The following is a 121,896-nucleotide window of genomic DNA, read 5'->3' on the forward strand; positions in this document are numbered from 1 at the left end:
GGAACACCTGCTTCAATATCCTTGAGATCAGTGTATGCATCTTCTTGTTTAACTCTAAAATATCTGTTCGCTAGATATGATTGTAATATATTTGAATATTGTTTAGGCATGAATGATTTAAGTTTATGTATCAAACCCTTATGCCAGACTTTATCAAACGCCTGTGTCACATCTAGGAAGGTTGCAGAACAGACTTTTCTTTTCTCTAATGATCTTTCAATTATAGCAGTTATTCTATGCACTTGATCAATTGTCGAATGCTTATTTCTAAATCCAAATTGATGATCTGGAATTATTTTCTTTTCTTCAATTATTGGCAGGATTCTTCGCAGGAGGAGTTTTTCAAACACCTTAGACATCACAGGTAGGAGTGATATTGGTCTATATGATGTCACCTCATTGGGGGGTTTACTAGGCTTTGGTATCATGATCACCTCAGCTATCTTCCATAAATCTGGAACATATTGTAGTCTAAAGGCAGCATTTATTAAATTTGTTAATTTTACGATAGCTTTTCTTGGTAGATTTTTTAGCAGTCTTCCGGTAATGAGGTCATAACCTGGTGCTTTATTTGGGTCGATTTGTTCTTTAATTAACTCAGCTACTTCTTTTGGGGAAGTTGGCTTAATATTCTCATCTATTTGCTTTGGTTCAGGCCAATCCTGGTCATCGTCTTGGTCATCTTGCAACTTAAATGTGTTCTCTAGATGAGTGGCAAATCTCTCTGCCCTCTGCTGATTATTTCTGGCCCAACTACCGTCTTCCAGTTTTATTGGAGGAGAATGTAATATTGGCCTTTTAATTCTTTTTGTAGCTTTCCAAAGCGAATACTCTGTGCTGCTGTCGTTTGTTAACTCTTCCAGATAAGATTTAATAGATTCATTCTTAATTTTCTGGATTTCTCTTTTAAGTTGCTGGCTGGCATTGTTTAGGTTAGTTTTGTCTCGAGGGGCTCTCGTTTGCTGCCATTTTCTTCTTAGTTTTCTTTTTTCTTTTATTAATTCACGAATTTCTTTATGGTAGTTATTCCCTTTAACTTTTGTTTTCAGTATGGGAGTGCAATCCCATGCTGAATCTTGAATATCTTTGACAAATAAATCTAATTCTTGATCTATCTCTTCAATTGTCTTTAGTGGCACGGCTAAAATGATCTTTTCTTCAAGAGTTACTTTAAAACTTTCCCAGTCTGTGAGCTTATTAGTTAAGGTTGGGTTGTTCTCTTTTCTAATAATCATATCACTCATGGTTAGAATTATGGGTGAATGATCGGAGTTCATATCCCATCCTTCACAAATGTCCAAATAATTGGATGAGATATTTTTAATTATGAAGAAATCTATTAAATCTGGTATTTTATTCCCATCAGTTGGCCAATAAGTTGGCTTCCCTGTAGATATTACATCTCCTTTCTGATCTTTGACAGCTGCTAATAGTTCTTTTCCTTTAGTAGTTGTAAGCCTAGACCCCCATTGAATGTGTTTCGCATTGAAATCACCCCCAATGATATATCTATTGCCTAAACTTTTCATAAAATCAATATATTGATCTTTTTTAATATTATGTCAAGGGGGACTATAAATTGCACTTATGTTTATTTCTGCGTCTTTAATCCTAATACATACTGTGGTAGCTTGTATGTGTTCGGTGACATACTTCATCTCTTCATGGTGTTTGATGTTGTCTTTGACTATCACTGCACTACCTCCTTTCGCTACATTGTCCAATTAAATGACTGAACAATTTAGTAAGTTTTTCAGTAAATAAAGAAAGGATGTTATTACAGATCAATCTAACTTAATCACCATTGAGTAAATCTGCAGGCATATTGGCATAACTCTTACAAAAGAGAAATCTATTAACAATAGAAATATAATAAAAGTTCTCCAATAGTTAATCATTTACTTAAAACTATTCTCATAGAGAACTGTAGTAGAAATTAAATTTTTTATTTTTGCTATTGAACTTTCAACTTCCGGTCAAAAATATCAAAAATTAATATAATATATAAAATATTGTTTTTTCAGTCGACAATTAATGAAATCTGGAGAGTTTGGACATACTTTGCCTCGATTTTGGAACTATCATATATTTATGTACAACACTTACAAAAGTCTTACAATTTATTCCAAATTTCCGTTTATAAAATATGGTGAACAAGCAGTATATAGAAAAATCTCTGTAGGTGGTATTTTCTTTTGGTATCATTTAGTTCCCATGACCAAAACGTTCATATTTAGCACCCGAATCCGTCGTAGATGAATAATCCGTCGAAAGGGTCCAGTGAAGTGCAAAAAACCACAGTCTATTAATACAAAATTAACTGAACGTGGCGGAGTCACGTGGCCTTAAACTCACTTATAAAACTGTTCTTCCAGAATTGATACACGTATTGTTAGCGACAACATGATTCGGATGTGACACGTGATGGACCCTCATCGGAGATTATCGAAAAGGCGGGATCAAAAAGCTTCAGTTGTATGCAGTGAGGTATTAATTAATTGCATCAGTTCTGATTTCATTGTTAGGCGTCTTTGACTATTTTGTTTTGGCTCCAGCACGTGTTGTTTGAAAGCTCTACAATGAAATATAAAGTCTTTGATATAAAAAGTTGTAATTGAAGATTGGTTTAAAAAATATTAAGAAGATTGTCAATATGTAGATATCTGAGAAATTTGATTTGTAATTGGCAAAAATGTAATAAATCAAAATATCGTTAAGAAGATGTAATTTAAAAGATTGTCATATTGTCAAAATGGCAATGAAAAAATTATACAAATGGAAGTTACGATCCAATATGCATCGTAAACCAGTAAGATACTTCTTATCTTTTTCCCTATTTACCCCTTCTTCTTCTTCCCTGTCTTTTGGCCTCTATCACTTTCTTTACTAATCTATTCTGGACCATTTTACCATTTTACTCGGTTTTCTTTTTTTGTACTGTTTCTCTATTGGTTCGTGTTTAACTAGTTTCTGATATTTTCTGGTGATATTTTTCTCTTTCTTCCGCATTTTCCTAACCTTTTCACATCCATTGATCCCGTTTTTCGTTTATGCTTCAAAATCTTGCTTACTATCTCCTGAGTCACCCCACACATTCTTGCGATTTCTCTTTGTGACATATAAGTGTGTTTACCTAACGTGCTAATCTTTTCACGCTTCCTAGTCTTTGATGATGAAATTAAATAAAATAAACTCACTAATTACCGAAAACAACACAAAATAGTACAAAATAACACAAACTTAGTAATAAATGTCCTAAAACACCCTTAAATAAAAGGCAGACAAAGGTAAGGTTATGTTTTCAATGCTTCTTCTTCTTTAAGTTCCATCTTCTATCGAAGGTTGGAAATCATCATGGCTATGCTGACTCTGTTGACTGCCGCTCTAAAAAGTTCTGCACTACTGCATTCAAACCATTCCCTTAAGTTCTTAAGCCAGGATATTCTTCGTCTTCCCACATTTCGCTTTCCTCGGATTTTGCCTTGCATAATAAGTTGTAGTAATGCGTATTTTTGTCCTCGTATCACATGTCCTAAGTACTTAAGTTTTCGTCTTTTGATAGTTAATATTATTTCCGCCTCATTTCCTATCCTTTCAATGCTTGGCCAGTTGTAAATGTGTGGACAGTGACAATATTCAGACATCCAACTCTGAATATTGAAAAATGTCACAATCATTCTATTAATTCTCACAATACTTCTTTCTGCTGTTCATTGGCGGATTAATATCTCTATGGAAGGTTGTCACTTCATCTTTTGCGCGGTCGTCCGATACTTCTTCTCTCGATTGGTGACTTATCTCTTGCTATTTTGACAACACGGGTCTCCTCTGTCTCACTCCCCTTAAGATTTTGACCTGATCTGTATATTTTCCATCTATTCGCAGCACCGCTGATTGATTCCAATACAGGTTGGCTATTATTTTTTAGTCTTTTCCGTCAATCCCTGTCCTCTTCAGCACTTCCATAATTTGTTTATGCCTGACTCTATAGCTGGACAATGTAATTCCTAGGTATTTTATTTCCATTACTTGTTCAATACTGAAGCCATCAATTTCTATTTAAATCTGGTTGGTTCTTTGCTGACTACTATTGTTTTAGTTTTCTGAGATGAAATTGTCATGTTAAATTCTTTTGCTCTTCATCTTGGGCTATCAATATTGCGTCCTCTGCGCGACGAGTATGTTGGTTTCTTTGTTTCCCATTCTGTATTCTCTTCCTTTATTAAAGGTTTTGATGATTTCATCCATAATCAAATTGAAGAGCATGGGGCTCAATGAATCCCCTTGTCTTATTCCGCTGCCTATTTCTATATGGAATCTCCTTGTCTTGTCCCATTTTTTATTTTTATTATTTCTGTTCTTTCTCTTCCGGTATCTATTATTGCTTGGGAATATCGCATTGTCATTTTTATCATTCTTATAATTTTATTTGATATATTACTCTCTTGTAAGTCTTGGAACATTTTTCTTCTGCTTAAAGTCTATTATGTGTTTCTCCGTCGTACTCGTATGTTTTCTCTAACACTTGTTTTAGCGTATGTATAGCGTCTCTCGTGGATCTTCCTTTTCTAAAACTATACTGGTAATCCCCTATGCTTTGTTCTGTATAATATATTGTTAGTATGTCTCTAATTATACCAGTCATTACTTTATCTGTTTTTTTAACTTATTCTCTATCCTTCCATTGTTGGATGTAGGTCTCCCCCAGTTCTCTCCATCTTTCCCTATCTTTAGCTGTTCTCTGCCATGTGGGACCTCCTTGTTTCCTGATGTCATCTTTCCACCTCATCTGTGGTCTGCCTCTTGATCTCTTTGCATTGTATGGACGCCACTTTCCGATGGCATTGTTCCATCGTCCGTCTTGGAGACGTTCATTGTGTCCAGCCCATTTCCATTTCAGTTTTGCTGCTTTTTCTATCGCGTCTACTGTCTTTGTTCTGGTTCTGATCCACTGGTTACGTTTTCTATCTTTAAGTGATATACCCAACATTTGTCTCTCCATCGCTCTTTGTGTGCCTTCCTTATCCTATCCAAATTGGCCTGTGTAAATGTCCATGTCTGTGCTCCGTAGGTGAGCACCGCTATTATACAGGAGTTATATACCTTGCTTCGTAAGTATAGAGGGATTGTTTGATTTTTTAGAACGTAAGAAAGTTTGCCGAACGCTGCCCATCCCATTCTTACTCGTCTCGATATTTCGGCTGTTTGATTTTCTCTGTTAGCTCTGATTGCTTGTCTTAGATAGATAGACTCATTTACCTGTTCTATTTTTTCTGTTTGTATTATTATTGCCTCTTGGTCTTCCGTGTTTGTCATGTCACTTTATCTGTTACATTCAGTAAATTAATTGGTAGTTTTTGCATGTTCTATGGTCTCCTTGTATTGGGATTGTCACTATAATTCTCTTCTTTCATTCTTTGGGCATTATTTCTTTACTCTATATATTCTGTATTAGTTCATAAATCTGTGTGTATAGTGCCTCCCCACTGTATTTTATAAGCTCTGCACATATTCCGTCTTCTCTCACTGTTTTTCCGTTTTTTAAATTTGCATATTTTCTCTTTCACTTCTGTATAGGTCAATTCTTCTGCTTCTTCATAACAAACAGTGTAAAACACAAAAAACGAGAACTGTCGAAAGGAAATATAAATACCTAAATTAAAAAATAAGAATGACACATTTGTGGAGGTGACAAAAAATTATAAATATATTTTTGAAATCAATGGATATAACGTTGAATATATTAAACATATCTTTACACTCACTTTTTTCTAAAAAATAAAAAATGTAACGTAATTTTTGCGATTTTATTCATGTAAATACATAACTCCCCAAGATAGAAGTTGAGTAGAAGCCCGGCCATGCGAAACCAGTTATTTTATTCAGCTTAACTACATTTTATATATCAAACGATAAAATCACTCCCAAAGTCCTGACAGTTGTGAAACCACCAACAAAAACAAACGCCGAATCTTGAACCCTACCAGTATCGAATATTATCCCCTACAGGCGGGGCTTCGTCGTTCGCCCGTCCCTCTCGTAATCACTGCATGTCCTTTCAAACGTAAAGGACCAATAGTAACGGCGCGATCAGGATATCTGATTTCGCCTGCTGGAAGCCAACGATCCTCGGCAGTTGTTTGCGTACCACTAGTCCGAAAGTAGTCTTCTTCTTTCACTACGTTGATTTGTATACAGTAGGAATGTGATTGAGTTTTATGATATTGTGGACTGATTTTTTCGACAATCTCGGCAATATTTTGTGCAATATACGGATAGGACGACAGTGCAACACAGTGGAGGGCCAATCTTTCGATATTAAACAAGAAATGAAGGTGAGTTACTAAAAATAACTAGCACATAAACTTTTTTTCTATATTTAAAAGTTTTTTACGATATTCACTTAATTTGATTTACTGTTTTGTCATTAAAATCAAAAATAGGTACATATTTTACTTTCATTTCTGAACATTCTCTTCTTCTTAAACTGCCATCTTCTTTAGAAGGTTGGTAATGACGATTTTTATGTATTTTGACTGTTGCTCTAAAAAGTTTGCAATCGAGCAATTAAAACGTACTCTAATATTGAAGAACCATAAATTCGTAGTGTTATGTTGCTCCAGAATCTTTTCCTGTAGGATAACTAGCAGAAGATATTTTGGAACACTCATTACATGGCATTACTCTTATTTTCGAATATTTATTGTGTTGTTCATTTCTGTTTCTATTCCAAGTCTGTTCAAGTTATTTATGATTTATTTTTGATTATCCCTGTACGGTGTTGGCTTCCCAAATTACATTTTTACATAAGTTTCTATAGGTTATACCGATATCAATCCCTGTTTAAGCGTCTCCCAACAGGTCTTATTTGATGCTCTTGTCCCATTTGTTCCAGGAACTAGCAGATCAGCAAATCTTCGTATTGAGTGATTAGCATCGCGAAGTTAAATATGCTCTAACCAGCTTATCCTATGCTATCAAGTTTTGGCATCAATTGGTACCACACTCCTTTCGCTTCAGTCCTCACTCCTCGGAGGGAGTGTAGTGGTTAGCATGATGTCGTGTATTGTCTATCTGCAAAGATATCTGTCTCTTGTGTGTTCTTTTAACTCATACACAGGTCTTTTGCATATTCCTATAATTTGATAAATCCATCTTGTTAGGGATCTTCCTCGAGATCTTCAGCCTTCTACCTTTCCGCGTATAAAAGTCTTTCCATGTTTTCTGTGTCTGCTCTTATAACATGTCCAAAGTATTTTAACTGTTGAAGATTGTTGGAGAAAGCCGTTAGCTAACCTTTAGCTCATTTAAAATTGAATTATTTGTCCTGTGGTGGATCCACGGAATTCGTACCATTCTTCTCCAGCAAAACATTACAGTGGCGTCTATCTTTCTTTCTTATAATATACTCCTAATTATATATTAAATAATTGTGTAGGCAGTATACATCCTTGTGCGACACCTTGCTCTGGATGGAATTCGTTTGAGAGTGTGTCAAGCACTTTAACTGTTCCGATAGTGTGGTCATATAATTCAGTTATAAGCGTATTTTAGTATTTGCCGTAGGTAAGTGTTGCCATTTGACCCTGTCGAACGCTTTGCGATAATCTATAAAACACATATGTAGTGGTATAATATAATGGTAATTCCCTAGATTTTTCTACTATGTGTCTTATGTTCAGAAAGTGTTCACGAATATCTATACATTTGCAAATCCAGTTTACTCTTGGGGTATCTCTCTTTGTAGAAAAGTTTACAGTCTCTGATTCTTCTTCTTCCTCTTTATAAGCAATTCTGCTTGTTCATCGGCGAATTAATACTTCTATGAAAGGTTGTCACTCCATATTTTGCGCGGTCGTCCGATACTTCTTCTGCCGATTGCTGACTTATCTCTTGCTCCATTCTTTTTTTCTATTTTCTGTCCATTTATACACTGTACGTTACATTTTCTTCTAATGTCTTCACTTTTCTTTCGATCTCTCAGCGTATTTCCTGTAATTCTTCTCATCTCTGCCGTTTCCAGTAGCCTTTGCGTTGTGGCTGTGTCGGGTCTGGTTTCTAAGTCATATGTCACTATTGGTCTTACACTGGCTTTATAAATTCTTGATTTCATCTCAGTGTTAATGTGTCTGTTTCGCCATATAGTGTTATTAACACGTTCGTGACGACGTGTACCACCGGTGGTACATGCCTAACTTTTCATTCTGCCGCTTGTGGCCACCGGTGGTACACGGTACCTTTCTATTTCTTAATTCTCTAAAACCTTGCAGTTAATAGATTATATTTACACTAGTATAATAATTTGCAATATATAGTGTCCTTCCTTCATACAAAAGCCTCTCAAGTAATTCCATGCAAATATTGTAGGAATGGCCAAAATCGTTGTCAGGTATATCTGAACCACTTTTATCTGCGTATATGTTTAGGTTACATGTATAACCTTCAACAGTAACCTAAACAGGCAAAAAATCGTTACAAATGCAATAAAATATTACGACACCCACAACTTCATATTGTGTCCACCGACGTATTCACCGTTCATATTGTGGTACACGACGTTTTTTCTTAAAGAATGTTCACTACAGCCGGCGTGTACCACGGGTGGTACATACAAAAAATTGCTTTTAAATAGAAAATATGGTTTTAAACAGCTTCAAACGGACTTCAGCTGGTAACTCAGCTGAAGTCCGTTTGAAGAGGTTTACTCTCCGGACACTGGAACTCACTTAAAGCATGGGTGTATGTTACCTGTAGTAAAATGTAATTAAAATATTAAACATCAAATAATATTATCAACATCATGTACAATTTTTGGTAACATAATACATTTTAAAGGGTTTTTACCCAAATATTTTGGTGGCTCAGGCATGGTAACCTGTATTTTAACCTGATGATGGAACTGTTGTTCCGAAAACGTTCGTGTTTTTAATGTAGCCCTTTTAAGGGTTTTTATAAAATATACCCATATACAAAGATTAACCTCTTTTTGATTATATATTTATCATTTGGTGTCTCGTTTATTACAGTCTGAAGGTGTTCGTAGAAGTTTTCCCTTGTGGTGGTATCTCTGTTGTTCTCTGGTGCATAGATTGCTATCACATTCAGAGGTTTGACATCCAGTTTAACTTTGACACTTACTATTCTTTCAGAGGTATATTTACATTCTTGTACTTGGTGTAAAAAATTTTTGTGTACTAGCAGGGCGAATCCTTCTTTGGCTCTGGTTTGTTTCGCAATACCACTGTAAATCATTAGATAGTCATCTAACATAATTTGACCCTTTCCTTTTTTCTTCATCTCTTGTCGTCTATTGCACATATGTCTATATTTTTTTTTTACAAGCTCTTATGTAATTTCCTGCTCTCTTGTGTTTAGAGACTTAACGTTCCAAGTATCGATGCGAAGTATATTTCTTGTTTTCCATAAATTCGTTGTCCTATTTCTCGCATTAGTCGTCGTAATGAAATCATTCCTGTTCCGAGGCATAATCCTGTTTCTATGAGCTGGCTGTAGACCAGAGCTGGCTGTAGACCCCCTCCTCCTTAATCTGGGCTTGTGACCGGCAATAGTTTTGTCGAGATACTCGATTCACCCAACAAAACTGCAGGCGGAGCTCATTGATTATGTGAAGCATTATTTTGTTGACATGTGAGATAAGGGACATGGTTCTATAGTTGTTGCATTCATGGAAGCTGCCTTTTTTTTGTATTGTCATTATTGTAGATTTTGTCATAGACTTTTGCCATTTTACGGAGCTTAAAGAAAGAAGTTGTAGGTTTAAGTTGCAAAGGGAGATGGTTGTATAATTTTTTTGCCGAATGTAATATAGATTTCTTTACTAACTTAGTGGACGGAATCGGTAAATACTCATAAATACACAAGGTTGAATTTCTGGTGAAGTAGTCATGATTAAGTCTTGCTGGAAAAAAATGTAGGTGTTTACGAATTCAGCAAACTCGCTTGATTTCGTTTGAAACATATCTTATTGCATAGCAAGCTGAGGGTAGTTTCTTAAATTGATATGAAGGGACCATTTAAGATCCTCCTTTATAGGATAATGCTTTTGTGACTAGAGTCAGTATCATTTGCTTTAACTAGTTGTTTCCGAGTCCTCATGTAAGATTGGTACCAATTCAAAAGAAATACCTCGAATTCCGTAGAAATTTAGTTTTTTTTATAAAAATGCCGTGATTTACACAATCAAAAGCTTTGGCATAGTCACAAAGAACAGTGGTAGTGTAGAGATTATTGTTAAGTGCTTGATAGACCTCATGTAGTATAGAAAACATAGCATCACTGGTACATTTATTAGATAAAATGCCGAACTGAGTTTGTGATAAAATGTTGTTTTCAACGAGAAAGGACATAAGTCGGGCTTTTATACGTCTCTCAATAATTTTGGATAGGACCAGTAGTAAGGCAATAGATCTATAGGTACAGACTTTTGATTTTTCACCACTCCTATGAAGAGGAGTAATAATGGCTGTCTTAGACACTTGACTTTTTAAAGACGAATCACATGCTATGATTTTTCTGACGGATAGTCTCAAGTTAACGTTGATTTCATGTAATCGAATGAACTATCTTACAATAAAGTCATCCCAGGAACGCAACTCAACAATATTTTCAAAATCATTTTAAAGTTATCTTTAAAATGTATAATACATGTCTAATTTGTCAATATGAATGAACCAGATAAAACAAAATTATTAAAAGAATTTATTCCATGTCGAGAAAATGGTATTGGCCAAGTGGTCGCCGCAAGAATTGATGACCATACATGATGACCTATTTTAAAGCATTTTCCGTCACTCTTGTCAGAACTTCGAGCGACAGGTACATCACCAAAACGAGAGATTTAGCGACTCGTAAATGCTTCCTTCAGAATACCGGTTGTGGTTCGAGCAGTATGCACCGTAGCACCATCCTGTTGGAATCACAATATGTTCTTCAGTCCGAATTCATCCAATTGAGGAAGAAAAAAATTGGGTTATCATGGTTTTGCAGCGCGCGCCGACTTGTATCTAGGAATCCCACCTTAATTTTTTACCTTTACCATGCGAGCTGCGCGATGCTCCATTACACATATTATGATTTTAAAATTTTGGCTTGTAATTTCAAGAAATAATAAATTGACAATTTATTTGACAACTACTAGATTCAAGCTACATTCTTTTTTTTAGTAGATATTTAATTAACCAATTATAATCTTTCATTTATGTACTCTTATCGAAATTATGATTAAAATGGTGACTAATAAATCTCATAAATAAGAAAACTTACAACTAATTCTTAATTTAAAAGAAAATTTTATGCTTCATATCATTCATAATATTATATTATCTTAATTTCTAAAATGCTTTCTTTCCTATTCCAAAAGGTCTATTTCTTGTTTTCTTTGACAAACATTGAGTATTTCTACTGGTTTTTTTGTGTGTTTCTTTACATTTTATTCCCACTACTAAATAGCAAAATCTTTTACAATGAAACTTTATTAAACTTCTTTTTTAATTTAAATATTATGTTTATATGGAATTAAGCCACAATTGGTTCTAATGAAAATCACATTTTTTAACTAACCTAGTCATTTTAAGATAACTGACTAGACTATATACCAGATTGTAAAAAATATTTTTTTTTATGCAACAATATGTATCTTACTGTTTGTGTATGTCCCCCCGCTAATAATCCTTAGTGGTTGATGCGGGTATATTTGTTTAAATAAAAAAAAAAAGTTTGACGTTTTGAAATCGTTCTCAAAATGTTTATAGAAATTTTGAACAACCTAAGAAAACGACCAAGGATGGACCAAGGTTATTTTTATTGGTTATAATATGGTGAGCGTTGATTTTCTTTCTTAGGCAAAAGTTTTCTTTTTTAATCGGTAAAAGATACAGGGTAGGTTAGGAGAAACAAAAATGTCAAAATCTTAAAATCATCTGCGTAATGGTGCATAGTGCATCTCGCATGGTAAAGGTAAAAATTTAAGGTAGGATCCCTACATCCTTGTCGTGCGCCGTCCACAGTCATCATTTGGCCTGCGGCGTTCTAAAAAAAATTGCCCGATGACTTCTCCAGCGTAAGCAGCACACCACGCAGTAACTTTGATCGGGTGTAATAGCTCTTCATCGGTGATACACGGATTGTTGATGTCCCAGAAACAATAATTTTGTTCATTCATGAAACCACTAAGGAGGAAGTTTCAACACACCATCAGTAGTTTCTCGATCTTTTCATGGAGAGCTTATGCTTTGCCATATGAAGAGCCATGTCCGGAGCTTAGAAATTATTGTAACACCTTAGCTGACGTTATGCCCTTTATCAATTCCTTCTGTTTAATTACTCGTATACTTTGCTGATGTTTTTTATGATTTCACGCTTTAATTCAATCGACAGCATCTTCTTCTTTGGACCCATGGAAATAAAAATAAATGTGATAATGTTTTGTAAATGTACAAAAAGTTAATCTTTACTCTCATCTCAAAGTTAAACATCTCTTGGTCGGCATCTCGTATCTCAAAACACTCGTATATTAGGGCACTCGTATCTCGAGGTACCACTGTATACCTTAGCACAAAAAAGAGCATGAAACGAGTAACGATACTGATAAAAAGAAATATAAGAGAAATATTTAGTTTTTCTAATATTTTCTTAATCTTTTGTTTTCAATTACAACTGATATTATTAAAGAAAATATGGCAACATAAATTGATGCATAAATTACTCTCAAGATTCTGTGGTAATTCCGTAAATTCGACAAATTATTCCAATCAGTTATACGTTTATAAATCTCTCGAACATGAAAAAAACGAATTAATTCATCTCTCCAGCCTCGTCCCGCAGCCAGTGGCCTCCGACTTGGACCATGTTGATCCTCTCGGTAGCCCCCTACGGTGAAGAGATGTAACGGCACACCAGGACCGATTTGTAAGGCACCGGCACGTTTAGCACGGTGTATACTAATCCGATTACCTTAAAAACTCTAGCACACTCCTTAAAATATGAATTCATTTCGATTTTTATATGAGCCTGCACACCGAAGAGGACGATACCGCAATGAAAAGGAGAAAAAAAATAAATAGATACAGATATTTTAGGATTAGAGCTTGTGGTTTAATGTGACACCATAAATATGTTAAATTCGTATTCTGTGTAGATATCGTGGGATTTTTTAGATGATTTACGTATATTCTAATGCTAAAAGATTTAAATAATAAGTATTATAAAGTTTTCAAACTTATGAAAATCCTTGACTTAATTGAATTATTAAGAAGATCTAGTCATCTGGTAATAAAAAAGCAATTTATCTTATGAACAGTGAAAATTTATGCAGCAATGATATAGCAAAACTACCACAAGGATGTGAACTTAGACCCTTACCATAATAGTTATGTATGATTGACGTTGTTATGCTGTATTGCATGTATTGTTAAAACTATGAAAAATCTGGCAAAGATATATTTTCCCTGACGATTGAAACGTTTCTGACGGTGTTGTGAACTAATAAAGTATATTGATATTTAGTCAAATCTAATGTAATAGTTGAAAAACCTGATCCATCCTTGAGAATTGAATATTGTTCTGAAGCTATTTTCTTGTGACATATTCATGCAATTACAATTTTTGCTGCTAATAAGCCACAATTTAAGTCTAAAATAGATTTATTTTTGACATTTTAATCTCAATCAAAATACAAAACATTCATAAATTAAACAAAAGCTATAGCGGGATAAGATGGTCAAAAGTGCCCCCGCACCGATCATCACCGCGATGTATGCTTTCAATAAAGCATATAAAAACATGACTTCATACAAATTTTTAGCTTCCCAGAGCCCATAGAACCTCTTAAATCTAAAAAAGAAGCTTTTTTTGACTTTTTTTTTCTGGACGCAATTTTGCTTTAAAAAATCTGAAAAAATTCATGAAGATGTATCAAATGTAAAATAGCCTAATTTTTTTTTAAATTTCTTTATTGAAAATTGAGCTCAGGAAAAATCATTGAAATTTTCAATAACTTCTTAGATTATGTAAATTACTTTTGGCTAACTTTTAATTAGTAATTTTTTATGTATTTTTTTCGTTTTTTTAAATGGTCAAGGCAGAATTTTAAATTTCTAAGAGGAAAGCATCGAAAAATAAAAAAAAACTGGTTTTTTACTCATTTATTTGCATATAACCTCAAAACTCAGTTGGTAATTCAACATTTTTTCTTCCATATTATCAAAATCTATTGTAAAAGTCCCCATTTAAATCTTTCATAAAGATAAAATTCGAAAATTCCACGTTTTTTTTACCTTACCTCAAAATCAGATAGTTAAATGTATTCCATCTATTTTCTAACGGGCTATGAATCGTCATTGTTAAAATAATCTTTTTAGATTTTCAAATATCACATAAACTTCCGTGGATACCATAATTGATCCGTGCTGCTGGTTACATTCTACAAGTAGATGGTGTACACTTAGACGGGAGTTGCAGTATTGGCAGTTTGGAGGTTCTTCTGGAACCATCAGATATCCGTGGGTTAGCCGGGTGTGTTCAAATCTGAGCCTTCTATGATGGTCTTCGATTTTCTTTTCGTAGTAACAGTTCTAGGACCTAAAATGTTTGGTTGGATGGACTTTAGTTGGGTAGTTCACCTGTTCCATTGATTTTGCCACATTGAAGTAGATAACTTTTTAATTTCAATTATTATATCTTGAAACATTTGGACTTTTTCATCTGTAAGGTCAAAGCGACGTGCTTCATTTGCTGCGTGGTGACTTTCATTTTCTTTAATACCAACATGTGAAGGATTCCATATCATCGAAACTGAAGTGTTTGATTTAGCAAGTGCTGTACATCTTTCGTGGATCTCATTAACTAAAGGATTTGGTGTGTAGATTTTTCTAATCGAATTTATGGATGATAATAAATCTGCGCAGATTGCTAAGTTTTTGGTACCCTGCATTGGAACCTCTAGAGCTTTAAGTATAGCGTAGAGTTCTGCTGTGAATATACTGGTCGTCTTGGGTAGTCTACACATTGCTAGTCTGTTATTTGTGGAAGTAACAGCACATCCGACACTTTCTTCGTCTTTAGATGCATCTGTGAATATTATGTTATCAAACTTGCCTCTATTAATTATATCGTTAAAAGTTTGTTTCATGAGTATCGTGGAGGTTTCCATTTTCTTATATCTGCACAAATTTACGTTAAAGTCAGGTAATATTTTTAGCCAAGGTGGAGTATTGGGCTGAATAATGAGGGTGGTAAGATTTAGGTCAATATTTTCCAAGAGTGGCAATAGAAACTGTAGTGATGAATTGGCAGTAGCTCTACTGTGTGCTCCTGTTAATTGAAAATTTTTAATAAGTTGGAAAGATATATTATTTGGGTTTGTAGAAACCTTGGCAAAATAGGAGTTTAGTAGACGTTGTCTTCTAATATTTAGAGGGGGTTCACACGATTCGACATATATGCTTTTTGTAGGGCTAGATCTGAAGGCTCCAGGGCATATTCTTAATGAAGTGTTTTGAATCTAGTGATTTTAAATAAGTTTTAGGGGCAGACATATATAATATCGATCCATAGTCTAACTTAGATCTGATTAGGGCTCTGTATAAACTTAATAGGACTTCTTCTTCGGCTCCCCATTGTCGATTGGCTAGTGATTTTAAGAGATTTATATTTTTTGAAGCACTAGCTTTAGTTTTTTCTATATGTCTCTTCCATGTTAATTTTTTGTCGAAAATTACCTCTAAAAATTTGTAAAAAAATAATCATTTTTAACTTACGAATTCTCAAATTGCGAAAAATTGTGTTTTTCTAATATTTTCCAACTTTATTGGCTCATAACCTTAAAATCTAGTAGCTAAATGATCGAATTTCCGCGTATTTTTGATCGCACCCTTTAATTTTGTTATACAACTTGTCTTTCTTCTTAAATAGTCAAAACTCGAAAAAAACCTATAGTTTAATGGTTGACCCTTTCTTAACAAAATTGTTTTTATCGTTTTTCGACGCATATCACTTTTGGTGCGCAAGTCTTAGCTGATAATGCATATTGCCTACATATTATAGTCTAGGGCCAAATGTTTATCAACATAAATAAGATATAACATAATACTAAATAATGATAGTGCACGCCTATGGGATATATCATCCCTTTGTCCTAAAATCCGTTGCGAGTTCGGAAAATCTCAAGTCGTATTAAAATTCTCAAAGTAGTTGGTCAAATCGAAGTTTAGAGTTGAATATTATAATTGCCATATCCTATAGGCGCGCGTATCGTACTCTATGATACTCTCTAAGACGAAAGCAGTGGCGACAACAACAATGTCTCCTACACGCCACTGCTTTCGCCTTGGTGTCGCCTTCGTATCGCCTTCGTGTTGCCTTCGCCTTCGTATCGCTTTGACAGGCTTAGCCTTATTATCAAATAATCCTCTTCTCCTAAAACCTCTTGCAATATTATCGAGGATCTTGAAAACTATCAGTCACATGGAAAAGTATCGAAAGAATCGAGTATATTAAAGTTATCACATAGGCGCGCGTATGCGCCCGTCATCAGTTACGGTATCTTCGAACTCAAATTATCAAAGTGCGATATGTATCAATATTTTGTATCAATCGAGTGATTTATCGATTCATTAAGGAAACGAAGAGTGTCGCATTTACTATTGTGCATCATAGTAGATGTCAATTTTGAGATATCGTCAGAGGTTGATTTGTGAAAGTTAAATTGTGCTTACTTACTAATATCAATTGCAGTAAGTATAAGGCACTACCCTAGCCTATGTTAGAGCATGTAATAATATTTCGTCGGGATTCGTCTTTAAAAAGTCAAGTCTCTAAGACAGCCAGTATTATTCCTCTTCATAAGAGTGGTGAAAAACCGAATGTCTGCAACTATAAACCTATTGACTTACTACCGGTTCTATCAAAAATTCTTTTTTTTTCTGAAAAAATTTAGTTAAAAATATAAAGATCTTAATTTTGATTTGATAAGATTTTGCATCAAGCCAATATTTTTTTTACTGAAAACGTTTTTGTTGAAAAGATTGTTCACTCGGTTCTTTAAGTTTCGTTATCTTTGGCGGCCATAAAAAATCCATCTCTTACTATTTATAGATTTGTTTTTTATGTATTTTCCGATGTCACCACAAAAAATATGTTTTTTATTCAAAGCATAGAGAGCACACATTTAATAACACTATAAATATTATTCCTCACTCCGGAATGATTTATGCGCCTGTATTAAAAAGACAAACAGTCTCTCACCTCCACCGGGTTATACAAGAAGAAATAATAAATTTTATTACAAAAAGAAAAAAATAAAGCCGAAGATGAAGCGACTCAGCCTCGGAGTACAATGCGAAGAATCTAAATGGAATTTCAGCGTCCATTTATCATAAAGCTCTAGAAACTAGACGGCGTTTTTTTCACCTCCGAATTTTGTGCTGAGGTGAGAATTATTGGGATTTATTGTTGTTGATTTTTTTTACTTTTTACTTTTTATTCGGACTTTATACGACGTTTGCCGCGACTCGAAGAATGGGTAACACAAAACGTTTTATTCTGACAATTTAAAGTTCGTCCCATAACTTTAAATATAGCGTTTAAGTTTGTTATAATTCGTTTTCTTTATACTTATAACACACTGTAGAAAAGATAAAGGTATGGCACCTATAAATATGCAGTCAACTTTATTCACTATATTGATTATAATGAGCGAATTTGAGAAGTTCATGAAATCTCTTATCGCTTCACTATCAATTCAATTTACTATTTTTTTTTATTTACAAACATTGGCGTATCAACCTCTGAGGTTATTAGCGACATATATACAAATACGTAATATAATTGACTTACAATATAAAATTTTACATTAAGTATATGTCTTTAGAAGACATAGAAGATCTACAGATTGATGACAACGTAACAATCAAAGGAAAGGATAAATTCAAATACCTGGGGTTTATAATCACGAAAAAGGCAACAACAGAGGAAGAAATTACACAAAAATTAGGACAAACAAGAACAGCAATCCGACAACTTAACTCAGTATGGTAGGATAGACACCTAAATATGAAGACAAAAACGCAGATTTATAAAACATTAGTGCGAAGTATTATGACATACGGGACTGAAAATTGGATCATAAACAAGAAAAACAGCAGTAAGATAGTAGCAACAGAGATGGAATGCCTGCGAAGATGCTGCAGAGTAACAAGAATGGATAGGAGAAGTAATGACGAAATAAAGCAAAGAACATCAATAGAAACAGACATACTAACATATATAGAACAAAAAAGATTAAAGTGGTATGGACATGTAAGAAGAACTAGCGACAGCAGATGGATAAAGAGAATAACCGAATGGAGCCCCATAGGAAGGAGGAAAAGAGGACGACCCCGAAAATCTTGGAGGAACGAAGTAGACGACGCCATGAGTAAGAGAGGCCTAAACGATGGAGAATGGAACAACAGAGAGAGATGGAAACGGTTGAGCGAGGGAAGGCAGTGAATACTGTAGAATCCCTAATATATATATATATATATATATATATATATATATATATATATATATATATATATATATATATGTCTTTAAGGAATTTTTCTCCTAAGATTTCACTTGTTGATCCGATGATGTGGTTGTCTGTCTCTGCAACTGGTATCTTGGACACTCTACAAGGGCATGCTTAACACTGGGTGGAACATTACAATTGTCATATTAAGTAGGATTAGTGTGGCCAATTATATGCCCATGTGTAATTCGGGTATGTCCTAGACGAAGGCGAGTAATAACTACTTGATGAGCTCTGTTGGAAATTTGATCTTTCCACGGTTTTACATATGTTTTCATTTCGCGAAATTTTGAAGTTGAACTGTCCCACTGCTTTTGCCACAACTTTTCAACCTTCTTAAGGATGGTAGTTTATACTCAAGTGTAATATTTGAAGTAACGACAGCTGTTCCAACTCCAGTAGATGTTTTAGAGGCATCTGTGTATACTTGATAGAAGTTAGAAAATTTTGTAAGTTTTTTTATGAAGGCATTTTTATTAAGGAGTAAGGAGTATCGTTTTTTCTAAAGATATTAAGGGATGTGTCAAATTGAGTAATGCTTATTGTCCAAGGAGGAGGAATTCTTATGAAGTTGCAATAGGTACTTGGTATCGGAATTTGCAAAGTCATGAGAGTTTGCCTAACTCTTTCATAGAATGGTGGTTTCACATTCCTATTTTCGGTATAATTATAAGTTTTTAAAACAATCAGTGAATATGTAAGATAACTCACTCGACTTGTCCGTGTCGAGTTCTTCATCCTCGTATTTGAGTTTTCTGAGTTGTTTCGTCAGTTTCTTTTTTAAATTTGTACATTTCAATTTTAGAAGAGTTGTATAAGTGCTTGAGTGTCTGGGGTATATTTATTTGTAACACTTTATTTATTTAGCGTATGGACATTCACAGTACGATAAATATACAAATACAATAATATATACATATATATTAAATATATTATTTAAACACTAAAGATGACAGAATGAATGACAATAAATATTAATGTCAAAATTTACATAGCCATTCAATTGCTTCTGGGGAACATTCCGCAAAGTCCTGGAGGTTTCCACGGTAGGCACGATTCAAGCAGTCTGAAACACAATGGCTTATGGTCTGTCTAGATTGTCCGCAATCGCACTGTGGACTTTCTGCACGACCCCACCTGAACAGCGAATCAGCACATTTACCATATCCGGTACGTATACGATTAAGCCTTGCCCAAGTGGACCGGGGCAGATTTGATCCGATGAAACCCTGAGTTGGGGTGGATATCTTAATATAGTCCGATTCTACTGTTGGCATCCATCTTGTTGTCCATTGCCTATGTATATCATAGGAATTACCAATTTTTCGGGCAGATCGTATTGGAGGATTTCTAGATCTCAGTCGCTGGTGCTCTTTCGAGATGTCTGGGATATCTTGATGTATTGGTAATTGTACGTTGGCTACAATTTTCTGGTACTCTCTCACTAATGCTGCTGTACGGCGTAGATCTGGTGGAGCAATATTGCTCAGAGTAGGCAGCCATCTCACTGGCGTTGGTTTTATTGTTCCAGTGATTATTTTCATGGTTTGGTTAAGTTGGACATCGATTTTGCTTGTATGTGCACTATTTAGCAATACTGGTGCACAATATTCTGCCACTGAAAAAACCAAAGCTAGAGCAGAGGTTCGAAGAGTATCTGCAGAAGCACCCCAAGTTGTTCCGGCAAGTTTTGATATTAAGTTATTTCTTGTTCTTAGTTTACCGGCTGTGTTTGTAAGATGACTTTTAAAGGTGAGTGTTCTATCAAGTGTGACGCCTAGATATTTGGGGTTGTTGTTATGTTTGATAGCTGTATCATTTAGAGTTACATTGAGAGTATCGCCCGCAAGTTGATTCGACAGGTGAAAAAGACAGGTTTCAGTTTTGCTTGTGTTAGGACGTAAGCGCCAGTTCTTAAAATAGTTACTTAGTGTAGTTAAGTCCTCGTTTAGAGCTCGTTCTCCTGCTTCTTTACTATTATCTTGGAAGCCAATGGCCAGGTCGTCAGCATAAGCAAATTTTATTGATTTTGTTTCAGGTATATCTGCTGTATAAAAGTTAAATAATAAAGGAGCTAGCACTGAGCCTTGAGGTAAGCCGTTGTTAAGTTTTCTAACGTTACTCTGTGCATCATTCATATATACCTGAAACAGTCTGTTAGTCAGTAGATTGTTTATCAGCTGACAAGTTTTGAGGCAAGGTATGATTTTCATCAGCTTATAAATAAGGCCCTCTCTCTACACAGTGTCATACGCAGCCGTGAGATCTATAAATGTTATGGCAGATTTTTCGCGTCTTTCAAAGCCAGCTTCAATAAATGTAGTTAAGGACAGCACTTGGTCACAGTAACTTCGTCCTCTTCTAAATCCAGCTTGTTTAATTGGTATCGCATCCTCAATGGTGTCACATATTCGGTTATATAAAAGTCGTTCTAGTAATTTATAACAGCAACTGAGTAAGGCAATAGGCCGGTAACTTTCAGGCAGCTTGTTGTCTTTGCCAGGCTTCTGGATTGCGATAATTTTTGTTCTTTTGAATTCTAGGGGTAGCACAGCTGTATTCACAATGTCGCTAAAGAATTTTTTGAGCCACTGTCGTGTTTTTGTACCAGTGTGGACTATAAACTCAGAATACATTCCATCGAAGCCTGCTGCTTTTCCTGTTTTAGTTTGATTAAGCGCTTCGGTTATTTCATCCAATGAGAAGGCACGTGAGTATTCTGATGTTGCGGGAGTATTTGCTTTAAGTTGTTTAAGAGCTCTTTTTACGGTAGATGTATGAGTTTTCTCAGATGGAGCTCGGGAGTTCTCTGTACGGGAGTGTTCTGTAACACTGATAACATCTTTAGCTCCTAATGTTTTCAAATAAATCAACTGTTTCTTCGAAGGTTAATATTTGTTTTTCGGAATCAAATAATTCTTTAATTGGTTTCTAAAGACACTGTCGATGTTTTTGTTTTTATTCTTTTTTGCTTTTGGCTTGGCTTTAAAATACATTATTAATAGCTGATGTCTCAATGAGGGGTGTTATTGTTTCAGATGTAGTTCGTTTGGAGGATGATTTTGATGTATTTTCTCCGTTGGATATGTTTAATTCTTGTAGTGCCGGATAGCCTTTATTTTCATTAAGACAGCTAGAATTATTGTGTAGACTGGAAGATGAAGACTGTTTAGTAATGCTTGTGTGGGATGATATGGTTGGTGAAGTTGATATATTCGTTTAAGGTAGTTCTGATATTGCATTAACTGTAGTCGATGTATCGTGCGTTATTAAGTGAGTTGTAGATGATGTTTTTAAAGATGACGTTGAGGTATTTGATATATTTGTCGAGGTACTCGTTGTTGAAGATGTTATAGCAGTCGTTGCTGCTGAAAAAACTGTAGCAGATTTATTTTGTTTGAAAATGTAGTAGTTGGAACAGCTGTATCTGAGTTATTTACAATTACTGAGCAAGTACTGGAAGTGTGGCCATGCTATTTGCAATGAAAACATACATTGTCTAGCGTTAAAAAAACTCGATCGTTAATGTCATCATACGTTATAACAAGAGAATCGGGAATAGGCATTGTGGGTGGGGATATGGAAATATGTCAACGGAAAGTAAGTACATGTTTGTATTCTGGATTGGTGGTTCCTATTCGCAAAAATGGCATTGATGAAGTTAGTTTTAGTCTTAAAGGTAAAAGTTGTTTCTCTATTATCTTATGCGGGTTAGTGGGAGATACATTGGATATTAAGAGTCTTTCACTTGGAGTAATTAGTCTACGGACTTGAACTTGTATATTGTTTACAGTGATGAAACCTCCATTGTTTGAAAAAAATTCATCTACGATTTGTTTGCTTGAGAAATAAAACAGATAAGTTTGTTGGTAATTCTTGATGAAAAAAGAATATGTTTTGGACTAACTAAAGTACCTATCGCTAACAAGTATTCTTCTAATTTAACATTATTGAGAGAATTGAAAACTATTGCTTGTAGTTGATGGATACTTGGATGGATGGATTGGTTTTTGTTGGTTGACATGTTTAGGAGTTATATCTTTAATTGGAAAAAAACATTGTTCAAATAGTTATTGTCATTATTGTATAAATGTTTAAAATATCTAGTCGACTCGGAAGTGGTGACTTTAATATAAAGCAGCGAACAGTTCTTCATTAAAAGAAGAGTTATCTACTGAACAATTAAGATTAATAGAAGAATACGAAATGAAACAAAGCAGTTGGTATAAAGAACAAAAAACAAAAAAAAACACTGGGAACAGTTTACAAAAAGAATGGAAAGCGACTTCTGCGGTACACAAAAGCAAATATGGAGATTCATAAGAAACCAATGGAAAGAAATGGCAGAATTGAAGGAATATAATAATATACCAGCAAACGAATGGGAAAGATAACTAACGGAACTGTTTAAAGAAAAGGAAAATAAAAAGGTAAAAAAGAAATAATTAGACTTACTCACAATCAGTTTAATTTTACTACCTCAGACGGGTTTCGCTTTCTAAAATTTGCAAAGCATCATCAGGTCGGTGGTACAAAGTAAATTAAATGATTCCGGCACAAGAATTACTATATATTGATTGGTGATTCATAGTTCAAACTATCCCTTATAACTGATAATGAGTGATCTTCGGTCAATGTTGTAACTGTCTAACAACTTAGAAGGAAGTTTCTTGAGGGGATGGGTGTTAACAGATGATGTAGGATGTAGAAATTCCACACCCACAAAACAGTACAAGTACTTTCATTCATCGTCATATAACTGTCCTCTTTCTTTATAAATAAATTTCAATAATTTAACACACATTTCAAAATATATCTCTTTAATAAATATAAATAACTATAATAATTTAAATAATATAAAACATTACATTTTCTTTCAACAAACAATAACATATACCTTACTCCTACATCATCTGTTAACACCCATCCCCTCAAGAAACTTCCTCCTAAGTTGTTAGACAGTTACAACATTGACCGAAGATCACTCATTATCAGTTATAAGGGATAGTTTGAACTATGAATCACCAATCAATATATAGTAATTCTTGAGCCGGAATCATTTAATTTACTTTGTACCACCGACCTGATGATGCTTTGCAAATTTTAGAAAGCGAAACCGGTCGTCTGAGGTAGTAAAATTAAACTGATTGTTTTAAAATGCATTCACATAAGCAACACATTCATGATTTAAAAGGAAAATAATAACCAACACAATAACGTACCTGAATTAAGACCCGAAATAGAAATCAGTTTTCAGGAAGTCGAGATAGTTGTAAATTCACTCAAAAATGAAAGTCACCAGAACCAGACGGAATAACCAACCAGCTTCTAAAACACGGAGAAGAAAGTATAACCCTACAGATGACAAAACATATACAAAAACTAATACTGCACTGCAAGATACCTGACGCATGGAGAAACAGCATAATGAGACCAATGTTCAAGAAAGGAGATAAAGAAGACCCCAACAATTATAGAGGTATAAATCTACTAAACACCGAACTTAAGCTTACTACAAAAATCCTAACTAACAAAATCGATAAACTAACAATTTTATCAGATGAACAACAAGGATTCAGATCCGAAAGATCTTGCATAAACGCCGTATTTGTACTAATATAAATCACAGAAAAGGCCATCGAGTACAATAAACCAGCTATCTATGTTTTATAGACCTGACCAAGGCTTTCGATCGCATCCAAGTCGAAGACGTCTTACACCTACTGTATAAAAGAAATATATCAATCAATATTATACAAACCATCGAAAACATCTACTTCGATAATCGAATACAGCCAAAGATAAATGGAAAACTAACACAGTGTATACCAGTACAAAGCAAAGTCAGACAGGGTGGCTCATTAAGCCCACTTCTCTTTAATATAATAATGGACGAAATAATAGAAGCAGTACGTAAAGATCGAGCCGAGACAGAAGACGAGCTCCAAAGATTAACACACATCTTCAATACAACAGCCAAGAAATACAATATGATACAGCAGAAAAAACCAAATGTATGACAACATCTAAATACCCACTACGATGTAAATTCGAAATTGATGGGAAAATAATAAAGCAGGAAGCAAGGTTTAGATATCTGGGAATAGATATAACTAGTTACGGAGATGTTGAAGAAGAGGTACAACAAAAAAGCTTAAAAGCAAGTAAAGCGGCAGGATCTCTTAATGACACAATCTGGAAAATCAAACACCTAAGACAAGACACAACAACAAGAATCTATAAAACAGCAATTTGTCCTATATTAACATACACGGCGGAGACAAGACCTGACACATCTGAAACGAGACGACTACTAGAAACAACAAAGATGAAAATACTCCAATGAATATCAGGGAAAAGTCTGTTGAATAGGGAGAGAAGCGAAAACATAAGAAGAGCATGCAATATAGAAAACATAAATAGATGGGTAACAAAACTGAAACAGGAGTGAAACGACATAAGTAGAATGGCAGAGGATAGGATAGTACGATTAGCACGACATAAGTCACCAAATGGACGAAGAAGTATTGGCAGACCAAGAAGAAGAAGAAACAGGCTTTAAAGGCTATATATAAGAAGGAAGAAGAAGAAGAAGATGTATCGGTGGTAGAGAAAAAAATTTGTTGTATATTGTTCAACAAAATTATTTCAGTTAAACTAAAAGGTAAAGTCTAGACGTCTACCCTCAATTTTCCCGATCGTCAATAATGTATAATCCAATTCATCATCTTAACTACAACGTGATATGCAATGGAGTTTATCACAAAGCCTCACATTGATTCCTGCTGAACACTTCGATGTTTTAACAAGAAGATCGCGATGGGTACAAGAGCTATTAACTCTAGATTGATGGCCTTCCGTAAATATGTGAAACAATTATAACAGTCTGTGGGGTTCCTTATTTTTATACCAGTAGCGCGTCTTGACGACGAACATTTCTTTTTAATAGATTTTTAATGCTTAAATTGTTTTTCTTACTTCTTTTTTTTTAGTACTTACCAAATAAATAAACAAAAATTATGAATAAAAATACACAGACTCATTGCCACAGAAGAGGATTAAGACAAGACTGAAATATTTTAAGAGAGCAACTCTCAGTAGACTAATATAAATATGGTGAAATTATTTGATATTATGGTGATGCAAATTCTACGTATTAAAAAGCTTTTTACCATTAAATCTTAAACAGACACTTTATTTTTTGAAACAATGTCGCCCGTGATGATCCACCACTGTTCGCACTTAATGAAGATATCATGGAGGGTCAAATGATAATTAGTAATTCTCTTAAACGCGTTTTTTGTCTTGAAAGGAATTAGAATCGTGCTGGTTTGAGTGTCAGAAGCCGTAGGGGATCCGCATGGACGTTTCCGGACTTTATACGGTTCTTTTTACAATGGATCTGTGTGTGAAGTCACATCCATCATCATAATATTACAAAGGTTACACAAAAGCACCCTCAAATATGTTCATTTTTAAGGAACACCTTTAGGTTAGAATTGATCGACATACTTATATAAAAATTTAGGATTATATATACCTATTTTTTGTTTATTTTAAACAGTACAGAATTGAACAAAAACTTATACAACAACTACCTGGAATGACATTAATTTTAAATATGGACACTAAAAATCATTTCTTGCTTTGACACCTCTTTAGTGATAAATTTAAAAATTCCTGTAGACTAATTTTTTTGAGTTGCCACCCGTTTTAAAAAAATATGGAATAAGTACTGTACGCAACATTATGCAATAAAACTACATATATAATACACTTGCGAGCAAAAAAATCGACTCACTCGATGAATTGTGGTTTTTGCTTAGTAATTTTATATTGTGTTACTTTGAATTAAAATCTAATGAAAAAAAAAATATTGTCTATTGTAGAGCTTCAAAAAATAATTGTTTTATGCAAATTGGCAACGTATTGTAAAATTTGCCTACTTCTGTATGGCAAACATTGCAACGGGCATGTTTTAAGCAATGTAGACCTCTATAAATTTGTCGGAGGTCATCTCAGTCGCTTTTCAAACGTTGACCTATGTGTACACTTCAAAGTGTAGTAAGTGAATATTTTACAAATTGATACTTCACCAGTGAAGGTGGCCCATATAATTGCATTATTACGAAAGGGCTATAGTCAGAGGACTATTGCCGGTCGCCTATGTATGACGCAATCTGCAGTTTCAAGGGCTTACCGGCGATACCAGGAGACCGGTAGCTACAAAGGACGACCAGGTTCGGGTCGACAACGTGTAACGACAGAGAGGGCGATCGATTCATTGTTCTGAGTGCCTTGCGGAATCGACACCCGACTGGAGTTGAGCTTCAACAATCCTTGAGGAATATACGAGGTGGCACCATCACTCAGTGGACAGTTAGGAGAAGACTTAAGGCCGTCACTTTGACTCCCAGATGAGCTAACGCAGGGTCCAAATTAAACGCACGTCAGAAACAAGCTCGACTTCAGTTTGTTCGAGAACACGTCAAATGGAAGCTTGGCCAACGGAGCAAAGTTTTATTCTCTGATGAGAGTGAAATGTGCTTTTATAACAATGACGGAAGACAACGCGTCTATCGGATGCCCGGAGAATGATTTTTCCAATGCTGCAGTGTCGAAACAGTGAGCTATGGAGGTGGTTCGTGTATGTTTTGGGGTGGTATATCTTTAGAAGGAAAATCGGAGCTTGTGTTTGTACCCCGTGTTGGTCGCGGAGGGGGTCTGATGTCAGGTAGTTATATTACGGATATTCTCCAAGACCATGTTGTTCCTTACGCCAGCTACATAGGCGACGGCTTTATGCTAATGTATGATAACGCTAGATGTTACACAGGTTACGGAAGATTACCTGGCTAGCAACAATATAACAACAATGGACTGGCCTCCATTGATTTCCGATATAAATCCCATCCCATCCCATCCCCCAAGAGTGGGAAGCGATTCCTCAGGAATCAGTCAGAAACTTAAGAGTAAAGACTTAAGAGATCGCATGGAAAGTGTAATACAACTCAGAGGAGGAAATACTCGGTATTAATTTTGATATAATATGTTAATTTACTTTTACACTCATTACATAATGACTTTAATTCATAACATGTTTTCTCACATACAATATTAGTTACAACGTTATTGTATACAAAGTTATCTTTGTTACGTTCTTTACATACTAACTTTATAAATATTGTTGTCTTTGCAATAAAAATTACTTCTGTTTACTATATTTTACTTTTAATTTTACATGTATCTGGATATACACTGAAAAAACAGTACAAAAATAAAACTTATTCTACTTTTGAGTAAATTTTTTTGCTCGCAAAAAAATTCATTCTTTTATATTAAAAATTCAATATGTGAAAACTTTATTCTTTATGAAAATTTTTAAAACCCTTAGAAGTTGTAGTAAAGCAAAGAATATTTTACATTTTTGGTTATATCTTACCTTTTGATTAAAATATATGGGTCAATGACCCATTTGATTTTTTCCAACTTCTTCGCAGGAAATGGGTGCTGTTGCATCGTATTTCTTTGCCGTGGACATATTGCATTTCAATCGCAATTGAGTTGTAATTGCAAATAAAATAATTGTTGCAATTGCAAATAAAAATAAAGTAAATTGTTGCAATTGCAACAATTTACTAAAATTTATTAATAAATAGTAGTAGTGTATTATAAAAACTTATTTAAAACAAAATCACAAAGTCACCCTGTTATACAAACAACCCAAACATAGATCTGCACCAAAACATAATAACAATTCTAGTGGCATATATAGGTATAAGGTACTAGCACACAAAACAATTGATAGACATCCGCATTTCTCACACCCTTGTAAAGCCAATATGTTCAAAAGTGTTTTATAATAGAGTGGGCTGGGACAATGGGTGTCACGTCAACCGGGGAGTCGGGGAATAACTTCTCTTACATTGTGGTCGTGTAACAACCACTGAATGATGAATGTTAGAAATGCTACAGACCCCTGCACGCATCATTAAACCTTAACGGATACCAAAAGTGAGAGGAACTAACACGGGGTTTAACAGATTTCTCTCTTTTCTTCTGGCGATAATAGATAAATCTTTTAAGGAACAAATAACTTCCACCAGTTTTAGAAGTATATAATATATATATATATATATATATATATATATATATATATATATATATATATATATATATATATATATATATTAATGTGATATTAAAAGTCAGAGGTGCGCCAAAAATTAATTAGCTAATTAATTAATTAATTAAACTTATTTAAATGATGCAATTATGATTTTATCACACTATTTAATTCTCTTATCTCAGGGTTATATTCGTGCTTCAATATCTATGCTTTACATATGATAGGTAAGGTCTGAGGAATACCGGAATAATAAACATATATGATACAAAATTATATATTGAAATAAAATTCACTCTCAAATATCTTAAACAAAAAATATCTCATACAATGATTATCAAAATTTTGTTCTACGTACGTGAACCTTCAAAAATTAATGTTATGTACTATACAATTTAAAATTTCAAATCAAAATTGTTGTTCTATATCTCCTGATAAATATTTCTATCTTTTCTGAAGCAATTAGAAAAAAACTTTCTTGATAAAGGAAAAACTGACGAATGGTAAAAAAAAAGCTATCTCTCTGATGATGAGTTGTCCAAATCCTTGTTCCTCGTAGCCTACACTATCTATTCTTAGCAGTTCCCTAGGTAATCAGCAATCTTACAACAAATTATTGCGAGCCTCTCGTCTTCAATGATCTCCTTCAGATGCACGTATCGTTCAAAAGATGCTAGCCTCTTCTCCTCTCGATAAACTGAATCTCTCGTTCCGGCCTGAACAGTGACTCTTGGAATATATAAGTAGAAAAGTATGACTTACAATATTTTACTGGATCAGCTTCCGTCAGGATACACTTAGTCCACGAAAACTCACAAACATTCACTTCTAATGCTTAGTATCACTTGGGAACCGCCAAAGAACAACGACCGTTCGCCTTGCACCCTTGGAAAACAACTGATTCTATTTTCTCCCTCAAAAATCCAGCTAAACTCTCATTCCTACATAGCTATCTACCTCTTTTTCAATGTCCTCCAATCAGAGTTCCTCAACCATCTACCATTTAGATGACAAACAACAATTTTTCCTACAATTATAAATTTCCTACAAACTATTAACATGCTAATCGGTTTCTACAAATTCTTAAGAACTAACGGAGAAATATAATTTCTAAATTCTGCCCTATTGTCTTTATTCACTGTACAAGTCCATTTGGAAAACCCGGTCGTATTGTTCAATTCACTACGTTCACTTAAATATATTTTACAAAGAAAATAATTTATGCATATCTTAAATTTTGTTTACTACAGGTAATCCAAAGATAATGGACTTTCGTTTTTTTGAAATATCTTTTATAGTTTATCAGTTGAAATATTTTGAATTATTATATTTTATAATTTGAAATATATTAAGAGCAAACCAATATTATTTTTAATTTTTACATAGCATAACAACTCTCCAGGATATCTTGAAAATCTATTTAGATGGTCTATTTAGTAATTTTAATTTTCTTTGGCGGATAAAATGAATCATAACAATATATATATATATATATATATATATATATATATATATATATATATATATGGTCTACCTTTTCCATATTGTTTTTAAGTTTCATTAGGAGTAAACTAGAAAGTTGCATAAAATTATGTATTTTTTTATCTTGAATCGAATTTATCGAGATTTATTATCGTTTCTCGCAATGATCTGTCTTAAAAACAGCCCACTATGGATGTGTACGAACTCATCACTTTATCATCATCAACATCTATTCCATCAATCGTTAAATGTAAGGCTCCCTTAGGTGTATCCATTCATTTCTGTTTGTTGTTTTTTGCATCCATTCTTGACCAGCCATTCGCTTGATGTCATCAGTCCATATGGTTTGAGATCTGCCTCTACTTCTCTTGTTTGTTCTTGGTGGCCATGGTCGTTGTTTTTCATTCTTCTTATGTGTCCTGTCCAGTTCCATTTTAACATGGCAAACTTTTGGATTGCAGTCAGTTTACAGCACCCCATAAAATTATTAAACCCTTGTAGATATAGCAAACTGGTCCCCGACATCTTTTTGAGACCCGAAAACTTATGACCATTATTTTTGCACATATGAGACGAATAAAAGACAGATTTAAAAAAAACTGACTAACAAGTTGGAAAGTTTGCACCTGGGAGTAGAAATATATGCCGACGGATCAGAAGATGGAGAAATACGAAAGAGAATAACGCAGGCAAACAGAGTTTATTTTGCTCTTCCCCATATATTTCGGTCTAAAAACGTCCACCGAAAGACATAGATGAGAATCTATTAGAATACAAAGATTGCAATGCCCTTGACATGTGGTAAGAATGGGAGAGGATAGGCTACCAAACAAAGCACTGAATGCTAGAATGCAAGGAAAGAGACCGGTTAGAAAACCAAGAAAGCACTGGGAAGACCTAGTAAACAGCGACGCACAAGCCCTTTTAGGAGTTCGTGTATGGAGAAGATCAGCCACAGATCAGCAGTGGTGGAGACAAAAAATAAAGGAGGCCAAGGCTTAATTTGTGCTGTAGTGCCGTAGAAGAAGAAGAGTAACTAGAAATGTAAATACTCACCTCATGAAAAGATTTAATATATAAAATGAATTGTCAGTAGGCGATCCAGCTGAAGTAAGCAAAGGCCATTGAAACACTAATATAATCCACCTCTACAGAATTGAAAGTTCATGTCAGAGCAGAGTTGCCAAATGACAGGTTTGTCTATTGAAGTGTGGCATAGAAATTTATATATGTTTTATCATCCCATAGCACATAATAGGGTATGAATAAAAAAATTAGAATATTTAGTGAATAGAAAGTTGATCGAAGGGTTGCATGAAAAGTTGAGCGCCAACTATTTTTAAAATAAAAATAGTGTCCTTTATACCGTTACAAACGATTCAGCGATAGTGTCAATGGAGAGGTTACTAAACGACTATATTTACACATTTTGGTGAGATCTGCCTTAATGTTTTTATCACTATTTCGAGGTCTTATTTTCCTAATGATTAATTTGGAGTCCTTTATTTATCCAAAATTAAAGTAAAATAAATATTTTAAAATAAGCAACATATTCTTTTTAACAATCTAGATTTAAATCCAAGAAAATGCTAGTCACGAATTGATTATAATGTGTACAAAGGTGTGAAAACTGTTCCTGTGTGCATATATCACAAAAGCACGCAATATTTAAAGATCTTGAAATGAAATACTTGATAAAATGTATTAAGATAATAGATTTAGTGTATCTATTTCTGCCATCGTGCAAAAGCATTAAATGAACACCAACGATCTGCATTTTAATGTTTTGCATGTTATATAGATATTAAAGTATATTTCTTTATAAAACTGTTATTTTTTTGTAGTTAAGGATAATATATGTTTTTATGCAAGGCGGAATTGTCCTGGAAACCTTCTTTTTTAGAGCTCAATTGAAAACTTTATCACAGGGAGTTACTCAGTTATATATTATTTTATTTAATTTTTTTTATACAAAAATTTAACAAAAACAGAATACCCTAATCATAACAAAAGTACTGAAAACTAAATATTAAATAATTAATTAAATGTAACAATAAAACACTGAAAACTTTGTTTTCAAAACTTCCACAAAATTGATTTTAAATTCTTATCACTACAGCTGTTTCGGCTGATTGCCTTTCTCAAGTGATCTGTTTTTGGCATGGGTTTACACTTTATAGTCTCTAATGAAATAGGTTAAGGAGGGGAGAACTGTTTGTCTCAAGCTGGTCATTCAGAATTATATCTGTGTTTTTTAATTTGTTGATTTCCATAGATTCTAACAAAGATAGCTTAAGGCCTTTATTTTGAATGTGTAGAATTTTAAATTCGTCATTAAAAGAATGATTATGATCTAGAAGGTGAAGTGCGTATGTAGAATCTGTTTTTCTATTATTGAAAGCCCTTTTATGTTCTGCTATTCGTTTATTAAAATTTCTACCTGTTTGACCAATGTAAGTTTTTGGGCAGTCGCTACATTTAAGTTTGTACACACCACTGTGTAAGTGTTTTTTATGTTGGCTCTTGTTGTTTTTAATATATTTGCCTAGGTTGTTATTTGTTCTGAAAGCTGTGAATGAAATGAATACTCAAGTTAAAGGTAACTCATCTTGGATCCCTAACATACCTACTCTGTCAAAGTGTGGTTGAATGTTAAATATTTATAAAATGAAATACATCATCAGAAAAGCTTTGACACGAACTTGAAGTTGAGCCGGCGATAATTAATATTTTGTATAATTGCAGTCTATCTCCTCTATTATTTAATATTTATTTAGAAAGAGTTTTACACTAGTGGAGACGCAGCTGTGAAGGTATGTGAATACCAGTAGGAGATGGCTACTTAATCAGCATCAACTTTGCAGATGACAAGCTATTATTGTGCAGAACTCCTATGATCATGAATTTGTGCTAAAAAGATTATACGATACATATAAAGAATGAAGACCTAACTTAAGTTTGCAAAAAACATAATATATAGTGTAACTTTAAAGTTAATTTTGAGGTTCTGATTAACAATGACGTGGAGATAATATAGGTAAAATCGTTTAAATATCTAGGAGAATAGAAGAGAAAGGAAGGGACTGAAGTGGTTTGGACATCTACGAATGAAAGAAAGTCAATAAGTCAGAAGAGTATTTAGATGGAATCCTCCAGGACAGCGTGAAAGTAGAAGATTTATCTAGAATTCTAGATTTCTCAAGATCTCTATTTGCTATTCAGAGAGTTGTAGAAGAAGTAGTGGTAGCCTTAATTTGCTTTTAAATATTTGTACAGAGATAAACAACATTTAATCATCTTATTAAAAAGATCAAAACCCTTAAACAACAAAGAGTTACTTAAAATCGTCATTTTTTTTCACAATGTGTAAATTGCAATTTCCTCCAGTAGGGTAATTATTTAGATATGCTACATGCAAATAGTTTTAGGGTATTGTTGCTCACGATATACCTATATCCTTATTTGAACAAAGATTAGTTCAATGTCGTTACACTCGCAGTGATAAGGTGGTAATTGCAACCCGGTAACACATTAAAATTGTTTGTCACTGATTTATGACGTCACGTTGAGTAGGGGAGAGGCGGGAACAGTGACACATTTAAAATCCTAGTAGAAAATATGTTAGCAAGTTGGTGATATTGTGGAATTTTACAGTTGGTATAATAAGAATACTACTTGTCTTATAAAAAGTTGACAGAATCTGTTGTGTTTGGAGAAAATCGCATGTTTGTGTTTTGTTAGTGCAGAAGTATTTTGTCAAGGGTGTTTTTAGTTGTTTACTACGAGGAAACAAACCTGAATTATTGGATTGTGTTCTGGGTCGTAAAAAAGTCGTATAAAATGTAAGTAATAGCAATAAAATTTCTTTAAAATCTTTGTAGATTAACAAAAAATTTACAAATTTTTGTATAAAACAGCATTGTGGGTACAGTGACACGAATATTGATAGGGAACAGTGACACGATGTGTCACTGTACCCTTCTTGTGAATTTCATAAAATCTTGACAGCAAATGAGTGCTGGAAAATTATATTAGGGACTAAGAAGCTTTTGTTAATTATGAATTTACATTACAGATGGTACGTCAGAAGAAAACGGATAAGACAGTGGGTAGATTCAATGAAGATTCTATGAGGGAAGCAGTCAATCTAGTTATCAGTGGTATATCAATTCGTCAAGCTGCTAGAGAGAAAAACTTAAGCTTTAAAACCGTAAGCAGATACGTAAAGAAATACAGAGATGATCCCGAATGCCGAATGGCTCCTAACTATAAAATAAACCAAATATTTTCTTTGGAACTAGAGGAAGCTCTCGTTGATTATATCATAACGTGTTCAAAAATGTTTTACAGTTTAACAATTACCGATTGTCGCAAACTTTCATATGACTTAGCGAAAGCAAATAAATTAAAAATTCCAAAAAATTGGGAGGAGGAAAAAAAAGCTTCAGTCGACTGGTATAAAGGATTTCGCCATAGACATCGTACAATATCCTTAAGAACTCCAGAGGGATGTAGTCTAGCAAGAGCAGCAGGATTCAATAAAGAAAATGTAAACTTATTTTTTAATAAGTTGGAAATAGTTTTGCAGCGACATCCAAATTTTTCAAATGGATTCAGAATTTACAATTTAGACGAAACCGGAACTTTGACAGTTCAAAACAATTCGACAAAGGTGCTAGCCAAAAAGGCACTAGACAAGTGTCTAAAATTCAAAGCAGTGAAAGAGGTACACTTGTTACCACATGCTGCATTGTAAGTGCAAATGGAAGTGCAATCCCACCCTTAATGGTATTTCCGAGAGTCCATTTTAAAAGCCATATGTTGGCAGGAGCGCCATGTGGGACGTTAGGCTTGGCTACGAAAGCAGGATGGATGAACACAGAATGTTTTATTGAAGTTTTAAAACATTTCATTAAACATACTTGTAGTTCAAAAGCTAACCCTTCACTATTAATCATGGACAACCATGAGAGCCATATATCTCTTGAAGCTATCATTCTGTGCAAAGATAATGGGGTCACTGTTTTGACTGTGCCTCCTCATTGCACCCATCGGTTGCAACCATTAGATGTGGGTCTGCTAAAACCGTTTCATATATTTTACAACGATGCTTTAAGTTCGTGGGAAAAAGCTAATCCGGGCACACCTGTGACAATCTACCATGTAGCATTATTTGTGGGACTCGCTTACCCCAGATCTATGACACCTGTAAATATATCGGCAGCTTTTAAAAAAACTGGAATATTTCCCTTTGACCGTCACGTATTTAATGATGATGATTATTTCGCAAGCCAAGTTACAGAACGACCATTAGTTTATTCACCAAATATTGATCCAAAACCATCTACCTCGACAGGAGGTACCACAGATAACTCTATCAAGAACCAGGACGTAACTCCATTACAGAAATTGTCACCTTCATCCACAAGTGGAAGAAAATTGACATTTGTAAGTCCATCAGCTATTCGTGAATATCCAAAAAAAAGTCTGACAATTTCGGTTAAAACTAGAAGAAAAAAAGGCAAGACTATGATTGCTACTGACACTCCAGAGAAAAACGAAATTGAAAGTAATAGAGCCAAAAAAGCGAAAACAGTTAAAAGAAGCATAATCTAAGAAGACATGATGATGTTATTGAGTCGGAAGACGAAGATGGTAAAACTTATAGTCTCCATAATTCTGACACGTCAGAGGGAAGTGAAATATTTTCAGATAGTGATGATGAAGACCTATGTGATTTGACATTAGATCCAGCCAAAATTTGCGACATTAAGATCAATGATTTCTTATTAGTGAGACTCAAATATGAAGCCCATTCCAATAAAGAAATCGAAAAATATTATATTGGGAAAGTTGTGGTGATAAACACCATTGGTACGATGGAAGTCAGTTTTTTACGTAAAAATTCAAAAAATGTCACATGCTTTGTGTTTCCATGTGTCACAGACATTGGTGTTATATTCAACAACCAGATTATAAAAATTTTGGACCATCCAAAAATTAGCAGGGGTCGACACTTTTTTCCTAATGTTAAAACGGACTTGATTTCATAGAAAACAACAAGCATTTATAATATTTTTCTATAGATCAATAATAAAGATACGTTTTTATTGTTTAATTAGTCCTAAATAATAATACTTACATATTACAGTTGAAAAATGTCTTTGTGTCAGTGTACCCTTCATACCAGGGAACACTGACACAATGCAAAGTTTCAGACTTTTTTTTAAATCTAATTGTTTTCTTAATTTATAGCAATGTAGTCATTCATGATGTATTTGCAACACAATAACACGTCCAAATTGATATTTGCAAGTAAAATCCTATTAATGGTCTAGTGATGACAGAAATTCAAATTTTTCTGTGTCACTGTACCCACCTCTCCCCTACACATATTGTGAAGCAACCCTAAACAGCTACTTTTAGTTCATGTGTCGTCCCAAATAGTGATAATAATTTTGAAAAAACCGTTAAAAGTACTGATACAATGATTTCGTCGTCCCACGTCGTACTTATATCCTTCGCATTCAATGAAAAAAACGAAAACTTTCCCGATTCCGAAGCATACCCCCATAAACCAAATTATTCACAGCTCAAACTCTAGTATATCATATTTATGGTAGATTCTCTAAGATAATCTGTATATTTACAACAGATTCAAACACAATCTTCGTCAATAAAGTACGTTTAGTGTCACACTAGCATGGCCGCCGTCCAGACCAATAATTCAAGTGACCACAAGTGCTGCGTTTGTCGTTTTTACTCCGACCATTGTGCTTTGGGAACGCGCGCGAGGCACGGGGTTTTGTTCGGTTGTTGTGCAAAATGCGAACACCCACTATTCATCGTTATTCTGGGTGAAATTAAAAAACCTCGGCAGCACGTGATCCCTATACACAATGCCATTGTACGGGCGAAAATTTAGGAGAATCGGAATCGTATATTGTCCGGTGTTGAGGCGTTGCTATCACATTTTTGACATAAATTATTGGTTTGTTCTTTTTTTTTTAAGTCGGTTAGTATACATAAGTGTATATAATATATATATATATATATATATATATATATATATATATATATATATATAGATATATATATATATATATATATATATATATATATATATATATATATATATTATTATTATTAAGATCTGCTCTTTCTTACTTTTATATTAACCTTTTTATTTTTTAATTTCTTTAATTAATTATCTAAGTGTCACAAAATCGTACATAAAAAAAATAATCTCAGGGTGCCTTTTATTATACAATAAAATAAATCAGCTTAGGTTATACTTATCTTTTCTAGTGGCTTCCAGTATTTCTTAGTTCTTCCTTATCGGGATAAAATGGGAAAAGGAAATAAATAAAAACAACATAAATAAAAAATTATATGAAGATAAATATAATAAAATAATATGAAGATTTATCAAATAAATTCCATGGGCTTAACTGTCCCAATGAAAGTTGTACCACATAAAATAATTTTAATCTACCAAATATTTATCGGTTTGCTTTTTATAACATTGATAAAACAACATAATTTTGAAATGTTGGAATCTTTGTTCATATGTTTTTGTACTCAAAAATCGGTTGCCTGTAAAGTCGGTTTTACGGGCGAAGATTTTACGTGACAACGTCTTTTTCTCGGTAGAATATTTATTGATATGAATATTATTAAATTGCACAATAGGAACAAGGAATTGAATGAAAATAAGAATTGCACAAATTTTAACTATAGAAATATATTTTGTTTACTAAAACATTGTACATGTAAACTTAAACTTAACTAATTTCTATTTGAGTGATTTTGTTGAGGATAGGACGATGATAGGAGAAATATGAAATGAAAGGAAGTGTTTCTGCTGTTGGAACACGCGCGATCATGTTTGAGTGGGAGAGAGACGCAAGGCATTCGCCGGTCCGGCGGGCCTCTCTCTCGTTCGGTGACTCATCGTAACAGACGTGAGCGGGCGTTACACTTTTTCATGAGTGACTCCGAGCCACAACCTAATTTAAGACGTTGTCACGTCAAAAAATATAAAACTCTGAATATTATAAAAAGAAACTTTTTAAATTTATTAAGCAATATTAATAATTATCCTTTGACGAAAAAAAATTTTTATAAAACTTATGGTATTTTAAAATAGCAATAATTTTTGATCTTCTGATGGTATAGAGTCTTTTATTTGAAACATACAAAAATTATTTCACAAAAATTATTGACTGGCCTTTTAATTCACACACGACGATGTCTCCTTTCGACCTAAACAGCTCCCTCTTGTTGATTATGTTAGGCTACCAATCACAGCCTTCTCCGTTCTAAGTATCAAACTCTCAGCATACTAGCAACTCTTTCTCCAAAACACGAGCAGACCTCTTTTACCATTACTCGTTCAAAAAACTCCAAAATTCTCTCCTATCTTTCATATACTAACAATCTCCTGAGACCCAAGTATTTTTTTTTAACTTGGTGTCGCAAATATTTTTAATAGTTATAGTTCTTGTGACTTACTCACTTGAAATTTATGAAATCAAGGAGGTATTCGACTTCTCAACTTTGACCTATCTCTCGTTCCACCTTTCAGCCAACCACTTCTCACTATTAATAAACTGGTACACAAAACTTCACTTGCTTCTCTCGGGTGATCATCACATAATAATCTTTTCCAATCCAAACTTTCAAACATTCACTCTCTTTCATCCCCATTCCAAAACTCGCTAACCAATCAGAAAATTACTATATCCCGCCTCTCATTTTACATCAGAAAAACCCAAGCATCGCTTCTAAACAAATTTCTTTGAAAATGATGACGGTTTTATCTTATACTTTCTAAATACAATAACTACCTATTGGCATTGGCCTTTTTAGCGAAACAAAACAAAAGGTTTTTAAAACATAATATCTACAAATACCGGTAAACAATTGTCTATTCACGTTTAAGTATTTACTTATGTTTTTCAGTCCTTTAGAGTAAAACTCATTATGGATAAACCCACTGCTTAAAACTAACTTATAACAAATATTTACAAATCGATATACAGGGCGTTGTAAATTTATGTGCCCGCGTTCTATAACCAAATAAAATTTGTATTCTATCTTTGATTGTTAAAATCCATTGCCTATTACATAACAATATATATTATTGGCTACTGTGATAATTTTTTTTATATATTAGGGGATTTAAATAGCTAGTTGCCATATGTCTTGAGCATCCTCTTTCTTAAAATTTCTGCGCCAAATTGCTTTCCTGATATTTCCACTCCAGGACAATCTTGGTCTTTCCTTTTGACGCTATTCCATTTAAATACACTTCTGGGCCATCTACTTTCTCACATTTGTAGAAGATGTCCCAATCATTTAAGTCCCTTCTTTTTTTTTATTTTACCCATATTATCTCCCAAGTTATTGTCAATCAAAACCTTAAAATTACCTTAAGAGTTACACTAAATATTCTGTTTTTTGCAAACTTATGTTGAGTCCCCATTCTTTGTATACCCTGTATCGTTTTCTCAGTATATATTCCAGATCATAAGAGTCTTGTACAATAATAGTTTGGTTATCAGCGAAGTTGATGCTGGTTAAGTAGCCATCTCCTACCGGTATTCCTTTCACAGCTGCGTCTCCACTGCGTCTCCAACTCTTTCTAAATAAATGGCGACTAATCTTAGAGCAGGCCAGTATGCACAGAGGATTGTCGAGCCAAAGATGATGATGATTTTGTTTTGGCACAATCATAAGATACCGCGCTAACAAAACGTGATTTAAGTATATACCATATATATATATATATATATATATATATATATATATATATATATATATATATATATATATATATATATAAGGTATATACCAAAAGTATGTCTTTCCTCTGCTAAAAAAAGTCTAACATTCTAACGAAGAAATGATAGAAGCTGTGGAGGCCTCATTTCAAAATCAAGATAATTTTTTGAAAGGTCTAGAAGGGTTGTAAGTTTGTTGTAATAAATGTATAAAATTATAAGGAGATTAGGAGGAGATACCTATCTGAAGATTTCTAGGTGTTAGAAACCAAAATTCAGATTTTTGCCTAAATCTGTACCTTCTTCAATTTTTAAAGCACTCAGACCATGAATGGACCGACATGGAGGACGGCAAATATTTGATTTCACGTTCAGGGCTTCTACCCAGTCGTTCTGGTGAAACTAAATGTTAACTGTTTTTTCTACAGTTAAAACAGCCGTTGCCAAACTACCAATTAAAGAAGAAGTCTGGAAATGGAACAAAGAAACCTCAACACTAGAAAGATTAAAAAACTGATACAGGGAGGAAAAACAAACATCGAATAAACAGACCAGACATTGCAAAAGGACATAAATAAGTAAAAGACAAAAAATAAGAAAAAATATTAATTAAAAATATGAGCTTGGAATCTGAAAACCGTGCTAGCAAAAGGGGAAAATGTAGGAATTAACACAACAGATGGGAAAATATGAATTGGATATCTCAGCATTTTAGGAAATAGGAAAGATGGAAAAAGAGGGGAAAACACAAAAGAAAAACTTCACACTGCAGTATGAAAATAAGATAATAAAATAAAAAAAAAATTAAACTCCATTTATAATCAGTAAAAAAATAAGAAACTAAGTCTAAGAAACCAAGAAGTAGAGATAATGGATGCAAAGGAGAAAGAAGAAAATGGTGCCACATATAAGGAACTTATTGAAACAGTGAAAATGTTCAAATCAGGAAAAGCAGCAGGACCGGATGAAATCAACAATGAACTAATGAAAAATGGAGGAGAAGAATTGATGCACTGTATTTGGACGGTGTTTTGCAAGAACCGTCTAACCCACATTTATTTACAAATGAGGTTAGACGTGTCAAACTGTCCATCATAATGATTAATACATCAAGCAAAAATGATATAGGTACCTAAGCCATATCCATACTCATGGAGGTGCTTGTGAACTAAGTTCTAAACCACATTCGTCGTATAATATGAAAACAGAAATTTGTAAAATAGTCTAAGCCATGTTTTCATTATATTGTTGCAAATATTTGTAAGCGTCTTTTCATTGTGTGCAGTGTGCACCAGATGTAAAATATTAAATTGAACAAATCTTTATTTTGACTTACTAAAAGACGAGAAATTTATTATGACACTAATATTAGAATTTTATTTAAATAAATAAAATTGCACCAAACTAGAGGCTTTATCTTTAAGGGTAAAATACGAAAGTATATTACACTGTGAATTTTCTGTGTTGTCAGCTCGGCAATTGATTAAAGAAATTTTTACATTCCTTTTATCACAGATAGTGTACCGAAAAGGTAACATAATATGTTTTGCGATTACTCGTATGTTGGTGTAATAAATGACGACAAAACATTTCATTATCAAATAACGAAACCTATTGTTCATTATATAAAATATTGGAACTGTTGCTTGATAGTCAAAATTCTGGTCAGCAAAAGATTGTATGCCTTTTTAACAAAGGAGTTTGATTAAACTTTAAAGGAGTGCGACAGCTTGTTATTATTTAGGCTGTTGGTGCAATATTTTAAAGCAAAATATCACAAACTTCGTGTTTTTACTTCAGTGACTATAATTTTTATTATTCGAGGTACGAATAAACTTATTTTTACTTAAAATTTCACAGTAGATATACATTTTTATTTAATAAACCTTTTATTTAATATTAACAGCAAACGGCAGTTAAACTAATTTGGGCCTATGATAGCTGCGCATTTTATTAAGACTTGCATTTACAGAAATATAAATATATCAAGTTTAAAATTAGCTAAGTTAGTGGAGTAATGGGGTTATATCTTTTTTGCTAACTGCACTATAACACAAAAATATTTTTATAGCAGTTGTAAAAAATGTTTTGTAAATGTAACATTTTTGGTAATAATATATTAAAAGTTGATGTTTTAAATGAGTGCCTAATACTCTTATTTTATTTTGGAGGATGGATATTTCAAGAGAAAAGCTGTTAGCGAACCTGGGCATTCAAAAATTTTAACAAACTTTGACCACTGATCCTCGACAACAAGAAACAAGTAGTTCCTGTAGTACTCAGAAAATATATCTGCTGAAATGGATTTTGATGAGCCATATCAGTCCTCTGGCAGTGAATATTTTCCTGAATCCGAGGAAACTGATTCCAGAACACCAAGAAACGCACTAAATCAATCAAGACCAGACAGAAAAAGTTTGCAAATTGTAACCAAAAATATTTTTGGGCAAGAAACAAAACTATATTACCTAAAAAGTTTAATGAAGATTGTTCTTGTCCATGTTCAAGAAAATGTCACAATATTGTAATTTTTGAAACAATAAGAAGATTTTTCGACCAATTTTGGAGTATAGGGACATTTGAAGGGCGCTGTACTTTACTTAGCAAATATGTTGAAAAGGACTACAAGAAAAGATGTTACACAAAAAACCAAACATCAAGAACAAGTAAGTCAAGAAAATACTTTATAGATGGCAATCTCGTTTGTAAACAAACCTTTTTAAATGCACTTCAGATTAACCATAATAGAATCCGCGTAGCCTTAAATCAAATAAAAAGTAATATTATTAAAGATAAAAGGGGTATACATAGTGGTGGAAAAAATGTAATGGATGAAGAAAGAATTAAAAATATTAAGATGCACATAGCGTCATTTCCAACATATGTGTCACATTATTGTTGCAATCAAACAGACTCCAAATTTTTAAATCCTAACCTGAATTTATCAAAAATGTATCGATTCTATACAGATACTACAGAAAACCCAGTGAGTCTTACGAAGTATAAAAGCGTCTTTTATTCAAATTTTAATAAAGTTTAAGACACCACATAAGGATACATGTCGCATGTGTGATACATACAAAGCCCAAATTAGTTCCGCACAGGCTACACAAAAGGAAAATCTAGAAAGAAATCACAGGGAACATCTTGAAATTGCAAATGAGTTAAGGAGTGAAATGAAGTCTGATCTAATATGCGCACAAGAGGATGAAATACTGGAGACCCTGACTTTTGATCTTCAAAAAACTCATCATTTACCAAAAATACCGACTGGAGTCGCATATTACAAAAGACAATTAAATTTACTTAATTTAGGTATTTATGTCGGCAGTACAAAAAGAGGTATGTTCAATGCATGGACAGAGCAAGAAGCAGGCAGGGGAACACAAGAAGTCGGTTTATGTCTGCGTAAATATATTAATGAAAATATAAATTCACCCGGAAAGAAATTAATTCTATGGTGTGATTTTTGTGGGGGGCAGAATAGAAGTATTAAGCTAGTGTTAATGCTTATTCACATACTTCAAAAACATACGTCCCTTGAATCCATTTCGTTAAAATTTTTACTTTCTGGGCACAGTTTCCTGTCTAATGATTCAGATCTCGGAAATGTCGAATGCGCTCTTAAAACCCATCAAAGACTGACAACGATTACATAGAAATAATGAGATCTTGCCGAGTAAAAAACAAATTTCTTGTAAACCGTCTAAGATCAGAAGAAATGGTTTCAGTTAGTCTTTTGCTACAATCCATAAAAAATCGCAAAACAGATATAAATAAGGATGTTATTAATTGGCTAAAAACACATGTAATACATATTTCAAAAGAAAGTCCTACAGTTTTGTACATGAAAAAACATGTGAGAGATCAACAATTTTCGGAGGTAAATATTGAAAAATCAGGTAAAGGTCGAAAACCTGTTTTAAAGAATGTAGAGCTGCCTCCCTTGTGACCAAAGGGCAAACCACTGTTCGCTGAAAAAATAAAGGACCTTAAAGATTTGTCTAAGTTAATTTCCCAACATGCCATGCCTTGTTATAGATTTTTGAACATCAGCTATGAAGATTTTGAAGGAATTGGGTTAAATCCTGATCAAGACGAGATTGATCATGATTAATCGAGCAGGAATTTAATCAGTAACAGTTACTTTCTATTAGTAATGAACTCGAATTCGAAGTCTTTTTTGTGTGCATTTACCATTTCGGAGGGATAAACGGTTATTGCAAAATGACTAATTTATATTGTTACAATTTGGCAAAAACCGTATAATCCGATTTAAGTTATTTTTGCAATAAACTGTTTTTACTTGTTTTGCTTTTGTACGTTTATAAAGGTAGCCTGTAATTATTGAAATATAAAAATGTGAAAATAAAGCCTTATTTTCTATCAGTAAATTTTTTAAAGTAGGTAGATACATTCTGCTCCTTTACTCTGAACCATATATATGTGGCTTAGACTATTATTGCATAACACCATCCATTTATAAACAAATAAAAAAATATGTGAATTTGGAAAATATCCCTATGGAAAGGAGAAAGGGTCATAATAACAATATAGGAAACAGAAGATCCAAGAGATATCAGTAACTATGGAGAAATCATGCTACTGACCACCACATACAAAATATTGAAAAGCATCTTGAGAAACAGAATAGATATATACACCGAAAATACACTAAGGCAATACCAACAAGGTTTCAAATAAGGAAAATGAATCATAGACGCCATTCACCTACTAACCCTAATTGTATGGTTCTCGTATAAACATAAATATCTTACAAATTGTTGGAGGTATTGATAATATATGTATAATTGATAATATTTAATATTTACTTCTAAATATAATATTTGCTTCTAAATATCGATTCGATATCTAAATTTAGCCGTTGTTTGTAACAAAAATCTCTATATATGTCAACAAAGATAACTAAGGTAAGATTTGAAGATATCGTTTAAACAATATGGATACAACCAGATCATCTGTGCCTTATTCGACATTATTATGACGTCTAAGGAAAGACCATTACCATAACACAAGTCATCCATCACAAATTCATAAATCGGATTTCGTAAACCGAGCGTATAGAACAATGAGGTAGGAGAGTCTCTGCTCTTGAAAATCATGCATACCTGAGGAAAATATACGCTTATAGTACAAGAAAAAGTTTTTAAATCATACTCGCCGTATTTGTGCCGATGTTTTGAGGTTTCTTTAGAACCGGGACCGGGATCTTTAGTATGAAACAAACCGAGCTCTGTGTACGTTCATTAAAGCAATTTTCGTTTTTCTGCAGCGACTCTTTGACAATATTTTTCAAAAATATTGTAGCGGTATATGCAGAAATAGACAGCGGTATTTTCGCCTAAATACCGCTGTCTATTTCTATAGGTTCTGTAAGTTGTCCATCTATTTTGACTTCCATTTTGTTGTTTTGGTAGATGTTTTCGATAGTTTTTATAATATTTAGGGGAACTTCTCTATTAGGTTGAGTTTTAGATGATATATTTCTCTCATTGTGTGTTTTATTTTACGTGTTGTTCCTTTATTGTGTTTATTTACTATTCTCTAAGTTTTTACTTCTTCTTCTTTAAGTGCCGTCTCCCGATCTGAGGTTAGATATAATCATCACTATCTTTACTCTAGCTACTGCTGCTCTGAAGAGTTCTATAGAACTGCATTTAAACCAGTCACTTAAATTTTTCAACCATGGCACTCTCCTTCTTCCTATACTCCTTCCTCCTCTTATCTTTCCCTGTATTATCAGCCTTAGCAGTTCATATCGCTATCCCCTCATTACGTGTCCCAGATATTGTAACTTTCTTTTTTTTATTGTGTTTATTATTTCGCATTCTTTGCCCATTCCTCGCAATACTTCCGTGTTATTTATGTGTTCTTGCTTTAATGTCCAACTTTCAAGTCCATATTGCAGTATCGAAAACACGTAGCATTTCAGTGCTCTTACTCTCAGTTCTAATCTAAGGTCTTTGTTGCAGAGAATTGTTTTCATGTTTACAAATGCATTTTTTGCTTTTTCTATCCCGGCTCTTTCTTTCGGTTGTTTGATCATTATTGTCTGAAATCCAGGTTCCTAGGTGTTTGTATTTATCAATCCTTTCTATCGGTACATTTCCCAAATGTATGTTTGTTGGTATATTTGTTTTCTTTGTTATTATTATGTATTTGGTCCTTTTTATATTCATTTTTAGTCCATATTTTTCACAGAAAGTGTGTGTTTTGTTTAGCAGTAATTGGAGTAATAGATCTTCCGTTAATTATTATTCCTTCACTTTGAGATAGTAATGATTCTTCAAAAATGTCTTCACTATATACATTAAATAGTAATGGCGACATAATACATCTCTGCCTAACTTTTCTCCTGATTTCAATTTTTGGACTGGGTTCGTTATCTATTACGATTTGTGTTCTTTGATTCCAATAGAGGTTTGTTATTATTCGTAAGTCCCTATGGTCTATGTTTTTGGTCTTTAGAATTTGGACTAATTTTTCATGTATTACTTTGTCAAATACTTTTTCAAAATCAACGTAACACACATCCACATCAACTTTCATATCCATGCATCTTTGAGCTAACACATTAAAAGCAAATAAGTTCTCTAGTTCCTAGTCCGTTTCTGAACACAAACTGACTATCATCTATTCCTTCTTCCAGTTTTTTATTTATACGACCATGTATTATTTTCAGGAATAATTTGAGAATGTGACTTATTAGTGATATTGTTCTGTATTCACTGCAATATTTAGCGTTTGTATTTTTAGGGATAGCACAAAAGGTGGAGAGTAACCATTGTTTCGGTATGTGCCCTATTTTGTATACTGAGTTAAATAAGTCTACTATAATGTCTAAGGTTTCATCATTTATGCATTTTAAGGTTTCTATAGAAATTTGGTCTGGACCTATTGCTTTACCATTTTGCATATCTTTAAAACCATATCCTCTTCTACTTCTATCTCCATCTGTTCTGTTCTATTGTCTTTGAACAGTTCATTGATGTATTCTGTAAATCTCTTTAATTTGTCGTTAGTATTCAACACAAGTTTCCCATTTGCATCTTTCAGTATTCCCGGATTTCTTGTTCTATTGTTGTGAGTTAATTCTTTAATTTTTTTATGTGCGTTAAAACTATCATGTCTTTTCTGGTATTCTTCTATTTCTGTGCATTGTTCTTTTAACCATTGTTCTTTCGCTTTCTGTAATTTATTTGTTTATCCACTTTTTTGTACATATGATTATTTTTTTTTTATATTGACGTCTTTCTTCCATTAAATCTGAAATTTCTTCCGTCATCCATTGCTTCTTTTTATATCCGGTTGGAATTAGAATTTCTTTTTGACTTTTATCTATTTCTGTCTTTATTAATAACAATTTTTTGTTGTTGATTTCATCTGCCAGGCGTCGCCTTATGTGTGGGTTCCTTAATTTACTTGTATCGATTTTTGCATTTGTTGTTCTTCGTTTTATTATTTTCATTTTGGGCCTAATTTTGGCGACTACTGGGTTGTGATCTGATCCTATGTGATCACTTGGATAGGTTTTTATATTATATTTTGCCGATATGTAATCATTTGTTAAATGTCTTAAGATCTTATTTGATGCTGTTTTATTTTATTTTCTCTATTCCATAAAAGTGCATATTTAAATTTTCTATTTATTACTTTATATAAAAAATAATAAAAAATTCCATAAGAACCATATTATGGTTCCTGTTGCTGCTTGGCATACTTATCAAAGCATACATTAAAAATCATAACGACGATGCAAACAGAACAATGCGACTAGACTATAATAAGCTGGTGTATTGTATACTCCTGATGCATACGGCTTGTTGTTCGTCTTCTTAACTTCTTCTTCTTGTACATTTGTAATCGGTCGAGGAAAGTGTGAACAGTCAGCTGGCGGAGTGTCGGTCTCAACTGAGATTGGCAGCAGGGGTCCCTTTGTGTGCTAACTGTCGGGGCCGGGCCCTAAGGGCGGACTCTTATATATGCACATATATTTTATTTGTATCTGCCTCGTTCCGAAAAGGATCGACTGGTTGCCTTGTAAATGTGTTTTTTGACATTAATTGGCCGGTGGGTATTTACTGGAGGGGTTGATACTCAAAAGAATCGGTTGTGTAACTGATGTTACCAAGAAAAATTACAAATAATTATTTGCATATATATCATATCGAGGAGCGACACGGCTATTTTACTGCTAATGGATGAAAAGTTCTTTTTTCTACTTCGTTCTCGAGACTTCTTTCGACAATTATTCTCTCACCTAAACGTTTCGGCAATTTTTGAGATTTTCAATTAGCACTTTAATTATATAAATATTACTTCTTCTTCTTTGTGTGTCGTACTTGTTTTCAAGCGTTGGTTATCGCCATATTAACAAGCCGATGAAATATTTTTCAGTCGACAGTTTGTTGAAACAATTCCTCGACCGTTGTCTAATACTATACAGCCAGGACAGTTGTTTTCGACCCAGTGTTTTCCTTCGATTTTGCTCTGAATAATCAACCGGCGTAAGCAATATTTAGATTTTCTCATTATATAACCGAAGTATTGGACCTCTTTTATATTATTGGTATTGATAAATTCTCATACTTTGTGTAAGGGATCTAGCATATTCCTTAGATACATATGTGTGCTGTCCACGGATTGACGTGCATGAGACGGTAACAGCACAACGTGAACTCTTCTAATCTATTAAGATATTTTATTTAGTTGTTCAGGTTTCACATCCATAGAACAAAACGGACAAGACGTAGTACTTCCTTAGGCGTAGGGTCAATGACAGACTGCTACTGCACAATACAGAACGTCAGTTAATAAAGCTATTTGGGGCAAGTTCTATTCTGGTCTCCTCTGGTCACCCTCTCCAGGATTTTGTTATCTAACTTTAGTACTGAGACTTTAGTACTATCTCAAAAACTGGTTCAGTTTAGGCATTAAACAAAATCGGTGATATAACACATCCGTGTCTGACACTACGCTTAATAGAAAAACTTTAGCTGAAACCTCTTGAACCACCTTAATGCAAGCGGTTTGATTGTAGTAAATATTTTTGAGCAATCTAATGTCATATTACGTGTCTAGACCAACTGAGTTTAAGCATTGAAATAGTAGCATATGTAGTACCTCTACTATCTCGAAACATATAAAACATACGTAAATATTTTGTCTAAACTTAATGTTCTTTTGTAAAAGTATTCGCATGCAAAAAAGAGCGTCCCGAGTACCTATACACTTTCGGAAACTAAACTGCTTATCACCAGTTATCCCCTCACAATGTTTATATATGTGACAATGCAATATCAATAGTCTCTACACCGTGCAGCGTTCCTTTTCTTGGGATTAGTTATAAATATTAATTCTAACCAGTTGTCTGGTAATTTACCGCTGCTGTATATCTTGTTAAATTAGAAGGATTGATAATAATTGCAATACTCTCATCATCTAATAGTTGTAACAATTCTGTAGGTATTTCGTCAGTACTGGAAGCCTTCCTTCGTTTCACTTTGTCGATAGCCTTCTGAACTTCTGATATTGGAATCGGTGGGCCAGTATCTCGATTAGTTGTTATTTCTTGGTAGATTCTTTGGTTATTATAAGTCTATTATGTAATTTTCCCACTCGGTTCAGTGCTCTTTAATATCATTAAGATTACTTAAAATTCTACAACCAGAGTCTTGTAATATATTTTTCCTGTAAATTCTGCTTTTGCTTATTGTATTTTTCTCTTTCTATAGATTTGTACTGCCTCCGAACGTCCATTAGATCTAAGATGTCTTGTGTCATAAAGTCATTTTTAACTGTTATCGGATATACAGTGCAAACCATATATTTTGTAAACATAAACAAGCGAAATTGTTGCCTGATGGCTATCGAAGAACAGTCTATGACTACTACATATCTTACCGGAGACCGAAAGTACAATAATAACTTTAAAAATGAATTACTTGTTCGTCATACATAAAATACATTATGCAGCTCGTTAGGGTTTCCATACGTGTGACAGTCTCAAATCGTTAAACATTAAAATATGTCTGTTATGCTTGTGCCATATCCTCCGCGTCGGTGTAGCTTCATTCTGACATTAGCTACGGAAAGAAAGAAGAATTGACAGTTGACAGACGAAGAAGAAGTGACTGACCGAAAAGAAGAAGAAATGACAGTTAACAAATGGTTCCGGTCTTGACACTAAGGTTCATGCTTGGCTGGTAACGCAGATTCAACGCTTACCGACAGTGACGTTACACTGTCGGTCTCAAGTGCCCCATACTCTGATCACCAATCGTTCTTCTCTTTCATTTCGTTGTCCTAGACCAAACTTTCCAGTAATATTGAAAGTATTTTCTGATCCCAGTTTTATCTACAGCTTAGCGTCAAAAACATTACAATATTATTAGTTAATACAATTTATATTTGTGTCTGCACTGTTTGCTAGTTTGCGATGGAATGCAAAAGTGATATTTTAACCTAAAAATACATGAGAGACATTTGAAACTTCGGCTGGTTTACGGTCGTATTTCAAATATCTGCCTATGGTGCATTTACGGACAACTCAATTCATTAAGTTGTGATTTATATGGGAGAGATCTTTTATGCTGGTCCTATTATTAATACAATTTTGATGTTTTTTATGTGAATCACCTCCAATATATATCTTTTGTTTTAGTTCTGTTCTTTTTTCGAAATCAGTACATTTGAAAAATCAAAAGAATAGCTATTTTCTAGAGAATCCTTAGCTTAGACTGTAGTGTTTAATTTGTTGGTTGTACACTATGTGTATGTGCAACAAACCTTTTATGTAGATATTGGTATGTTTGTCCAATATATGTTGAGTTCCAGTCTTAACAATTTACTTTATAAACAACATCCGACTGATGATCTTTAAACCCAAAGTTACTAAACATTTTCTACTGCCATTACACATTTTCAACTACCATACAAAACAATAATACGCCTAGTCATAACATATGGTTCAGAGACCTGGACTCTAACAAAAAATAATGAAAACATGTTATAATGTTTCGAAAGAAACGTGCTAAGGCGAATCTATGGAGAAGTGAATGACAATGGAATGTGGAGAAGACGACACATCTTCGAACTTTATAGAATATACCAGGAACCAGATATCGTAAAACATATTAAGATAGAGAAAGACCCAGAACAAGGTTCCTTGATAAAATCGATGATGATTTTTTTTATCTCCTCATTTTCAATATGATCCAGTCGACAGTTTCTTGTCAAGAATTTCATTTCGGTTGCTGTAATTTTGCACCTGTTTAGTAATTCCTATCTCCTTTTTTATATATCAAGGTAATATGTGCTTTGGACCATTCATCTAATATTTCGTTCAGATTTACAGCGTTACTGAACATTTCGTGTACGATTCTGTGTAGTTTCTCTGTTCCGTATTTAATTAGTTCATTAATGATTCTTCCTGGTCCCCTTGATCTTTTTCTTTAGAGGTATTATGGCACTCTTTACTTCACTTAATGTTAGCTCAATCCGTTCTTCATTTTGATTTCGTTGTTGTTTATGTTCTGTGTCTGTCTTTATGAAATCTGGACGGTTTTTTGGGAGTAGTTCTTTGTGTCTATCTCTATGAAATCTAGATGGTTTTTTGCGAGTATGTAGTTCTTTATAGTATTCTTTCCACTATTTTTCTGATATCTTCTTATTGTTTTGTCTTCTAACGAAGGTTGGCGATCACTTCTTTAAACGCTTTCCTATGTTTTGCAACGTAAAATATCTGTTCAAAACTGAGGTTAGTCCAATCTCTGATATTCCTCAGCCAAGATTTCTTCTTTCTTCCCAAGCTTTTTCTTCCTTCTACTCTTCCTATTTTTCTGATACATTTTTCTGATACAGACTTTTTCGTTGGTATTTTTCTGTAAAGATTCCAATATTTCCTCCTATGTATTATTTAATTTGTGACATGTTTCTTCTCATACTTTATTCTTTTCTTTTGCATTTCTTCGTTTTATTTATGTTTTTCTCTTTCAACTTCTGTATGTCTTCTGGGGATTGGGTGTTTATACTTTTTATATGTAGAATTTTTTTGTTTAATACATTTTTGACTTCTTCGTTTACTTATTTTTTATTCTTCCAAATAAATACAGTGAACATATCAAAAAGTATTTCATTAAAGTGTAATAAAAAAGCATATTTTTCCTCTGTTAATATCAATATTCCCTAATAATTTCTACAAATAACAAAATGTAAACTACATCTTGAACAATATTTAAAATCTTATGATACACAAATGCCTTTTTGTATTCGCCATACACACCCAACAAAAGCCCAATGCCGGCACTAAAGGGATCTTCATTGTTTGTTACCTTCTCGAAGTTAACAATGAAAATAAAGATCGCAAGTAGGTAACACAGTCCATAAATATATTCTTTTCACAAAAACTGTAAAGTTCTTACCAAAGTGGCAATTTATTTTCAAGAATCTTTTGTGTCGAAGTGCTCGTGCCTCCTAAATTTTTAAATGGATCACCTGGAGGTTTAACCTGGCGCTTTTGACTCTTCGAGAACGTTTTGTATGTGTTTAAGTGGCTTTCGATGTTTTTTTAATGGCGTTTAAAAATTCTATTTCTCAGACAAAATTCGAATACTATTTTAGTCGTTTTCAGATTGGTAAAGAGTAATAAATTATTATTATATGCAGTTTTACTTCTCACTTATGTTTAATCATTTAATTCGTTGGCGTTCGTTAATCTATTTACCAGTATTTTCTATAACTTCAATATGTTAAAAAGATCGTAGCATTTTTTCCTCATAGCATTTCTCCCTTAGCCAATTCTTCTTGATTCCATTATTTTATTTACTATTTATCAGTATATTTGCTTATATTATAACGTAACTTGTCCGGATGGGAAGTGAGGATGGAAATAGAAGAAGAAAATCCAGGTGCAAATTGGCTAAAAATTATCAATGTTGATTAGTCAAAAGTTCAGCCAAACGTATTACAGAATGTTAATAAATTAACCAAGTAAACATAAGTAGTTTTTCACCTGCATAAATCAAGGGAAAGTCACCGAAACTACTATTCCGCTGTCTCTCTAAAACGAAATTTTTAAATAATAGGACCTGTTCTGTGGGACTAGAAACCTCAAATTATTTTAGTGATAACTTAAGGTTGTGAGTGCTAATACACAAGTATACTAGTGTACTGTAGTGCTGACCAAGGATTCGAGGTATGAGACTTGTACTGGAGAGACCACACGACCAGTATGGTAGCGCAGTCTTCGTCAGACCAGATACCGACATAGTTTCCACATCTTTAACATATCGAGATGACATCAAGATCCTCACACTGGAACTAAAGTCTTGTGCGGTAACGTCCATCTACAAACCGTCAAACGCTGACTTTTTTTTTTGAGAAACCGGATAACTTTCAATCACAGCAAATAAAATTTATACTGGGTGACTTCAACTGTCACAGTATCGCGTGGGCTATAACGAAACAGGCTCCAATGGCGAAGAACTAAAAAATTGGGCTGAAAACATGAAGCTCAAACTTATTCATGATCCAAAACAGCCCGCGTCTTTCAACAGCGGAAGATGGCGCAGAGGTTACAACCCAGACAATATATTTGTCAGCGACAGGATTGGAGACCAGGTGACAAAAATTGTTGAAAGTGCCCTCCCAAAAACACAACACAGACCAATAACTTGCTTTTTAAACGCGGCAATCAGATACGAAATTGTTCCCTTTAAGATAAGGTTCAATTTCACTAAAACAAAATGGGAAAAAATTCGCTGAAGCATTAGATCAAGAAGTTTCCCAGCTACAACCGTGCTCTGATTCATACGATAAATTTGTACAAATCGTAAAACAATATATATATATATTTAGGGATTCTACAGTATTCACTGCCTTCCCTCGCTCAACCGTTTCCATCTCTCTCTGTTGTTCCATTCTCCATCGTTTAGTCCTCTCTTAGTCATGGCGTCGTCTACTTCGTTCCTCCAGGATTTTCGGGGTCGTCCTCTTTTCCTCCTTCCTATGGGGCTCCATTCGGTTATTTTCTTTATCCATCTGCTGTCGCTAGTTCTTCTTACATGTCCATACCACTTTAGTCTTTTTTGTTCTATATATGTTAGTATGTCTGTTTCTATTGATGTTCTTTGCTTTATTTCGTCATTACTTCTCCTATCCATTCTTGTTACTCTGCAGCATCTTCGCAGGCATTCCATCTCTGTTGCTACTATCTTACTGCTGGTTTTCTTGTTTATGATCCAATTTTCAGCCCCATATGTCATAATACTTCGCACTAATGTTTTATAAATCTGCGTTTTTGTCTTCATATTTAGGTGTCTATCCCACCATACTGAGTTAAGTTGTCGGATTGCTGTTCTTGTTTGTCCTAATCTTTGTGTAATTTCTTCCTCTGTTGTTGCCTTTTTCGTGATTATAAACCCCAGGTATTTGAATTTATCCTTTCCTTTGATTGTTACGTTGTCATCAATCTGTAGATCTTCTATTTCTTCTTCACTTGTAGATAGGTACTCTGTTTTCGCGAGGTTAATATCTAGGCCAGCCTTGGTATATTCTTCTTGTAGTTTTTTCATCATGTAGCTGAGGTCGTCTTGGTCTTGTGCAATCACTACTTGATCGTCTGCAAAACTTAATGTATATAGGTATTCGTTCCGTACCGGTACTCCCATGCCTTCGCATTTTCTTTTCCATGTAGTCAAGGCTTTCTCTAAGTATATTTTGAATAGGGTTGGAGATGTGGAACAACCCTGCAGGAGCCCTTTTGTTGTGGTGAAGTCTCCTATGATTCTTGTTCCCATTTTAATGGACACTTTATTTTCTTTATACAGAGCTTTTGTAGCTTCTATGAGTTCCGTAAATCGTAAAACAAATCTCATGAAAATATATCCCTAGAGGTTGCCGAACCGAATATATAGCGGGGCTAAATGAAGAATCTAAACCCCTACTTAAAAGATACGAGCAGCTATATGAAGATGATCCCTTTTCGGAAGCAACAATACAGGCCGGAGAGGAAGTGCTACGTGCGATATCCGCCAACAGAACGGACAGGTGGTGCAAGCTGGTCACGAGTCGAGACATGAAACAAAACAGCAGATGCGCTTGGAAATTAATTCGGAATCTTGGCAACAATCCTGCCACCCCGGCACCCAATCTGAAAAAAGTCACACCCGATCAGGTAGCCCATCGTCTCCTGACAAATATTAAGACGACATCAAGGAAGAACAAAGTGAGACTACAACGAAATATTGACGAAGAAGAGGATGTTCTAGGTACCTCCTTGTGTCTGGAGGAGATGAGAGGTGCGATCCACCAAATGAAAGATAATAAAGCGGCTGGCCTAGACGATATACGAACAGAACAAATAAAGCACTTTGGACCAAAAACCCTAGAGTAGCTCGTAAAAATGATAAACTGTTGTATCCGTACATTACAAATCCCCAAAATCTGGAGGAAAGCTAGAGTGATAGCCCTCTTAAAATCAGGAAAGGATCCGGCGGATACAAAGAGTTTTAGACCTGTCTTTGTGTTTTTGTGTCACCTTTTCAAGGCATTAGAAACCTGAACCTGAAAAAATGGGGATACCAGGAGGACGATACCTGCAACTGTGGTGCGGTTTAGAATAGTCACCATCTACTATCATGCACAGAGATGAGAAAGACCTGTACAGAAGAAGACCTATTCTTAGTGAATGACAGGGCCATCTATGTGGCCACCGATTGGAAACACAAAATTTAAAGCTATTGGTGTTCCGGACACGGAAAGTAAATAAGTATGTACAAGTAACCGAAGTATTTTTATATATATTTGGGTGTCACATGCAGCAACTTAAACTTATTAGGTCGTAAGGCTTTATTATGCAATTTGCAATTTATTTAAATTGTGCAATGGATTGTGTATTTTATTATCTTTTATTTTGTGATATTGACGATTTGTCCAATTTCAGTAAATTTTAAATTGTTGTTATTTCTCTGACTTTTTGTAAGCTTTGTCCATAAAACTATACAATTTTCAGTGACAATAAAGCATATTTCTATTCTATTCTATTCTAAAATAAAACAGATAGAAAAAAGACAAAAATACAAATTTAGATTAATTACTATTTAAATGGGAATAAGCCACAATTAAAGGTTAAAGTAAGTTTATTTACGTTTCAATTTCCACTTCGGAAATCGTTCTTAATATACAAACATTAGTAAATTGTGGCTTATTCCCATTTAAATAGTAATTACTTTAAAATGCCACAAGAAAATAGATTCAGAACAATACAAATTTAGATAAATCAGATATTAAGTAAATAGTTCTAAAATTCAATTGAATGTCTTTATAACTGGGTAAAACTGCAAAATGAATTCAAATAGTATATACAACTTTTTTGAATAAACTTAATTGAATAAATTGAACCTATTTAAATAACCTATTCAAATAGGTTCGATTGCGACAAAAACTAAAAACAGGCCAAGCCTGAGCGGGACTTCATCGTCTTCTAAGACTGATTTCGAAGAAGTGAAATGGTTACTCGAAAAATCATTCTCTTTGCCAACATTAGCGGAAAGATTCATACGCAATTCCTGCGTAAATATCTAGGGGAATCTAGATCAAACGAAAGAACAATTTGTTTATTATAAACAGACTCCAAAACGTTTACATTATCAATCTCCGAGAAGCAAAAAGATTAAGAATCTTTTTTGGTTTTTATGGTATACGCGGAGAAATAAAAATGTTACAATATTTCGTGGGTCATGTAGGTATACGTAATAAAACGTGCTAACCATTTTAAATACTTTGGTAGCTGGTTAAATTTAAATTGTGCTATAATATTTTAATAATTTAAATAGTTTAAATTTATTTTCTTTCATTTATCACTCAAACATTTTATATAATATCAGAAATTTACTTATATATATATGCAAAAAACAATGATATCGCAGTAAAAACAATCGTTATTAATAAATATTAATTTCCTAAAAACTCAGGTAACAATACGCTGATAAATGATAAAAATTAAATAATAATGCGGTATGTTGAACTAAAAGTCGGATAATGATGTAATTATCATGTATTATTAACGCATATCATTCAACAAATTAAATAAGAAATTATGTTTAATGTAATCCTATGATATTCCGAGATATTCAAATTTGTCGGAATATTTTATAATTTAAACTCACGAGATTTATTAAAAGTACGAGGGGAACGCGAAAAGATCTGTGGATTTATCTGCGCACAATGATTCACTGGACACGCTAATAAAATTTGCACAAAATTCTACCTTATTCATCAATATATACTCCAATGCTTCTGTAACAATCAGATGCCTTTTTTATAAACGGATTTGTGTTTTGCTTTAAAGTAAGACTAAATATCCGCAATAGTTTAAACAAAATCTCTTTCCTTGAAGTATTTTTCTGAGATTTTAACGCAGTTATTAGTCGCTGGCTGTTATATCTGAAGAATACAGTCACAATACAAAGTCATTTCTTACGTATGGGATTCTATAACCATTCTGGGTCACCTCTTTCGAAAGTTGTACCTGTAGCATGCATTTCGAGCCTGCCTTAGGTTTATCACTTTGGAGCTTCAAATTTTTACTAGCAAAATCGTTTTCTTTTTCCAATTTTTTTTTTCAAATTTTCGATGTACGTCAGGGAACGTTCTTCTACGCAGGGAGGGAATCTTACAAAAATATGATCTTGAGGGAGCTTCATTTACCTTCCGGTGGTTATCATCAATGGAGAATAAATGGTTGCGTCATGTTCGGAACTTCTATAGGCTAACAGAATTTTGATTTATCTTTTTGATAATCTTTTTAATTATCAACGACAAACATTGAAAGGTATCGATAAACAGTTCTATTATGTCTTTTTACCATTTCGTCTGATTGAGGATGAAAAGGCGTAGTGCGACTTTTCCTAATGTCTTCTTCTTCTTCCTTTTTGTATGTAGGTTTTAAAGCCTGTTTCTTCTTTAATATTAGTCTCCTAAATTGTTTAAATTATCACACCATATTTTTTTTGGTCTGCCAATACTGTTTCCGTTTTTTCACTCATCCATTTATGTCTTCTATATTGCATGTTCTTCTTATGTTTTCTCTTCTCTCCCTATCCAACAGACTTTTCCCTGATATTCGTCAGAATATTTTCATCTCTGTTGCTTCTAGTAGTCGTCTCGTTTTATATGTGTCAGATCTTGTCTCCGCCGTGTATGTTCATCTAGGTCTAATTGCTACTTTATAGATTCTTGTTTTTGTTTCTCGTCTTAGGTGTTTGTTCTTCGAGATTGTGTCATTAAGAGATCCCGCCTCTTTACTTGCTTTTAAGCTTTGTTGCCGTATTTCTTCTTCAACATCTTCGTAATCTCCCCTTGCTTCCTGTTTTAATATTTTCCCATCAAATTCGATTTTACATCGTAGTGGGTATTTAGATGTTGTCATACATTTGTTTTTTTTCTGCTGATATTATCATATTGTATTTCTTGGCTGTTGTATTGAAGATGGGCGTTAATCTTTGGACCTCGTCTTCTGTCTCAGCCAATAATGCGGCCTCGTCTGCATAACATAATATTTGGATTTCTTTGTTCCACATTCTGTGACCATGACCTTTACGTACTTCTTTCACTTGTGAGAAATCGATTTCTTGAAGAAATATACACGTATTTACTAGTATTTCTAGTAGGACCATGTGACAAACTTCTGGATGTCCATCTTGGCGACCTTTTGATCTCATTCCTTGCTTCTGCTTTCCTTGCTTCTGCTTTCCTTGCTTGAGATCGGCTTTTACAATTGATTTGCAAATATTCCATTCTTCCGCAATTACAACGTGTTCTGTTTTCATTTCGAGTTTTTTGTTGAAGATCAGGATAAAATAGATTGCTGGTTATCTGCTGTTGTGAGTTCTTCATTTTCTCGAAATCGTATTACTTTTAATTTTGGGCGAGATCTGAAAATGCTTTTCGCTGCTTCATACTCCTGCTCTTCTCCTTTTCCTTTTTCTTCTTATCTACAGTATCATATAACATAAATTCTTAGACTTTTTGAATATTTTGAATATAAACGTTACAAAATAGAGAAATATAACACAAGAAAGAGGATTCTGAAATATTTATATAAATGATAGTCAATGAAGTATAACAATAATGTACGTAACAGACTTTTGTCTGGGTTCTAGAATGTTATATTGTATGTACATGAAAATCATGTCAGAAAACCGCACCTATTGCAGTGATTAGTATTTGAAAATCAAACAAACAATACATAAAAAATATCCATCATAACTTAGTACATTTCAAACTAACACCTTGATCGAGAGAATAACAAAACGATATCAAAAAATCTTAAGAAAGTATTAGATACATTATTTTACATGCACATATGATACTCACTATTATTGATTCCTCACGAACTTCGATAATATCGTTCATTAAACATATTTGGATAGCGGACCGTGGAAATCAATCATTACGTCAAAAGTAATGTAAAATGTTTTGTAAAGAGTGTATTAATGTAGAGGCAGTGGCGTAGACTTTTGTGATATAATGGAGGTCGTGTAATTTTAAAATATTTATCAATGTTCTTGTCAAATCACTGTTAAATAAAATTTGTATCAACTCAACGGTAAAAAATCGATAACTTTTGATCAGAGTGTCCTATCGACAAAAATCAAAATGCGTTTTAAAGATAAAGAGTGCAGCTTTTGTATGCATTTTTTATGGCACCTCTATATGGCAAGCAGCACGAATGAAAGGACTATTATTCCAAACAGTCCATAGATATGTAAAAAAAACCTCAACAAGACGAGAACGTCCATTTATGTCCTAATTACAAAGTAAAACAAATTTTCCCTATCGAACAGGAGAACGGCTTGTGCGATTATATAATGAAATGTTCTAAAATGTTTTATGGTCTATCAAGAAAAGATACCCGAAAACTGTCATATGAAGCCGTAGCCTACAATAATATAGTGGTTCCAACAAACTGGCATACTTCAAAAATTGCTTCACTTGCCTGGATAAAAGGATTTCAGAAACGTCATTCCAATAATTTATCCCTCTGGACCCCAGAAGATTGTAGTCTTGCATGGGCAACCGGTTTCAATATATTTAACGTTGAAATAATTTTCAGTAAACATGAAACTGTCTTAAAGCGTTTCCCGGTGTTTAAAGATGGTAGTCACATCTATAATTTACATGAGACCGTTACCGTTCAAAAGTCCCAAAAAGTGTTTGCAGAAAGAGGTATACGACAGGTTAGTAACACTACAAGTGGCTGTATTGTTGGAGCATCTGGAGCAGCTATTCCTTCTGCTCTGGTATTCCCGAGAGTACACTTTAAAGAATTTATGATAAACGGGTCGCCCACTGAAACTTTAGGACTAGCTTTAAAAACAGGTTGGATGAATACAGAGTGCTTTGTGCATGTTGTTAAGCATTTTATTAAGCACACTGGTAGTACCAGAGAAAACCCTTCTTTATTGCTAATGGATAATCATCAAAGTCATTTGTCGATTGAGTCTATCAATTTATGTAAAAATAATGGCGTTACAATCTTAACTATATCTCCACACTGTACGAACAGATTACAGCCATTGGACGTAGGCTTATTAGATGCTCAGTAGATGCATGGATGATGAACTATTCTGGTCACACATTTACAATTTATAACGTAGCAGCCTGTGTAAGCACAGCATATGCACGAGCAATAACGCCAGTTAACATCACAAGCGCTTTTAAAAAAACCGGAATATTTCCATTTGATTGGCATGTCTTCAGTGAAGACGATTTTTTGTCAAGTTTTGTGACAGATAAGCCACTTGTTGCAGTTGAAGCTGCTGCTGAAAATATAAATGAATCTCTAGATGTAGAAAATCCAGGTCCAAGTAATACTGATACTACGAAAACCTTTGTTAGCCCTGTAATAAATAATACTTCGCTTATAGTATCGTACGGTAAATTTATTTAAAACACACTAGATACTCATGATTTGGTTTATTAGTTATCAAAGTACAATACTAGATAGTACTCAGTTGACGTTGACAATATTAACTTGGGCCGTTCTCTTGATTCTTCAGTCTTAACAATAATGATAATGCTAATAATCCCGTGATTTCCAGCTATTTAACACACGTGAGTTTGTTATTTGTTAATTGATACACGTTATTTAATAATATTTCGACTACATTGCAAATTTCACTAGGTCAGAGTGTGTCCTCGTTACAACGATATTTTCAATGTCGTAAACAAATAATATATTTTCGCAAATGTGTGTCACGTTATTAAAAAGATTACTTGAATCTGATGCTTGATTAAATCCCGTTACAGCCCAACAGTTTTTAAGGGTTATCCTAAAGCTCCGACAAGAAAATCTGGGGAGGGCAACAAAAAACGCAAAGGAACGATAATGATATCTACGGATACCGCGAAAAAAATGAAACTGATTAAATATAAAGAAAAAACACTAAAACAGAAAAAATTAACTAGGCGCGTATTAGATAGTGATTCTGATAAGCAAATTGAAAATGAGATGGAATTACATGATTCCAGCGGAGTAGAGGATCTTATTGGCGAAAATCCCTAAACAATTAGTTTCGAAAATCTTGATTGCTGTCCCAATAATGAGAATTATGTGCTTGTTGAATTTAACTTTAAGCAAAAGACATACTATGTAGGCAAAGTCTTGTCTCAAATAAAAGAAAATGATTTTGAAATATCGTTTTTAACCCATTCGCTACCAAACTTCTTTTTTTTAATTTTATAGCTTCTACAGGTCAATTTTATGTTCTGAACTTATAGAAAAATATTTAAAAAATTCTTAATCTTTTCACAATAGCCCTGTGTCTAAAAACTTTTTTATTCCAATTTTGGAACATGGCCATAAATAGGTAATAAAAAATCAACAACGTCAATTTAAACTTAAACATTTATTGATAAAAAAATGATAACATTTTGAGAGGATCTATTAATTTTTTTCATGAAAAGATTTGAAGCAATTAATAGGATGTACATTAATTTTACAAATACCGCATCCAAAAGTTTTGTTTGTTTTACAAATTTTGCACCTGTTTTGTTTTAAAGAAATTGGGTAATGCAGAACCGACATATTTTGTGAAACAGATCCTGGAATTTTTTGAAATAATGTTCCTAATTTTGTCTTATCAGGTTTTGGTTATCGAGAGTTGAGTAGTAGATACGTTGCCACAATGCTTCTTGTAAACCCTAATAAATCCAATGGACGCATACTTTCAACAAATTCATCAGCGTTAGATTGAATGTTATTGTGGTGTTGAATTCTATATAAAATCCATGCGTTAGAGATTAAAGCATACAAAAGGTGAACAAAAATTTGCCACCACCATTTATTGTTACGCAGTTTTGGTCTATAGTTAGCGATATATCTATCCATTAAATCAGTACCTCCCATATGAGTATTATACTGCTGAATTGCGTAGGGAACGTCTACCATTATATATTTTTTTTCTGCTGCAAAATAACGACGTACCGATTTTGTGGGTTGAACGCCATAACAATTTGAAGCCACGTGAACGATGGCATTATCCTTCCACTGGAAATTATTATATCTTCATCAGAACTTGTGTATGAATCAACGGATCCTCTAACTGATTTTTTCATTGCGTTTTTATTCAACGCGCATTTCCCAATTCGATTATGTCTAATGGTGCCCGTGCCACCATATCCCAATTCACTCATGGCCTTTATCAGTGGAAGTCCGGTAAAAAAGTTGTCAATAAAAAAGTAAAATTTTTGATCTGGAAAATTATGCTTCACCCTCTCGGCAAAAGTTGTAACTACAGATCCACCTAGCCCCAAGTTACTCTCTCCTAGTAAGGTTCCTTTCCCTTGGTAAGGTTCGGTACCCACAAGATAACCATTTGATACATTCTGAGACCAAAATTTAAACCCATATCTAATAGGTTTCCCTTGAATACGCTGTTTACAGCTATTGTCGCTGTAGTACGGTACCATGGATTCATCAACAGATACTGATATGGTTTCACCAGCCGGCACATATTTTATAAATGAACTGTTTAAATGTTCTATGAGTGGTCTTATTTTAGAAAACTTATCATTTTTTTGTAGCTTAGTGTTATCTGAAAAATGTAAATTTTGCAAAATTTCTCTAAACCTATTTCTCGGCATTGCGTTGGCGATTGCTTCGTTTCTGAGATCCAAATCCAAACTCCAGTACATATCTTTCCGAGGCCTTTGGGAATAACCAGAAATCAGTAGGAATGCAAAGAATACTTTGAGTTCTTCAATCGTAACCTCAAATGATGTGTTTGCATTTTTGTGTCGGGCATACTTTATAGTCTCGTCTTTTATGTATTCAAAGAAATTATCACACCAAAAAAGTGTAAAGAAATCGACTGCACTTTCACAGTGAACATTATTTCGATTTGAAAGTGAGATATTTTATTGATGATTATCTAGGAACAAGTCACCTCTTTTCCAGTCGTTTTGTCTAATGAATTTATTCGCTCTTTTATTAGATTGACCCACATTTATTGGAAGTTCATCATCGCTCGTCGAGAACATATCTTCAGCTTCTTGTGTCTCACATTGTAAAATAAGAGTTGCCTCAGCTGGGGCGTTCAGTATCTTTGATGAAAACTTATCAGAAAAATCATTGAAATTCACATCATCCGATGATTCAGAATCTCCATCAGAATCTTCCGCTGGAGGATAAATGTATATGTTTGCAGAATCAAACTCCTTCTGCTTCTTATTTAGATCATCGATTAGATTGTTCAGAGTATCAGCTGAACAACTCGTTTTCTTTCCATAAAATGTTTCACATCCATAATACCAAAATGAAAAGAAAAACCTCAATTAGCAACATATACCGCCAAGTTCCATTTTTGGAACATGCAAAAACTAGAGGTTACTCGGTATATTCAATTTGAGGTTAAGCATTTAAACGATACAGATACATTGTATAGGCATATAATATTGCTTAAACTTACCCCGATCGTAATATTTCACAACAGAAAATAGATATAATCGAACTAGAAGTTATACAACTGCACCTTCCTTGCAATTTTGATATGAATCACAAAACAAATGCCACTTATACGAAACCAGTGAGTAAATTCAGTATGGACGTGTTGTTTTGACACTACCGAACAAAAATAGTTTATCAGATTTAAGACCAACAGTGACATCTTGTAACCAGCAGCGAAACTAACAATCGTTCCAAATTTGGAACATGGCAGCGAATGGGTTAAGAAAAAGCGCTAAATGTGAAAACAGGTTCTTTTTCCAGTTGTCCCAGATGTCTCACATGTATTAAAAAGAGACAATAAAATGATTTTACTGCCCCCTGTAATGCGAGGGTTAACTAAGCGCCAAAGTTCGCTTTTACAATTTGAATTAAACTTTGACAGTCTTAACGTAAAATAATGTTAATTGTTCAGTGTCTCAGTGTTCCCACATTGAAAAGAACAGTGAGACAGTAGGTAATTTTTAGTTTTAATATCTTTAAGGTGTTAACTTTAGTTTTTATCAAAAACGACATGATTTTTCAGTTCTTGTTTTATACCAAATATAGAGGTGCAATTTAAGTTTAAAGTATCATTTAATAAAAAATGTATTGTCATTGAAAGTTTTGCGTCTCAGTGTTCCTACTACGTTTAGTCAGGTTTTAAGACAGGATCTCAGTGATCTGAAAAGTATAATAACACCCTATAATATTTCCTTTGCGAATCATCGATAGACGATGCATACATAATTTTGGTTATCTATTTAGTCGTAAGACCCTTTCGAAATCAATCTATACTAAATAACAAGAAAAATATATGAGACTGTTACGCCGCTGGACGCAAGTTTCTTTCGGTACTGCTACAAAGGTAAGAACTCGCCTCCCACGACGTGACCCATCACTTTTTTCTCTTGTCATACAGCATCTTCGGGGTATCTTGATCCTTTTAGGTGGAAAGATAAGACATCTAATTCGGTGAGAGATCAATTGTTTGCTGGTCAAATGATATGACATATCGTTGTCGCTAAGTTTGTTATGTAATTCTGTATTCAATTTACGTTTAGATTAGGTAGAGAAGTCAGAAGCTGGAATATTAATGAACTAGATAATAAAATAAATTACGTAATTTTTTAGAAATAAAAAAAATTATTAACTTTATTTTTTTTTTTTTGAAGAGTAAATTACAATAAAAAAGACATTACTTGCCTTAAAAAAGTAGGGATATGTCCAGTAGACTTCTAAAATTATATAAAACCAAGACAAAAATAAAAAAGTTTCCAGTATTTAAGGAAGGTTAAAAATCAACTGCTTTTTCTTGTTTTACTTGTAAACTATATTTTGATATTATACCAGGAAAAAACTGGTCCATATTTCTATCTTTATTGATGGAAGAATATCGAATTGATCTATTTATTTTCATTTTCAATCCCCCTTCTAGCGAGGAAAGGTAGAGCTGATTTAAAAGTTCTTTGGCCTCATCTATCCTATCAGCTATTAGTACAATATCATCTGCAAACCTTAGATGGCTAAGCTTTTCTCAGTTTATGTTTATACCCTTGTCGGTCAGTTTTGCCCTTTTACATATATATTCCAAAAGCGTAGTGAACAGTTTCGGCGATATGGTGTCCCCCTGGCGTACTCCACGTTGTATCGGGAATTTCTGGGTTTGACGATCACCCACTCTAACACTGGCTGTTGCGTTTTGGTATATATGTTTTATTATATTTATATACCGATAGTCAATTCGGCATTCTGTCAAGGCTTCCAACATTTTTTGTTGATTTACGGTGTCGAATGCCTTTTCATATATATTTTTCTATAAGATTTTTTATTACCAGTAGGTGATCGTTTGTTCCATAGCCTTTTCTAAAACCCGCCTGTTCTATGGGCTGATAAAATTCCAATTTATTTTCTAGTCGTTTCGTAATTATTTTTGTAAATAGTTTATAAATATGTGAAAGTAGACTTATGGGCCTGTAATTCCTGAGGTCGGTAGCATCCCCTTTTTTATGAAGTATGATCATTTCTGCGTTATACCACTGGGTTGGTGTTATTGCTTCCTGCAAACATCTAGTGAATAGTTTGGCAAGGACCTGCCATAATCTTTTTCCAGCCACTTTCAAGGCATCTGCCACTATTTCATCGCCTCCGAGGGACTTATTGTTTTCCACTCCGGTTACATTGCTGTTCTTTGTATAGTTGTCTATAAAAATCCACTCCGGTTACATTGCTGTTCTTTGTATAGTTGTCTATAAAAACTCTCTATCGTATTCATAATTTGAATTCTATCCTCAATGATTTGCCCCTGTTCATTTCTTAATTTGTGGACGTTTTCTCTTCCAATGGACATGCTCTGTCTGAGTACTTTCAAGCTTTTGTTTTCTTCTATTACTCTAGTTATTTTCATCGTATTGTATCGTCTCAGATCTTTTCTAACTTCCTTTTTAATTTTCTTATTCAAAATTCTTAGTTCATTTTGGTTATGATCCTGATTTTCCCTAAGTTTTCTTCTTTCCTCTAGAAGATGTTTTGTGTTGTGGCTTAATTTTTTGTTATTATTTTCAGGACGAGAACAGTATTTCTGTTCAGCTTCTTTCAATATTTGAGTAATATTATTGTTCATTTCATTGATGCTGATATTCTCTAAGTCGTGTATATCCAAACTAGTCTTATTTTCTTCCTAAAGTGTTATATCTTCTGGGAACAGCCACCTTCCACTTTTCTTTTTGAGGATCATTTTTGTTCTTTCAACTTCAGTGTTAAAAGTGGTTTTTGCTCTAACTAGTCTATGGTCGCTCCCTGTTGAACATTTATTCAATACTGTTACATCCTGAACAATATCTTTCCTATTTGATATTATGAAATCAATCTCATTTTTTGTTCTTTGGTTCGGACTCTTCCATGTCCACTTACATTGGGGTTTCTTTCCGAAGAATGAGTTCATCACAAAGAGATTTTCCTGATGTAAGAAGTCAAGAAGCCTGTTACCTTTCTCATTTCTCTCACCAAATCCAAAGTTTCCCATAGCAGATTCTGCATCATCTTGTTTGAATCCCAATTTGGCGTTAAAATCTCCAATTATCAATGTGTAATGTGTTTTTGAAGTTTGTATAGCTGCTCTGATATCTTCATAAAATTGATCAACTTCCTCATCCGGGTGGCTCGTAGTTGGTGCGTAAGCCTGTATAATTTTAAGTTTGTATCTTGGGTTTAATTTAAAAATAAGATAAATGACTCTGGTACATATACTTTTTATTGTGAAATTGAAAATAAATATATCTAAAACCCAGATGATGACAAATCTTGTAGTCAGCGAAGATATATGCATAGGAACAAGATCCATAGACCAGGTAATGGCCTATAAATACCTAGGTCATGAGATTCGCATAGGAAAAGATAACCAAACCGTTGAGCTTCTCCGTCGTATAAGACTGACTTGGGCAGCCTTCGGCAAGCTGAACCATATTTTCAAATCGTCTGATATACCAATATGCCTTAAAAGAAAAACGTTTAATTAGTGTATTTTGCCAGTGTTAACTTACGGTGCGGAAACGTTGACCATGACAAGGAGAACAGTTCAAAAGATCCGTGTGTGTCAAAGGGCGATGGAGCGTGCTATGTTGGGCGTTTCACTACGAGACAAGATCCCAAATCGCCAGCTACGACAAAGAACAGGAGTGGCTGATGCAGTAGAGAGAGTAGCAACACTGAAATGGAACTGGGCAGGTCACGTGGCTCGAATGACAGATAATAGATGGACAAAGCGGATACTGGAATGGAGACCAAGAGATGATGCCTACCGAAGTAGAGGTCGTCCACCAACACGTTGGACTGACGATCTACACCGTTGTCATAGGAATTGGATGCAAGAGGCACAAGATCGAAATAGATGGAAAATTATGAGGGAGATCTATGTCCAGCAGTGGATAAGCGAAGATTGAATGATGATCGAATTGATCATAAGTAAACCAACAATATATAAAATATACAGCAATGCTACAACAACTATAGATCTGCACGGTCCCACCAATATCAGGAGAGGTATTCGACAGGAAGATACCATGTCACCCAAGTTGTTTATTACTGTAGTTGAAGATGCTTTGAAATCTGTGGAATGGGAAAATAAAGGAATAAAAATCGATAGTGAGATGCTTAGTCATAATGAACTCAGGGATGCAGCACATAAAGTAGGTTATATTGATTACCCAAAAGACGAAAATGATGATGACTGGTGAGAGCTACATATACCTTGGACATATGGTAAAAATTAGCAGAGATATTCAAACTGTTGAGTTCCTAAGGAGAATAACTGGGACGGACAGCATATAGACTGTGTGATATTTTTAAAGGTGATATTCTCTCCTCTCCTCATTCGTTAAGCCCTTGTCAGGGAGTGGTGACACTCTATATATTAGTAGCTTGCTGTCTCCATTAGCTGCAATCCTGTGCCAGATGGACGGCTTTATGTAGGTATTTTTCCACCAGTCTGTATTTGGTCTGCCCATTTTGTTGGAGATCTTCCTCTTGGTCTTCGGTTAATGTTCCATAATCCCCGTTCTTCTAGCTATTTAACCGAAGTAAATTAGGTACGCTCGGTTTACTTTTTTTTAATAGACTGTCTTTTATACGAAGATTTTCTAGAATTGACAGATTGGTTCTATATTCTATCCAAGAAATGGTTGGCATTCTTCTATAGGCCCACATTTCGAAGGTTTCGATTTTATTCCTATCAAAATTTTTGTGAGTCTATGTTTCACCTGAGCACCACTTAATTCGCACCACCTATAAGGCCATTCACCTGTGATCCATATTATGTTGCACATATCCTGCATTACATCTACGCCAATCTCCCCAATTGCTTTAAGAGTGTCCGCTGGTTTGCCATCGATCCCTGGGGTTTTTTGCTTTTTAGTTGTTTGAAAGCCTTCTCTACTTCTGCTCGTAAGATTATTGGTTTTGTCTCTCTGATTGCATTTTTTTGTGTGTGACTGATGCATCTTTTGCAGTGTCTTGGTACAGTTCTGAGCAGTAATTTTTCCATGTCTCTGCAATGTTCCTTATGTCGGTTTTTATTTCTTTATTATGATCTTGAATGGTTTGAAGTTTTGGCTTGAACTCTCGGGCCAAATATTTAACTTTTTACATAGCTTATGACTTTTATAAGTTTCAAAATATACATCGTTTGTACCAAAATCTGTACATTTTCAAAATTAAAAGAGTGACCATTTTCTAGGTAATGCTTAGCTAAGGCTGTACTGTTTAATTTCTTAGTTTATACACAATGTTTATGTTCAACAATCCGTCTATATATATATATTGGTATGTTTGCCCAATATATGTGGAATTATAGTATTCACAATTTATTTTATAAACAACATCTCACTGATGATCTTTATTAACATTGGGTTTAAATTTTTTAAAAATATATTTTTCAAATATTTTGGAAGATTTATGTCCAAATATGATATCAATGTTACCGCTTCATCATCAAAAAATACTAAAACTCTGAAATCAAGAAGAAAAAGAACTGTTGCCAAGAGTTTCACTTTATGCTTTTCTCCTTTCATTTAAAATTTTCCGATATAATCACGTAGAAAAGATAAAATATCATCCTCAGTAAAGGTCAGTAAACTATTTGTTGTCAATGTCAAGTAAAAAATTCTTCTTTGTACATGATTTAAAAAAAAATCATTTATTTACACGTAATGTACCGACTTTTATCTACGATATCTACATTAATACCCAAAACATTTACAAAGCATCTTCTACTAACCTTATGTCGACGAAGAAGTCATTTAAACCTCTACTTTATTATACTGACTTAATGACAGCTGCTAAATGAGCTCATCTTCTCATATTATACGATGTTTGGGCTTTTTGTTTGCCGCTTGTTATAGAAACGGTTCTATTATTTGTTTAACTTCCTTAATATATATCCAACGTGATTTTTTAAAATCTTAATGGATCTCATAAAGGTTCAAATTTTATATGTATATATATATATATATATATATATATATATATATATATATATATATATATATTATACATTAATTATCATCTGACGTCAAAAGAAAAGGTAATACAGAAAGAAAGAAATAGTTAAAATAGCAAAAGAAGAAAAAAGTAAAGGAAAACAGACAAAAATAAGCTATAAGAAGTTGATCGTGAATGGGAAAGAATGGATATGGGATAAAGGAAAACAACAACTAAAAGAATACGGTAAACTGACCAAAAGATCACAAACCACCGAGGAAGAACGCTCAAAAAACTAATACGGAATGCAGAGACGATACCTATAACTATGACGACTATAACTAAGACCCAGACACAGACCCAGCAATAAAAGAGGCTAACGATAATAATAAAACAAGACGCGCAGAAGAAAACAAGAAACGTAATAGAAGGAAGAGAATAATGACCATTAAAATCGGATCCTGCATTATCAAAACCATGCTAGCAATATGTAAGATACAAGAAATAACCATAAGGCGAGTTAACACGATCCAAGAATGCTTGGATTCCAACTTGGATCAAGTGGACATGTACCAAGTTGGTTGCCAGAAAAAAGAAATAAAAAAGAAAAAATGCCGCACTTCTAGCATCCTTATTTTTATATTCCTTTATCCGTACATTCCATAATGCTTCCCCAGCTTCGTATAACTCAATGAATCTAACACTCTCCCTTTCAGATCATTTTCTTTTTGTATTTAGTTCTCGTTTTCGATTTTTTGACACCGACGCCATTTTAATTTTACAATACCATACTACTTGGACCCAAGGAAGTTGTCCAGCGTCATACTTAACTTGGATAGAACCTGTTGGGTAGAAGTGTACTTGGATGAACTGGTGACACGATCAAAGTAGCTTCCAAGTGTTGCACAGACTTTAACCAAATACACTTATATCGTGTTAACCCGCCTTTAGAAACGATAAAAATATAAACTAGAAATTTTAGTTCTGCAGGAAATACGCTGGAAGAATCAAGGAAAAATTGAGAAAAAAACTTTACTCTTTACTATTCGCGAGAAAACAAACAGGGGAAAATGGGACAGCCTTTATGGTGAATAGAAGATTCAGAGAAAAAGTGATACAATTCATAGCAGTTAATGAACGGATATCATATATTAGAATAGAGCATAAACAAGCAAACATATCGATACTCAACTGCTATCCCTATAGAAGAAGCAACCCAAGAAGATAAATAGTACCTAAAGCTAAGCGTTGTTTACATGTACCAAATGTGCTTTTGAGTTTGACACTCCTGTTCTACAGTTTGAGCTCACGAATTTCTTTTTCATTTTATTTACCCAAAAACATCTTTTTCGTGCGCATATGAATTTTAAAAATTATCAAAACATTAGTAATAAATAAATATATTACGAAAAAACTGTAATTCATTCGGTTGTTGATTTAAATAACAATTAAAATATGGTAATACAGTCTCCAACGTCTTGTAGGTGTTAAAATGTTTATGTTGTGGACAGAATTATGCATAATGCATTTTACGCAAAACACTTACATGGTAAGTTAAAATTGTTTTATGAGTGAGTAGTTACTTCTACTTTGTTTTGTGTCGGTACAATAATTCACATTTCCATGTTTTATAATAATAAACTAGTATTTGTAATGAGTTCATATTTCTTGGTGGATTTCTGTGCGAAATATTCATTCTTTTATAAACTTAAATAATAGACAAATTCGTCTTTATTCTATACTTAATTTGGAAATGCATGATAGCGGAGTTTTTATGACAGAAGAATACAACGGTCTTTATCGGTAAGGTCAGTTCAAAGCAAAAAGATTATTGATATCGATACCTTATTGTATCAGTTCTGTACAATAATTTATCAAAATGATATGGCACATCTCGAAAAACCTATGTGTCATAAAAACTATGCTATCAATAATTTACAAATGGAATATTATCTCGAGGAAATAAGATTTCTCTTGGGATGATGACAAATCCAGGTATCTGAATATTTTTTTAGTTATAAAAGGCCTATATAAAGACGTTGTTTTTTCTTCTTCTTGTAGTTCCTTCTCCTACCGAAGGTTGGCTATCATCACAGCTCTGTACCTTATTGGCGGCTGCTCTAAAAATATCTACTGAGCTGCAACTATACTCTTAGGTTTCTTAGCAAGGAAATTCTTCGTCTTCCTATGGATCTTTTACCCTTGACTTTACCTTGCATTATGAGTCTTTATATCTCATATTTTGCACCTCTGGTAATGTGGCCTAAATATTCCAGCTGATGTGCACCTGCAATCCTTCTATAGCACCACATCTTAAACGATTCCAACTTCTTTTTATTGTCCACTTTTAGTGTCCAGCTTTCCATTCCATACAACAAAGTCGAGAACACGTAGCATCTTAAGGCTTTTATCCTCAGCTTCAGAGAAAGGTCTCGATTAACAAACATCGTTGTCATTTTTATAAATGCTTGTCCTGCAATTTAAATTCGTGTCCATATTTCTCTATCTTGGTCATTGTTTTTATTTACCCAGGTTCCCATATATTTGTAGTTATTCACTCTTTCTACTTGTTTTCCCTCGATATCTAGCCTTTCTACTGTTGTTGCTTAGAAATAATGATAAACTTGGTTTTCTTAACGTTCATTTGTAGTCCATATTTTATACTGACTTGATGTAATCTATTTACTAAGCGTTGTAGTGCTTCTAGACTGTCTCCAAAAACAGCGGTGTCATCTGCGAATCTTATGCTGTTCAAGATTTTTCCGTTTATTAATATACCCTGTTGTTCCTTTGATATTTAATTCTTAAAAATAGCTTCAGATTGAATAACAATGGGGACAGCACGCAACCCTGTCTAACACCTCTTTTGGTTTCTATAGTTTCGGTACATTTTCGATTCTAACTTTTGCTTTTAGATTCCAGTACAAATTGACAATAACCCGTATATCTCAACTATCCACGTTCTTTTCTTTTAACAGTTTTACGAGTTTCTGATGTCGTACTCTATCAAAAGCCTTTTGATAATCTATAAAGCAGACATAGAGATCCTGGTTCATATCTAGTCGTCTTTGCGCGAGAACAGTAAAAGCGAACAGAGCCTCTCTCGTTCCTAGTCCTCCTCTGAATCCAAACTGGGTATCATCTATTTCTTCTTCAATTTTTTTGTATAATCCTCCAAGTATTATTTTAAGAAATATCTCAAGTGTGTTGCTTATTAAGAAAATTGTTCTGTACTGGGAGCATTGTGTCGCATGTACTGACTTTGATAGTGTTACAAACGTGGAGAGCAACCAATCTTCGGGTATTACTCCTGTTGTATATACTTTGTTGAACAGATCTAAAATTATATGCAGTGTTTATTCGTCAATGCATTTAATTAGTTCAGTGGGTATCTGATCTGGGCCTACTGATTTTGCGGTCTTTGCATTTCTAATTGCCTGTTCTAATTTGCACATTATTATTTTCGGTCCTATTTGTTCCTGTGGTTCTTCTTGTATCATTCTATCATCGTCAAATAGTTTCATTATATATTCTTGCCAAAATCTTAGTTTATCTTTGATGTCTGCAATGAGTTTACCATTATCATCTTTGAGTATCCCAGAGTGTGCTCGCTTTTTGGTATTTGTTAGTTCTTTTATTTTTTATGTATAATAAAGTTGTCGTATTTTCTGTCATACTCTTCTATTTCTATGCATTTGTCTGTTAACCACCACTTTTCCTTGGCCTTTGTTATCTCTACTTTAATTCTACTTTGTAGTTCTTGATATTTTGGCTCATTTCTCCCTTTCGCTTTTCTCCTTTCTTCGATTAATGCTACAATTTCTGAAGTCATCCACTTCTGTTTTTTATGTCTTTTCAGGCTTTAAATTTTCTTCTGCAGCCTTTAGCAATACCTTCTGAATATTGCTCCACTTTTCATTGACATCTTCTGATGTTAAGATTTCTTTTCCTACTTCTGTTAGATTTGAGTTGACTTATTGGATCACTTTTTGATGTATCTCTCTTTTTCTTGATTTAGGTATTACAATCTTTTTGAGATTAACGTGCATCCTAGCTATCAGCGAGCTTATGGTCTGAGTGGACATCTGCTCCGTGGTATGCTTTTACTGTTTTAATTGAGTTTTTGTATCTATTTTTGACATAGTCTATTTGATTTCTGACTATGCGGTCTTTGTTATCTGCAGGAGATCTCCAAGTGTATAATCTTCTGTCGGGTAGTTCGAACATTGTGTTCATTATTGAAAAATGTTCATTTTGACAAAAATCCACAAGTCTATCCCCTCTTTCGTTTCTGTCACCTAGTCCAAATTCCCCAACATATTCGTCAACTTTTCATCTCCCGACTTTAGTATTAACGTCCCCCATTAATATTGTAATGTCTTCTTTTTTAATAGATCTTAAAATTATGTCTAACTACATGTAAAAATGTTCTATCTCCTCTTCATCCTTATCCGCTGTTGGTGCGTATACTTGAATTAAGTTAACTTGTTGTATGTTTCGATAATCGATAAATACACATACTTGGGTCATGAAATTAGAATAACCAGAGACAACCAAACCTGCGAGCTAAATAGACGAATCACGTTGGGATGGGCGGCATATGGAAGGATGAGAGACATTTTTAAAACAAATACCCCAATTCACCTGAAAAGGAAGGCATTTAACCAATGCATCTTACCAGTCTTGACCTACGGAGTAGAGACCCTAACTTTGAAATGAGGAGATACGCCGACGAACTGGCGTAGACGATATTATACTGCGAATCAATAAACAAAAGTGGAGGTGGGCTGGGCATGTTGCTAGAATAGAAGACGGAAGATGGACGAAGAGATTATTGGAGTGGAGACCAAGAGCCGACAAGCGAAGTCGAGGCAGACCACCCACCCGATGGACCGACGACCTAAAGAGAATAGAAACAAACTGGATTGCAGCAGCTAGAGATATAGAGAACTGGAGACGTTTGGAGGAGGCCTATATCCAACAATGGATGTGAAAATGGGGCTGGATGATGATGATGATGATGTTGTATGTTTTTCTTCAGCTGAACCATTATCAGTCTCTCTGAGTAAGAAGGAAAGCTTATAACTGATTTAGTTTCTTAATTAGATTTTAGTTTCTGTGTCTAACAAGATTGCGACTCCAAAGTGATGAGCCGGTTTGTTGTTTCCAGCATAATACATCATGCCGTTTCTGGTTGCCGGTGTCTGTCACTTATGCCCAGTATATTTATTTCCATTTTGGTCATTTCCTGTATTAAATTGTCTAATTTTCCTGGCTGGTACAAGCTTCTTACATTCCATGTTGCAAGTCGTATTGGTCTACATTTGTGTATTCTTAGACGTGGAATTTTATTATCTAAACAAGGATTTTGTTTGCTATCGACCTCGAAGGCCTCATGAACTTGACCTTACATGAAGTTTTCCTTCCCTGCCGGGATTAATTTTTCGATTTTTTGCTTATCATTAAAAAGCTTAATATTTGGGGTAAAACTGCAAAAGTTTATCTTTTAAAACATAAAAAAAGCTTTGGAATGGCGATTGCTAAAAGTTGTAAAATTAATTTGTTGCTTCGAAAACTGCAAAATTAGGCAAAAAAAATCGTTTATCATTTATAACTATTTTAAAAATAAACCTAGATATTTGTTTTTGCTTTCAAAGTTGGGTATTGTAGTCCTTAATGATAGAACGTCCAGTGGTTTGTCCTGTCAGAAGGCTCTCTCATAAAAACATGGACACGAAGTGCTTAGATGGAAGGAAGCAATTCAAAAGTGTAATGATGTCACCTAGCCAAAGTGTGTAGAATTTGAATGTATGTATGTATAGCGTTAGGAGGCCTTTTGGGCCCATTACTGGGTGGATAATTTCCATCGTTTTCTGTTCTCCATCACTACATCTCTCCATTTCTTTCTTGGTCTTCCTCTCTTTTGTTTGCCCTCAGGTACTCTCCAAACAATATTCTTGACTAATCTATTATCTTGCATTCTTTCTAGATGTCCGAGTCATTCTAGTCTACGTTTTTTCACCACTTTTATTATTGTAGGGATGGTATACAATTGGTATACTTCTGCATTAGTTCATCTTCTGAATTCTTCCTCTACTTCTTTTCCACCAAACATTTTGCGAAGTATCTTTCTTTCCCATGCTTCCAATCTGTTCTGTATGGTTTTGTTCATAGTCCATGTCTCGGCAGCGTATAGCATTTTGTGTCTAATTATAGTTTTTTATACTCTTATTTTTGTATTACGAGTTATATCTTTGGTCCTAATTATTTTGCTCATAGCTACAGCACACCTGTTGGTCTTGGTCAGTCTCAGGTTGATTTCAGTTTATTGCTTACATATCTGATCAATAAGAGTACCTCAGTATATGTATTCATCCACCTTCTCGAATTCTACAACTGATCCATTCTCCACCTCCAATTTAAAGGAGCCCCTGGTGTTTATTCCTTTTTTGAGCTTTTAGAGCTTTCCCGAATCAGTCTTTTTGCTATACTTACCAGTTCCTTTCCATTTCTGGGAATGAGAACCACGTCATCAGCGTATGCTAAGCATTGGTGTTCTTTGTATAAAATAGTGCTGCACCTATTTATCCCACTTACTCTTACAATTTTTTCTAGAACTATATTAAATAGCAATGTAGACAACGGGCCTCCTTGGCGAACAATTTTTTTCACTTCGAATTTTTCTGAGACTGTACCGTTATATTTCACAGCACAAATGGTTTGTCTAATTGTCATTTTTACCAATCTTACTATTTTTTCTGGCACTTGGAATTCTTTTAGCGTTTCTATTAATTTGTTTCTGTCTATTGTATTGTAGGCGGCTTTGTAATAAATGAAAAGTACTTGTGCTGAAATTTTCTATTCATAGCAATTGATCAGGATTTGTTTTAGCATAAAACTTTGATCGGTTGTTGATCTTTCCTTGCGAAATCCTATCTGGTATTCTCCTAGATTCTTTTCTGCATATATTTCTAATCGTTTTTTATTTAATATGGCGAGTACTTTTTATATTACCTGTAATAAGGATATTCCTCTATAGTTTGCGCATTCAGTTCTATCTCCCTTTTTGTGTATAGAAATTATAATGGACTTGTTCCATTCTTGAGGCATTTCTTCGATATCCCGGCATCTCGCCTTTTGGAAGCTTTTTTATGTTTTAAAAGATACAGTTTGTACAAAAAATAGTATTTTTTATATAAACTGTTAATTTTTAAAAAATACCCCAAAATTTCTGCAGAAAACATATAGGTTTCCTTTATACAGGCATATACTACGTAAAAAAAAATTCAGATACCTGGAACGGGGTATTTTGTGCTCATTTCCCTGTACTATAATCACATGAGTGTCCAAAGTCATAACAATTAATCTGATCCTTTTGCACATTTCTTTTTTTGCGTTTAAGTTCCTTAACAGCATAATAATTCTTTGAGCCTTGAACTGCAGGTGATATTATATTTGTAATTATCTGCTAGACAGTGCAGACCTAAATGTAAATTGTATTATGTAATGTTTACATAATTAAAATGCTTCTGAAAAATGGCATTATAATAAACCGACAATCTAAGGAATTAAAAAAAGTTTCTATTTAAATAAAAGAATTAATTTGTTAGAAACGCGCTATCAACTCTGGTGCCATCTGTTGGAGATTTAAAAAAACTTAACTTTTCCAGCGTTCACTTAATATTTATTTAAAAACGTTCCACATATTTTAAGGAGTGTCCTTAGACATAAAATCACTCTTTAATTACCTACTAGTTAGATTGACATAAGTGGTAAACAGTTCTACAAATGTTTAGATTAAGAAACAGAGTAATTTACACGTACACTCCTTCTTGTCGTCCAAGTACTCAAATAATCGTCGCAATAAATCAGTTTCCGATGAACGCCAACACTTCGATATGTGCTGTTGCTGGACCATAAAGACTTAATTAATTATGTAGATAAATCGGTGTCGGTTGGGGCGAAAAGCAAGAACCAATAATAAAGTATTTGGTATTTTACTCTGTCGCTGGGGCAATTTATCAATGCAGAACAGAAATTTATTTACATAATAGTACTGTTAGAAAACTTATATACAACACCTGCCTCTTTTGCGGCCGTGACTTATGGTCTGGCTTCATTATTACTGAAAGTTAACCCTCTCTCTGATTGCATCTCATGACGATATTATACTAAACGAGTTATAGAGATTTTCTGTATGCGTCAAACATTTTGGTGAAAAACTTTTGACAGTTTTTTACTGGATCTTACGCTATTTTAGAAATATGCTTCATTATCATTGAAAATTGTACAATTTTATGAACAAAGCTTACAAAACGTCAAAAAATAACAATAACAATTACAATTAAAATGTACTAAAATTACATAAATCGTTAATATCAGAAAATAAAAGATAATAAAATATACAATTCATTGCAAAATTTAACTAAATTGCAAATTGCATAATAAAACCTTACGAACTAGTTTACGAATAAGTTTGGTTTAAGCCGCTGCATGTGATACTCAAATATATATATAAAAATACTTTGTTGCTTGTACCTAAACGTACTGTGAGTTCTTAGTTATTCGTTAAGAAACTCTTCCACTGAATAATATGGTCTTTCAGATAGATAGGCTTTTGTCAATTTACGGAACTTAAAGAAAGAAGTTGTAGATTTAAGTTGCAAAGGGAGATGATTGTATAATTTTTTGCCGAATATAATATAGATTTCTTTACTATCTTAGTAGACGGGATCGGTAAATACACCTCAAAGCTTGAATTTCTGGTGAAGTAGTCATGATTAGGTCTTGCGGGAAAAACATGTAGGTATTTACCAATTAAGCACAGTTTCTAGAATATATAAAGAGGAAAGAGTTAAAATCTCGTGATTTTTAAAGTAGCTTATGCAAAGTGTTATCCTACTGAGACCAAAAAGATACCGTATTGCTCTATTTTATAATTTAAAAATAACATCAATTGGGCAGCTGTACTAGGACCCCAAAAAGGAAGACCATATCGAAGATGAGACTCGAACAAAGAAAAGTATGTTATTTTGGAAAATGCTAAATTAATTTCCTTCGAAACAGATACTACTGCATACAGGCTAAGGCTAGTGTCTTAATTAACAAATCGATATGAAGGGACCATTTAACTTCTTAGTCAACAAATCAAAATTTGGCATACGGTTTTGCTTTCGTATTAAATTATTAAAACAGAAGTGCCGCTTATGGCGGCACTTCTCCAAGTGCAATACCTTATTTTTTTTAATACAAAATTTTCGTTTATGAAAACATTTTAAGTTAAGGTATATCTGTATTCAAATTTACGAAATTTATGTAAAATGGGATTTCAATTTCTGGTAACATTTGTAATCTGGATCACGTGAGTTTTATTGTTTTTCAAATAAAAACTGAAAACATAATAATAAGTTACTACTTTTTATGCGAACTAACACACAATTTACTTTAAAAAATAAGTGTATTTGATGTTTCGATTTCGATCGCTTAAGTGTCAAAACAACGTTGCAATTACTGCTTTATTATTTTTGTCAAACCATAAGTTTCTTTTTATTTTACAGTAGGGAAGCTAATTTTGAATTTCCTTGAAAATAATACTAGCATTGTATATTTTATCTTCGTTGTTCATAGTAAACAAATCTTTAATTGTACATACTGTTTTATTAATTTGATTGGAAATAGGACATATGAAAGCAAAACCGCACGCCTATGGAGTCTTACGTAGCATAGCCTGGTTTTGTTAACTTTTAATGCACGTCGAATTTGAATGAACGTTAGTTGTTTCCTATTCCTCAAGTAAGATTGAAACCAATTCAAAGAAATACCTCGAATTCCGTAGAAATTTAGTTTTTTCTATCAAAATGTCGTGATTTACACAATCAAAAGCTTTGGCATAGTCACAAAAACAGTGGCAGTATAAAGATTATTGTTTAGTGCTCGATAGACCTCATGTAGTACAGAAAACATAGCATCGCTGGTACATTTATTAGATAAAAAACCGAACTAACTTTGTGATAAAATGTTGTTTTCAACGAGAAAGGACATAAGTCTCTCAATCATTTTGGATAGGACCGGTAGTAAAGCAATAGGTCTCTAGTTGCAGACATTAGATTTTTCACCACCCTTATGAAAAAACATAATAATGGCTGTCTTTAGGCACTCTGGAAATATACCTTTTTCAAAGGAATCGTTAATTAGTGAGACCAGGACTACCAACACATTATTTGGGAGATTTAAGAAAATTTTTATGGATAGTCCATTAGTACTACAGCAAGATTTGCTTTTGATACTACTGATTGTTTGGATTAGTTCAGATTTATCAACAGGTCTTATAAAGAATGAATTCGAGACCTTTTTTTTTTAATTGGGAAGATATAAAATAGGATCTTGTGAAAATGTTTGAGCTGTGTTATTTTTATTTCGAAGATCGTTTATTATCGATTAAGTTTCCCTTGCAACATTTTTAGAGCTTCCCAGAAGATTCTCATAGTACATTTTTTAGCTGTTTTGATAAGTTTTAGATAGATTCCTCTGTACTTGGAGATATATTCAGTGACAAAGACATTGGTAGTAAATTTCTTGATGTAAAGTAGTGAACGCATATTCTTGGCTGATATGCGGATACCTTAGGTAGTCCAGGGTTTGTGATGTTTTGAATTAATTTTAATTAAAGGAAATGCTTTATTGAAAATACAGACAAGCTTATCTAAAAAATCACTAAAATTATAGTTCACGTTCACAGAGGAAAAGTGCTACCCAGCAGTCAAGCACAAATTTTGGAATTTACGAAAGTTCTGAACGGAAAAAATCCTACATAAACATTGTTGTTTATGTTGTTTTATAATTCTTGTAGGAGAATTAACGTGTATTATGAAACCATACGATTCGAATATATTGACCAAAGATAATTAGGTAGCACAAGCAACAGCGTAATTAATATTCAAGTCCCCGCATAGAATCTTTCTGCTTTTATCGGGCAGGTCGTCTAACAAATTTAACAAGTTCTGAAAAAATAGTTCCGTGGAAGAATCAGGTGATCTATAAATGCAAAGAATGTATAGATTAAGATTCTTGTTATAAACCAATGACAACTCAAAAAAGGATTCATTCAACAGAAAGTCATATTTTGCTATATGAGAGAAATCATTATTTTTAGAAAGAATTTGGGTGCCACTTTGAGCTGAACTTTCATTAGTAACCTACTAGTAAATTACAAAATTACAAAATTTTTAAGCCTATATAGCCTTTTGTATAGCCTTTAAAGCCTATATAAAAGAAGGAAGAAGAAGAAGAAGATGTCTATCTTTGTCTTGCTACAATCCTTATGATACTTAGCTCCAACATCTACTAAGCTGGGAACATTGGCTATGCGATCAGCAATGCCCTCTACCTTGTCGTCAGAACGTTTGTCGATAAGGTCCATAATGTTTTTTTGTACCTTCATTACATACCTGATGGATTTGATGCGAATGGCTCTGATTCTGGAATGCTTCTGGGCAAATAGAGCAATTGTGCACAAAATCAAAACCTGTCTATAGAATTTTTACTACTGAAGATAATAAAATGCGTTTGCTCAGACGACAAACAATATTATCCGTTCAATTATGACTGTAACGCTAACATGCAATATGTACAGTAATCTCAGAAACAATTTGTAAAAAAATGTTCATTATCCACATCATTTTTGGATTTTGTTCGATCAAGCAAAGCTTTCACTGTTTTTTGCCTTCACAGTTCTTACTTTAATGTTTCCCAGAAGTTTCTTCTGATAAAACAAATATGATTCTGATCAAATAAAACAATTACTGATCATGACGCACATTTAAAGAAAGTCAGCTTATCAAAAAATTTTGCCTAAAAAACTCTTAATTGTACTTCGCGACTCTTCCTATTTTGGGCTAGTGTAAGACATATGTATAATTATTATGATTTATTCATTATCCTCTATTTTAATTGTAATTTATTTTATAAAAATACGTATTGTTTCAGACTGAGTATCGAATATGTTCAGCATGCGGAGAACCAATCAGCGACAAATTCCTCTTAGAAGTTTCCGGACGGAGCTGGCACGCCAGATGCCTAAGGTGTTCGATATGTCAGCTGCAACTGGATAGGCAACCGTCGTGTTTTATCCGGGATAGAGCAGTGTACTGCAAAACGGATTATGCAAAGTAAGTCTTTTGTTATTACTTAGTTCGGAAGATGGACATTTTTATCAGTTTTCCAGTTTTATAGTAACCTTGATGTTATTTTGTAATATATGAGAGAGTTGCTTACTCTAGTTTTGATAATTTTCGGTGGCTTCATATAATATGATTAGTTTACAATAGAGGTGATGGAGAGAGATCTCAGAATAGGTGACTGTGAGGATAGAAAGGTGTGGAGGGCGAAAACGCGTAATCATAATGGGAAAACGCCGAAGAAGAAAAATGTGTCGTCACATCAATTAGTGTTATACGTCTATGTTCATTAAATAGTATGAGATTCGGTCTATAATATGCCACTGATTTGTCTGTGAGCATAGTGCGGTCAGGTACTGACCAGATGTGGGGAAATTGGAAAGATGGGAAAGAAAAATGCTCAGTTATATATTAAGGTAAAAATGCGGTGGAAGGTTGAAGAACTGTATAATGTACCTAGTATCAGCCGCTTTCTTAAGACCGCAAAGACGGATGGGTCATGTGATGATAATGGATATTGAGAGGATGCCAAAAATGGTTCTAAAACGAGGCGCCATCACGAAAAGAAGGACAGGAGGACCAAGGCAGAGAGAAGACACCTAAATGGACATTATGTATATTTTTGAAATATTTAGTGATTTATGTTATTTAGTGAGTTATTTATTATATATTAATCCTGCATCGGAACAGTAGACAATTCGGAAAAATTAGACAGGCTTGGGTGAGGTTATGTTATGTCGATGAGCAGCTCCGAATGTCCACGCTGCTATGATTAATTGGATTATGTTTACCCTTTTTATAAGTAAATAAATAGTTATGTTTTGTTAAATACACAACATATTTGGCGACGAGTCACAGAAAGAATTTACGTAAAAGTCGAAAAATATCGTTAATTGGGGCCACTGAACAATTGGCTTCTGTTAAAAGTGATGTCACGTCTTATCTAGAGAGACTTGAGCAGTTGTTTTTATGTAATGTAGTGGAAGAAGGCAAGAAAGTTCCATTATTGATTACTCTAATTGGTGAAGAAGTTTACAGTGTCTTAAAAGACCTATTAGCACCAGAACTACCAAGTTCAAAAATAATTTGAGGTGTTAAAAAGAGTTCTGACTGAACATTATTGTCCAAAACGGTTAGTTATAGCTGAAAGGTATAAATTTCAAAAAACAAATCAAGAGCCACAGATTGATATTAAAAGTTTTGTGTCAAAACTAAAAAGTGTGGCTCAATATTGTAAATTTGGTCAATTGTTGAAAGAATCTCTCAGAGACAGACTTGTATGTGGTGTACGAAGGATGAGGTGAAACGTAAACTCCTGGTAGAAAATGATATTTCATTTAAAAGAGCTTATGAGATGGCATTGTCAATAGTCAAATTAGAAGGACGGAACCGGAAAATGTAGCTGCAATTGAAGAAAAGTTAGATAAAGTAATCTTCAGAAAGAAGCAAGATACAAATAAAAATGATGCTGGTTATCAAGCTGGTGGAAGTTGTGTCCAAGATGAGTCATGCTTTAGATGTGGTGAAAACATGATTCATCAAAATGTACAGCCAAAGCATGGCATGTTTCAGTTGTAAGAAAGTGGGACATACGAGTACTGTCTGTCGTTTGAAAGTTATGTTGTTAGAAGAAGGGGATATACAAAATTTAGTGAAGGAAAAAAATTCATTATTTCTGGGGTTTTTGTCTTCATTAGAACGTGAAAATTCAGCTCCAGAGAAAATAGTATTAGATGTAGAAGGTAACTCAATTTTATTTGACATTGATACTGGTGCATTTCATACAGTAATTCATATACAGGATTGTAAGAAGTTTTTATCAGCTTTAAATATTTATTCTTTTAGGTATTGTTTAAAAGTATTAACCGGTTTAGTACAATGGACCATTAAAACAAACAAAAAATGTTTTTCATAAATGTGCTTCATTTTTAAGTCAATCTGAATATTTATATGGTGGTATGTTACGAACTACCACATATTTTCAATAGTTTTTGGATAATTCTACTGGATTATTGGAATTTTTTTGTGAAACTGCCATGATTTCATAAAATTCTCTTAACCGTCGTCAAAAGACCCGCAGATACAATAAAACCATTCTAAAGTTGTTTATTATTAATATTTCACGTGTACCAAAAGGATTTTTTATTCATTATTTATTCTGTATAGGAATGCGTTGTACATTTGATTGACAGATAAGGGAAAATATCAGTCTTGCTGCGTATAAGAATCCTACCACACACACGAACAATAAAAGTAAGCATATTGTGTCCGCATGACTAGCACTTCTCGTACGAATTCATTTGTCATCCGGCTAGAGACAACAGTGACATCTGACCACCTCATCTTGCATATTATTCCTATCAAAACTTTGGTATCTGGTTCCCATCGTTCCCTTGATAGTTGGACATTGTGTTCGACATTCGGAAAGAGCTCGATACAAAAATATTTTCGTTCGTCATTGGTCATTGAAAATATTATAGGATTAAGCGTTCGCCGTCGAAAAATAAATAAACGCTTTTTATTGAATACTTTTTTATCAATCGGAAGATATCTATCATCGGGGCTCGACACTTTTAACCGAACACTTTGTTAGAAACGGGTGTTAGTCGAGAAGGTTGGGTCAAAGCAGTGGTTTTTCATTTTTTTTATGATCGACAGCTCAAAACAAGCACCGGTAGAGTGTTCAAAACAAATATTGTATTTCAGTGCAGATATTAGAAATCTATCTATTTCTAAATAAATCAGCAAATCTCACAAGAAAACACTGAAAACTTTTGTTTACAACACTTGCCGAAACAGATGTAGTGATAATAAATTTTGTGGAATTGTTAAATACAAAAGTTTTTAGTGTTTTATTAGATAAAATGAATTTCCACCAAGTAAGATCGAATCCACAAACTACAAGGAGTAAATCTTTAGGCCCAATGATTCGTACTCTTCTTTTAAATTTCTAGTCCTATATTTCACATCTTATTTTACTTGTGCAATAATGACCTGATCTGCGTGAAAGTAGTGAGTGCAATATAATTCCATTGGTATTCCTATAGAACAGGGGTGCTCAGACTTGTAGTGTCTGCGATCTATCACAAAATATTTTAAATACAAGCGATCGACTACCGATTACTACAACTAGACTGGAGCCTAGATAGTGTCTCCTTGTCTTACGCCTCTGTTGATTTTTACTGGTCTTGTTTCGATTCCATTACCGAACGTCACTATCATTTCAGCTTGTTCTTAAATATTATGTATTAATATTCTGTACCTGGAGTCGATCCGGTTGTTGACTAATGCTTCTTCTATTGCCCACAGTTCTACGCTATCAAAAGCTTTTTCATAATCTATAAAAGCCATACATAATGGGGGATTGTATTCGTTAGTCTTTTCTATTAGAATTTTCAAAGTATATAGATGGTCACATGTGCTGTACCGTTTTCTAAATCCGGCTTGTTCTACTGGTTGATATTCGTCAAATTTAATTTTCAGGTCTGTGGGGTCTCCCTTTTTGTGTATTGGTATTGTTTTAGCAGTATTCCATTGTTCGAGTATGTTGCTTTTGAATAGACATTTTTAGTATTTTTAGATATGTGATGGCTTCTTCTCCGCCTTCCTTTAGCATTTCTGCTAAGATTCCATCGCTTCCAGGAGCTTTATTCCTTTTTATTTCTTTTACTGCTCTTTCTATTTCTTCGTGGCTTATTTCGGGCATCACTTCTGAGTTGACTTTTGTTATCTGCATTTTCAAGTTCTGCTTTGAGGAGTTAGGGGGATCGTTTCTGGAACGATACAGATCGGCGTAGAACTTTTCAATTGAGTTTGCTATTTCAGATTTATTTTTTTCTAGGTGTCCTTGTTTATTTTTAATGGTTATTATATTTCTCTTTCCTAGTTTTGGTTTGGTACATTTGAGACTTTGGTTTTTCTCTACGACTTGTTCTATATGGTTTTCTTGATGTTTTTAATCTCCTCTTTTATCTGTTTTCTTATTACTCGATTAAGTTATTAGATGAAGATATTAGATTATTAGATTTCTTAAGATTAACTTAAATTCTGCAGTGTCTCTTTTGTTTTGTCTCAGAAGATCTTTTCTTAGTTTCAGCATGTTTTGTGATTCTACATTTATTTTGGATTTTCGTTTTCTGTTAGCGATTGCCACTTCTGAACTTACATTTAATAGTTCTTTTGTTATGACTTCATCGATTTCATTTAAGCTAAGTTTATCCAGATTTAATACTTTCGCGGGTTTTAACTTGCTTTTATATTGTTCTGTATTAGATTTTAGTTTATCTGCGTCTATATTCCAAGTTTTTCTAAAAATTTTTTTATTGTTATTATGTTTTATCTATAATTTGGTTCTAACCATTCGGTGATCGCTACTTACTGACGCCACATTTATTACTGTTACGCCCTGTATGATATCTGCTTTGTTACACAGTGTGTAATCTATTTCGTTCCGAGTTTTTCCGTCAGGAGATAGCCACTTCCACTTTCTTTGAGGTTTTTTCTTATAGAATATGTTCATTGCATAGTATTTGTGGGCTTCTAGGAAGTTAACCAAGGTTTCTCCTCTCTTATTTCTAACTCCAGATCCGAACTGTCCTATATAGTTTTCGGGTTTTTCAAGTCGTTGTCCGGTCTTAGCGTTGAAGTCTCCTATTATCATCGTATACGTGCTGTGATAATTCGTGCTAGTTTTTGCAATTTTCTCATAAAATTCGTCTATCTCTTCATATACTTGAATAATTTTCAGGGATGTTCTCGTTTACATTTAGCCGAATCATTGCAATTACCTGCAGTTTTTGAATAACTCAATTTTTTATATTATTTTTCTAACTCAATATACAACCTAACACACACAATTAAAATTTTTTTGTGAAAATACAGAAAATCTCGCATTATAGGGCTGTACAATTGTTCACATGCGAAAAACCATGTTATATTTTTCGCTGTATTACCCTGCTCCAACCTTTAGTAATAATTCCTATTCCACTTCAACCCCACTCCTTTAGAAATATAGACAATTTTAAAATCATCATCATCATCCAGCCTCAAGAGTCCACTGCTGAACATAGGCCTCTTCCTCATGTTTCCAACCCCGTCTATCTTGCGCCGCTCTTATCCAGTTTTTATCGAGTCTTCTTAAATCGTCAGTCCATCTTGTAGGTGGTCGACCAACGCTTCTCTTGTCTTCCCTTGGCCTCCATTCCAATAACCTCTTTGTCCATCGCCCATCTGTCATTCTGGCTATGTGTCCTGCCCATCTCCATTTTAGTCTGACTATCTTCTCGATGATGTCAGTCACTCCGGTTCTTCTCCTGATGTCTTCGTTGGTTATTCTGTCTCGCAGAGTTATTCCTAACATGGACCGCTCCATTCTTCTCTGCGTGACTCTCAGTTTGGTAGCTGCTGCTTTTGTTAAGGTAAGTGTTTCTGCTCCGTACATCAAGACTGGGAGGACGCACTGATCAAATACCTTTCTCTTTAGGCATGTGGGCAGCTCACTTTTAAAAGTTTCTCTCAGTTTTCCAAATGCTGCCCACCCAAGGCCGATTCTTCTCTTCAGTACATAAGTCTGGTTATCGCTGCCAATCATAATTTCATGTCCCAGGTATTTATATCTATCTACGAGTTCTATTTCTTTCCCGCCAATACTGATGTTCTGGTTGGGTACCAAATTGGTCATGATTTTTGTTTTCGAGATATTTATATTTAAACCTACACTTTCTGTAGCCACAACGAGTTCCTGTACCATCTCTCTTGCCATACCTAGATCTTCAGCTATTATAAGTATATCATCGGCGAAACGTAAGTTGTTTAGATATTCTCCATCTATTTTTATTTGCTTTGTCATCCAATCCAAATTCTTAAAAGCATGTTCTAGCACCGTATTAAATAGTTTAGGTGACATTGGGTCTCCTTGTCTAACTTCCCGTTCTATTTTTATGCGATTACTGTTAGTATGTAATCTGACAGTGGTTGTTGCCTGCAGGTATATTTTGTATAATAATTTAGTATATCTATAATCTAGCCTGCATTCTTTAAGCGCCTGTAATATTTTGCTTAGCTCAACTGTGTCAAAGGCTTTGTGAAAATCGATAAATGTTAGAGGTTTATTGTATTCCACTGCTTTCTCTATTAGGGTTTTTATACTTTGTAGATGGTCATTTGTTCCGTAACTTTTTCGGAATCCGGCCTGTTCCCTTGGTTGATAAGTCTCTAATTTTCTTTCCATTCTCTTAACTATTATTCGCGTAAACAACTTATATATATGGCTGAGGAGGCTAATCGGTCTGTAATTCTCTAAATTTGCTTTGTCTTCTGCTTTGTGTAATAGAATCATAGTAGCGTTGTTCCAGTCTGTTGGAATATTGGCGCTGTGAAGGCAGATATTGAAAAGTTGTTTAATTTTTTCAAGTAATACATTTCCTCCAATTTTTAGTGCTTCTGATACTATTCCATCTTCACCCGGGGTTCGATTATTTTTCATTTTCTTCAGGGCTTCTTTGATTTCTGATTTTGTTATATCGGGCATTAAATCTGATCCTTGGTTTAATACCCCAGTTTTTAGTGTAATTGGAGGTTCCGTATTGTTATCTTTTTTTCTTGATCTATATAACTCTGTGTAGAACTCTTTGTCTATTCTTAATATTTCATCTCTGTTCGTTGTTTCTTCTCCAGTTCTGTTTCTCAGTTTGTTAATTTCTATTTTCCCCTTTTGTACGCTCCTCTTCAAAACTTTCATGTTCTTATTTTGCTCTATTGCCTGTTTTGTTTTTTCTACATTGTAGTATCTTATGTCTTTTCTTATTGCCTTTGTGATCGTCTTATTTATTTGATTTATCGCTTCTTTGCTTGTAGTGTAGACAATTTTAAAATAGCAAACTAAAAATACTATCTCTCGACTGTTGACTGCCGCTAGCAACAGACGCACTCTCTCTCTCTCTCGACTTTTTACTATCTCTAGCAACAGACGCACTCTCTCTCTCTCGACTGTTGACTGCCGTTTGCAACAGACGTACTCTCTCTCTCTCTCTCTCATTAATTCCTAGAACTAAAGAGCACTTTAGGAACATCTGATCTGTGTGTTGTAGATGTTGAAAATTTGTGGTATAACTTTGTTCTGTTAGAAAAATTTATGTTTTTATATAGTAGATATATTAATCTTATTTAAATACAAAATATTGACGAATATTTTGTATATTATATTGTACTTATATGTATATGTACTTATATTTGCAAATACAAAAATAAAAGTACTGAGCAACGAAAGTACAACCTGAGGCAGGTCAAGTTATATAAAAAAAAAGTGTGTAAATATTTACAAAATATCACAATTTGTCAGTGCAACTTACTAATCGTTGAGATTATTTAAAATAAACTTTGGCACTCAACATTAAAAACACAAATATAAAATATAATAATGGACAATACATTCTAAAAATTTTGGTCAAGATAGTAAAACTTAATTTATTTCATGACATATTTTGATAGTATGTTTTAACTCTGATACATAGAGAACAGAAAGAAAAAACAGTGTGTTTATATCGACAGTCACTAATATCCTGTATTTCTTGTATATATATATATATATATATATATATATATATATATATATATATATATATATATATATATATATGAAAATGACTGAGTTCTCGGGAAGAACCGCGTTGAGAATTTAAAACTCGACGTTTCGGCACCCATTTTAGAGCCATTATCAAGAGTGATACGGTTCGGTTCGAGTTCGGGGTCTCAATCTGCCTACTCCCCTCACTCGAGACGTAGAAATTATTTTGGAACGTTCTATCGTCAAATCAAAAGTGCCCCAATGGGATCGCTCCTCTCTCCCGTAATAGCAGATATATACATGGAACATTTCGAAACAGTAGCCTTGTCCTCGTCAAATCTCAAACCCACCTTCTGGTTACGGTACGTTGATGACACCTTTGTCATTTGGCCCCATGGTAAAGACACATTAGATCTCTTCCTCTGAGTCTGAAGCGTCTTTGCCATTCCTTGATGTTCTTATTCAGAAAAATCCACCTCACAGTTTTTCCTATTCCGTGTACCGGAAACCCACTCATACAAACCGCTATCTCAATGCCCAGTCACATCATCACCCCGCCCACCTTATTTCAGTCATCAACACTCTTATTTCCCGTTCCATAAGACTTAGCGACAACAATTACAGGTCATCCGAAATCAATTCAATAAGACAAACACTCCTACAAAACGGCTACCACAAAACCCAAATCAATAGAAGCATTCAAAAACTTCTAAACCCCATTCCATCCAAAAAAGAAACCTTGCCGCCGGATCAAACCAAAATCTTTCTACCTTTCATTAAAGGTGTCACTGACAAGATCAGTAGAACTCTTATCCCTCTTAATATCAAAACCATCTTCACCACTCACTCCAAATTGTCCAATCTCGTCAGATCCGTAAAAGACCAAATCCCCAATGAAGACCATGGTGTCTACGAGATACCTTGTTCCAGTTGCCCACGTACATACGTAGGACAGACAAACCGACGAATCCATAATCGTATTTACGAACATTCTCTATCAGTCAAACATTCCGATACCACTTCAGCCCTAGCCCAACATCATATTCAGACAGGCCACAAAATAGATTTCGAAAAAGCAAAAACCATCGCTCCCATCCGCTCATTAAAAGCGAGAATCATTCGTGAAGCTATCGAAATCGAAAAACGGCCTAACAGCTTGAACACGCGCGATGACGCGAAACGATTGCCGGCAACATGGCGACCCCTGCTTCAGCGACCTCCCGCCCACACCGCTCAGGCCACGTCAGTTCAGACCACGTCAGCCCATACCGTTCCCGCGCATACAGCGAGTATAAAAGCAGCCACACAGGGTAAGACCGGTTGTCACTCGACACTGAGGAGTAGGCAGATTGAGACCTCAGTGCCGAGAGACAGTTCTTGCAATATAGAACACGATACTGGTACGTCTCGAGTGAGGGGAGTAGGCAGATTTAGACCCCGAACTCGAACCGAACCGTATCACTCTTGATAATGGCTCCAAAATGGGTGCCGAAACGTCGAGTTTTAAATTCTCAACGCGGTTCTTCCCGAGAACTCAGTAATTTTCATTTATCTGACCGCGGAAACTTATCCGAACACATATATATATATATATATATATATATATATATATATATATATATATATATATATATATACATACATACATATATATATATACATACATATATATATATACATATATATATGTACATATATATATATATACATATATATATATATATATATATATATATATATATATATATATATATATATATATATATATATATATATATATATGTATTGTTTGTGAATGATGAGCAATGAGTATTTTTAATAATATAATATATAGGGTTTTTATCGCGGTTCTCAAAGAATTAGTTTGTAAGTACTTTTTTAAATTATCTTTATTATATCTATTATGAAACACACATATATATCTAACCTAGCCAATGTAAATTTAAAATAAACTATCTTTAAATTGAAATTCTTATGAAACTAATTAAATTCTATAGACAATGTAAAATTTAAACAAACTCTTCAAAATTGAAATTGTTATGACACTAACTAAATTATATTAACAAAATTTTGTACCTTTCTGTCACTGAATGCCTAAATGAACTGTTTTCCACTATATAGATTATAATCACCACTCAATGTCTTCTTCTCAGCTTCGGTTATCCTTGTTTTTGTGAAATTACTTTTTCCAATTATCAGCTTCCACCAATTTAAGATATTTTTCTTCACCAGCATTTATAAACCACCAAGCAAACTGCATTTATATTTATTCTTCTTTTCAATATACCAATATCCAATCACCAAATATATTATATATTTATATTTATTCTTCTTTTCAGTATACCAATATCCAATCACCAAATATATTATATAAATTTAATTTTCAATTAATACTTCTTGCATTATCCAATCACCATTTATACATAACATAATTTTTAATCTTCAATAATATTTTCTTTATACTGTTTCTTAATCTTCATTTAACTCACTATATTGAACAATTGGACCTTCTGACTATCTTGAACTTACTGAAATGTAACTGATTGACTGACTCTAACTAACTTTCATACTAAAACTGGACATCTTGAATCCAAATCACCGAGTATTTATACCTTTTCAATCTTCCAGAACCATCTGGTAAGAAATCATGTTCGATTTGTTCCATTTCCTACATGTCTGAATTTTCTGGAACAGTCCATTTCGCAAACAAAGCCATCTCCGGTGATCTAGAGAATTCCTTACTTTTCTATCGAGGATTTTGTTAACATTTAGGCTTTTCAGATCAGAATATACACTTAAATTAGTAACTAACACTCTAATTTAATAAACTACACATTTTAAACAACATATTATTATAACCACACTTTATATTCGCAACCATTACTTAAACGTCACTTCATTGTATAGTTGGTTGCCTATGCACATGGCTTACTTAAATATATCTACAATATTATAATTATTAAAATACAACTTTTTACAATTATTATATGCTAATTTCTTAAAAATGCCCTCACATAAATATATTTTTATAAAATTCTCTAGTATATAACTTATTAAAATAACCAAATACTTTTTATATCTAATATTATCTAGTAGTGTAACTTATAAATTATTTTCTATAAACACCAATCATATCAATATATATATATATATATATATATATATATATATATATATAGTTGTTAATTAAAAAAAATTAGGTTAATGAATACCTAAACGAAAATAATTGATGTCAAGTGCAAATATTCAATTACCAGAATTTCAATGCCTATCCTACACATCAAGTAAATTCAATCTTCTCATCCAAAAGGAGTACGATTTTTATCGACAAAAGCATAGCGTACGCGGCATCTTCGAGGAGGTCTTCTACAAACCTCCCAATCATACAAGTCATCCCGCCGCAATAGAAATGTATACATTTCAAATGCCAAAGATGCGATCGCAGATACAGTCCTTTTGTTTTATTAGTAATGAAAAATTTTCTTATTCTGTAAGCGTGATTGCGCAATTATTGACGCGATGTTTGACCGTGGCAGATGTCTATGGCCACAATGGGAAAACCTCTAGGGGTAAATGTTGTGTATTATTGCGGTAATTATGTTATCAACTGATAATTGAACTTAAAATTGTATATGAATGTATACTGGTAGTTTTAATTATTTATACGCAATATCATAATACAATTATAAAATTTTGGCATTGTTAAAAATTATAGTAATGTACTCCAGTCAATCTGGGAAAAAATCTTCGATTTCACGTAAAAATCTTATACAGATTTTTGAAGGTTCTAAAAAGTATATAAAGATAACTGATGACAAATCCTTGAAGAAGTAAAGTTATACATTTAAGAGAAAAATGGTTCAAATAAAAGTTGTAGATCCTAAAAAGTTCTTTAATTTACAAGTAGCTAAATCTCAGCGAACAAAGAACAACAAAGCAACAGGTCCTGACGAAATACCTGTAGACATAATACGGCTAATAGAAGAACAGCAAATTGGAATATTGGTCGACTTATTTAATACAATATACAGTACAGGAATTATTCCCAGAGATTGACTGATGTCAACATTCATAATACTACCAAAAAAACCAAATGCAAAAGAATACCAAGAACACTGGATAATAAGTTTAATGAGTCATACGCTCAAAATATTTTTAAAAATTATACACCGGAGAATACACAACAAACTTGAGCAGGATATAAGTGACACACAATTTGGATTTAGAAATGCACTGGGAAAGAGGGAAGCCCTGTTCGCTGTGAATGTACTTGTGCAAAGGTGCATGGATGTTAATCAGCCAATATATATGTGTTTCTTGGATTACAACAAAGCCTTCAATAAGGTCAGACATAACCGTCTTATCGAATTACTTGAAAGGAAAAACTTAGATATGAGAGACATCAGGATCATTAGCGCTATCTATTATAATCAGATCGCTGTGGTAAAAGAGAACAACGTATTTTCAAATGAAATACAGATTGATAGGGGCGTCAGGCAGGGCTGTGTTCTGTATCCTACTTTGTTCAATACCCTGTCCACTTGGGCAAGGCTTAATCGTATACGTACCGGATATGGTAAATGTGCTGATTCGCTGTTCAGGTGGGGTCGTGCAGAAAGTCCACAGTGCGATTGCGGACAATCTAGACAGACCATAAGCCATTGTGTTTCAGACTGCTTGAATCGTGCCTACCGTGGAAACCTCCAGGACTTTGCGGAATGTTCCCCAGAAGCAATTGAATGGCTATGTAAATTGGACATTAATATTTAGTGTCATTCATTCTATCTTTAGTGTTTAAATAATATATTTGATATATATATATATATATATATATATATGTATATATTATTGTATTTGTATATTTATCGTACTGTGAAAGTCCATACGCTAAATAAATAAATACTTTGTTCAATTTGTATTCAGAGGAAATAATCCACGAAGCACTAGAAGAACTAACTATGGGAATAAAAGTAAATGGCCGACCAACCAATAATATACGGTTTGCTGATGACATTATTTTATTAGCGGAATGTCTTGAGGATTTACAACAAATGGTTGACAGAGTGGTAGAAGTCAGTGAAGAAAACGGACTGTCCATAAACACAAAAAAGACACAATTTATGGTAATTACAAAAGCCCAACAGAGCTAAGAAAACATAACAATATATGGAGAACAAATTAAAAAAGTTGAAAAATATAAATACCTGGGTACAATAATTAACAAAAATAATGAGTACACAGAAGAGATTAAGGCAAGAACAGGACAAGCAAGAAATTCTTTCAACAAACTGAAAAAAGTACTCTGCAGCAAGGACATTTCAATTTCTTTAAAGATAAGACTTCTGAGATGCTACGTGTTCTCCGTATTATTTTATGGGTTGGAGGCTTGGACATTAAAGAAAGATGTTTCGGACAGATTAGAAGCGTTCAAGTTATGGGCTTACAGAAGAATATTAAGAATAAGTTGGGTGGATAGGGTCACGAATGTTGAGTTGTTGAGATGAATGGGAAAAGATAAAGAGGTTTTAAATACAATTAAAGTCAGAAAACTCTGGAAGATGTCATGAGGGGCGAGCGTTATAACTTGTTGCAATTAATAATGCAAGGAAGAATACAGGGTAGAAGGAGTCGCGGAAGAAGACGCATCTCCTGGTTAAACAATTTGAGAACTTGGTTTAACTGCACTTTTGCTGACCTCTTTAGACCAGCGAATCATGGCACATGAAGAAGAAGAAATCTTAGCTATATCGACCAAATAGTTTGTAAGTTATTCAATTTGTTTATCCCGGAGACCTATTATTTAAACAACTGTACTTACCTAAACAGTTACTAGAGGTATTTACCAGATCGCAGTCGATTATTTGAGGTTTCAATTTTCAGATTTATTAAAAAAATTCCATCATCTTATCAAAATTGTTATTAAAAAAACCGTTTGAAAAATAACTGACTTCTTAGCTTATAAACATTTATAATAACTTTGATGCAATTACTATTTTTATTGAGGATAAGCCACAATTCAAGTTTAAAAATTCAAGTTTAAAATAAGAGAAGATTTCTACTTCAGAAATCGTTCTCAAAATATAAAACATTAATAAATTAAACAAATTTTAAAATAGATATACATATATTATAAATTTTAGAGTAGACGACTTGCCAAGTAGATGATATTGCTAATATTTTTGAGTTAAGTTTCTCCTTTTAAAATTTTCTGCAAATGTAAATATTTGTAGCACCGTTATAAGAACATACAAAATCGTAAAATTGTAAACTTTAATGAGCGTGAAAATAAAAAAGAGATTCAATCACTCTCTTGATTAAAGGACTTCATATGGCTGAACAAATGATAAAGAAACACAAGAAGGAGGGAAAATATACAAGTATATCATTACTAGAATACCTTTGTGCACCAATTCGGAGTATTTTAGCTTCATCATTATAGTGATTTGATGATTCCCTTTTTGATATTTATGTCGGGGTTTAAGTGATAATTTCTATATATGGGAGTGACAATTGGTATTCGATAGATTTTAGTTACATATCCTATATCATCTTTTGTAATTAACACATTCAGAAATGGTATTGAGTTGTTGTTTGGCTTATATAAATGTTCCACCGATTTTTGGAATTCAATTTTTCATGCAATGAACCTACTTAACTGAAAACAATTTCCACCCTTATATCAATACAAAAATATATCTTTATCTTTACCTTGGATTAAAAAAATTTCAGCGGTTAATTGGAGTCTATTACAATTCCAAAAAAATAGCACCAACAATAATCTTATCATACAACTATTCAGAGATCTAATTAACTTCCACCATTCCAATTACACAGTATACTATACAGACTCGTCTTAAACTAAAAATGGAGTCGGAATGGCAATAATTAACAGCACAGAGATTCTCAAACATAGAATTCCAACTATATTAACAGAACTCTTGGCAATTTACCAAGTGATATTAAACGCAAATGCAAATAAGATAAACAAAATATTAATCGTGTATAATTAAACTAAATAAATTGCGTACTAAAGATACAAGCATCAAGTTTCTATGGATTCCATCACATGCGGTTGGAATAGCAGGTAAGGAAGCAGTAGACAAAAATGCCATAGAAGCTATAAACTACAACAAACAGTATCCACATATCCCCCCAATCTGTAAGTATGGATAAAAAAAAGCTACTTCATAAAGCACCTGTTCGATAACTGAAACAATAAATGGAAATCCACACCATCAAAGCTTCAGGAGATAAAAAATAACATTCGACTATGGCAACCACCCGAGTTATCCAAACGAAAGAAAATAATTTTCTTTCAGGGAAATGGGCAAAGAATGCGAAATAATAAACACAATAAAAATAAGAAAGTTACAATATCTGGGACACGTAATGAGGGGACAGCGATATGAACTGCTAAGGCTGATAACAAAGGGAAAGATATGAGGAGGAAGGAGTATAGGAAGAAGGAGAGTGTCATGGTTGAAGAATTTAAGGGATTGGTTTAAATGCAGTTCTTTAAAACTCTTTAGAGAAGCAGTAGATAGAGTGAAGATAGTGATGATGATATCCAACCTCCGATCGGGAGACGGCACTTGAAGAAGAAGTTCCGCTAATAACCTTATTAGGCTGAATCGGGTTTTTTTGTAAATAAAAAAAATTGTATTTTTGTATAATTTATACAATTTTACAGTTTATTATCATTTATTATCTGTCATATTTAAAAATAAAAAATGTATCGAATAATTTTAAACCTTTTGAATATAAAGACCACCCATATAGATATTTATAAATAATTTTGTTAAATTATATAATTAACAATTTTTTTGAGAAATATTCAACAGCAAATAATCAATAAATTGTATTTGCTTAGAAATATTTGTTATAAACTATTCAAAAGTCGTAAAATTTTCAGATTTTATGAGGTTTTAATTTCGTCTAAATCATATATCCTTAGTAATTATTTTTTTAATTTTCAATCAAAGTTTCCGTCGGCTAATGAAATTGAATTATATTAGGAACTTTTGATATAAATTTGATATAACTAGTTATAATGATTAATAAATAATATGATCATTAAAGATAAGCCAATTTGCAGTTGTGCTCAACCAGATTCTAATGAATAAATTGCTGTTCCTTTGCTAGAGCCGATAATGTATTCTAAGTATTTAGTTTTAAAAAGGACAACAGTCAACTAATCAAAAATTTATTCCCGTGGCTGTGTTATATTTTCCTGCTGTTGTTTTTAATTGCTTTAACATTGCCAAAGATTTAAGCCATACGGATAACTTACACACACTAAGAATTAATTAACTTATCCCAGATAGCTACGGCGTCAAAAGAATTGAGCTCTGGAGAAAATCTTTCTGTGTTATTGAGCCTTTGGTAACCTGGTATGCTGGAGTATCTCCCAAATCTATTTTTACGTATCTGGACGTCAGGGAAGTACCGTTTTTTGCATGGTCCTATATAGACTTTAACTAAGGCCTCACTGTATAATGTTATTGTACAGTAATGATTGAGTCCGGCTGGTTTACTTGGAGTTGTTTATGTTCAATATAGATTGAATTCTGAAACTATTTTGTCTATTAGTGATATATCAAAAAAGTAGTAAAAGAAAACAAAAGGAATAGACTACTGCAAAAGATTTTTGGAAAGTTAAGGCCTTTAAGTCTCATCAATATTTTTTTCTGTAGACTATATTCTTATTTCGTATCGTAAGTATCGTTTTGAAGGGTATCGGTATTCTTTAAACAAGATTCCAACTGATACGTGGGATGTAAACAATAGTAGTCATCATCATCATCATCATCCAGCCCCATTTTCACATCCATTGTTGGATATAGGCCTCCTCCAAACGTCTCCAGTTCTCTCTATCTCTAGCTGCTGCAATCCAGTTTGTTTCTATTCTCCTTAGGTCGTCGGTCCATCGGGTGGGTGGTCTGCCTCGACTTCGCTTGTCGGCTCTTGGTCTCCACTCCAATAATCTCTTCGTCCATCTTCCGTCTTCCACTCCAGCAACATGTCCAGCCCACCTCCACTTTTGTTTATTGATTCGCAGTATAATATCGTCTACGCCAGTTCGTCGGCGTATCTCCTCATTTCTCACGCGATCTTTCAAGGTCAAGCCCAGCATTGATCTCTCCATTCGCCTTTGTGTTACCCTCAGTTTTTCGGCAGTAGCTTTCGTTAAAGTTAGGGTCTCTGCTCCGTAGGTCAAGACTGGTAAGATTCATTGGTTAAATGCCTTCCTTTTCAGGTGAATTGGGGTATTTGTTTTAAAAATGTCTCTCATCCTTCCATATGCCTCCCATGCCAACGTGATTTGTCTATTTAGCTCGCAGGTTTGGTTGTCTCTGGTTATTCTAATTTCATGACTCAAGTATGTGTATTAATCGATTAATTCTACCTTGTTGTTATTGATCTGTATCTCTTCGCTGGGAACCATATTGGTCATCATTTTGGTTTTCTCGAAATTTATCTCCAGCCCAGTTTCTTGTAGTATGTCATTCAGTTCTTGGAGCATGTCTTTGATCTCTAGTATCAATAGTAATCAATGTGTATTCAGTGAGTGATCAATAGTAGTACAATAGGCAAATCCTCAATGTTCAACTGAGCAGAATTATTTTTTAAGTTTGCATTTTCATGAAAGAGTTGCTATTTCTTCTAATTCCCTATCAGTCAGAGGTCTACTGGGAATCATAATTACCCTGCAAAAAACCCTATGTATCAGTTCTGATACAACCTTAATAATCATGGAATTTGTAAATAATGTAAATTTAAAAAAAGTGAAAATCTATTGACATTTTTTGATAGGTTCTCAACACAAGTCGAATATGGTAAGCAAACTAACCAATTGCCGACAATGTCAGCATTATTGGCATATGTATTAGGAAGTTGTAGCTGAAAACTGTGTTGTAGCAAATCTGCTACATTGCGCAGTATAGAGTTGTACAGGTCACAAGAAAACAGTTTCAGAATCATTCAATATGTTTTCTAATTTATTATAAAAAGCATTTAATTTAATCTCACCTAGACCATTGAAGAATTTAATTTTGGTTGAGATTGCTAGCCTAGAAGAGTTGGATGTTTGACAGACAACCAAGGTAATCCACTATTAAGTGTGGAAGAGAGACTAGACACTTGAAAGAAATATGTAGAAGTAACATTTGCAGATGAAAAGCAGATTGCCATTGAAGACATAGAATGCCAAACAGGACCCCCAATTACCATTGAAGAAATCACGGCAGCTATTAGAAAAACTAAAGATGGTAAAGCTATAGGGCCTGACAAATTTTATAAAGAATTCCTAAAACTTACGAACGAACAAGAAATACAATGGATAAAGACTATATTTAATAAAATGTATATAACTGGAAATATTCCCCAAAGCTGGTTAAAGTCGACCTATAGCAAAAAAATTAAATGCAAAAACATGCGAAGACTACAGAATAATTAGCCTAATGGGCCAAATACTTAAAACGTTTTTAAAAGTGATACATAACAGAATATATAAAAAAATGTGAAGAACAAGTGTCATGGAAACAATTTGGATTCCGAGATACCTTAGGCACCCGAGAAACTCTATTCGCTATACAAGTGCTTATCTAGAGTTGCAGGGATGTCAACTGTGATGTATATATTAGTTTTATCGACTACAAAAAGGCATTTGATAGAGTAAAACATGACAAGCTCATATCTATCTTGAAAGAAGTGGGCTTGGATGATAGAGACTTGCGAATTGTATATAATTTATATTACGACCAAACTGCCAACATTAAATAGGATGAACAGTTGACAGAGACAATCTCCATAGATAAAGGAGTGAGACAAGAATGCATTCTGTCTCCAGTGCTATTTAACATGTACTCGGAGCGTATCCTCGAGCAAGCACTGGGACAACTACAGGTTGGTGTCTTGGTTAACGGAGTGGGTCTAAACAACATTAAATATGTTGACGACGCAGTAGTTTTTGCAGATGGCCTAGATGTTTTACAAACAATAATGTCGCGTATATCAGATATAAGTCGAGAATATGGGCTGGATATAAATATGAACAAAATAAAGTACATGGTAGGTAGTAAGCGCGAAATATTAAATACACATCTTTTGGTAAACCAACAGCCAATTGTCAGAGTAAATAGCTACACATGTTGGCACTAACATAAACGGTCAAGGGGACCACTCTACTGAAATAAAACAACGCACAGGGAAGGCAAGATCAGCGTTCTTAAAGATGAAGTCTCTTTTCAGAAGTCACGATGATTTACCACTTGGTACCAAAATCTCTATCGCCAGATGGTATGATATCGTATAAATAATATTGAGGTCCTACGTAAAATGGGCAAGGAATGTGAGATCACTAACACAATCAAAAAGCGCAAATTAGAGTATCTTGGCCATGTTATGAGAAATGAACACAGATGTGGATTATTGCAACTCATTCTTCATGGCAAGGTATTTGGAAAGAGAGGACTAGGGAGAAGAATATCTTGACTTCAAAATCTAAGGAAGTAGTTCAATACGTCTACAACTGGACTATTACTTCTTCCTTTGCCCTATCCGTTTCGGACGTTGGCTATTAACAAGGCTATTTTGACTTTGTTTATGGCACCTCTGAACAGTTCGGTCGATGTTAGTCCTAACCATTGTCACAGGTTATGCATCCATGAGTGTCGTCTTCTTCCCGGTCCCCTCCTGCTGTCGATTTTTCCTAGGACTATTGGACTATTACTAATAGCTGCAAATAAAATTAAGATAGCTATGCTGTTCGCCAACATCCGGAACAGATAGGCACCGTAAGAAGAAGAAGCTTAGGCTAAATTATGTTTTCTCATAGTTATTGGTAATTTTGGTAACCCCTGATCCAGCATTAGTGACAAACGACAATCTTGTTTCAGTTCTTAATTTGTTTTTATTAGTTTTGTTCTATTTTAATGAATCTTGATCATCATATTCGTATCTATTCGATCATCACCTATCTATTTTTATTGCTGTATACAAATGTATTGAATATTTTCTTTTTGCAAAAAGAAAGAACGCACATATACATCTTGAACGAACATTTTAAAGATTTGAAATATTGGAAACAAAATAAAGATACTTTTAAATGCATTTAGAATATCTGCTATAAAAATCCCCGCCCATATCTACTCGTATAGTAGCAAATCCAGTCTAGAGATTTTCTGAATGACTACCGATCACCTATCGCATATTTAAATCACCGAACGCCCACAAAAATTGTAAAATGTTAATTAAACAATTACCAAATACTGAAATAAAACGGTAAACATGCTTTACGAGCCTCTGTCCTTACAGAACACGGTCTTAAAACATTCCAAATCGAAGTTTAATGTTTCAAGCTTGGAACTCGATGACACTGGCGCTACCCAACACGCTCAATACCTGTTCTCCGAGAAGGACTGTAAATTAGAGGAATTAGAACGCTCATTAAAAGATACAAGGAGATTGCCCCTTGTAATTATCTTGGATTTCTTGATAATCTTGATGAATATATTCAATAGGGTGCTCTGAAAAGGAAGACACTTTTTGTTTTCCTCTCTTTTGATTTATTTTTAGAAACTATTACAAATAAGACGACCACCCATAATCTGCCTTACAGTTTCATTAAATTCAAATTTTATTGCAAAGTTTTTTATTTATTTATACTGTATAAAAAGAAATTTTATTTTTATTTTTTTTATTTTCAGCACATTAAAAATATTAAATGATCCGTATTAATGATTGATTAAATGGCTTCATTGCAAAAAATCTGCATCACTCACGGTTTTGCAGGAACAAAAGCAGAAATGTCACCTAAAACAGACAAAAACCATCCGTTTTTACTTTTGAACTAAAAAAGAAAATAAATGTATTTTTTAATTTATTTATCAACATATAAATAATTTAAACTTACTGTTAGAGATGAGCCAGGTTCTGGAAAAATGTCACTGCTTTTGGACTGCTAAACCGCATAAGACTCATAAGGTCGTTAAACTTAGCCTTTGGAATTGGTAAAGGACCTGTAGCAAAGATTTAAAAAAATGAATAAATCTCATTTTTATTTAAAATTTCTTATAACTTACCATCGTATACCGGAACAGGCAGCAAAAATTCTCCACATCTTAATGCTGAGTTTTGATAAAAGGGTTTTCGTATTAATCTAGATAGTACTGGTCCATATTGAACGGTAGTAGATAAGGCGGCTATGATCAGATGATGCCACTATTTCCTTCAAACTCTGAGTTTTAAATGGGCATTTTTGTAAATATATTGCGTCTAAAAATGATTTCCAATCCTGTACCATGTTTGTGATACACACTATAACAAATGGCGATGGTCTGGAACGGGAAGGCCTAATGTCTTCTTCAAATCCTTCCGGGACCCAAACAGCTCTTTAAGTTCCACAATCTTCCACAATTTTTGTCACACTCCGAATAGGAATGTCGTCTTACAGGGAATGTGATATTTATTTCTTTCAGATTAGGAAATTTTTTTGTTTACTACAAAACGAATAAATGAAAAATAGTAAAGTTTTTATTTTATACTCCGGCAGAGTCACAGAAGATTTACAGTTCTTTAACGTGGTCTTGTAAGTAATTATTTAGAGGATGCAACTTCGTTTGTTAAAAACGTTAACATTTTAGAGACCTCCGACATCCGGTCGGTAGTCTTCCTTTTTTTTTTTGAAGGCATAATTTTGTTCTCAACGGACCCCTCCAAATCACTATTAGCCATAATTGTTAATAATAACCACAGAAACAAACAAGAACTTACACGTTTGCGGTTACAATAATACTGGCACGTTTCTTAAAAATGAATATTGCATCAGCCGGTTTGTTTACATGACATCGCTTTTTCGTTTTTTTCCTAGACGTTTGGACTAAGCTAGTTTTTATTTAGTACGCTATATTTTAGACATTGTTTTACGCCATACTACAATAGTGTTTTTCCAGTTTTCATTATCATCATCATCATCATCAGTAGCTTGACAACTCTTTCTGGGTCCTGGCTTGTTCTAGGATTCTCCGCCATTCATTTCTGTTCCTTGCTTTGTTTTTCCAGTTGGTAATCTTAAGTGTTTTTAGATCTTGTTCCACTTGTTTCATGTATCTAAGTTTGGGTCTTCCCTTTCACCTTCTTCCTGTTAGTGTTTGCCTCATTATATATTTTGGTGTTTCAGTCTCCAACATCAGTTTAATATGGCCCATCCAGCGCAGACGTCCGATCTTTATATGAATATTATGACCTCGGGTTCATTGTATGCTGTGTTTAGTTCAAAATTATATCTTCTGCTCCATATGTCATTTTCTTTTACTCCCTTATATATGTGTCTCTCCAGTTTTCGTACTCTAAAATATAGATCGTCATTAGAAGAATTTAATCCCGCCTCCACCGAGATTATCAATAAAAAGTGACATATTTGGTTTTTTCCCTGCACCCTTCAGTGATAAATTTCACAAAATATTCTAGCAAATAATTTTATCCCAGGAGGGGAAAAAATTTATACTAATTTAAATACATTTCTCCAACAGGAGATACTTTTATTCAAAATCCTTCGCAGGCGTGCCAATTAATATCAAAAGAGTTCCACCCTTCGATTTAACAATTTGATGACTTGCCTTGTTTGGAGAATTGTAGAAAGAGAACGACCCTTTAATTCAATTTTCCTCCGGTATTTCCGAACGAACGTTTAATTTGTTTATATTTTTAGGGATGCGTTTTATGATTCCCGGGTTTTTTATCCAGAATAATTCTGATTAGATTTTATTGGTAGTCCGGGGAGTATGGGCTTTTTAATTACGTTTTAAGAAGTTGTCCATATTTAGTCATGTTATTGCTAACTTTTTGCTGCAATCTATTAATTAATTTGTTAGGAGTGACAATATCAGTGTTTTTTCAAAAGAAATGGTTTTAATGATTATGGTCTAGAAAAGGAAATATGACAATTTATAAGAGAATAAAAAACGGTAGAGAAACTATTACATTTCAAACATACAGAAAAGAATTTTTTTAATTTTATTAAAAGAGAGCAATGAATCTACACTTACGATTAAGCAACATGTTGTGTTTAACTTAACCTTTTACATTTCTGCCCTAAGTATTCATCATCATTAGACTTCGGCAAATATGCAAATAAAAATGTAGAAAATATGCGCATAAATATGCACGTGTTTACCCGAAAATATGCAAATATTTTACAAAATATGCATACAAATAAATAAAAAAATCGTAAAATAGTAACAATTTTATTTAAAAAAAAAGTGTACATAACTAAATATTTCCTACTATTCATTAAGATTTACATTTATTTTAAGTAACTACATCATTTTTAAGTATGAATAAACTTATTTAGAATTATGGTAACAATAAATGACCAAGTGGTGTTCAAAATTTTCTAACAAAAACTTGTGGCTTCTGTCTAAGTACATATATTTATATATGGAAAAACTTCGTTCAACATCAACTGATGTAACGGGAGCATTTTTCAAACTAACCAAAACATTTGGTTCTAAATTAATTGTTTCCGAAATATTTCCAGCTAGAACACTGACTACTTCAGAAAGAATATGGTAACCTTTATTTTTTTCCATAGTAGCTTCAAATTTTTTTAAAATATCTTTTCCAATATTACCTCTAACGTTCCGACAACATGACGCAAATTCTTTTATTAATGCTGTACTTTCGAACAATGACAGTTTCGGTGATTCTAACTAAGTAATTGTTTTTTGAACAAAACTAAAATTTGATTTTATAAATGAAAGTTCTTGTTGAAGCAAGTTACTCTGAAAAGTTTGTTTAGAATCCAAAAGAGATTGGGAACTTTCATCTGTTAACGTATCAATTATGTTCTTTATTTTAACAAAATGATCTGCATAAAAATTAGCTGCTTCTAACCATGTTCCCCATCGCGTTAAAATAGGTTGTGGTGGAAGAGGAATGTTAGGTAGCATTTCTTTATAAAGTTGAATTCTTATAGGAGATTTAATAAATACTTTTTTGACACTGGATATCATGGTATTTACAAGAGGAAACTTTTTTCGTATTTCCTCTGCAACTCTGTTTAATCCATGCGCTACACAAGTAACATGTATTAAATCTGGGAAAAAAATTTTTAAATTTTGTCCTGCTTTCACCATATAAGGAGCAGCATCCGATAAAATAAGCAGTAATTTATTAGAAGGAATAGTTGTCGGAAGAAAAAAAGTTGCTAATGTTTCTTGTATAAAACGCGAAATTGTTAAAGCATTTGTTTTCTCAAGTTGCTGGCATGAAATAAGATGAGATTTTGGTAAGGTATCTTCTTTAAGAACACCAATCAATAAATGAGCAATATACTTTCCTGAGGAATCAGTGGTTTCGTCTACAGATATGTAAAAATAATTATCTGCAATTTCTTCCTTAACATTAATTAACACCGACGAGTATAGCCCGTTCACATTATTCCTTCTTAGAGACTGATCACTTGGAACATTAAGTTTGCAATATTTTTTTAGAAACGAACTAAAATTTACATTTGCTAATTTTGAAAGCGGTATGTTTGCAGACACTAATGCGCGACACAAGTCTTCATTAAAAGTTTCTTGCTCATCTAATTTTTTTGAAGTAGATTGGAAACATTTAGCCATTGAAGTTTGATGTTTTCCTCCTATTTTTCCTTTTTTTGCAATGTGTGAAGCAGTTCTCACATGTTGGTCTATCTGAAATTTCTTCTCACATGCTATCTATAAATAAAAATAAAAACCTTTATTTTAACCCAACCTTTAAAATATAAAAATATACAAGGTGTTTTTGGTTAATCAAATAACTGGTTTGGAAAAAAAACACTCGCTAAGTGTTTTAAATGCAGTATTAATCCACAAATTAGTTTTTGTTACTAACCATTAGTACATCATATAACTTATTTTAAAATTCAACAAAAGTTTTTTTTTTTGTTAATTCAATTACAATAAAAATAATTGTGTTTTAGAATAGCTGACTTCGTAAAAAAAAGTAAAGGTGAAAAATTTTTCTAAATACACACCATTGTATTGTACCATGGACAATTTTTTCTCACTAAAGGAAGCTATTTTTCATTTAAAAACAACCTACGAGTACTAAATTTCAAGTAAATACGTTTATTGGTTTTAAAGTTATTGTTGTTATTAACTAAAAGAATTTAATTTTTTTTAATTTTAACACCCTGTATCTCGAAAAGTAAATAAGTTTGACCCCTCATTAACTATATCGTTTTGTTCAATTTTTCGAGAAGTATCTACAGTCAAACGTTGTAAGTGTCATTTGGAAACACCCTGTATGTATGAAATATTAGATATTTAATAGAAAATATTAGATACTTGCAATTTTGCCACAGACTGAACAGTAGATTTTTCCCATATCCATAGACAGCTCTTTATAAGGTTTAATCCAAGTTGAAGCACTGGTTGTTTTAGGCATTATAAAATCACAATCTTCCTTTTTGTTACGCACAACGAGTGTTTTCGCTTTGAATATCAAAACAAAAATGATTTACAAATTTGAGCATCAAATTTGAAACGTTTAGGTACCTAATTCAATAAACTGGGAGATTTTGGAAAATCCCTAAATTAGGAACAAAACTATTAGCCGTTTACCTGCTGTTAAGATACAATAAATTGTAGATAGATTTGGGGATTAGATCATAAAATGCAAATGAGCGAACCCTTAGCGATTATCCAATAACTGAATGCCTCAGTGACCGAGACTTTCTAAGAATGTTGAGGGCTACTTAAATTGATCTTCTTTGAAATTGTAAATGTTTTGTACCTGTAGAGATTACGTACTTACATTATTTCTTGATTAAAATGACTACAAAATTTTATACAAGAATTGAAATAAATTGGTATGTTTAAAAATTTTCAAATACAGTATAAAAATCTGAATTTTTATGCACTTTATGCAAACTTTTATACAAATATGCCAAAATATGAAATATTTGCATAAAATATGCACAATATGCAAAATATGCAATATGCATATTTGCCGAAGTCTAATCATCATAATCATGTAGCGCTACAACCCTGGGTGTGTTTTGGTTTACTGTACAAATGTTTTCCAAAAGGCTCGGTCTTCCATGAATCTGTTGTAAAATATTAATTTTTTGGAGATCTGAGTGTAGAATATTTAGTAGAGAGTAGAGTATTTATTTAACTACATAACAAATACAAATATTGTTTGTAGCAAGTCAAAAAAAATACATAGTAATTAAAAAAAGGAATCTAAAACGTAACTTAAATTAATACAAACAAAAACACATATTAAACAGAAAAAGATTTATGGCAAAGTTATGGTAAGCAGTTTAGTGGATGTTCTGCAATGAGTCATATATTCTTCTGAGCAGTAAAGACAATGTGTTAGAAGATATTTTTTATATCATCATCATCATCATATAACGGGGGTCCTACGGCGATTGCCGCTTCCCGCATTTCAGCCTCCATCTTTTCCTATCTCTCCAATCTTCCTCTTCTAAGCCTCTAGATTGCATTGTTTTTGTAATTTCTCTTCTCCAGGAATTTGGTGGTCTTCCCCTTTTCCTTCTTTCTGGCGGAACATACATTAAGGCTTTCTTTGGCCACCGCTCCTCCTCCATTCTCATCACGTGACCATACCATTATAATTGCCTTCCTTGTATTCTATCTGAAAGAGTATCTCTAATTCCTGTACGGTTTCGTATTTCCTCATTCCTGATTCTTTCCATTCTCGATACTCGACATGACTTTCTAAGATAATCCATTTCCACAACGTCTACTTTATCTCGTTCATTCTTTGTCATCGTCCAACATTCGGCACCATATGTGGTAATTGGTTCTACAATTGCTCTGTATACGCGAAGTTTGGTATGCATCTTTATTTTATTAGACCACAGTAATGAATTCAGTATTCGGATGCATTTTTTCCCTTGGGTTATTCGGTTTTGTACATCTATCTTAACTCTGCCATCTGCTGATATGATGCTTCCTAGATATTTATACTGGTTGCAGCCTTTTATGACTGCGTTTTCAAGCCTCAGATCTGTGGTATTTCCTCCAATTTTTAAATATTCTCTTTTGCTTATGTTTACAGTAAGCCCCCATTTGGCATATTCCTCAAATAATTTTCGATTCATATAATTTATATCTTCCTCATCGGTTGCAACCACCACCTCATCATCTGCAAACAACAATGTATACAGAGTTTCTTGTCCCACTTCGATGCCCATAAATCTACATTTATTTCTCCAATTCCTATTTTTTTATAACTTTATCGAAACTATTACAGCTTAGCTGTTTAATACTTTTTGGTAAAATATTGTAATAGTTTTTTTGAAAGACGTAATCTACAGCGATTTGTTCGTAGGTAGTGACAGTTTCGCGTATTGTAAACGTAGACATCAGACTGTTTTATAAAATGGGCCCGTTTTCTGTGAATTTCAGTTAGAACTTAAAATATCAACAGAGTAGGTACCTAGCGGCATAATTTTGAATTTGATAAAGAAAGGTCGGCAGTGTTCTAGTCTAGATAACTAACCCCTGCTAAAATCCTGACAGCTTTCTTTGGCATTCTAAAAATTTGAAGTGAGTTTGTTGAATTACACCATAGTTTAGGTGAGAGTGAATTAAAGAAAAATATGTGATTTTTAATGTTTCAAAGTTGACAATCTTTGCCAGTTCAGTTGGCGAATAATAAATAATGAAATTGATAGCTTTTTCTTAAGTTGTGGGATATGAGCCGACCAGTTCAGTAGATTATCTATGGTTACTCCCAATAGTTTAATATCTCTTTGTTATCTGGATCATTGTGTAAATTACTTGCAGATATAACCAAATTTTGCGTTTTATCAGAGTTAAGTTTTAGTTTGCAGCAAACTATGTTCTAGATTTAGTAGAAACTTCCTCATGAGACATTTTTAAATCATCATTATTTTATCCTGATATAACGTATGTCGTATCATCTGCGAATTGTATGGATTTGTACGGAGATTTGAATTTAGGCAAATCGTTGGCAAAAATAATAAACAAAAGAGGTCCTAGACCTTTGAACACCTTTTCCAAGATGGCATCTGGGAAACAAGTGTGTGGACCCTACAAACTTAAACTTAAGCTTATACTAACCCCCGGCACATAAAAAAAATTAAATTGCGTCTTCTGAAAAATGCAACCCTAATTTAACTTTTCAATGGGCTAATAGATTATTCTTACATTTACAGAGACAATATTATGTACAGCCATACAATAGTTTTTAGTTTCTAATAAAAATTACACTTATAAAATAAAAGGGCCTTTTAAAATGAAGTGCGTTTAGAAAATATCGACATTCATACGTATATTTTGGTGATGTAATTATAGTAGTTTAAATTTGGGCGAAGGTGCTAGTGTTCGGGTTTCGTGTCTAATGTATCATTCAATTCTCTTTACTAATCTTTAATCTTTAATTATGGATTTGTTATTTTTTAGCAAAAGTTAGAAAATATAGAGCGTTAGTTATAAATATTAAGAAATAGACCAGATTTAGCTTAATCGAACAAAAATATGCTCATTTTTTGACCTTTTAGAAATGCCCTTCTGCTGCTTTAAATTGTTCAGTTGGTTTTTTAATAAATGACATTAACAATTATCTGATAGACCAAAGCACAATTTCCTAATTCTTCTCAATCAGCAATCAAAATCGCTAAAAACTTTCTGTACTAAAAAGTATTTATTTCACGATCAGGAATCATCCAAGTGAACAACGCTTCCTATATAAAATAATAAATACAATATTATTCCTTGTACAAAATTACGCCCTTGTGTCGATTTGCAAACGACTTTATTTCTTACTGTCACCCTGTATAAACGATATTAGCATTTTTAGAATTATAGTTCTTTTTACAGCACTTATTTCCTCATTTAGCTATTAAACTAAACTTCGAACTTGTTTCAGAAGCTTTGGGGCCAAATGCTCAATATGTACCAGAGGCATATCGTCCAGTGACTGGGTACGAAAGGCCAGAGATCACGTGTACCACTTGGCATGCTTCGCTTGCGCCGCCTGCCACCGACAGTTATCCACAGGAGAAGAATTCGCTCTTCACGAAGAAAGAGTTCTCTGTAAAGCACATTACCTCGAAATTCTAGACGGAGGGACTACGTCGTCGGACGGTAAGGGCCTTTATTATTGATATTATACTTACAATATGTAACTCATTACCTTATGTTGATTAAACTCTAGAGAGTGGTCAAATTAATCGAGACATCGAAATAAAATGGAAGTTTTTTTATAAAAAAGTTGTAATGGTATTTCCGTCCTTATTTAACAATTGTTTCACTTTTTGACAACCTTATCTTTAGCACTGTTATCTTGGTTATTTTCTTTTTGCCTTTTTAGGATTCGAGTTGGCGTATTACTCACTCACTCCTCCAATCCGTCCTTTTCATTAACAGAGCCTCTATTCTTTACCTATGTATTTCTTCTATTATTTTTCTCTTATATCATTTGACATAAGTCTAATATATTTTTTATTTTATTTTATTGTTTTTTATTTTATTCACGGGATATCCCCATTTTGGTATTGTATTGTTTGGTAAGTATTGTTAAACAAATGATTAAATTAAAATAAATTAAATTATCCCGAAAATCTTATTAACATGAAATAGTGTTTATTGAGTTTGGTTTTTTAAAAGAGGTTTTTTGGCAACTGTCGGGAGTCCATTTATAAATTTAATAGTAAAGTCAGATTCTCCCTTCTGTTCTTGTAGATCCTTCATGCGGTTGCGTTTATTAATTTATTAATTAATGATTAAATTGCGATGTTTGGTCATCACCTTCATTGGCCTGTTTTACCTTCAGATAATACTTTCACCACATCTGAGCAAGACCATTATTGTTGAAGATGGCAGTATATGCACTGTTATCAGCATTTATTCTGATACTACTATCCTTATACTGCATACTACTGGCTGATTCCAGAATACCATACACCGTCAAATTATTATTACGTTCAGCACGATCCTCGACTTCATGCTATAATATTTCCACATTAATTGTAGTACCAACATACTGCTGCCGATGTTGCTTAACTGTGACTAAAACAGGAACTTTTTTGAAACAAAATTCATTACGGGAGTTTTCATTACGGGATGCTAACAACTTGAACCCCGGTTATAAATCTCCTCTTTAATTATAACTTGGTACCAGCCCAGCTGCACCTAGTGTAGAGCTACTCAGTTCGTCCAATAAACAATACGTTTACTTACTTATCTAGAAATTATACTTGTGACTTCTTCTTCTTCCTCTTTTTAAACAATTCTGCTTGTTCATTGCAGATTATTACCTCTATGCAAAGTTGTCACTCCATCTTTTGCGCGGTCGTCCGTCTTTTGCCGATTGGTGACTTATTTTCTTTTGCAGACCGTAAAAATCATATTTCATTTCTTTCGAAAAGCATTCCCAGTGATAATTTTTTATTTTTCCTACAAGTACATGTGTTTCTAATTGTCTTGGTATTATGGTATGCCTCTTGTGTTTTGATCGACATGTATTTCAGGTAAGCTTTTTTCTTTTCTTTACATTTTTTCTTCACTTCTGTACAAAGGCATGGAGTTCTTCGTCTTGGGAACGATTTATTTTTATTTATATTTCTTTCACCAAGAACTTCCTTGACCAAGGCTAGGATATTAGACTTAATTTTTGCCCAGCTTTCTTCGACTCCATAACTTTCTGTGATATATGTGTTTCTGCTTTTTTCGGTTATTCTTTTTTGGAATAGGTATCTTGTGACAAGGTGATAAATTATAGATGGTTGTACAATTCTGATTGGTACACCAATCCTGGACTTAATGAAGCATTTTTGTTTATTCACATACTCCTGGGTCTTTTTTCTTTAACAATATACAAACTACAAGGTTTTTGATAGCTTAAGTCCTTAGTTCTTTATAGCTACATATTGGTATATTTCTAACAAACAGATGGAGGTTTCAGCTGAAGATGCTGAAGTCGCTACATATATAGTTCTAAAACTTATAGAAGGTTATAAAAAGTAGGGCCTAGAATTAAATACAAACAAAACTGAATATATGACAATAAGATGCACATTGACGAAAGACGAAAACGATGAAAAATATATACTGCAAAAAATATGCAGATAAAGAAAAATCGCAAGATATATTATGGTGTAAAGACATACGAGAAAGACAAAAAACAATTATTTAAAACACTTAGGACAGGAAGTTACAGTTACATATGACTCAGATGTCTGAATAAATAGGAAAAAATTAATATTATTTTAAAGTTTTTGACAAATTGATAATTTTCAACAGATTAACATAACTCTCATGTTATTCACCTGCATCCAATCATCAACTGTCCAATTTTTGTGATTTTTAATCTATTTGATCCAATATCCAACAAGAAAATTCATGCGTTATACTTACTTTTTTCTTTTAAAACTCCAAATAATCGTTTTTTTAAGATTTTTAAAATAAAACCACACTTTTCGCATACATTTCGGCACACGCCATCTTCAGTATCTCTGTTTGTTTAAGAAGTTTACGTGGCACATCTAACTCCTTACATATGTATTTGTAGATGGTTGTGACGCCGAGGGATACCACAAGAACAAGGCGAAACGTGTACGAACCACATTCACGGAAGAACAGCTGCAAGTGCTGCAAGCAAATTTCCAGCTGGACTCCAACCCCGACGGCCAGGACCTAGAGAGGATCGCACAAATTACGGGACTTAGCAAACGAGTCACGCAAGTTTGGTTTCAAAACTCTCGGGCACGGCAAAAGAAACACATGCATACCGGGAAGGTTAAAAATCAATGTAAGTATTTCGATTTTTGATTGAATAATTGGGATTCGGATTCAAATTCCACGACCTATTAATTTAAAAAAAGGGAGTATACCAAGCAGAGCATATCATTGGAGAGGCACTTCAATGGAGTATTCAGATACACAAGATTTTTTTAATTCTGTATTAACTACATTTTTGTAAAAAAATTATGAATTTATATATAATATATATATATATATATATATATATATATATATATATATACGTATATAATTTTAAAAATAAACGTAACGTCTGTGTTGAGCTTAGGTGTCATTTTTCGAATAAAAGTTTGTCATCCACATTTTTTGAACAGCACTACAAACCTTAGAGGCTCCTGGCTTCGATAGTCTTGACTAGTTTCTGTCACTTTTTTTGGTCCTTAACTTGTTCTCTAAAGTCCCTTGTTCCTATTTCTTCTACGTCAGTCCGAACGGCATCAAACCACTTCCTTCGTGTTCTCCCTATTCTTTTCTTCCCTTGGCCTCCAGGTTGCAGAACTCTTAGGACGTTTCTTTCTTTTGGCATTCGTAGTCTCCACTAGCTCCTGGTTCTACCGCGCCATTCGTTGTTAGCCTTCTTTATACCACCAGAAACTTTTTTTCTTTTTTCTAATTCATTGTCCAAGTGTCACTTGCAACAATACCTTTGGTGTCATTATTGTTTTATAGGTTCGAATCTTGGCTATCCTGGACACGTTTTTTGCCTTCAACAGTGCATTTATGATCCTACTGCTTTTCGCCTTCTTTATTTGTAACTGTTACTCCTAGGTACTCAAATTCTGTTACCTTCTCAAATTTATACTCCGCCTCATTCATTCTTAGAGTGATCCATTTATTTTCTTCTGCATTTTCTCTCTCATTTCCATACTTAGTTTTTTCTTGATTTATGGTAAGACCATATTTTCTAGTTTCTTCTTCAAAGTTTGTGAACATTTTCCCAAGTTCTATTCTTGAAAATGTCAGAAATACCAAGTCATCTACAAAACCTATGCACTGTTGTCTTTTGTTCAGAATCGTGCCGCTTGTCTCGATCTTGCTTGAACTCTGTCGATTCTTGTATTTAGCCTTTATCGTTTAATAATCCGTCGAAATACTTTGCCCATCTGTCCTGTCTCCTAGTAACACACCTTATCTTCCATGTTCCCACTTTCAATCAATTTTCAATTTATTTGTTTCTTTTTTTGCTATCTTCATTTCCTTTTCCAAAAGATCCTCATTCTCGTATCCATGTTTTTTTACTATTTTTCCTTTGTTGCTTACTATTTATTAGTTTTTTGGCCCCCGTTGTGCAACTTCCCTTTTTTTAATTTAGTATAGCTGCCCCTTATCTTCATCCCATCTCCATTCCCTACCGTCTACTGTTAACTTTTTATATGCTATTCTTGCCATTTTTCTTTTTCTCTTTCTTATTTCGCCACTTTGCTTAATTATTTCTGTATTTTTTTTTTCTTTTATTGTTAGGTCATTGTTTATGTATATGAGGTCGTTGTGGTTTTTTTTATCTTACTCTTGATTTTCAATGTCTCTGTTTTTTTCTATCATTCTTTCTATTTCTATAACGCAAAGATTCTTGCCAATCTTCATTGCATTCCTTAATTTCACTTTTACTTGTAGTTCTTTGGCTATGAATATATTTCTATCGTGTTTGTGTCCATTTTTAATCCTGCGTTTTAGGTTTTTCTTCTTTCTGTATTTATCTATGTGTTCTATTCTTTCCTGTAGTTACTTTACTTCTCTTTGCAAGTTCTGATTCCCTTTTACCATTTCCATTAATTACTTCATATTGTTTTGGGCTTGTTCCTTCCTCACTTGCTTTATTTCGTTCATAATTTATTTATTTTTCCCTTCTCTTTATAAGTTCTTTCATCATTTTGATCATGACATCATTTGTATCTTCGTCTTCATCTTCTTTATTTTTCTGTGGTGTTCTCTTTGTTTTTTTCTTCTTCCGAAGCTGTAATCTAGTTCTTTTCTCTTCCATTTATTCTCTTCGACGCTTTCTAACTCGCTTGCAGTTTCGTTTTTATGTGCATTCATTGTATTTTAATTACCTATTTCTTTATTTACTTAAACTTTTAATTTAATGTTTATTGTGAATTCAGTTGAGAACTTAATTTAGATTTAATTTCAAATGTGTTCTTTTTATTTCTGTCTAAAACTGAGTCTGTCTTTTATTCGACTCCTTAATCACTTTGTAATGACTACTGCGAAAACAAGCTATAAAGGCTTGTCGACCGATCGGACCTTGACTTCTTATCAGTGATAAAAAGTTTATTGACAATGCTTTTGTCCTATTCTTTTTTATATATAAAGTACAGATTTTCTCTCGTGCAAAAATTTGACACAATAGCGAAACATAGGCATTCCGTTTAATTTTTAAAACATTTAAAAATGTTAAAAAATAGAGTTAGTATACAAAGAAAACCTACTATAGTCGGTTCGCTATATTTACGCGGGTTTCGGATTAAAAAATTTATTGTAAGTACCCAGTTTTAATTACCTGCTCTTTGGGGAAATATCAACTGGTCAAATGAAATGAAAAATAATCCATAACTTTTTTTAATTAAATAATAATGGAAAATCTTTTATATAATTGACAGTATAATAAGGAGAATTACTTCATTAATGGAGTCTAATGTGGCTAATATAAACCTAATAATAATTTTATATTACACTTCACACAGAAAATATGGTCTATGTATATTTGTTCCATGGAGAGAATTTCTAATGAAAAATAAAAAAATTTAACTTGCCAACAAAAATGAAAATCAGTCATTATCATCAAAAATATCATAATCGTCATCATCATCACTGTCATCACCATTAATTGTTATTATGATTGGACTTATTTCGTTTATTTTATTTTCACGAGTCCACCAATCTTCTATTAGTTTCTCGCACTTGAATATACAGTTGCACCACACTTCTGGAGTTACAATTGAAAGTGCCTTTCGCCAAGTTTCCCGAACTGCGTCGTCGCTATAACCATTAGGCCCAATATGGTTGTCATAATATTGTTTTGCTATTCCCCATATATATTCGATGGGATTAAACTGGCAATGATACGGTGGCAGACGTAAAACTTGATGACCGTAACTTTCAATAATCTGATCCACAACAAAGGTTTTTGGTTTTGCGTGGATATTTGCCAAGCGTAATAATTCTGAATTTAAAATATGTTGTGTATATGGTATATGTTCCTTTGTCAACAATTCTTTAATTTTATTAACAGTCCAAGAATTCGTTGGACTTTTGTTTAATACTTCAGAATGGTAAGGTGCATTATCTAAAATAATTACGCTGGGCTCACTTAAACCTGGGAGAAGATTTTCATGTGACCATTTTACAAACATTTCTGTGTTCATATTATCGTGATAATCACTTGATTTTGATTTAGATGAAAATATTAAATCAGCACCTTCTATAAAACCCGATTTCCCCCCTGCATGTAAAATTATGTGTCGCTTTCCTTCTCCATCAGTATGTTTGATAGACTTTACGTTATCATCTTGCCATATTCTCTTGGTTGCACCCCTAGAAAATATCCATGTTTCGTCTAAATATATAAAATTTGCCCTTTCTTCTTTTAATTTAGAATAATTTCTTAGAAAGTTAATTCTTTTATGCACAACAGAACTTCTTTCACAAAGGGCTTTTCTGTTATCCTCCTTTTGAAATTTGAAAAAAAAATTATGTACCTATCACTTGCCATAGACTTGTTCTGCCAATTTCGTCAAATTTTCTATCTTTTAATTCCGAGAGAATTGTATTTAAGGTCACATGTTCTTTGTTGGCTCGCATTCGATAAATGGTATCACGAATTTCAAATTTTTTTCCATCTGGAATATCTTTCGTTTTCAATGATTCACTATTCCTAGAGCATCACATACGCGTTGTTGAACAGACATTACCGATTTTAAAGGACTGCCATTTTGTTTTTCATCCGTAAAATACTTATGTACACTACAAATTAGACTATCTACATCTAACACACGTCTAGGCATTTTTAAATATTTCCACCAAACATACAATGTCAACACTGGCAAAGAATCAATTCAACTGCAATATTGTAACAAATTTATACCTACCCTAATGTTATTTTAATGTATTTTAAAATATGACCATTAATGCAGTTTTTACCTAATTTTCTGGGAAGTCGTTTACTGCAACTGGTTATCAATGAGTCATTAGCATAATTTTGTTAATCCGAAACCCGCGTAAATATAGCGAACCGACTATAGTGCCTACTTACTCTATCGAAATACCTCTCTAATGATAAACTATAAATGGTAAATTCATTGGTAAAAAGAATGGCAAAATGACTGATCTCTGCATCCTTAAAATGTATCCCTTTTAGAATAAAAGTTGACATCTTTCAGCATTTTCATAAAATCTAATAAATATTACCATTTATTTTTATATATCACCCATTATTAAGTATTGTAATAGTGTATAAAATAATTCATATGTAAATCAAACGGCAGAGACCTGTGGGAAGTGGTTTATGTGCACATTTCAGAACACCTGAGCTAACTTTTATCATAACAGAAAGATTATTAAGCTGCCTTAACTATATATAAGATAGATAGATAGTAGATAGATTATAGATATTTTCTAACAAATAATTTTTGACCGACTCTATAAATGGAACATGAAACCCTAACGGGATCAACATTTTAATGAAAATCTGGGGATCAAAATTATGAAATGTCTTACTAAAATTTGTATACATAGCAGCAACTTACTTATGAGCCTCAGAAATAAATCTTCTCTATATCTAAACTGAAATAAACTGTAGAGATTCAGAAATAAATCCTCTGTATATCCAGTATAACGGTTGAGCTATCAAACTGTCCAGACGAGTAGATATTGCAGACTAAGTTACCATACTTAACTTATTGCCTATGCTATAAACCATTTCTTAACATTCCACCACTTGATTTGTATTTGAGTGTATAATAATACACGCACCAAGTTTTTAATTTCTTTTAAGCAAAATTAACGAATTTTTTTCTTGTTTCAGTGCACAGTAGGGAAGATAACAACTTCAATAGGCATATAAATCTACATTTGACGTACTCCTTACAAAATAGTGGCCACAATCACAAACCATCTTCAATATATTCACAAACCGGAAATGAATTAGGTCAGTAATATTATAAGAATCAGAATAAAACTATAAAATATCGATGTTGTGACGGGTAGCTGTTTTAGACAGCAGTCTCAGTAAAACACAGGTTTATTTTAAATAAAAATGTATTCGAAATAAATAAATAACAAAATAAAAATTATATCCTAAATATTATGTATAATACAATTTAAATTTCAATCCTATCGACGGCGGTATCTTAGCGATGATCCACTATTTAATATCTGCGAAAAATAAAATATAATTAATGTCATAAAAATCAAAACGAAATTTGGATGTGATGTGTTAATACACACACGCTAACGAGAAGGAATGATGACCTTACTCTTGACTGGCTTATCTAGTGAGTGGTCTTCCCCAACACGAACCCTGAAGTATCTGTCGGATAGAAAATGTTGAATCCAAATGATTAACGGTCGAAATTTTGGAACACGGTCGAAAGCTTTGGAAAAGTCTAAGTAGACTACATCGACAGGATGCCGATTGTTTAAAGATAATAACCAATCATTTACACAATTAAGTAAGTTTGTGATCGTTAAACGACCTTTGATAAAGCCATGCTGTTGGTGAGGGATGACATTTTCTTCAAGAAGAAACTCAGACATAGTTTCCGAAATAATCGATTCCATGACCTTGCCGACAATAGGAACTAGGCTGATTGGACGATAACTATTGCAATCAAATTTATTTCCTTTCTTGAATATGGGAGTAAGCGAAGCCAATTTCCAGGACGAGGGGAGAGAACCTTGATTAAAACAAGCATTCATTATGAGAGATATAGAGATGGTTACAGATTCTGCACATTGTTTGAGGAAAAAGGAGGTGATGAATTATTTCGTAGTTTCCTTAAATGATGTTTAATTTTATCCGGTGTGAAAGATATATTGTCAACAGTTTTAGAAAAACGTGAGCACATTATTTGAGGAATGGTATCGTCAGGTTTATCTGTTAAAACCTGAGAAAAGAATAACGATAAAGATTCCGAAGACCCGTCAGCTTTTAGAAGTAATGGTATGAAGACTTTAGAAGATAAAGATGTGCGAATGTACCGATAAACTTTTTTACTATTACCACTTGCAATAATAGATTCTTCAAATTCTGTTCTTAACTTTAGCAAAGATTGTTTGACTCGGTTAGAAAAATTACGGTGGGCGAGAAAATCATTAAGGGAACCATTAAGTTTATATATTCGCCAAAGCTTTCGTTTATGTCGAATTAAATGGGTAGCTGAGAGGTTAATCTAAGGTTTTAGTCTATTTCTGTAAAGCTGCCGTTCGGTTGTATAATCAGAAATTATTGTAATAGCAGTATGAAGAAAAGAGTCCCACATTGACGATGGATCAGAGTGATTAAGAAAAACAGATTGCCAGTTTAACTGAGATAAAACTGAATTTACATTAAAGAAGTCAGTAGTGTCATAGGTTACGAAAATATTTTTGCAAGGGAATGTTACACTAAATTGAATGTGAGCAGTAATAAGCGAGTGATCAGAAAGACCCACAGGGGAGACACTTCAAGTGTAGAAATTAATTGATCGTCATTTGTGAAAAATAAGTCTAAAATTGAAGGATTATTGTTGACTATAAACCTTGTAGGTTCAGTTATCAGTTGTAATCTGTTCAATTGTCATCTCTTACTGTTAAAACAATGGAAATTGCCATCTTGTTTCCTATTGATCATAGAAGGTTTTTTTAAGATTGTATTTTTTCACCAGCATTAATTCGAGTCTTACTATTCTTCCGTATGTATTTTACAAGAAAGGCACATGAAAAACAATATTTTAATTAGACTAGTATTTATCCATAAAGCAACATTTTTGAGTTTACTTTTTGTTAATTGTAAATTTTTACTGTTTCAGATTCCTCCCTAGACGAATTATCGCAAGAGTCGACGATGCACTGCATGCAAAACGAAGTATAGATATAATTTTTAAGTCATAAATAGATGTTTAATATGTTACTCGAATTATAGTAAAAAGTTGTAACTAGTTATCGATAAATTTGCAACATTGAATGTTATTATATACACACATATTTATTTTTTGCTTTAAATTTTTTTGAGTTGTGAGTTTATGTAATGAACAAGCAATTTAAACTGATGGTTGAATCAATAAATGCTTATTGTTGCCTGTATATTCTCGTTTTATTCTCCCAGTTTTGTACATTACTTTATAATCCAAAGATCTTTCATTTATATTAAATGAATTGACGAAAATCCAGTACTTATGGGAAAGGGCGCTATAGAATAGAAATATGCTTTATTGTCACTGAAAATTATACGATTTTATGGACAAAGCTTACAAAAAGTCAAAAAAATAACAATAACAATTTAAAATTTACTAAAATTACATAAATCGTCAATATCGCAAAATAAAAGATAATAAAATATACAATCCATTGCAAATTACATAATAAAACCTTACGAACTAGTTTACGAATAAGTTTAAGTTTCTGCACGTGTTACCCAAGTATAATGTAACTATATGGTGGCACTGATGGCACGGCCTGATGGGGCACCCGGCCCGAAAAGCTGCAAGCTCAAAATTGACCCAACATTTTTAACAAAATTTAAAGTACAGTGGTACCTCGATATACGAGTGCTCTAATATACGAGTGTTTTGAGATACGAGCCACCGAGAGAACGATATTTTGCTTTGAGCGTTTTGAGATAAGAGCAAGATTTGAGAAACGAGGAATCGCACACTATACGGCAGTACAGGACCTTAACATGTGCCCCGCATGTTGGGATCGTGTCCAGCGTAATAACAGTTTCTCGCACTTCAGACCTCAATCTGTGTGCTTGTTACCCTCGTTTTTAAAGCATTTTTGATAAGTTAGGTTCACGTTATTTGCTTTTTGTATATTTACAAAACATCACATTTATGTCTATAATCGTGGGTTCGAAGAAGAAGATGATGTCTATTGAATTAAAGCATAAAATCATAAAAAAACATGAGCAAGGTGTGCGACTAATTGACGAGAATCTACACGACTTGGCGAGGACTTGTGCTTGCGTAGCACATCAAGGATCATTTAACAAAAACAACTGAGGTGGTGTTTTCGGAGCTGGAACGAATTAATGGCATTTCAATTAATTTCAATAGGGAAAATTGCTTTGAGATACGAGCAGTTTGATATACCAGAAAGGTTATGGAACGAATTAAACTCGTATATCGAGCTACCACTGTATTTAAAATCAATTAAAGTTAGACCCAACCAAACATCATACACAAATTCAAATAAATATTTAAAAT

The 121,896-nt window shown here is 33.5% G+C and overlaps 1 protein-coding gene across 1 annotated transcript; it reads left to right on the forward strand.

The window, feature by feature from the left end:
• Positions 1-6,056: 6,056 nt before the first annotated feature.
• On the forward strand, positions 6,057-120,764 carry Awh (LIM/homeobox protein arrowhead). The gene is made up of 6 exons (XM_072521185.1): positions 6,057-6,335; positions 81,933-82,114; positions 110,601-110,818; positions 113,244-113,483; positions 118,518-118,640; positions 120,502-120,764. Exons 1-6 carry the CDS (start codon positions 6,219-6,221, stop codon positions 120,561-120,563), a joined length of 942 nt encoding a protein of 313 aa, XP_072377286.1. The 5' UTR covers positions 6,057-6,218; the 3' UTR covers positions 120,564-120,764.
• Positions 120,765-121,896: the final 1,132 nt, after the last annotated feature.

This window comes from Diabrotica undecimpunctata, chromosome 2 (genome assembly GCF_040954645.1).
Source record: "Diabrotica undecimpunctata isolate CICGRU chromosome 2, icDiaUnde3, whole genome shotgun sequence".
NCBI classification, from domain to species: Eukaryota; Metazoa; Arthropoda; class Insecta; order Coleoptera; family Chrysomelidae; genus Diabrotica; species Diabrotica undecimpunctata.

Bases quoted from the DNA above. Each gene is read 5' to 3' on its own strand.
- Awh (XM_072521185.1), top strand. From the start codon at position 6,219: ATGATATTGTGGACTGATTTTTTCGACAATCTCGGCAATATTTTGTGC. The intron at 82,115-110,600 runs GTAAGTCTTTTG...AACTTGTTTCAG, and splicing joins TGCAAAACGGATTATGCAAA to AAGCTTTGGGGCCAAATGCT. The intron at 118,641-120,501 runs GTCAGTAATATT...TTACTGTTTCAG, and splicing joins ACAAACCGGAAATGAATTAG to ATTCCTCCCTAGACGAATTA.